At 45.6% G+C, this 144,179-nt stretch overlaps 2 protein-coding genes, 1 long non-coding RNA gene, 2 other non-coding genes and 2 pseudogenes across 8 annotated transcripts in view; 2 read left to right on the top strand and 5 right to left on the bottom strand.

Moving 5' to 3' along the window:
* The window catches only part of Xkr5 (XK related 5), an 18,882-nt gene extending 10,089 nt beyond the window's left edge, over positions 1-8,793 (top strand). Inside the window, exons 5-7 of the mRNA XM_005334348.3 lie at positions 781-950; positions 4,002-4,113; positions 7,282-8,793. Coding sequence (XP_005334405.2) covers positions 781-950; positions 4,002-4,113; positions 7,282-8,393 — 1,394 coding nt within the window. The 3' untranslated portion in view covers positions 8,394-8,793. The remainder of the gene's footprint in view (positions 1-780; positions 951-4,001; positions 4,114-7,281) is intronic.
* A 43,083-nt stretch (positions 8,794-51,876) lies between these two features.
* Agpat5 (1-acylglycerol-3-phosphate O-acyltransferase 5) lies at positions 51,877-112,099 on the bottom strand. 4 transcript variants are annotated; one of them, XM_078030763.1, is made up of 9 exons: positions 111,578-112,093; positions 90,884-90,953; positions 85,936-86,051; positions 84,731-84,820; positions 74,627-74,717; positions 70,138-70,218; positions 58,703-58,861; positions 56,341-56,464; positions 51,877-54,397 (listed from the first exon to the last, which is right to left on the bottom strand). In XM_078030763.1, the coding sequence occupies exons 1-9, from the start codon at positions 111,794-111,796 to the stop codon at positions 54,172-54,174; spliced, it is 1,176 nt and encodes a 391-aa protein (XP_077886889.1). In that variant the 5' UTR covers positions 111,797-112,093; the 3' UTR covers positions 51,877-54,171. The 4 variants fall into 4 exon arrangements, with proteins under 4 accessions (XP_077886889.1, XP_077886890.1, XP_077886891.1 ...); XM_078030764.1 differs by lacking the exon at positions 70,138-70,218 and having other exon boundaries at positions 111,578-112,089; XM_078030765.1 differs by lacking the exons at positions 58,703-58,861; positions 70,138-70,218 and having other exon boundaries at positions 111,578-112,094.
* LOC101975147 (cardiolipin synthase (CMP-forming) pseudogene) lies at positions 59,712-69,352 on the bottom strand (annotated as a pseudogene).
* Positions 62,781-62,887, bottom strand: LOC120884409 (U6 spliceosomal RNA). The gene has a single exon (XR_005726848.2). It is a non-coding gene; the product is annotated as a U6 spliceosomal RNA (small nuclear RNA).
* LOC120884408 (small nucleolar RNA SNORD109A) lies at positions 78,357-78,407 on the bottom strand. Its single transcript, XR_005726847.1, has one exon. It is a non-coding gene; the product is annotated as a small nucleolar RNA SNORD109A (small nucleolar RNA).
* Positions 99,611-102,744, bottom strand: LOC101977393 (NADH dehydrogenase [ubiquinone] 1 alpha subcomplex subunit 3 pseudogene; annotated as a pseudogene).
* A 15-nt stretch (positions 112,100-112,114) lies between the features above and the next one.
* On the top strand, positions 112,115-143,238 carry LOC120892036 (uncharacterized). Its single transcript, XR_005736689.2, has 3 exons — positions 112,115-112,607; positions 137,881-140,571; positions 141,952-143,238. It is a non-coding gene; the product is annotated as an uncharacterized LOC120892036 (long non-coding RNA).
* Positions 143,239-144,179: the final 941 nt, after the last annotated feature.

Raw genomic sequence — 144,179 nt, 5'->3', positions numbered from 1 at the left:
GACAGCTCTTCAGAACCCCAGCCCTCTGTCCAGGGCACACAGAGATGCACAGTGATGACAGGGAGTCTCTCTGGCCTTGCACACTCCTGAATGGGGTCTGTGTGTCTCTGCCAAGGACAGCAGTCTCCTCTGGTCATCAGTGAATACACTCTGCAAGAAAGAACAGTGTACTCTTGTTTTAAGGGAACTGGAGACATTGAGAGATATTTGGCCCTTGGGCCCAGAACAAACATTTGATACAGTTATTGGGGGGGAAAAAAAACTTGCTCCAAAAGAGAAATTAACGATGTTTTTATTCATCCTTTTAAAAACTCGGCTTTAACTCTAGAAGGATATTACTCATCTTAAAACATAGGCATAAAAACTATAGCTGGACCACATAGAATCCTTCCCTGTGGGTATGGAGGGTTTTGGCTCATGTAGTAACAATTTTAAAATAGTAGAGTCGATTTTGTAACTGCCTCCTTAAAACCTTTCTGGAACCAAAAAGGCAGGGGTACGTAACATCTGACATGTGCCATGGAGGGCAGCAGCTCATCTTTGTTCCCGAGTCTCCAGACTAGGCCAGTGCCCTCTGGGAGGCTCGAGAGGTGATGGGTGCAGAGCTGGACTGGCCGGTTTGCCGCTCCTCCCCTCTTCTGGGTTCTGGTGTCTGTTTTTGGATGCGGGGGCAAGTGCAGCCCAAGCAGAGAGGGATGTTTCCAGGCCGTGCTTCTGTGTTCTTGCCCCCCTCCCCCACCTCCCCCTGGACCCTGACCACCACCGCTCACCTCCCCCCAGGTGCCCACTGGCTGGTGATGACGTTCTGGCTCGTAGCCCAGCAGAGTGACATCATCGACAGCACCTGCCACTGGCGACTCTTCAACCTGCTGGTGGGGGCCGTGTACATCCTCTGCTACCTCGACTTCTGGGACAGCCCTTCCAGACGGAGGATGGCCAGCTTCTACTCGGCAAGTGCGACGGGGGCGCTCTTCCATCCCGGCTCTCCCAGAATGTGTGTGGCCTGTCGTGTGTGTGTGAGTCTGTGTGCACAGGACCGTGTGTATGTTTCTGTGTACACAGGAGCGTGAGTGTGCACACAGCTATGAAAGAAGGACTGGCGTGGTTTACAGGAAAATTCTAAAAGGAATTAGTCTTGAATGGAGACAACGGGCTGTGAAAATACTAAGCCGATGTCCAGGTGCCACCACAGAATCACTGTGGCAAAGCTGAGGCGCGTTTGGTGTGTTCTCTGCTGTCTGCTGAGGGTCCCTGCAGGTCCTCGTCCCGCAAAACGGCCTTGGTCATCACCTCAGTCTTTACCAGGTGTTTATCACCGAGTTCCAGATGCGGTCCTACCTAGGGTGACAATCTCAAAGGTGGCCTGATGTCAGTCTTCAGGTTGCTTCTATTTCAGCAGAAATGTCTACCCATTTTTTAAAAAATTCATATTGGTAAGTTCACATGATAGTAAGGCAGAATGTGGGCCAGGCAGGACAGAAAAACCTGGAGGACCTACCAGCATGGCTTCCCATTGGTGACCAGAGATACTTGGGGCCAGAAGGTGAAGGTTGAGCTGCACTGTGAAGAGCAGAGCAGAGAAAATATGGCCCAGAGGTGCAGGCCCCAGGTTTCGAAGGCTAACGAGTGACGGAACCCCAGCCCTGCTGGTCACGACCCAGAACTCAGATCCTCACAGCCTTTTCCACCTGTCCCTCAGTGTTCCTGTGACAAGTAAGACCCATCCACTTTCAAGATCAAACAACAGGTGGCATAAGTAGCTTGGCACAAAGTAACCTATAAATGGAGGCGAGACACGTGACAGATGTCACAAGCCTCAGCAGGCAAACTCCAGCGGGGGTACACATTCAAAAGGAAATACAGTTAAAAAAGATGGTGAGACACCAGCAGAGCCAGTGACAATTATAAGGAAAATGCAGATAATGACCCCCAGCTTCCCAAGGGGGCCTCAGACCTCCAGGAGCCTGAGCCAACTGGGTCCTGGTGACTGTGTTAGGGAGCTGGGGCCCTCCCAGAAACTGAGGCAGCACAAAGGCCCCGTCTTCAAACCCCAGTTCTTGCAATCGGGTCAGAAAGATTGCAGACATGTCGCTCAGAGTAACAAGAATGTTTAAAGAAGGAATAGGAAAGCAGAAGGGGACACTCTCAAGGGAGAGGGTGGGTCCTCTCAGGGAAGACAGGGACTCTGTACCTCTCCTGCGCACCAGTTTTACTGGGGATCCCAGAGAAGTTTCCAGAGAGTCCTGCGCAGGTCCACCTCTTGACTTTGGACTGACAGCAGGACGGTACCAGACTTTCAGGCCTTCCCTGCATGGCAACTCTAGGCCACCTTGGCCCGTGCTGACCAGCTCTAGTTGAATTCTTACCCACACGCAGATCGATTCTCTGGTTAGGAAGAACTTTCCTTATCTCCCAGAGTCCTGGTTCCTCCCATCAGTGTTCTCCTGGGCCTGCATTTCTCTTGCAGTGAACAACAGGTAGTTTGCCGAGGACGAATCCTGTCCACTGAGGAAAAGAGTGCATGTGGGGGTTAGCACGGGACGGGGGGTGGTTATAGAATCGCTCTTACCTTGTGACCCCCATCCTCATCTGTCCCTAACAGCCGTGAGGCCCTGGGGCCATATCTACAGGGCCTTCGCGCCTCTGCACTCCACGGTCCCCCTATTCATTGACTTCTCGGGTCTCCCTCAGGCAAGGATGGTGAGGACTCCCTTCCTGGAAGCCCATGTCCCACCCTCAGCCCCTGGAGAGGGAGGCCCAGGTCAGATATCACCAGGGCCACAGGCAGAGGGCCACAGCACTGAGGTGGAAGGCGCCCAGAGGACAAGTCTGCCTTCCACCAGACTTGTGGACCAGCCAGACATCCCTCAGGAGTCGGAGTGAAGACTCCAGGTTTCACAGGGCTGCCGGCAACTCCTTGGGGGCTGCTGAGACCCCCGACAACAGCTCCTGGGAGTTTCTGACCCTTGACTTATTGAGTTCCCTGGATTAAGATGAAGCCTGTGAATCGCCAGGGCGGATCTTCGGAAGACTTTCTGAGCGTGTCAGTGCTACGACTCAGTTTCCCGTGTCTTAGGGTCGGCAGTTAAGTGTACAGATGGTCCCAACTTCTATTCTTTGATTTGCAGTGCAGCAAAGCTGCACCCATGCCGCCGTTCTGTCACTTTTAATGCACTATTAAGTTACGCGAGACAGTCCACTCTTCCCTGTAAGTGGGCTTGCGCTACCTGACTTTGCCCAAGTGGGGAAGGTAAGTGTTCTGGGCACACTTGGGGCAGGCTGTGCTGTGCTGGGGTGTTTGGGAGGCGAGGTACCTCAGACTTATTTCCAACTTAGCAACATATTCGATTTACAGTGAGTTTATTGGGTGGTAACCCCATGGTAAATCAAGGACCATCTGTATAATCTTGAATCATGTGCTGTTAATTTACATATTTCAATAAAAATTTACTTTTTATATTTAAAAATTAGAAACAAGTTGATAGGCCAGGCCAGCCTGGAGGCAGGTGCCTTTGGGAGAGCCCACCAGCCAGAGAGATCCCCTCCCCCACTGCCACTGCGTGGTGCAAAACAAATTAACCCTTAAAGGTGCTCCTGTTTACAGGAATCTCCAGACTTGTTATGAAAGTCTGTGACTCTAGCTTACTGGAGCTCGGTGGCACCCTGAGCTCTGCACATGGCTTTCATCATCGTGTTACCATACGAGTCCCTGCCTACACCCAGCCTGGGCGTGAGACAGAGGTGGGAATAAGAGCAGCCCAGCCCGACTGCCCCAGGGAGCCCCCACGGCCGCTCCAGTGTTTGTGACTCTGACATTTTAATGAGCAACGCTAGGAGACTCTCCCTTGCAGAGAGGTTTCCCTTGAGGATGAGGGTTCTGTTTCTAGGGGCCATTCGGCCTGGGCACCCTGGAGAGACAGCAAGGAAGAGCTGCAGATCCAGGAAGGGCGCGGTGGCTCTGCCTTGTTCTGACAGGCGGTGGCTCTGCCTTGGTCCCACAGGTAATGCTGCTGGAAGACATCATTCTTTTGGTGCTGGCCACTGACTTCCTCCAGGGGGCCTCGTGGAGCAGCCTGCAGACCATAGCTGGGGTCTTGTCTGGATTTCTGATAGGTAAGACCACCGTGGCCGCCTTCTCCAAGCCTCCTCAACTTGGTTGTCTTGTTTTTACGTTGGACTCAGAGGACAGGAAACTGAGCTCAGAGGTGGTGGGCTGGGGACTGAGGACAGAGCCACTGTGCTGTGGCTGGAGGCCATGCTCCAGGGCAAGAGGAACTGAGATCAGCCCTGTTGTCCTGTCTTGACTGCTGGGAACTCAGGTGAGGCTGGGCCTAGCCCCGTGTAGCCAAAATGCCTCCTGTGCCAGCCCCTCTCCAGGCTCCCATGGGGTTAGGGTGATTTCCCTCTCCTCCCTGTCCTGGCCTGACCACGGCCGCGGGCACTCTGGTGTCTGTCACATCTGCAGCTGGTTGGAGAGAGTTTGCACAGAGGTCTCTAGGAGACCCCATGAGACCAGCAGTTGCTAAGTGGTCTAGCTGCGTCCACCCCAGCTCCATCATGGGCATCAGCACCGTGCTCGGGGACTTCAGGTATCAGTCACACTTAGTGAGTGGACAACCTGATGTCACTGCTGTGCCCATGTGTTGACCTTGCCTCCCTGATAGGGGTGAGCTCAGCAGGGGCTTCATCCCTGCACTTGAAGGATGATGCTAGCCTGCCCCCCCCCCTGCCAGCCGCTCTTGAGCCTGTGGTGGATTGTCCAGGATGGCCACCACACGTGGCAGTGGCCCCTGCCCAGGATCCCCCATTGTTCACTACAAGCCTTGGTCCTGAGGTCCTGCCCATGCCCCACCCCTGCTCACCTGGTCCTGAGGTCCTGCCACGCCCCACCCCTTCCTCTGCCCACTTGTACTCTGAAGGAGGCACATGGAGGCAACAAGACCACCTGACACCTGGGCCCTCCCCCGAGAGGTGGGCAGCAGGGACCCAGGACTCTTTTCTTGCTCACAGCTCTGGGGGTGGGCTGGCCTACGAGAGCAGCTGTGACAGGGGAAAGAGCAACCTAGACCCAAAGCCTTCGAGGTGAGAGACCATTCACAGCACGGAGGAGACTCCCAGATCACGGGTCTATGACAAGTACCTGAGCCCCAACCCCCTGGGCCTTAAGCCTGCCTCCTCTTCCTCAGAGTCCGAGTCCTGGCTTGGCAGGGTGGGTGGCTGAGCCAATGCTTCTTCAGATGAACTTTTCTTTCCAGATAGTTGTAGTTTTAATCGTGCAGAGAGTACCCTGTACCCATCACCCAGTCTCCACCCTGCAAGACTGTATCACAGTCTCACAACCAGGACAGAATGTGACACAGCCCAGACAGGAAGACCCTCCCACACCAAAGACCCCCACAGCGCCCACTTCCTCTCACCCCACCACACCCCCAGCTCCTGGCCAGCCACCCACCCTCCACCTCTGCACCTGTACCACTTCAAGGATGTTACATAAATGCCCTTATGGTACCAGTTCTGGGTGGCCCTCTTCCCTCACCGGCCCTTTGATGGCTGAGCAGCATTCCACAGCGTGGCAGGACCACAGGTGAACCACCCGCCCACTGAAGGGCGTCCGTGTAGCCCTTTATAACACAGCTTAGCTAGCGGCGCTTTCCTTTCTAAGCCGCTCGTGTGCGTAGATTGGCCCATCCCAAGAACAGCAGGCTGCCCAGGCAGGTGAGAACTGAGGCTCCCGGGGCTCCTGGCCCTGCCAAGCAATCCCTGGGGGGTGGGCCACGTGGCAGGTGGGATCACGGCGGAGCCAGCCATGAGGACCGACCTCTTTGCATGCTCTGGCTCGGGGAGGCACAGTGGAGTCCTATAAGCTCGGGGTGGGAAGAGCACAGGCAGGGCTCAGCCAGAGTGGGCCTGCCTGTCCCTCTGCACTGCAGGCAGAGCTTGAGCAAGCCTGGTTCACGAGGGGCCTCAGGAATCCTCAGCAGGAAGAGAGACAAAAAAATGAAAAAGAAATTTTGTGAGCCAGTTGTTCAACACAGGCATAATTGAGAATTAACCATATTATGTGTATACTTACAATCAAATACACTAGATCAAAACTGATATCACTAAATATGAAACAAAATGGAAAGGAAGAAGGTAGGAAGGGAGGAGAGGGAGATTTGTAGTCCAAAGAGCTGGAGCTCAGGCTGAAAGTAGACAGTTCCTGCTCACATTTAGCCCCCACCACCTTTCCTTCTTTATTGAGCACCTACTGCCTGCCAGCCTGGGACTACAACCCAAAACCAGCAAATGGCGTGGCCCTTGGAGAGACTTTTCACTGGATCCGTGTGCTAAGGACTTCTATGACCCCACAGCTTGGTTCGTCTTGGGTCATTCATTGTAAAAGGTGGCACTAGGTCCCTCCCAGCAATGTGAGGGTCTGAAGCAGTGTGCAGAAGTGGTGATCAGGGCCTGCTGCAGAGGCCACACCGAGCATGTAGGGATTCTGCCCCGTGTCCCTGGTTCAAGCCCTGAGCAGTGGCCCTTGGCCCGAGAGACAGAGGGTCTGGGGCAGAGTCCTGGGGCCCCTTGCAGCTCTTCACGCTGGCGTGTCCTGGCGCCCTCAGACTCTTCTCGCCAGCACTTCCTTGCGTTTCCTGCGGTTGATAAGGAGCGCCCTGCCCCGCGCTCCTCCAGTGCCGCAGGAAGCTGGGCGCTGTGTGGGAGGCTTACTGGAACGCTCTGTTAAAGAGATTACCCAGCAGTCAACACTCCTGGTCAAAATATACGAAAAAGGCAACAATGTGACAAAGGTGTTTGCACACAGAGGAAGCCCGCTGCTGCTCCTGGAAGTTCCTTGATGTGGCTATTCAGGAGCAGGGCGGCCTGGGCTGCAGCCCTCCGCCAGCACCAGAGCGCTGTGGCCCCTCCACCAGGCTGTTGACTGAGAGCTCTTCTAGGCATGTTGCACACTCACACACGTGTGCCCACTCCCACACGCTACACATCCCCGTGCCACACACCCACTACACACATGTACACACATATATTCTCACACACAACCCGAGCAATCGGTGGGTGTGCTTGAGAAGGAAGACCCAGAATCAGTAGGAGTCAAGCTCTCTTGTTCCAGTTGAAGATGAGCTGCAAACTCCCCCAGAACATGCATTTCTCGGGCTCCAAATAGTCTCACTTTGGATCCCACTGATATTGCTCTACTCAAAATGGCTCGAACCTGGAACCACAAACCACGAGGCTGCAGGACTTCCGAGAACTTGACCTGGTACTCTCTGTCTTTTTCAGGCAGCGTGTCGCTGGTTATTTATTACAGCCTGCTACACCCCAAATCCACAGACATCTGGCCAGGCTTCGTGAGGACGTGCAGAGGCCCTGCCGGCAGGGACAGCGCAGAGCAGGAGGCCCCTCCCCAGACCACGGCTCCAGCGGCCGGGAGGCCTGAGCGCGCAGAGTCCTGCCACGGAGAAAGCTGGGTGCTGGAGAAGACCTCCAGCCCAGAGCAGGGCCCTGCAGAGGCAGAGACGGGGGACCCAGGCTCCAGGGAGGGGTCCCTCCTGAGCCGCCATCATTGGCTGCTGGTGAAACTTGCTCTAAAAACAGGAAACGTGCCCAAGATCAACGCAGCCCTGGGAGAGGACAGTTCTGGCTGCCCTTGTCCCCCCACATGGGGGTCCAGTCCACACTGCAGTCTGCAGGGGCAGACCCTATTTACCCAGAAAGCCCACCTGTCATCCCCCCATGATGCTTCAACCCTAGAGAAAGGCTCCAAGTCTGAAGGGACCCCAAAAGCAGAGGTGGACACCTTGGAAACCTCGAGTTACATCTCTTTTGCCAGTGACCAGGACAGCGTGCCCACCCGGAAGCCGTCAGCTCCACGCGGGGAGGACAACCCAAAGCAGAGAGCCAGGGCTGCCCCCAGGGAGCAGGGGAGGACTGCAGCGGGGCAGCTGAGAGGGAGCGAGGGACAGGAGAGCACAACATTGTACTTCAGTGCCACCACGGAAGTGGCCACGTCCCCACACCAAGAGGGCAGCCCCGCGTCCCTGCTGATGGCCCGCTCCAGGAGGATGCCGGGAGAGAGCAGCCCTGCCCAGCCTCCCTTGCCCCTCACTGTGGCCAACATCAGCCCCATCCTAGGCGCAGGCCCGTGCAGACACTTCCGCCCCAGCCCAGGCCTCCCTGGACCAGCCCAGGGTGGCTCAGAGTGTGGGGAGTGGCAGGAGCCGGCAGAGGCCCTGAGCCATCCTGCTGTAGGTGGCACCCCGAGGCTGTGGCCACAGATGAGCCTGAGATCCGCTGAAGAGCCCCGCCTCACGTCCACCCCCAAGTCCGAGGCCATCCAGAGGGACTGCAGCTGCCCGGACAAGATGAAGCCCGAGGCAAGCTTCTATATCTGACCACAGTCACAGTGAGACAACAGGTCACAAATGGGGCCAGCCACCGGGTGCCACGATGAGAGAAACCACCTCCGACGTCTTCCTCCTTGGACGGCTTTTCCTCCTCTGACTCGCCATCCGCCCACCTGAAAAATGAGGGAGCAGGAGTGGATGCCCCTGAACCTCCTGCAAGAACGTCTCCCGTGGCACCTGCACAGGGGACATCCTAGCACAGTGTGCCCGGGTGAAGGCTCCCAGGCTGCTCACCTCCTCCAGTGAACTAAATGGTCCCCATTTCCCATCTTGGTGGCACTAGGAAACAAAGGTAAAACTCAGTTCTGTTTTACCCTGGGTTCTTGGTAACTAACTTTTCCTGACACTGAGTGCTTATTAATCTTTTATTAAACGTATTCCAACTGCATTGTTTCTTGGAGTCACGCAGCTAGACAATGCAAACTCTGGAAGCAGACGAGAACTCCGGTGCCTGGAGTCAACTGAACCCGCAAACGCCGTTCTGAGATTTCCTCGCTCTTTGGCAGAGTCTGGATGGTATTTTTCAGTGAAATCCCAGCTCTCCTTCCCGCAGGCCAGCCGGCCAGCAGTTCTTTGTCTGCTTTTGATAACTGCCATTCCGACTGGCGTGAGATGAAACCTTAGAGTAAGGTTTTCCTTTATCTCCAAACACTGCTTCCTCCTCCATTCCACGTGAGAAACTATCCAACTCAAGTGCATCCAGCGAGGGCCACCAGCGCGCCCTGGTGACAGTTTCTTCCTCGCTCCTCTCTCTAGCTGACCCTGTGGGTAGGAATTTCCATCGTTCCTCTACGCCTTCCTTCATCGCTGGCTAAGGAAATCCAATCATAAACCCTCTAGAGAAAGGGCACCGGAGGGCTGTGTGCTGTTAGGGTGGGGAGCTTCTCCTCTCCAAGTGTCTCTGGGTCCAGGGACAACATCAGAGACCCAAAGAGGACAGGAATCCAGCCTCACTTAGGCCAAGACCACACAAACGTCAGCAGTGAGCTCGCAGACATCCTCGTCACCAGCCATGGAAGCCAATCAGACGGCTCAATGCAACAGTGAACATCAACTATGGGGAGTTTTAAAAGAATGAGTGAGTCAGTGACAGTCACTGTGCCTCACATCATCCGGTTTTTTTTCCTCCTCTGCCTAGGTTCTCACCAGCTGAGTGAGAAGAACATGGGCCCCTCAGTTCCTCCCATTCATCCTCTGATTCTCAACTCCAGCACGCCTTTAATTTTTTTATTAGTTCTAATTAGTTATACATGATAGTAGAAAGCTCTTCAATTCATTGTACACAAATGGAGAATTTTTTACTTCTCTGGTCGTACATGGAGTAACATCATTCGTGCAGTCATGCTTGTACCTAGAGAATGATGTTCGTCTCATTCCACCATCTTTCCTACCCCTTGCCCCCTCCCCTTTGCCCCATATCCAAAGTTCCTCCACTCATCTCATGCACACCCCCCATTATGGATTAGCATCCACTTATTGGAGAAAACATTCAGCCTTTGGTTTTTGGGGGGATTGGCTTATTTCACTTAGCATGATGTTCTCCAGCTCCATCCATTTACCTGCAGATTCCATGATTTTATTCTTTTAATGCTGAGTAATATTCCATTGTGTATATATACCACAGTTTCTTTATTCATTCATCTATTGAAGGGCGTCTAGGTTGATTCCACAGTGTAGCTATTGTGAATTGAGCTGCTATAAACATTGAAGTGGCTGTGTCCCTGTAGTATGCTGTTTTTAAGTCCTTTGGGGATAAATCCAGGAGTGGTATAGCTGGGTCAAATGTTGGTTCCATTCCAAGTTTTCTAAGGAATCTCCATACTGCTTTCCAGATTGGTTGCACCAATTTGCAGTCCCACCAGCAATGTATGAGTGTGCCTTTTCCTCCCACATCCTCACCAATAATTATTGTTGCTCATATTCTTGATAAACGTCATTCTGACTGGCATGAGGTGAAACCTTACAGTAGTTTTGATTTGCATTTTCTCTAATTACTAGAGATGTTGAACATTTTTTTCATATATTTGTTGAAAAGGACCTAGTAATTAGACCAGAGATTTTATGCCTAATGGAAGAAAAACTAGGCCCAAATCTTCTTTATGTTGGATTAGGCCCTGACTTACTTAACAAGACTCCTAAAGCGCAAGAAATAAAATCAAGAATCAATCAATGGAATGGATTCAAATTAAAAAGCTTGTTCTCAGGGAAAAAAAAAACAACCAATGAGATGAAGAGAGAGGCAAATTTTTGCCACATGCATATCAGGTAGAGTACTAATCTCCAGGATATAAAAAGAACTCAAAAAACTTAACACCAAAAAAATAAACAACCCAATCAATACATGGGCCAAGGAACTGAACAGACGCTTCTTAGAAACAAATCCAGCCCGCCTTCAGAGAGCCTTGTCCTGCTGGCCTCCTCCACCTCACCTCTCCCTGGCTGCCCCCCGCCCCCTGCCCTCCATGACCTCTCCCAGGCTGGAAACCCATCCCCACTTGGAGCTCTGGGTCTTCAAAGCCAGCACAGAGCCTGTGACATTCCAGGAAAAATTAGCAAAGTGGGGAGACTTTAGTCAGGACTTGCAGCTCTGCTCCCCGTGGTAAAAGGCGTTGTGGCTCAGGGAGAGTGGGCCTCAGACCGGCCGCTGGAGATGGCACTGTGCTGTCCCTCAGAATGTCGGCGAGGCCTCTTCTGTCTCCTGCATGTGTTCCTCAGGCTCCCTCTCCTGTCCCAGACCACAGCCCAAGCCACAGGCCTCCCCAAGAGCCAGCAGCAGGCCTTGTCTGTCTGCACCCGAGCCTGAACGGTAGCTAGTCCTGTCCCAGGGTGGGAGCTGATCTGAGGTGCACAGGCTGCCGTGGTCCACAGGTAAGTGCAACACCTGAGAGTAAGAGCCGGCCATGACCCCGCCCAGCCCCCCAGAGGTGATGTCAAACCCACACACTCTGGCGGGGTGTCACTCTTCTCTGCCTCACAGCTCCTGTGGGACAGCGGCACCTGCCTGCCACATGGTCATCGCTCCTCCCGGCAGTGGGCCCCTCACTACCGCCTGCTCCATTTCCTTACCAGGTGAGCTGAGGCCTCTGCTGGACTCATCCTCCACCCCACCTCTGTTCCCCCCTGGCTTCTCCCCCCCTTACAGCCGCCATGCTGACTGTCCTCTGCCCCCCCCAGTGCCCCAGTTCTGCTGCAGCTCTGCCCAGACTCCGTGCTGTGGCCATCCATCTGCTTAGCCCTGGAGGAGGGCAGAGTCGCTCCTGGGCACGGGAACCTGGCTCGCTGCTCTGCTGGGCTGCTGCCTCAGGAGGGGGTCGACACCAAGGTCTCTGACGTGGGGTTTCCTCCGAGGGCATTCATCTGCGGCTACAACCACCTCTTTATTTTTTTGAGCCTCCTCTGTTTAGTCAGTTTTTGTGCCTCTGTGACCAAGAGACCCGAAAAGAACCATTTAGAGGAGGAAAAGCTTACTTGGGGGCTCAGGGTTCAGGGCTCTCAGTCCAAAGACAGCCAGCTCCATCCTCGGGGCTCGAGGCAGGACATCGTGGCAAAACAGTGTGGCACAGGGAAGCGGTTCACGTAATGATCAGGAAGCAGAGACTCTGTGCCCCCAGATACAAATATATACCCCAAGGCCACGTCCTAGTGCCCCCCCTCCAGCCACACCCCACCTGCCTCCAGTCAGCTCCCAGTTAATCCCACCAGGGACTAACCCCTGATTGGGCTGAGGCCCTCATTACCCAATCATCTCACCTGGAAACCTTGCATCGTCTCACTCTGGACCTCTCGGGGGACACCTCCCATCCAAACCGTAACAACCTAACTTCTTCTCCCAGAGGGACACCTGGCCATCCACAAGCTGCAGGCCACAGCTTTCATGCGTTTTCCTCACTGCCATTCCCACCCGGGCAGGGGAACCCAGCCCCAGACCTGCAGGGAATCCCATGGTTCCCGTAGTCTCCTGTTCCTGGGGAAGGCTGAGTGGTGCAGCCGTCGCCCCTTGTGAGAGGTGGGGCGGGCATCCAGCAAAGGCCCCTTTTCTGGAATTCAGTGAGGACTTTCTCAAGGACCAGGAGCAAAGCTTCTGAAGGGCCATTCTGGACACGGGTCTCAGCAGACGACCCCCGCCTTTGTAGTGGGGGCTGTTACCTCAGAACGCAAGGCCCCCCTCACCCTGGAGGGGGCTGCTCTCAGTGTTGTGGAGGGGAGTTTCCAAAGCCAAGGAGGCCGGGAGCACCCAGTTTGCTGCCACCCACCTGAGGGACAAGGCTCTGGCGGCCACTGGGCCCCATCGGAACCGTGCTGTTGGTGAGGGCAGCAGCCGACCCACAGGGTCCAGTGAAGGAAATGAAAGCCTGGGCCCTCTCTCCTCAGACGCCATCATGGGCCAGCGCTCACCGGAAGCCAGAGGACTTGGAGCTTCCCACACAGCTCCCATGGCCCAGAATGGGCAGACTGGGCAGAGGGGAAACTGACAATCACTGAGGGTTGCCACGGGACATGCCTCCAGATGCCCGGACACACTGTGGCCTCTGCCCAAATGGCCCCCATGCCGTGGCCTCTGGGTGTGTCCACTTCACATGGTGGTCCTCTCCCTGGTGCATGCTGTCTGCACTCTGGGCTCTGGCCTGTGGCTGCATCTTGCTGGGGCCTTCACGGCTCGTGCACATGACTCATTTAGACTTTATTAGGAAGGGAAAAGCAGAAGGGATTCTGCATCTTCTGCCGGCTCCTACACGACAGGAGAAATCCTGGAGGGAGACATTGAGGACCTCTGTGGCTCTCCGTGACACAGGAGTGGCCCAGCAAAGCCAGCCGCGGCCCCTCACTGCCTACCCTCCTCCTTTAAGGACAAACAGCACAAAATCTCAGTGACGTGGACCAGCACTGCACACCACTCAGGATGGGTCTGTGGGATCTAAGGGACCCTTCCTCAGGCTGTGGTCCAGGTCCCATCCACTCACACCCCAGGCTACGGGGCAGTGGCCAGGCCCTTCATTCTTCTAGAGAGGAAGTCTGGGAATTGCCTGACGGGTGGGTGGACACACAGGCCTAGGACCCACCAACCCAGGTTCCCTGCTGGGGACGACACTCCTCCCGCAGAGGTGGGCAGAACAGGCAGCACCTTCACTCCCCTGGAACCCTGTCTGTCCATCATGTGATCCTGGAGTTCACAGTGCTCCAAGTTATAGCAGCCCGAAGAATTAATGCTCCGCTGCCAAGGGCTCTGAATCCAGAAATGGATTCTATGCATATCTTAAAAGTTCAGCATTTCTAAATAAAAAAAATAGGTCTAAGACTCATACCCCAAAAGATCTGCTTTCATGTGTCAACAAGAGGTCTGACGTACGTTTTCTCTTGCTGCTCTGCAGAGTAGGGGAAATGCCTTCAGTTCCACTGAGGCCCCAAATCCTGAGAGTTCATGGTTCTCACAAAACCCAGAAAGGCAAACAGGACGCTCTGAGAGATCTGGGGGGAAATAATCCACAAAGCAGGGCCCTTGAGGAAAGCACCACCTAGCTTTCCTCCGTTGCCTCTTTCATCATAGAGAAAGAAGCTCGGTCCTGCTGGGGGAGGCGTGGAGCAGGGGAGGCGTGGAGCAAGGGAGGCGTGGCGCAGGGGACCTACCACCACCCCCAGTGACTCCTCTGCTTCTGCCTCAGGAGGGGAGCAGACCCGCTCCCCACCCGGCGCAGGCAGACACGTTCGCCTGTTTTCCACGTACATTCTGCCACGTTGAGCACGAGGCCTGACGGTTCCTTCTGAGTCTTTTCATGGAGGCGATCTCCAGCTACATGTTGACTACACTAGGGTTTTTAAGCACCACGAAAGGATTTTCCTTTGAAACTCAGTCTAGTTTCTCTCTTTAAGAGAATATTAGTTTTCTGTCTTCAGTTTGATCCCAGTTCTATATTATATGTATTCTACTTCTATAGATTAAGGTGTATTTTATGTATACATATTTCTACACATGCATACTTCTACTTAGGATGACTGGCTGTCCTGGCCTCCCCAGGCCTCGGGGTTCCCTTGAATGGGAGTCCCAGGCCAACCAGGAAGGCGGTCACCCTAATAGTGGTTAGCTCTATTCAATTTTTCTCCTCTAATGCAGCTCCCAAGTCAGAGAAGAAAGAAACCATGCCCTGGTTAAAAACGTGGGAGACGACGCAGTTTGCTGGGGTCAGCTCCTGCACTGAGCGACCACCAGTGCTCACCATCGGAGTCTCCAGAACCAATGTGACCAGCGTCCCCCTTGTGATCCACGGCTACCAGAGCCAGCGTAATCACCAGCTTCACGCTACAGCATCTCCTGCTCTGAAGTGGAAGCTATAATCCAGATTTTAAGTTAACCTCTCACAGGAGGAAGCCTCCCATGGAAAAAAACCCATGGAAAAGTCCACACTGATGCACTCATTATGGCAAGGCCATAATCACCGCATCGCCGTCAGGGTTTCCATTCCACGTGGGGCCCGGATCTTGGTGGAGCACAATTCTTTCCAGCTGGAGTAACACGGACAGGTTTTCAGCTCATTGGGGATTTTTCCAAATTGTTTACACATTGGCAAGGCTGGGGTTGGGGAAAGGAAAGAGGGGGAAGATGAGGCTAGGAACAGAATAAACAGCAGGGATTCCTGTTCTAGGGCGTCCTTTCCACTGAAACTAGAAGAACACAAAAAGCAACCGACCAGGCTGACTAAGAATCTCACCCGACTCGACTCCTGAGTTTGGGGTTTTAAATGACACTTTGTCCTTAGTTTTCTCTTTAAAATGAAGCATTAAATGAAAGAACCAGGATTAATCCTTTTCCCCTCATCCCTGAAGCGTGGCCCACCACTGAAGAAACGAGCTCTGGGCTCTCTGTGCCTCGGGGAGAGCAGTATTGGGAAGAGCCAAGTGGGAAACGGGTCTTTTTCCAGCAAAGTCTGAGGTTGCAGATAACGACTTCATCTTTCTGAGTGTCTGGCCTCTTGCTGCAAGACGGGGACACTGTTCGCTGGCCTGACTTGGTAGTAGATTTCTTAAGCACGTCCACAAGGCCACAGGTGTGAACTGTCTTACCAAGTGGCAGGATCCTTCTGTTCCTTCTTTCCCTGGTCCTCAGGCTGATCCCCTGCTGCCCTCCAGACACAGTGAAGTCAGGGGCCTCCTGCTGGTCCACAGAGGCCAGGGAAGAAAGGGTACCTACACCCCACTCTGCCTCTCCGGACACTGCCTCTCCCCGAGCCATGCACCTGCAGGCTGTCCAGCTTACTTTTCTGAAGGTTTTACAGTCGTTGCTCCAGCACCAAAAAATCTCTGAAGGACATCTCACCCTCATCTGGTGACCTTGTACAGCACCAGAGGAGAAGCCTCCTCCGTGGAGTCTTTGGGGACAAAGACACAGATCTTTCTCAAGGCACACAGAGGGACCAACAGAATGACCAATGCAGCTCCTCAAACAGCAGGAGAGCCAGAGATGTGGGTCCCCGCCTTACCCTGCCCGGGGCCTGGGGACAGGCTGAGGGCCTTGGTTCTAGCTGTTGTTAGTCTTCAGTCACAGCCATTGCAGAGCGAAGGATGAAGTGTTACTTGGATATTCAGACCCAACTTTCCATTCTCAAACATGTTAAGAATTCGGAGGTCAGTGTGTATCTTTTTCTGCCGCAGCCAGGAAGTAGCATGATTAACCCAGTGAATGAGGTGGACAAAGGTCGAAGCTGAATTGCAAGGTCGTGAAAACACTCAGGATTGCTAGCCATTTGTTTTCAGAAACTGTCAACTAAAAGGTCCCTCTGGGGCGGCTGTGCCTTGGGCTGGCGATGAAGGCCAGCTGCCTTCCTCTTAGCACAGAGCTGGCCCTCTAAGCAGCAAACAGCCCACTCCTTGTGGCGATGGAGTCACGCTGACATTTTAAGGTGCGAAGCTGCCACAGGTCTTGTTGACACTCACGATGAGACACTCTGCCGTGAAGTAGCGCAGCGTGTTCCCCCTCGTTTTGCTCTAGGGGCGAAAGCTGTGCTGGTCACTAGTTCCCAGCCCTAGCCCCTCCCTGGGCCAGCCGCACACTGGGCTCCGCGGAGCCCTCGCCGCTAGGGGGCGCTCCGAGCCCTCGGCCGCTACGCGCGCTGCCTGGGCCGGGGTTAGCTAAGGCTCCGCTGTTTGTCCTTTGAAGTGCAAGTTTGGTGGGTCAGTCCACGGCTTTCAGTCACACACCGAAGCGCAGGCGCACCGCAGAGCTTGTTGAAAGCTTAGCACACGCAGGACATTTTGCATTCCCAGCAAGTTGCCGACCTGCCCTAGTTGGAGCTTGTGTTTAAGGTTTTATGAAGATAATGAGGTATTCAAATGCAGCTATCCATTTTCCAGTGAAAGGAGTACCAGGGAGTTCCGTTCCAACAGTGAGCGCCCTTACATTTGAAGTTAGTGTTGAGGAGACATCAGCGAGTTTCTCCTCCAGGAAGCCAAGCTTGCTTCTGGGGGACTGGCCTCGCACACTGCCCCGGGCAAGGGCCACGGGTCCAACAAGCCAGAATTCCTGAGGCTCCTATGGGTTTGGTCCTGGTGTTGATGTCGCTTAAGAAAAAGGAAATAATCTACAACTTTTCAGGGACAGAGAATTCCAAAATGGGCCTCCCATGGTAAGGGCCCCCAGTCTCCCGGGAGGGAGCAGGAGAGACTTCTCGTTCTCACCAGGTGAGAACTGTCCCTTCTCAGACAATGGGTGCCAAAAAGGAAATGAGCCACAGGCCGAGAAAGACCTGGAGAAACCTAAAAGCAGGTCCCCGGGAAGAAGTCCGCCATATGCCGCCCATTCCAGCCAGCTGACATTCAGAAAAGCCACACAGAGCCGGGGGATGGCTGGCTGAGGGTCAGTGGGAGGAGGCCCCAGCAGGCCGAGGCGGAGGGCTTTTAGGCAGAGAAGCCACGCTCCATGCCCTGTGACAGTGGGCACACATGGTAGGCACTGGTCCAATCCCACAGACTGGACACCAAGAGTGGACCCCAAGGACCCCTGTGACTCTGGGGGACAATGACACGTCCCCATGGGCGTGTGTACTGTAACACACACAGTGCCCGGTGGGGATGTGTGAGGGGCAGCAGGGAATGTTCCACAGGTCTCCCCCCTTCTGCTCAGCTCAATTTTGCTGTGAAACTGAAACCAGACCTACAGTTTTTTAAATCATGCTTCGTCAGTCATGAGCCAACACCTGTTCTCATCTGTCGATATGTTTGAGAGTTGGGCCATCACCTGGGCCGGCGCCAGAGATGCGAGGCTGCGCTGGATCCCCAGTGCCCAGAGGCCAAGGCTCCTCCCTGCAGGCTTGCAGCGAGAGTCACTGCACCCCGAATCTGACTGACACCGACACGGCTCACAGCCCGTCTCAGGTGCGTGCTCACGATGGCTCTGCCCCTGTGGGTTTGTGTGCAGAGGACCCTGGATGAGCTGGGCCTCTCTCAGGAGAGGCCTGGTTTTCACGCATCCACCCCTCAAGTCTAGTCTTGTGGTCGAGACACTGGCCTTGGAGTAAGTGACTTGGTTTGCATTTCCTGCTCTGTCACTAAAGTGTGACTTCAGCAGGAGACCTGGCTTTCCCTCCCTCTCGAAGAGGCGGTAGTGGCAGCCCAGCAGTGTCTGAGGACTAGGGGGCAGGACTGAAGGAGATGAGGCCCATAAAGCTCTTTGCCACGCATCTGGCCCGACTGAGAACACAGAGTGAGTGGCCGTTGCTTTTCCAGGTGACAGGCCCGTGGGGGGAGGTGGGCAAGCCGTGGGCCCACGACGTGCAGGACTACTACAGACTCAAGCTGATCTCCACGATGTCAGGGATCCCTCAAAAGCACCTGCAGCACCCACTCAACAGCCTTTTCTACCCTCTGCTCCCCGTGACGGGGCAAGAACACCACCACGCTCCCCTCCGCCTCTCACAGGGCTCCCAGGCACCCACTGTGGCAAGAGCGCGTCACCTCCGCGGGGCAAACACGAAGATCCCCGGGTCACCTTGGGTCGGAGGTGACTAAAAGGGCATAGATGTTTCTTTAGTTTAAAAAAAAAATGGTTCCGTTTTCTCTGGTTGGGAGAGTTCCTGACGTGCTCTTCCTTGTTTTCCTTGTACTTGGGGACGGCAGGAATGATGCATGGCCTCGCCACAACCACAGGGCACTATCCAGCGGACTATGATATATTTACTGAGAAATTTTTAATAAATAAACCGCAGCCTTGAACCCATGTGCCCTTATAAACCAGCCGGTTCTCATGGGGACAGTTCCGGGGTTTTTATGGAGCGATACTAGGTTCTCATGAGAATTTTATTAGGAATCAGAGACTTGAAATGCATCGAGCAGGAAATTTATGAGGTTACATGGGAACCGTCTTTTCATTTTGTCATTCTGGGTTAATTTACTTCTTCATATTATGTTGATTTACTTTGTACAATTTAGTCATGAACAGTATTCTGAATTTCTCAGCAAATTTAAGCCAGCTAATTGATTTCTTGAACTTTTCACTTTCCATTTTTATCCTTAAAGTCAGATAGATCATTATTGATTGTCTATAAAAGAAAAGCCCCTGACTCTCTGGGAAACACAGATGGCCACTCAAAAATGAGGCCGAGCAGGTCTGGCCCAACTCAAGGAATAAACAAGAAGCTCGGTGGGAAACATCTTAGAACCACACACAATTCTTTACATCTCTAACTTTTCCACTTCAGAGTTTCTTCAATTACGTTTTTGAAATTGTGTTTTGTGAAGTACCCAGTTAAAATTTCACTCACCCCGCCCCCAAAAAAAATACCCTGTTGTTTATCATCGTGGAACCCAACTTGGAAACCGGCCCAAACCCAGAATAGATGTTTGCGCGGCTGAAGTGTGGAGGAAGTGCTCCGCACACGTTTTCTCCCTGGGCCGGGTCCAGCGCTTCATTAGTCGCCTGGGTTAATGGTGTGAGGACGCCGCCAGGCCAGAGCGGCCTTGGCTAGAGAGGAGAGAGTGGGGGTGACCCAGGAACCAGCCTTCTGTCAACTAGCTGACCCCTGCCCCTCTTTGAGCTGGATTCCAGGGTCAAGTCCCCAAATGAGGCATTTTTTCTTACTCTCTCAATGTAATTCTCCAGTTAAAACTGTACTTTTCCATATTCCGGCTCTGGGGGGCTGCCTCCAGGACCCAGCTGGTAAGCTCTAACTTTCTAGCCACCTTCCCAAGCTTCTAGGCAACAATGTTATTTTTAAAATAAAAGAGATTCTTGATAAAATTATGCAATAAGGCATAGTCATTGGCGGGCCTCACGGTTTTTGATCCCAGAGAATCAGCTGCCCCGCCCTGGCTCCACTGGTCTTTGTACTGATGAAATTCAGTCCTTCTGTCACAATGCAAACGGAGGGGTTGGGGATTTAGCTCAGTGGCAGAGCCCTTACCCAGCACAGCAAGGCCCTGAGTTGTCCTCAGCCCTGGGCCGGACAGGGGCGGGGGTGGGATGCAAACTGAGTGCTCATTGTCACCATCAACACGCCTTCCCCGCCCGGCTCTGTGCTGCTGTGTCTACTTTAGCATATTCACTACCGCAAACAACCCTGTAAAGCAGGTGCAGCTGTTCTCCCCATCACAGATGAGAAGCTTGAGGCTCAGAGGGGCCTGATCAGGGGCTGAGCCAACCAGCAGTCGCACCTACTTGCCCCATTGCACCCAGACAGAAGCTCCGCCCTCAGGCAGCCTGCTCCCAGTGATTGTCCAGAGGAGTGCTGGCGGGCTCCCGGCACAGATCATCTGGGAGGCGCAAAGTGAAACCGCATGAGATGCCACTGGGACCCGGCTGCTTGGCCCATCCTGGAGCACCGTGAGGATGCAGGGCAACAGGACACACACTCACTGCTGGAGGGAATGCAAGATAGCTACGAGACTGGGGGAAGGCCTGTAGCCGTTCTTACAACACCAAGCACACTCTCACCTTCGATCCCTCTGTCATGCTCTTTGGAATTTACCCAAAGGAACTGAAAACTTATGTGCAACAAAACATGCGTGCACATGTTTGTAGGAGTTGTCTGTGTGTGGCCGCCAAAGCTCAGAAGCAGCCAAGTTGTCTCCTAGTTGATGAACGGATAAACAAACTGGTACATCCAGACGATGGGATGTGATCTAGTGTAAAATGAAATGAGCTCTTAAAGCATGGAGCGATGCCGGTGGGGCTGACGATGTGGCTCGGCATGTGCAGAGCCCTGGGTTCCATTCCCAGCAGGAAAAAAGGAAGGAAGGAAGGGAGAGGGAGAGAGAAAGGGGAGACCTAGAGAAGTCTAACAGCAGATTACCAGTGGAAGGAGCCAGTGTGAAGGGGCTGCTGCTGTGTGTCGCAGCTACATGACATTCTCCAAAGGCCAAGCCAAGGAGACAGGAGAGACCAGCGCTTGCCAGGGCTCGGGGGAAGGAGGGTGAACAGAGGAACACAGGGCATTTTAGGACGGTGAGCTACCGGATGGTGAACACACGTCGTGATGTATTTGTCCAAACCCATACAATGTGCAACACCAAGAATGAGCCATGGCAGAAGCTGTGGATTCAGGGTGACGACGATGTGTCAATAAAGATCCGTGGATTGTGATAAGTGTACTGTTCTGGGGTTGAGGGTGTTGATAGTGGGGAGGCCGTGGAGGGGGAACAGAGAATATAGGGGAAACGCCTGTATTTTCTGCTCAATTTTGCTGTGAGCCTAAAACTGCTTTTTTTTTTTTTTTAAAGTCTTCAAGTAATAAAAAACCTAGAACAGTAACAACCAAAAAGTTGACTTGGATTTAGGAGACACTCACCCCAGCTGCCCTGGAGCAGAGAGACCTTTGTAACAGGACTGCACCCATCTTAACAAGCACAACGCAAATCCAAACAAGTCCTTCCACCTGCCCCACCCTGCGCTGCAGGGAGAGGGTGCTGGGAACCAGATGGAGGGCAGCGAGGGAGCTTCCTGGTGAGACCGGCTTTGTGGCAGGATGTGAAGGGAATGAGGGTGTGAATGTGGCTCTGGCAGGACAAGGAGTTAGACTCAGGTCTTTGCCCTGGAATTGTGCCTGTAGATTCTTCCCCGCTGGCCTCTTGTTCCTGAGAACGTTAACAAATTGGTTTTCTTCCACCTCTGTGGTTTGGGGGCAGGCCAAGGGAAATACCCGCTGCATACAAACCAGTCTCCTAGAACATGCCCAGGAGCACAGAGCAAACTGTCCCAGCGAGCACCCCCCAGAAGCCTCCCTGCGCCCTCCTGGGAGGCCTGCCGCCCACCTGGCCAGTTGTGCCGCCTCTTGGGAAGGACCGACCAGTCTGGCGGGGCCTGCTCCAGCCCCAGGCTCAGACACTGCCAGCCACACACAGTCCTCCAGGCTGGGGAAAAACCGTGGTCCCCTGGGAAGGGCTCCAGCGGGGCACCATCCACAGCAGAGGCAGGAAGGCGTGGGCAGCCCCAGAACAGGGTGCCACAGGGCCAACCCAAGCCAGGCCCGCTCTGGCTCCACTCAGGGTTCCGCTGGCATCCAAAACCCAGAAGGGTGAATGGCTTTGGTCCTGCAGGAGACCAGGAAACTCACCCATCCAACATGAGATTCCAAACAGGCGCCTCCTGGACCCACTGCCCACCCGTCCCCAAGGCCTCTGTCAACCCAGGCTGGGAAGGTGACTTCTGAGCCCAGTGGCCCTAACTCACTTTCCACCAGGCGATGGTTAAAATTTGTGTCCCCCAAATCTGCCGATTGATATGGAAGTGGGGGAGGGGGGTTAGGGCATGAGGGTGGAGCCCTCAGAATGGGATTAGTGCCCTTAGTGTTCATTAAGGAGGCCCCAGAGAGCCGCTTCACCTCCACCATGTGAGGACACCACGAGAAGATGCCACCAAAGAACCAAGAAGTGGGACCTCAGCAGACAGTGACTCTGCCAGTGCCTTGGACTTGACTGCTGGCTTCCAGAACAGTGAGAAGGAAACTTCTATTGTTTATAAGCCACCTGGTCTATTGCCCTTTGTTACAGTACCACCAACAGACTAAGACACACTCTCCTGCTTTACCCAGTTTCCCTCCTGGGGTGCCTGTGTTGAATGCCTCTCAGGATGCATCCTTTTGTTTTCATGGAGATGGGACTCTGAAACATTTCTGGAGGCTATGACTAAGGCAGAAGCCAGGGGATACAAAGGGATAAGCAATTGCCTACTCTCTTTGAGGAAATTGATGACCCAGGCTGAGCTGCCTTTGTCCTTGGATGAGGAGGATGTTATAAACTGCATGAATCCCTCCTGTCTCTGCCACAGTCTGAGAAGATTATACAGACTTTATACAGACTGTGGACATGCAGGTCAAAGTCATCGGGCCTGGAATCCTGAGCCTGATGAAAATAGAAAGCAGCTTCATGTTGAGTAGAAGCAGAAGAGTTGGCATGGGTCCATCTAGAGGACCAAGTTCTCCATACTGAAAATCGACCTGTCACTGAAAATATGTGCCTGCTCCAAAAAGAACTAGCGTTTGACCACGTGCAGCAGGGGTGGAAGAGTCTGCTGAAACCCGACTCCTGGGAATCAGGACCCACCTGCCGTGGCCCCTCTGGATCCCCCATCTCAGTCCACCTGTGCTGCTAGCACAGAACCCCACAGCCTGGGCAAGTCACAGAGCAGACGTTTGTTTGGCGTGGTTCTGGAGGCTGGGAGATTCAAGGTCAAGGTGCCAGCTGGTTCCATGTGGGAGGAGGGCTGCCTCCTCAGGTGGGGAGGAGCACTGTGGCTTCCCGGAGCAGACGGTGGAGGGACGTGGGGACCAAACGCTAGAGGCAGCCTCTTTCCCCCGGGGCCTCGCCCTCTGGGAGGAGCAGCCCTCAGGCCTGATCACCCCTTCAGGGCCCCACTTGTCATCACTGCCACGCTGGGATACCCAGGTTTTGGAGGAGACACATTCGGGATGATGCCCCAGACTTAGGACAGTGTCTGGAGTCTGCTGAAGTTGAATTTGCTGAATAAAGTCATGTTTCCAAGCCTTTGTCTCTGCAGCGAAGCAAAAAACGCTCCTCAACTCATAATGGGGCCACATTCCAAGAAACCCACTGCAACCTGAAACCCATCTAAGTTGAAAATGCACTCCGTACAGCTGAGCTGCGGCCGTCACAGCGTGGCCCCGTCTGGCTTCAATGTGCTCAGAACACGGTGGCCCACAGTTGGGCAGAACCATCCAACACTGGCCTACCTTAGAACAACGAGTTGCCTGTCTGGTGTGACTTACTGAATTCCCTGTTGAAAGTGGAAACCAGAGGCTGGAAGGACACCACCCTGTGGCTTCCCTCTCATACCTTTATAAAGAACAAAACTCACCAGTGGGACCATCTGATGGGAGACCCTCTGTGGTGACAAGACCTCAGTGATTTCTCTTCAGTCTTGGTGAGCCCAAAGTGCGGGACAGAAGGATCCAGCCCAGGAAGGTGAAGCCACTGAAGGTCCCTGGATGGCTACTCCAGGCCCAGGGTTAGAGGGGCCCACCCCATGGCTGGAGGACAGGCGCAGGCTGCCCGCAGGACCAGAGCCTCTCCCCCTGTGCAGAGACCACAGTCGGCCAGTCGTGACCACCGAGGGGAGATGCGGAGGCAGCTCTAAACTCCCACTGGAGCAAGACGACCATTTCTAGGTCCAGGAGGAAACCCGCACACCAGCTTCACCGTGGCTGCACCCTCTTTGCCCCAAGTGGGGCTCCCTGTACGTTGTGCAAGGCCTTAGCCCCTGGTTCCCACAGGAGTCACCCCAAACACTGTCCTCTGTGCTCCAGTGGAAACCTCTGCTGTGCCGGGAAGACGGGCCTCACCTGAGTGGCGCTCCCCGAGGGTCCCGGGCCTCTCATCACAGGGCGTGAGTTTCCACTCATCTCCACCTCCTGCTCCTTCCTTATCAAGGCCCTGCCCTGGGCTTCCTCCCTCCTGCCTCCTCCTGGCCTTCCCCATGAGGGTCCCCTCCTGCTCCACAGCCTCCTCTGAGACCCCAGTCCACCATCCACACAGGCCGACGGCTGCCCGCACCTGCCGGTCCTGCAGCTACCCTCGTTGCCAGCTCAGCTCACCCCTGCCCCAACCTCCACCCTCCAGGCCCTGCCACCAGGCGGCACCTCGGGTCGACCTGGGGACACATCCATCTGGAACAGCCTCAGAGGCCTCTCCTCCAGTCTTCCCCGTCAAGACCAAGGAAGGTGACAACCTGAGCAAGGTCTCCAGGACCAGGTGGGCTCAGGACACGCCTCCCGATCCCCCTAACCACCCAGTGGCCTCTGGGCCCCACGTGCCTCCCCCACCCCTGGACCACCAACGAGCCAGCATCTTGGAGGGTGCCCCCGACACCACCCAGGCTCACTGCACATTAGGGCACAGCCATCCTTCTCCCCGAGTCCACTCAGTCCTCCTGCGTGGCTCACGGCTCCTGCCCATCCCCAAGATGATGCCCTGCCACACCTCCCCATGGCCACCAGCCCTCTCTCCCTCACCAATGCACCCAGCCCGATCTCCCTCTGTCTTGGAACTCCAGGCACAAATCCGCTGGGGTTCTTCTCCTGCTCTGGCTCTGGATACGAAAAGCCAAGCTGCAGCAGTGGGGCCTTCCTGTCCCGTTGGCTTTTGCCACGGTCACAACTGTATCAGAAAGGGCTGCTGTTCCTCAACAGTCAGGAAAAGGGCCAAGGCCGAGGGCATCTAGTGTCCAGCTGTTAATGCGTTGAACATGAACACTTCTGTAGTTTTCCTTAACAGTTTCCGTCCGATTTCTGGGGGGCAGATTCGGTAATCCTCTTCAAATTCTTGACATCCTTCTAAAGTCCTGCGTTAAGGTCCCCGTGAGGTTTGGGCCTATAGAAGACGGATAGGACACAGCATGATCAACTTGACGATGCAGGTCAATATTCTAGTGTCCATCTGGTTGGTGGCACCTTTTCTTTTTAAAGCAAACTCTCTTTTTCATGAGGGCTACTTGGCACTGCGAGGACTTGGGTCTGCCTGTGGAGCTGTCAGGGAGACCCTTCTCTCTCTTTCTTTCTTTTTTTTTTTAACCACAAATTCCCGTGTCAGTTCTTCTGCAGAAAAGAAAAATAACTTTAGGGCATGGTTTCTGCCTCCCATCAGATGACAATAACATTTCAAACAACCACGTGAAATGGCGTTGTTAAACTCCCATCTTGGTGATACTGAGCCATTGTCACGGTACTTTCTCGTCATGCTTTTGCGTTTCACAAGAAGATACTATTTCCATTTGAAAAGTAGATTAATACCGATGAATGCAGGATGGAAGATAAAAATGCATCCGCTGGCCTCTGCTCGCTTACCTGCCCCTGGTTAGATTCCTCCGGCTCAGTGTGTTCACCAGGCAACCAGCCTGGGACCATCGCCTGGGAGCAGTTTTCTGATTACCTAAGTTCCTACCACTGCTTTGGCATCTTGGACTCGGTGAACATTACTTTCAAAATAACAAAACTGAGTTGAACCATGACGGCAGCAAACGCCTCACTCAGTGCCAATTTCTTTCCCTCTAGATTGCTGTCTCCTCCAGGACAAGCCATGTCCGCAGCACTTGGGGCAGGACAGATGTTCTGTTCCAGCCACCACTAGCCCCCAGGCCCCTGCCTGTAAGTCAGGAAAAGTTTCCTGTCCGGTGGATTATAGCCCCTCTCCCCTCTGCAAGACGCTGGCTGCCAAGCTCAGCCCTCACAGGCACAGTGGCCCTGACTCTCAGGACTGCACCTAGCTCACAAGAAGGCTGGATGTCCTCCATCCCTGCCTGGGCCTGTACAGTTGGTTCTCAATCAGCTGGCCACGCTCTCTGCAGTCAGTGGTCACCGGCAGGGCTTAACTTGCCTCCACCCCCCCCCCCAAATTTTAAAGGCCTCCACAGGGACTTAGACTTGTGAGCAGGGACCACGGTGGATGGTAGGAAGAATGGCATCAGCCGAGACTCCGAGTCAGGCAGCAGTGCAGGGGAGGGGAGGATCGCTCTGACCGCGCCTCACCAGCAGCCGCATCTCCAGTGGGTGTGAAGGCCGCCCCCGTCCGCCACGCTGCACCGGGCATCCTGTCTCTGTCCCTGGACGGAGCCTGCAGTGCAGCTGCGTGTGGCCACTGTCTCTGTGAGGCGCTCTGGAGGTTCTGTTAGTACCTCTTGGCCTGGAGAGCGGAAAACCGGAGCTGGCCCATTTTACGCCTGGGCACTGCATTCAGGAGAACCCTCCAAGGTCAGGACGGGCTGCTGTCGGCGTGGAGCCAAGAGGAGAGTCCACCGGTTCCCCTGGGGGAGGGCCGAGGCCATTGGAGCAGTTGAGGCGTCTCTCCTTTGTGGTTTTTTGGAGAAATTATCCAGGTGGCTATGACTGGGTAGACTCACATCGCGGCTGTTCTCCACTCAAACTGGCGGCTGTTATTGATTGAGCCGGGCTCTGTGCAGCGACAGGACGTGCCCTGTGTAAAGGGAACCCTCACGTTGGTCGTAGCGTCTTTGTCTTAAAGATAATAAAACTGCTCCTGAGAGGATTGAAGAAGGCCCCCAAGCTGGCAGCTGGAAGAACGAGGAATGGAACCCAGATCAGTCGGACGCCAGTTCCTACTGGACCCCAGCGTCTCCCCAGGTCCCCTGCACTCACTCCTTATCACCTGGACACTTCTCCAAAGGCCCCAGCACCCGCCAGGTCCCCACCTCCATTCTCTTCTCCTGAGTCTCTGGCACCTCCTCCTGCTGATTCTTTAAAACTCCCTTAGGAGTCCCCGCAGCCCAGGTTGAGGCACCTGGTGGCCACAGATGCACGGACGTGGGAAGAGCACAAATCCGACAGAGCAGGTTACGGGACCCTGTCTCTAACAAGGACTGCAGGCAGGATGCCGAGAGTCGGCCGAGGGCCGCGGCTCCTCCACCTAGCAGATCTCGGCTTGTGCCTTCAGATGGGAGCAGAGCCCCCGGGTGCCAGGACACAGAACAGGCTCCCACTCTGCCCACAGCTATTCATTCTGCCATGTGCCAAGCCTGCTGTTGGCTCAGCTCTGGGGTGGGAGTCGGAGGTGCAAGACAACCCAGACAGCCCCTACCCACAGGACCGTGGAGTCTAAGGGGACGACACATGAACAAACAAATACTTGCAATATAATTAGCCTTCACACAGAGGGCACATGACGGAGACATTCAGCCTTTGCCAGATCAAGACGGTGGGAAGGCAACCCGGTGCATTCCTACCCTCCTTCACACGTACCCAGAAAGAGGTCAATGAAGGCAGGTTCCTACATCCCCATCCTAAAGGCCCACCCTCTCTACAGCACACGGCTTCATTGTGAGACCCCAGTGGGTGTGGAAGGTGGCATTGGAATGTCCAGCGGTGTCCGCAGAGGGTACAACACTGGAATTCACTGGCCCCGGTGGTGTGTAGGCTAGGTCATCACGAAGGAGTCTGGGGAGAAGAGGAGAAGCCATCCATAAACCAGAAGGAGGCCCCGGACGGTGGGAAGCCAGGTGTGAGTGGGTCCCTGCAGTCCCACAAAGGTTTCCAGGAGGGGTGCAATCAACCGTGTGTGTCCAAGGCCGAGGATGAGCCAAGGCCCAGGAGGACTGAGAAAGACCCTGATCCAGCATCACAGGGGCCTTGCTGACCTCAACAGCAGCAGTTTGAGAGATGGTTAGAGTCGGCCAACTTTGCACAGGAACCAGAGGAGGGTGACTGGGGCCCCAAGCGGAGACACCCCCGAGGCGTTTGGTGTGGAAGAAGGGAACTGTGGAGGGAAGGAGGCTGTGGGGCACAGGCCTGGTGCCGTGGACAAGGAATGGCAGAACACGTGAGGGGTGGCCCAGGAGGGAGGGGAACCAGAGGTGCAGGAGAGGGGAGACTGCTGGGCCTTGAGAGGTGATGGAACCCGTGTGTGCGAGCTTTGGTCAGCCAAGAGCATGGGCTGGTCATCCACAGACACAGGCCAAGAGGGACAGAGGACATGTGAGCAGGAGAGGTTGTGGAAGTTCACCTGGGATTCCCACCGGTCAGTTTTATGTGTCACTTGACTGGGTAAAGACTGAGCAGAGACCTGTCTTCACCAATGAGGCTCCCAAACCACCCAGGACAGGTAGAGAGCCCAGAGGGACAGGAAGAGCAAGTACTCTCTCTGCCTGAGCTGGGACATCCATGCACGCCAGCCCCCATCAGGCCTGCGGACGCCCAGGCCTGCGGACGTGGACTGAGTTACACACCAGCTCCCTGGACGTCTGGCTTGTGGGCTGCAAGTCACAAGACTGCTCGGCCTCCATGATCACACAGACAAATTCCCATAATAAATATGATGCGTGTGAGTGCGTGGAGTTGCGTGAATGTGTGAGTGGTGTTGTGTGTGCTGATATGTGAATGTGTGTTTGAGTACGTACAAGTAAGTTTAGTGTCTGTGTCCGTGTGTATGCTACAGTGTGTTAGCGTGTGTGTGAAGACGTTCGGGTGAGTTGTGTGTTTGAATATGACAGTGGTTGGAGTGTGCTAGGAGTGTGTGTTTGTGCATGTGCAAATGTGTGTGTGTGTGTCAGTGTGAGTGTTGAGACAGCCCAGAGACACCGAGTGTGGGTGGACTGGAGGGGCTGGGTGGTGGAGTCCAGGGCTACACCAGGAATTCCTGGAGCCCAAGGACAGGGGCTTGTTCAGTGCACGTGTGCACGAGTGCACACACACACACACACACACACACACACACACAGACACCATGGGAAAGACACAAACAGCAGGAAGGCGGTGGCGGGCCTGGCACAGGAGGCTCAAGGGGGAGTAAGGGACGGTCATTAAGGACAGGGGAAAAGGCTCGGGAGGCTAATAAGGAAGGGAAGTGGAGGGAGCTTCCTGAGAGCAGGGGCCTGCGTGGGCGCTGGTGCTCTGCAACAGATCAGGGCCACCGGCCACTTCCCAGGGAGGGAGCCAGGCCTCCAGAGTCCCTGCGGGCCTGTGGAGTGGCCACCAGTGAGCCCGAGGCCCCTTGGCAGGGCCAAGGCTGGGAGATGGCCCCGGGGGGTCTCAACCGCCTTTGCCTGCACCTGCTGTGCCCCAGCCAAGGCTCAGCCCCCTCCAGAAACAGGCAGCAAGCAGGGGAGGCGCCCTGGGCCTGCCCAGCACGCCTGCCCAGCGTGCCTCAGCCAGAGCAGGGCGGCCTTGGCCTCTTGCTGGGTGGAAAGCCAGGGTCGGTTCCTGAGCCTGCCCTGGGTGCAGGCGGCCCCGGAGGCTGTATCGGGACTTCTGTGCTCCCCTCCTCACCATCTGAAGGCTGGGAGACTGAGGTGCACTGGTGCCTTGCTGACGTGTGAGCGAAGGCTGCTGAAGAGCTGGTTCATCAGCACCCACCGTGCCCCCCCACCTCACCCCCTCCCAAGAGACCCAAGGAGCACATACTCTGGCCTTTGGCCTCTTTTGAGTTCCATGAGCTAAAGTGATTTTTAGGGGGAAAAGTATTCTTTCTGAACAGCCACTTTAGACCAAGGACACTTTGCCCCAGAGCACCCGGGCCTGGAGGTTAGTGTCTAAGGGAGACTCACAGTAGCTCCCATGTCCAGCAGGCTAGGCAGTGTCCATCACGGGGTCAGCAGAGGAGGTCTGTCTATACAATGCAGTGCCCTTGGCCTGGGCTGCACCATGGATGGACCTTTTGCTGTGTGCAACAAGCCAGTCGCAAAGGGACAGATGCAGGTGACTGCACCAGGTGAGGAGATGGGGCACAGTCAAGATCATAGCGGCCAAAGCGGAGAGGTTGTCACCAGGGCTGGGGGAGGGGAGGAGCTGGTGTGAATGGGTGCAGTTTCAGCTGCGGAAAACAGGAAGTTGTGCAGAGAGCTGTGGTGGGAGTCACAGGGCAAATGTGGATTAAGTACATTAAGTGCCACAGAACTGAATGTTGGATCATGGTTAAAGTGGTAAGCTTTGAGCTGTGTATATGTTTCAGCAGTTTTTTAAAAGTAAAAAAGAAAGGTACATTGTTCCCAGAGCAGCTGCCAGGAAGCAGGCCCAGCGCTGGGCCCACAGTGAAGCCAGGTGCCCGCGGCTCGGCAGGTGGGGGGGTGCCTGGTTCTGGGCTGCACAGTCCTGTGTGGTCCCCTCATCCCAATGCTGTCCTCTTGAAATCCAAAGTTCCCTCCCTGCCCCAGGCCACCTAGCAAAGAGGAGAGCCCTGGAAACTTGGAGGCCATGAACTCTGAGTCGGTTTGTACTTATCACAATAGAAGCCACGGCCCTGGAGACCCACTCTCTGCCCGCTGCTTCACATGTATTTTTAGTGTTCAAAACAACCTGTAAAGTGGGTATTCTTAGCTCTCGTGTCTGGAGAATGCTGTGGGGAGGACTGTGGTGCCCGTGTGGGAGCTCCAGTCTCGTAACGTGGCCTCATTTGGACAGTCTCTGCAGAGGTCAAGTTAAAAGGCATAGTTAGTGTGGACCCTAATGCAATAAGGGTCCTGTCTTATGCAAGGGAAATTTGGACTCCAAGCCAGACGCGCATCGGGGAAGATGGTGACCAAAGGCACAGGGAAAGGATGGAGCTCTACAAGTCCCAGAGAGAGGCATGGACCGGAGCCTCCCCTCAGCCCTCAGCCCTGCCCAACTCTACAGACTGCCCCCAGAGCTGAGGCAGAGTCTGCTGTGCCAGTGCCCAGTCTGAACAGTTGGTTATGGCGGCCCAGGCCAAGGGACACAGCGGAGTGGAGGCTGGGCGGGGTGAGGGAGGGGCCAGGGGCCCTGAGCCAGCAGGCCGCAGGGCAGAGCTTCACACCGGATCCAGGGGGTGTTATCAATATCTGGGGACCCCGGTAGGTAGCTTTTGGCGATCATTGTGGTGTAGACACTCACTGACTCGGGAACCCAGAGGATGTGTGCAGAGTTGACACCAGCTGTCGGGAGGACACGAGCCACCTCCAGAGTGATGCTGCCTGAGGTGGGCAGGATGGGTGTCCACGTCCTTGCCCCCACACTACTGACCCTGTTCTTACAGACATGGCTGTGTACGCTCTCGGAAACCACTCAGACGTGGCGACCATGTCCTCTTATAGAAGGTCTGATCTCTCCCAGTTTCTTTGATGTCCTTCATTTAATTAAGACGATAAGGTAGGGGGAGGGGGAACAGAAGCCATTAATAAGATAATTGAGGGGGATAGCCTATGCCACTTGTGGTGGGGGCAGTGGATAAATGAGCCATCTAATAGCTTCTGGGGTAAAAGTCCCCTATCCTTTGCACACTAGGTCGTAACATAATGAAACATGTGTCTTTTGAGTCAAAACAGGATGGAAAGGCATCTTACAATGCTGTCATCAAAATGGTCTGTCCATGGGGCTCAGGAGACCTCAGGGCGCAGCTTTACTCCGTCTGCTAAGGCTGGGAAGGGAACGTTCCTAGGAAGAGGCGGTGTCTCTGGACCTGCGCATGTCTTCCCTCCTTTACCACGGCCGGTTGGTCCACTTCCACCCGGGTCCCTCTGGGGGCCTTTCCTGCAGCCTCTCTGTGGTGCTGTCTTTCCCATGCCCACCACCTTGACTTCAACAGCCACCACTCCTCCGAGCTGGTCTCTGGTGAAGCTGAGGCCTGAGGTGCTCCCACGGCAGACGTGAATGTTCTGGGGGCAGCGTGCCAAGTCTTGACCAACACGTGGACAGCTGTCTGGCAATTGGGGGATGGGAGGCAGCTCCACTTCTCTGTGGACAGGATTTTCCGAGGTGATAAAGGAAACTGTCTTTATTGAAGTTGGCCATGCCCAGTGTGAGCAAATGAAGGGCCACAGGACAGACCACTCTTTCCTGTGGCTGCTCAGCAAGGACTTCACTGGACGTGGAGGTGTGTGGAGGAGGAGAGCTCCACCATATTGGATCCAACAGAGATGTCTCTGAGAAATGCTGGGCAAGTGGACGCTTGCAAATGGGGGTCAAGGCCCCAAAGAAACAGTCGTCCTGTGTGGCTCGTGAAGAGCAATGCATCTTTCTGGGAGGCCGGGCCGGATCCAGCATCCACGGCTCCATGTGGCCAGGCTGGGGGGCACGGCGCTCAGCAGTGTCTAGCCAATGATGTGCTGGCTGCTGTGTGTCTCAGAGGGCGTGGAGCACCCCAGGAGCACCCCCTACCTGCAGGCATTTGTGTCTATCCTAAACGTGGACAGTGGCTGAGCACAGAGGGGATGAAGGACAGGAGCACTCACATCCTTATCAAGAGCCCTTTTCCCATAACAGGAGGGTTACCACCCGGTCATACCCAGAACAGAGAGAGCCCACACGTGGCTGAACAGGGACGGCTCAGTCCCAAGAGATGCTGATCCATCTCTGTGCCTTCTGTTTCCTGATGTGGGGTGACTTCAGGGCTGCACTGGGGGTGCTTGTGGTCCTCGGGACGTTTCTGTGGATTTTCCTGTGTGCTGCATGTTGGTGAATTACGATCTACTAAAAGATTCTATTTTTATAGAAAAGGCCACACTTAAGAAATAAGATATTTATACCCGCAATTCATAGGAAAAAATTCAATATGAATAGAAGAACTTTACCAGGATGTTGCCTGTCTTAATTTAATTGCTTCTCAGTCTATATCAAATGTTTTAAAACTTTGGAAAGTTTTATGTTTATTGGTACTCATAATAACTGGAATTTGACCAATAATAATTTTCCTGAGATGAGAACTTAGAGAATTTAACAATAGACAGATACATAAAATATCAGAATTAACGTGTAGATCTTTTTTTTTTCTGTCTCTCTTCTCTAAATGAGGGCAGAGGAAACACTCAACAGGTACATCTGTGTAAGTCAGCTATTATTTGTAACAAAGGAATCTGTAATTCATTAGCAGAGGAGTTATTTAAAAGCATCATACATATTTTTAAATGAATGGCTAATATTTAGAAAGTAAACAACAATTTTCTAGTTTATCTGTTTCAGTTCACCTGGAAAACCGCACGTGTGAATCCTGTTACTAAACTGATTCTGGTCTCCAGGGCAGCTTTCAATCACTTTAACTGTTTTTCTTTGGTCCAGCAAATTGGCTACACATAGGGATAGTTAATTGGGCCTAGGAGGATCTCAACTTCTTCGCTTCATTCTATTTTCAAGAGTTAGAATTCTTTATTAAATCAGTTTATTCTTACCAAAGTCTGTACTCATTTCCTAGGTCTGCCAGAACAAAGTTCCACAACTGGGTGGCTTCAGACAACAGCAGCTGGTCACTGTTCTAGAGACTAGAAGTCCAAACCCGAGGTGCAGGAGCACGTAGCAGGGACCCCTCCAGCTCCTCCTGGCTCCGGGCGGTTTCTGGCTTGTGGATGCACCACTCCAAGCACGATGCTCACGTGGCTCTGCCGCTGTCACGTCAGCTAGCCCGTGCCTGCGTTCATCTGTATGTCCATGGCACACACTTAGGAGTTGGAGTGTTCAAACATAAATGCTAATGCAAACAGGAGCCTCTGACAACCTTCAGTGACCCGTGATAGGAGTCAGTGTTCACATCTAGCCACCTTCCTCCCTCGGATTGGACTCAGACTCCCTCTCAAAGGTGAGGCTTCCCAACCTTTCTGCAGTCTAGAAGCTCTGGTGGGTCTTTCAGAAGCCTCACGGGCTGTTGCCCTCGGGCCTCAGACCCACACTTCTCAGGACCCCGGCTCTGCCTGGTGAAGCAGAAGCCAAAGGAATGGTGTCCAGGGACCTCCTCCAAGTGGGTCTCCCCTGACAGGCACAGCGCAGACTTCTGCGTCCAAGCTCTCCTTCCTCAAAACCCTGCCTCCTTCCTATTCAAGACCTGGGATTTGACATTTTAAAATGGGTTCTTTCTGTACCAAATTATGACCTTCTAGAGTCACTAGAATAAGAATGTATTGAGCTGAGCCTTAAAGGGTCTTGCATTTGGGGTCTCACAGCTACTGAGACCAGGGCTGTTGGCCAGGTGCATGTGGGGCCGGGCAGAGGTCCACACAACCTGGTACAGTCTAACTCAAGAGCATCTGCCTCTCAGGGACCCCACTTTTCACACCTCCCCTGTGGGAGGAGTCAGCCAAGTCGAGGAGTCAGGCAGTAACACACCATGCCCACTGGAACTCACCGGGCCCCACCTGTGTCTGGCTGGGCTAACACTGTGCAGGGGAAGGAGCTTCCTGACTCCCTATTCTTAAAAGTTAATAGACATCAAAAGTTTCAGAGAATTTATTGGAAGTCTCTACCTTGTATCCTTACAAACAATGTTGCCAGGACTGACCCACCTGATGGAATGAATAGGATATGTTTGACATGTACGTACAAGTGGCTCTCAAGGTTGATTCTTCTGGTTTCCACAATTCCTTTGTAATCTCAGTGTCGCCCACATGCCAACCTTTTCCCTTCCACCTATTAAGATGCAATTTGTGTGCACAGCGCACTCTTCCTCGCAACGATTAAGAGACTAAAAAGAACAACTTCCCCAAGATCACGGTTAGAAGACAAGTAGGAAACCAGGTTCTCTGGTCTGAATCTGGTGCTCCTGCAGTCACGCTGTCTGTGCAAAGCCCCTTTCCCACAGCTCCCTGATCAATTGCTCTGACCATAATATTAGCTGTCCTAGCAACACCACCAGCAGGACCACTGAGCCAGCTCCACTCACCCCAGGTCTTCCAGGTGAGTCAAACTGCTGGGGTGGGACATTCTAGCTGTATCAGGTTGGTTTTGTGGTTTATTATGGCAAATTCCTTGCTCAGACTTTGAGGAAATACACCAAGAAATGTGCCTGACAGTCATGAGTTGCAAAGGACCCCACTGCTGTGATTTCCCCACTCACTGGGGTTTTTCCATGTCACCTAAACCCAGGTTTCAGGTTGGTCAGAGGCCAGTGGGAACTGTCCTCAGAATCCTACAGACATCACAGATGGAAAATCTGCCTGCAGGGTTCCGCCCAGTCCCGGAAGGGCAATCTCCAACAATTCCACGTGGCACCCGACCACCCCGCCCCGTCCCAAGAGAGGCCTTACTGTTTAACGACTCCCCACAGTGGTAAATTTCCCTTTCATTCATTTGCTTATTACATTTGGGAAAAGTTTACAAAAATAATCTTCAATAAAAATCTGAACTAAAAATTTAAAAAAATAAAATAGTTCTTGCTACTTCCCATTCATGGAAAACCCTGTGTTCTTAAAATCAAAGTGATTTCCTTGGGCTTCTTTGAACAAGGAATACTGTCTTCAGATGCTCTGGAGGGAAGGAACGCACTTCAAGAGCAAGCTGAAGAGTTGTGCCCTGTGGCATGCAGGTCACACATGGGCACACACTGTCTACTGACATGGGATGCTGCCCACCTGTTACCCAAGTGCTCCCTCCTGCACGTCTCTCCAAGCCTTCTTCAGGCCTTGCTGCATGCATTGGGGACATTATCTTGCCCCCCATGGAAGCCAAAGTGGTGCTCAGAAGGCGGATTTCAAGGGATGCATCCTCCATGTCTGTGGGTTCCCAAATCCCCAGATGCCACAGGCCAGAGGCCAGTGTCTCTGTGGCCTTCCCTCTGCACAGCTCTAGGAAGTTGTCTTCTAGCTTTATGTCTGTGGCAGATGTCTTTCCTCTGGTCCCCAATGGAGAACAGGAGTATCTAGTGTTGCATGGAGTGAAAATGGATCCCTGCACCTCCTGTCAGCCCATACGGCTGGGATACCCTTGACAGAGAAGATGTCCCAAGACATCAAACTTGGTCATATCTTAATTGGAAGAGCTGGCCTCCCTCAAGGCCCTGGAGTGAGGTCACAGACGTGCATGCGTGGCTCTGGCCGAGTGTGGGTTGGCCGTACACACTACCCCACACCCACGGGCACCATCCGATCTCTTTCCCCTCCAGTACCCCCACCTCTGACAGGGCCACCAGGCAGGGGGTTAAAACAGCAGGTTTCCAGGTTCCCCAGACCACTGACTCAGTCTCTGGAGGATGGAGCAGGGAGATGTAACCACCTGACCGTCAGGGGCCGTCAGGGACCAGCCCTCTGGCCGTCCTCCCCCTCGACAGCAGAGGCATCTGAGTTGGTGCCACAGGACAAGGCCAATAGAAAACCCAGGAAAGGAACCGGGTGGGGAGCACTGGAATGGCACAAGTGGCCCTCAAGGCCAACCAGGAACATGACCCAGGGAGTCTCTTTAAAAGCAGGGCCTGGCCCTAATCTCCATCATGTGGGATTAGGCCCCAACTTCCTTAATAAGACTCCTAAAGCACAAGAATAAAAACCAAGAATCAATAAATGGGATGGACTCAAACTAAAAAGTTTCTTCTCAGCAAAAGAAACAATCTGTGAGGTGAATAGAGAGCCTACATCCTGGGAGCAAATCTTTACCCCTCACACATCAGATAGAGCACTAATCTCTAGTGTATGTAAAGAACTCAAAAAGCTAAGCACCGACAAAACAAGTAACCCAATCAATAAATGGGCCAAGGACCTGAACAGACACTTTTCAGAAGAGGATCTACAATCAATCAACAAATATATAAAAAATGCTCATCATCTCTAGCAATCAGAGAAATGCAAATCAAAACTTACTCTAAGGTATCATCTCACTCCAGTCAGAATGGCAGCTATTATGAAGACAAACAACAATAAGTGCTGGTGAGGATGTGGGGAAAGGCACACTCACACATGCTGGTGGGACTGCAAATTGGTGCAGCCAATATGGAAAGCAGTGTGGAGATTCCTTGGAACCTGGGAATGGAACCACCATTTGACCCAGCTATCCCTCTCCTTGGTGTATACCCAAAGGACTTAAAAACAGCATACTACAGGGACACAGCCACATCAATGTTTATAGCAGCTCAATTCACAATAGCTAAACTGCGGAGCCAACCTAGATGCCCTTCAGTGGATGAATGGATAAAAAAAATGTGGCATATATACACAATGGACTATGACTCAGCAATAAAAGAGAATAAAATCCTGGCATTTGCAAGTAAATGGATGAAGTTGGAGAAGATAATGCTAAGTGAAGTTAGCCAATCCCAAAAAACAAATACTGAATGTTTCCTCTGATATAAGGAGGCTGATGGGGTAGGGAGGGGGAGCGTGGGAGGATTAGATGAACTCTAGATAGGGCAGAGGAGTGGGAGGGAGAGGGAACGGGCAGGGGATTAGCAAGGATGGTGGAATGTGGTGGACATCATTATCCAAAGTACACGTATGAAGACACAAATTGGGTGTCAACATACATATACATATAGAGAGATATGAAAAATTGTGGTCTATATGTGTAATAAGAATTGTCATGCAAAAAAAAGTACATGTATAAAGACATGAATCGGTGTGAACATACCTTATATGCAAAGATCTGAAAAATGATGCCCTATATGTGTAATAAGAATTGTAATGCATTCCACTGTCGTGTATTTAAAAAAAATTAAAATCAATTAAATAAAAGAAAGGATTTTAAAAAGTGTGAAAAAAAAAAAAAAGAAGAAGAAGCAGGGCCTGGGATAGACTGCAGACCTCAGCTCCCGCCCGACTGGTGACGTCGCAGTGCCTTCTCCACAATGGGCAGGCAAACCTGGGGACAGTCTGTAACCTGATGGGGAGTAACCATGGTCTGTCGTCTCTGCAGCTCTGTGTTGTTCTTTCCATTTGTGTTTAAACTCACTCCTTGGGCTGGGTGTGGCTTGGTGGCAGAGCTCTTGCCTAGCATGTGTACTGGGCTCAAGGTCCAGTACAGAAAACAAAACCTGGTCTTTGAACAACTTTGACCTGCTCAGCATCAGAACTGGGCAGCTTCTCCCTGGCCACTAGGTGGTGCCACGTCCCCGGTCTGGGAAGGGGTCCTGTGCCCCTTGAGCTGGAGACACCTTAGAGGGCAGAAGTTAGAAGGAGTCAAATCTAGAAGAGAATTTCAAAAGGAGCAAGAGAAAGGGGCCAGAAACTGACAGAATCAGGAAGCCAGTCTAGCGGGGCCAGGCCTCCCTGAGATGCACCCCCAGTGGAAGCCCTTCACCTGAGCCGCCGGAGGGCCCCAGGGACGCCCCCCGCTTCACACTTGGCCACTTGCTGTCCAGGGCCCAGGTCGGAAGCGGGCTGGTCTCTGTTTTCCACCAGGGTGGCTTTTAGGGCTGCTCCCTCCCCCGCAGGAAGCCGGGGCTGTTTACGGCCTCTGCGTCCACAAAGGCCTTTTCCCACCGGACAGGCCTGGAGACAGCCGCCCGGTTGGCGCGGGCACAGTGTTTATGAGGCCGGTCGTAAATCCCTCAGCACCGCAGGCGGGCTCAGCGGACGGGCCACCTCCTGTCACCTCGTCCCCGTCCTGTGGAAGCTGATTTTCCGGGCATGTGGCTGTGACTTTTGACTTGGGGCATCCCAGGCTGAGGGGCTGGCCCGGGGCTGTTGCAGGAGCTGGCCAGGAGCTGGCCTGTGACTGTCATCCTCAGGATGCTGGTGGGAAGACCTGGGAATGAGAATGAAGACAGCAAGCCCCGCTTCCCTCAAACTCAAGTGTCTCCACTCGGGGGAACCGTCATCTTCTTGTCAAACACGGGGTGGACGCTGGCGTCACCCCCTAAAACACAGGCTGAGGGCTCACCTGGCCTTTCTCCTGTCTCTGAAGGAAAATGAGCTGAAACCTAAGACCCAGGTTCAGGCGGCTGCTGCAGGGGCATTGGTGTGAGGGACTCTCACCAGCATGAAGGTCAAGGCCAACCTTCCTGCAACAGAAGACAGGTCCCACAGTTACTTAATCAAAGGTTTTCATGACACGGGAGACTTCAGAAATGGAGATCCAAAGACCCACGGAAAGTGGTCCGTTTTGATGAAGAAGGTGCCTGGACGCGGAGTCTGGCTGGTGGAATACAGGGGGACCCACAGGCCTCTCTGACTGAGTCTTGGTGGCCACCGGCTCAGCCTTCCTTGCACCTGACCTCACCAGCCACGGCAGGACCCTGTGGCACGGGGCTTTGAGGGAGAAGGTGGAGTGACCTTCCTGGTTTCTCTACTCACCTTGGGGAAAGGAACTCTGGTTTCCCTGACTCCGTTTGGGAGGAGAGTGGACAGAGATGGGAAAGGGGAGATCAGAAAGACCTCTCTTCTGGGCCTCCCAGTCTCCTTCGTGGAGAGCATTCGGAGGCCAAGGCACCACAGCCTCGAGCCTTCCAGCTGCTCCAGCCCTCGCACTTGGTCCCACGCCTCCCAGTGGCTCCACTACCCAACCTGTGCCAGGGGGAACCCTCCTGGGAGCCACGCTCCCACATGCAGACAGAAGCCTCCTTCCTCCAGGAGCTCCGTGGGGGAAGCACAGGGCCGTGTCCCAGTCACCCTGGATGGCGCTCATGAAGGGCTGCGGACCAGGCAGCTGCCACACAGAGATGAGTCTCTCATAGCTCTGGATGTCCAGGGCCACGGTGGGTGGACTCCACAAGTGGCCCCATCCCTGCAAGCAGGGCAGGACACAGAAAGCTCTGGAGTCCCTTCCTCTTCTCAGAAGGGCACTAATCCCACGGTGAGAGCCCCGCCTTTGTGATCTCACCGAGCCTTAACCTCCTCCAGGAGCACCACCTCCATAAACCTTGAACTGGGGTGAGGCCTTCAACCCCCCAAAGTCGGGGGACACAACACTCAGTCCTCAGACTCCCATTACTGAGGTTTACAAGGACTGATCATTTTAAGGAAGGGACTGTTCAACCAGCTCTAGGGACAAGGAAACCTTCAGAAGAGACTACCCTAGAGGTGGGTTTTGAGAGATGAGTAGGATTTTGCCAAGGGGAGGTGCATTACAGTTAAAGGGATGCTGCCCAAGAGTTTAGGTAGCATCATCTTTCTTAATCGTCAGACAAATGTACCCAATAAATCAATCATTCAAGGTAGCACTTAACTCAGCCCTTCTCGGCATCCTCTGAGGTCAGCCGAATCTGCAGAGTGACTGTCTGCTGGAATAGATTTTAGGGTTTCTCTAGACAGACAGACGAATACTGAACTGCATTTAGAATGTCAGGGGAGAGACGCATATAGATTCTGGCAGTGCTGAGGGGCAAGAGAATTAAAAGGGTCCAGGCTGCCTCCCTTCAAGTCTGCCTGCCACAGGCTCAGTCTATAGTTGGCCACGTGGAAAGGGATCCTGAGCTGGGCCTAAACCCAGGCATGGAGGGGGCACAGAGGGCAGAAACACGAGGGCTCTCACCAGGGCCCAGCAGGGCCCAGCGGCAGGACAGGCAGTGGGGACAGCCCTGCACTGCGATGGAAGTCCTCACACCCAGTGTGGGGTTTCTTCAGCTGCCCACAGGCACAAACCAGGGCTCAGACAACAGAAATCTGTTTCCCGAGGTTCTGGGGGTGGAGTCTGGATCAAGGGGTCAGCCGGGCTGCTTCCTCCTGAGCCCCTCTCCTTGGCTTGTGGGTGTCCACCTGCTTGTGCCTCAAATGGACATCTCTGTGCATGTCTGAGTCCGGAGTCCTTCTTCTCACAAGGACCCCAGGCTGCTGGACTGGGCCACCCTAAGGCCCTAATTTCACCTGATCTCCTCTACAAACCCTCGTCTCTGTGTGGTCACATTTTGAGACACTCAAGTTGAGGCATTTGGGGGAAGGGTGGAGGGTGGGGCTCAGGGGGAGGGTGCTTGCTCAGCCTGCTCTGGGTTCAATTCCCAGCACCAGAAAAATTCATAACTAAAATTAAAAAATAGATAAACCTGGGGAGATGCAGCTCATCCCTTAATCTCCACGATTTCAAAACCAAGTACGAGCACCCGGACAACAGGTGTGGCAGGTTCGTTTCGGCTCTCCCAGCTTCAGGCCTGGGAAAGAGGGTGACCTTGTTGACAGACATTTTGAGGGCAGGAAGATCAATGAAAGGCTGCGCTGATCCAGGACGGGAACAGAGTTTCAGTGTTAGGTGGGGCCAGAGCCCTGGGCTTCTGCAAACCTCCCCTCTGGGGCAAGGCTTGGCACCCCCTGCAGCCGCTCTCAGATCTTCTCCCCTGCTTCATTCCTCCAACAAGCCAGGCCCCCTGCTACCCCCAATCAGGATCTCCTTGCCGTTCCCCGGTCCTGAAGTCACCCTGCAGACAAGGCAGAGCCAGGTCTCCCTGTGTCCTGGGGCCTGCCCCAGCGGGTTCTCCCAGTAGAAGGAAAGCTCCGCTGAGAAACGCTGAGATCATGTGATCCCTACGACTGGGCCTTTCCGTGAGGTGACGAGGCTCTCATGCTTGTCCCCTCACTTGCCCCTGGAGGAAGATTCTTGGTGATCAAGGAGGAGGAGAGCCACGTGTGGCATGGAGGAGACAGGCCCTTTGTCAGGGCTGCCCTGGGTCCTGCCGCAGCCTTGCCGTGATGGGGGGGCATCCCTGCTTCTCCACCTGCCGCAGATGGTTCGTGTCCAGGCCCCGCTGCGCGGCACCAGGGAGCGGTGCCTCCCACACGTGGGACGGCATCGGGTCAGGACGGTGGTATCAACTACCTGCTTGCCGATGGTGAGGGCCACAGGCCCAGTGCAGTGACGCCCTTGCCAGGAGGAGCCGAGGTCAGGGCCAGTCCCACCCAGCGGTGGCTGTCAGTGCCTGGCCTGGAAGCTGCATGGTGGGCATCAGCAGGTCGGTTTGCACCTGGCTTGGCCCCTTCTTCTCTCGGTGACTTTGGATGAATTGTTCAATCTGTGAGTTTCGTGTCCCTCGGCTGCCAACTAGGACAGATTTCTACCCCTCAGGTCTCATAAGGACTGATAGGACGATGGGACGATGTCCACCAAGCATGGCACCCGCAGCAGGGGAAGGCCAGGCCCTGAGCCACTTCCCTCTGCTTTCTGTCCCCGTTCTCCAGGCGGCCTTCGCACCCTGCCTGGATTCTCACCGCCTCCCACAGCACCTCCTCCTACCTCAAGCCCCTGCCCACCCGCTGCCGCCAGTTGAGAAATACCTAGGCCCACGCTGTGGCTCTTCTCCCGCTCAGAGGTCCCTGGACACGTCTTCACCTGCCTGAGACATGGTTTTCTTGTCTGTAGGGTGGGAAGGACGACGCCTTCTTTGCACAGTCAGGAGGTGACGCAGCTCACGGGCACCGGCCTAGCTCAAGGCTGGACTGGGAACTGCTCAAGGCTAGACTGGGAACTGCCCTCTTCCCCCAACAGCCCATTCCTCCCCAGAAACCTGAATCCGTAACCCCCAGTGCGACTCTGGAGGTCTCTGGTCATTTCCTGGGCTGGTCACACAGCGGGCCTGTGAGCTGAAGGCTGAACTGATGCTCCCACTGAGTGGGGCAGAGACAGTGCCAGGGCCTGGGCCTGGCTCTGGGGAGGCAGGAGGCTGCTCCCCATCCCAGCCTGCAGGACTAATTGTGCCCTGTACTCAGGCCCCAGCGGCTGCAGGACAAACTCGGAAGCACTGTTCCCCTGTTATTCAGGGAGATGCCCAGCACCTGCCAATTCCTCGTCCCTCATGAGAATCAAGGAGAGGCTGGGAGCTGGGGGTGGAGAATTCAGCACCATGGTCCCAGGTCACTCTGCTTTCTCTGAACACCCTTGAGAGGAAAAAGAAACTGAAGAAGGGAATCAGGATGGGAGGGGGCTTCTGTGGCCCACCCCTGTGAGGCACACATGCACTGTGTTGACCAGTGTCCCTGCACCCTGATGGCACAGCCCTCCCGGAGAGTCCCTGCCAGCTCTCAAAGCCTGGCATTTGACCTCTCGCCTCTGACCTCCAAGCGTGGGCACCAAGCCTCGCCAGCCGGGTGGGGTGGAGGAGGAGAGCTCTGTGGCTGGAGAAGGGCCCTTAGCAGTCACCCCACATGTGGGGAGACACACGTTCTGATTCTCTGAACCTCAGTTTCCCCCCGTAGAGATGAGGACGCTGACGTGGAACCCCTGGCTGGCCTTGGAGCAGTCTCCTGCTGACGTGGCTTGGTCCAGTGGAGCCCAGGGGCTTAGGTGTGCACAGGCTGCTCAGGGCGCTCTGGTGGGGCCCTGGACGGCAGGTGGAGGCAGAGGCTGTGGAAGTCCCTCCTTGAATGGCCACCAGGGGGTGGCAGAGCACCACTGGCCCAGGGGCTAACTCACAGGCTTCCAGCTCACTCTCCTTTTCCGGCTCCCCAGGGACCCCCCCTTACCTCCAAGGTGGACTGTCCACCAGCCACGTGGCGTCTTGGGAAAGCCCGAGGTGGTCTTGGACCCCAGTGACCAGGGCTTTCTTCTCTTGAGTGTTGTCTCTGGAGTAAACACCAGCAGCTTCCTTATCTGCAGGCCTCTCGGCGGCTCTTGGAACTGAGCCGTCGGAGCTGGCGCTGCACTGGACGTGACCTCAAGAGTCCTGGGCCACAGCAGCAGCAGGGGAAGCGTGGGCTCCAGGGTCAGATGGGCATCGAGGCCTCAGTCCCCTCCTGACCCATGGAGTGAGCTGCCTCTCCAGAGCAGAGGGAGCAGAGGGAGGCCGCGCAGCCCTGTGGCCAAGCTGCCCAGAGGCCTGAGGAGGGCAGGGCTGATGGCCCAGCCTCCCTGGGTGGGAGCCCCAAGTGCCCAACCCTGCCCCTGACACCAAGCACCTCCAGCCCCCAGGCCTCAAGAGGGAAACCCAAGGAAGGTCTAGGCAGGTCTGCTTTCTCTCCCAAGGCTGGAGGGGTGCGTCTCTGTTTCCTTCAATGCCCCCACATCAGCCATTGCCTTTCCTAGAAGCCCACACTCACCTCTCCTGTGCTGCAGGCAGGGGCTCCTAGGAGCCATCTTGGGAGAAGGAAGTACCCCTCACCTCCTCGCCTCTCGGGGCAGGCAGGCCACTGCTGACCACCCACTTGTCACCTGTTCCACCGACCTCCACCTAGCTGGTCGTTTGCTGGTGTGTCAAACAGCTCAGTTCCACCCCAGCCTCTCTGCAAAGCAGCTCCACAGGCTCACGCACTGCACCCCCAACTCCCATATCCTGAGACCCTCAGCCGTGGGCAGGGCTGCCTTCGGGTCATGAAGCTGGTGATAAGAAGGCACACCTGGCTTTCCCATGACATGGGAGGACCTGGCATCTGTCCACTGGCACAGCCTCCCTGTGTTTCTACAACACTCCCTGTTTTTTCAACACTCCACCCTGTCCCCACCTGAGAAGACGGGGAGCCAGGCCTCCCGCCCCAGCACCGCCGGCTCTCGGGAGCAGTGGCAGGTGGCACTTTCAGAGGATGAGATTTCAGAAGTAATAAACATTCATCGTCAGATGTTTGGGGACTCATCTACTTCAGTCATTGTGAAAACGTGTATGCTACCTCAATAAATGACAGGATTCTGAATCCCGGAGCGCTTACTTGACTTTGGGTATGGCTGAGCCTTTAAGAACTTTATCAACTGAAAAAAACGATTGATCCAAGGTCAGAACTGCCTAGTCCATCAGAGACGGCCACACCTGGCATGAGCATGCCTGTTAGCGTAACAGCTCGCTCTTTTCTTTGGTGGTGCTAGGATTGCTCACACTAAGCAAGTGCTCCACCACTGAGCTGCATCCAGTTCAGAGGATGTTTTTATAAGAACAAATTTCTGTTAAGAGAGATGGTAACTAGGCATAAACTGATACCAAGGACCATACAGAATGTGCCAATATGATCAAAGTCAGCAGTCTTCAAATTAACTGAGGCTTCAGGAGGCTGGTTGAGACCTTGCTGGGCCGCTGGGTGGAGGGGGAGGTCAGCGCCCACTAATTCATGGAGGGCCTTTTAAGGAAGGGTGGCCTGATGGCTGCCCTCCACATTAAATATGGAGAGAGGCGATTCAGCAGACCCTGTGCTATAGAACACATGCATCATGCAATTTCATGTCTATGAAACTGGAGTATATACTGTGTGTGTGTGTGTGTGTGTGTGTGTGTGTGTGTGTGTGTGTGTGTAAATTAAAGACTCCTTACAATAAAGTCAGTATTTGGTTATAGCTGTTCACACTGGCAGACACCTGGTCATCCTTCTGTCTCTCGGCACCCACCAGCTCACCTTGGTGAGAGCTTGGTGCAGCCTCCTGCTGACTTGGATTGGTTCTTGGTTCTTCCCTCTGTTCACAATTTTACCTCTTCAATGAACCATTTAGAAATGTATTTTCTAGGTAGGTATTACGCTTAACCTAAAGGGCCAAATTATTTACTAGATTTCGAGAGTGTTTTTAACGACAACTGGGGGAGTCGTCTTTTCTTAGGTCCTTGTAAATTCCAGCTGCAACAAGGTCAGGCACCCCATTCTCTCACTGCCAGCACCCTGCACCCTGTCAGCAACCACCCTCAGTGGTTCTGAGGCCAGAGCAATCCATCCCAAGGGATTTCCTTTGAGAAAAATGAAAGGAGAAGAAAGAATTAACAAGATTTTAGTTCCTTATTATAAACATGCAAGAGCAACAGTTTCAATGATCACTATTTGGAACCAGTGGCATGTAACATTAACTAATTACATTCACTAACATACAGTACAGAAGAAGGGTTTTCAATTCCTTGAAGATTTTACTGACTCCACTCATACCTGGAAAAGAGATCAAGGGAAAACAGCAATATATTTAACTAGCAATCATAGCACACTATGGAATCACCTTTGTAACTTTTTGAAACTTACTAAAATGTTTCTTGATTGTGCCACTTTAAAAATAATCTACTGACTGTGGACTATACAAAAACCTTTATATGATATTTAATCTGACATAACTCTGATTAAGCTAAATGTGAACTGTCCTGTCCCAAATTCATATTTATTATCTATTTGTAGATTTGAGTATCCATTTGTAAAATCTGTATCTATTAAACGCTGTTTAAGTGTTTAATATGTGCTGAGAATTGCCAGTTTGGGGAATTAAAAATTGGGACTAAAGTCTCTGCCCCTAAGTTATCTTGTATGCTGTGTCTGTCCAACAGAAATACAATGGCAAGCGCATAACCAATATTAAATTCTCTTCTAATTACCACTTTGAAAAAGTAAAATAGGTAAAAATAATTTTAATGTATTTTAATGTATTGTACCTACTGAATATAAAGATCAATAGAGTATTTAACATTGATTGTTCTTACTTTTCAAAATCTGGCATGCATTTTGCATAGGCAGCACCTGTCCCCTGCCCAGGGTTCTACAGCCCTGGGGGACTGGAAAGCTGGCTAAGGTGGGTGTGAGGTGGCTCATGCTGGAGAGCAGCAGGGGGAGCTGTAGGTGGCACTCGCCCACTTAGTGGAAGGGGGCTATGGGGGTGGTGAAGACAGAGAGGAAGTGATGGGGACAGGAAGAAACCACCAGGTGGCCTGGCTAAGGCCACAGATGGCAGGGTGGCAGAAGACAGCCCCAGGCATGAGGCCCAGGGCAGGGGATCACCAGGGGACCACCTGTGGGAACGAGACTGTGGGAGCTGCACATCTCAGAAGCTCAGGGGTCCAGAGATGAGTGACATGTCACATGCGGAACTAGCCACAGCTCCAGATGTCCCAGCCCCCAGCAGGGCCTTTCTGTACCCGATGCCTTAAGGCTGCGTGTAGTTCAAGCTCCAGTGCCAACTTCCTGCAGACCACAGCTGACAGTTGTCAAATACACCAAGAAACAAAGTGACACAATAAAGTCAGAAACCACCTAGAAAGAGAGGGTGCAGGGATAGGGTCAGTAGGGAGACACAGTCAGGACTGCGCATCCAATGACATCAGGAACGCGTGCCCGGCATTTGTTCTGATCTCACACCCTTTATTTATTTCAACTGCTAGAAACAGAGGAGGGGACGAGATCCAAACACAAAAAGAATAACGATATTAGCACATGAGAAGAGGGGGACACATTGTTTAGAGATGTAGCCGATTTCACAAGGTCTGCTTTGTGTCACATGCTCATGAGACCACCATACCAAAAACCTAAAGCAAAGCATCCTGAGCTCCAGGGTAAGGTGGAACCCACTTCTGGGCACATACGAGCTAAGTGAAGGATCGGCAGTGGAAGGGACAGCCCTGACACAGTTTTGGACAGCTCAGCACCCAGCTTCCCACTGGACTTCTGGGGTTGCCACTGTCACAGCACAGAATGGCTGGGGTCATCAGGGTGGCTCAGGACAGGCTTTATGTAGGCCACACCATCTCATCCTCACGACACTTCTGTGAGGTTGGTACCAGCACATTACCTCCTTTCTACAACCACGGGAACAAAGCCCAGGAACTGGGGCACTCGCCCAGGCAGGTCCTCCGGTGGCGGGCAGGCAACAGAACAGGGATTCCAGCCCAGCGGCCAGGCTCCGGAACCCTGCTGCACCCAGCCAGTCCTCCCTGTGGCTCCTCCACAAATGAGGTCAACAGAGGAATTATAAAGAGCCACGTTTGACCATCTGAACAACAAAAAGGCCACTATTTAAGCTGCAGTGTCATGGGCAATGGGACCCTGCTGTGCTAATACCTCAGAGGTCCCAGAGGCTGTGTCCAACCCCACCCCCACCACATCTGGGTTGAGCTAGTAGGCCCCCAAAGAGCAAATTGGCAGCAGAGGAAGAGCAACCCTCGGCCAGGTCCCTTGTGCACCGTGCCTACTCTGCAGAAGTCTGAATAAGCGGTGGCTGAGGCCACAAAGTCAGCCTGGGTGCAGCAACCAGTCCCTGCAGGAAGGTACCAAAGGCTTTCTTTGACTCCCTAACACCTTTGGCTTTGCTAGAGACTTTGCCTGGTTTTCTTTGCACCACAAATAGGAACCTCTGGCAATGGCTGTCCTGGTTTACGCCTATCAGGGAGCCAACATTCAGTGGGTACTTGGGAAGCGAATGCAGACTTCTGGGGGCACGGGTAGAACCATAACTTACCACTCCTCCGAGAACTTGAAGGTCACTGTGGCTGTGCTGTAATTTTGCCTGACTTCCTACTGAATCAACCTTCAGCATGACTAAAACACTCAGGGTCACTCCAGGGGAACTGGACTGCACGAAATCATCAGACAAGAGACAGAGAGACCTTTTTCTTTAGGGTCCTGTGATGGCTCCTTGGATTGAGAAGCCATTCCAAGGAGGCAAGGTTTCGGGGATTGAGTCTAGCTTCATGTTATGTGCTGTCAGCAGGTTGACTGCCCTCTAGGAAGGCCACACCCAAAGGCAGACAAGAGAAGGGGACACACAGAGAGTTTCCATGGAACATTCTATCCCAAACAGTGAAAAGGGGTAGTATTACAAAGGAATAGGTGAGTGTAGCTCAACCCCACGGTGACACGCCTACACCTGAAGACATACCCTCAAGCTCCTGGACCAGGATGTCATCCAGGTCACCACAAAATGTAGTTACTGGTCAAAGCCTCCCGCTCCAGGATGGAAGATGCGAATCACTCGGAGTGGCACCCTCCAAACTATCACAATTCCATAGTGAAAATTATTGAGGATAAAACCTGATCAACCAAAGCAAGCAGATAACAAAATTATAATAAAACTCCTAAAATATTTACATCTCACAGATGTACTCCAGGATTTGGGGACACATGCTTTATCTTCTGCTGATATTTGCTAATTAGAAGCTTGAGACAAAAGATTTCCTATAATTATAGTAATCTTTCATTGATATTTAATTTGAAAGTGCTCTTTAAGAATGTAAAAATGTCAGTTCTTCAAGGTAAATCAGGTTCTTTACTGTTTCCATTGTACAGACAGATGACTCAATATTCACCAGTATTTTCCATTCTGGCCAGGGATAAATTGCTGAGGTGAAGTTGGTTGGAGAAAGGATCTTCTCTGCCATATTCCCTGTAATAGATGGAAAAAACCTATAAAGGATGGGTGCCGGTAATAAAGAATGAAAGGGGTCCTGGACAAGAGGTTGATGGTTCATAAAATCACCAAAAACTGACCTTTGACCCAAATACAAAGTAACCCAGGCATGGATAAAACCCAATGGAAACATGGTCCTGGACGCTAGAAAATGTGTGATATTCTAACAATCATGTGTTTAATTTCCAAAATACATTAGACCATAATGGACAATAACCTACTGGTCACTGGTGACGCGTCCTGCTCCCCACATGTTGAAGTAGACATTAGAGAAGCACACCCAGGCAAGCAGATGAAGCAGGTTTATTTTAAAAGGGGTAACATAGACTGCTCCCTGCGAGGGAGAAGGGGCCATAGCTGGTATCCTGATCCCAAGAAGGGAAGTGTTCTGCCTTTTATATGACCTAGACTTCCTTTGTTCTCCGGCCTTTTCCCCCTTATCTTTCTCCTTTCTGCCCAAGTGACTAGGCCCAGGAATGCTTGGTGGGATGGCCCAAAGGTGGCAAACAGTGGGCTGAAGGGGAAGGGCAGGATGGTGTCCCAGGACACATTAATTACAACTTCACAGCTCCCTGTAGGGAGGGGTAACTCCTGGGACAGGTGACCTTAGCAACAGGTAGGAGCAGGGCAGGTTCTTGATAAGGGTGGGGAAGGCTCTGAGGAATTAACATTTCAATCCCTCAGGAGTCTCCAACTTGCCCTGATTCCATCTGACCCGACTCATCTATCAGTCAATACTGATTGGCTGCCTAATTCTGGCTTCAAACTGATCTAAGGACCCCTCACCTCTGTGCCGAGCCCTGTGTGAGTCCTCCTTCATTCACCTAGGCAGAGGCTCCTTCCTCTCTGGCCTGCAGGAGAAGGTAAGGATTCCATCCAGTTTGTCCAGGGAGGCTCCAGCAGGTAATCCCTCAGGCTACCCAGAACACACTGTGACCCCAGGGTTGCACCCCCACCCCCAAGGGAGGACTTGATGCCCCTCCGGGAAAGGCCTGTGAAGCCCCACGGTGCTCCCTGAGGAAGGCCAGTCTGCAGCCCCAGGCTCCGGGCAGCCTCTCCTGGAGAGGCCTGGGGACTTCCTTAAAAGCTGAAGGCATTTCCTTTTGTGACTCTACACTGTTGAATTTATTTTTTAAGCAGAGCCTATAATCTAGATCATGGTCCAAATCAAACACTTTTAAAGGCTCTTAACTGGGTTGAAACACTGCCTTACATCTTTGTTCAACAGGAAGAATGAGAGCACAGCAGAGTGTCACTCAGTATTCTATGTGGTTAAGTCCATTGTCGGAATTTATTCTGACAATGCCCTAAGGAAACAAGATGAAGTTAGTTATGTATTTCCTATCAGACACAGAGAATATCAGTGGGAACTTCATTTTTTAAAGATATGAATATTTATAAAATTGAAGAACCAATAACAACTTGGGTGCAAAGTCTGACCCATCTCATCATCAAAAAACATTTGACAATTTACTCCAATATCCGGTTTCCTTTAATAAATTATAGTACTTGAGCTATTTGGAATGGCTTTCTTCAAAATAACTTCTGCTCAGGATAGTAACCAGATGTTATTAAATTACACACTCACATCGGGTGATCACCTGACCCCCAGGACAGCTACCTTTTGTATGACTCTAGCTGCTAACATAATGGACTTACCTGTACACATAAAGTGAACAGGAAGTCAAATGAAATCCTGATGGTCATGTCTGAGTCGTGACCACTCCAAACTGAAATCAGTGATTGTACATGAAAGTAGTCCATAATGATGAATAAGAAGTTTTAAGTTAACATGGGTATTTTCCCTATATAACATAATATATCTGGATATTCCAAATATTGGTTTGACCAAAGTACTGACCTTCATCCTAATGCACGGGTGTTACATCCGTACATAATACCAGTTACGCCAGATGGTAACATTTCACGTAGGTCAGTTTTAAATCTAAAAAGCATGCGTTACTCATAATAAAAACTGGCCTGAAAGGGAGAAACTAACACTGAAGAAAGATATAACTTTGTACAAGTTGGTATCTGGAGTATCTGCCAAGAAAATCTTGAATCTAAATACATCAAAAACAAGCCGGGTGTGTTGGCACATGCCAGTAATCCCAGCGACCCAGGAAGCTGAGGAACAGGACTGCAGCCTGAGCCAGCCTCAGCAATTTATTGAGGTCCTAAGCAACTTAGTGAGAACCTATCTCAAAATAAAAAGTAAAAAGGGCGGGGGATGTAGCTCAGTGGTAAAGCAACCCTGGGTTCAATCCCAGTATCATTAGAAATAAATACATAGTACTTTAACAATAAGTATTAGTAAGGTTAACATTCATTTTTACTATAGACTTGCAATTGAACAGAGAAAATATTAAGAATTTCTGTCTTCACAAATGTGGGTCTGGTATACATGTAGGAGTTACTTTGGCAAATTTCTATTTCTACTTTCATTAATAGTCAATTTAAGTATGAACCATGTATTATATGTATAAAGGAAAATTGGTACTATTATTAATTAAAAAAAAACACAGAATTGAAACATGTGAAATAAACCATTAGTACATAAAACAATTAGCCAGACTGGCCCACCTGCTCACCAGCCCTGCTAATTCTAAGCACTCGACATGTTTGGCTGAGATCACCTAATGATTACAGCACTGCCAAGTATTGATTAGTATTGATCATACATCTTAGTAATAAAATAAATGAGTTTTTAACAAACTATTATATTCCTTTGCAATTTTTAATTTTTCAACTTAGTTTTTAAAAACTTTTCTCAGTACCTAAGAAAAATATTGTAGTTTTATAAATGCAGAAAGCAAGCCCAATCACTAAGTCACTCTTATGTAATAGAAAACTGTTGGTGATATTTGGGTCGCAAAATGTTAAACAGTGAAGACATTAGAGATAGTGAAAGGTTTTATTTTATTTTTTACTTTCATCCAAACACACCCTTTGCTGAAAAACATAAAAGCATGCACAATGATGAAATTCTTATAAAGAAAAACCAAGTAATAAGTAAGCTGTAAATCAACAATACAACAAAAACTTAAAATGATAATGTGAAACGATTTACAGGTAGGCATATAGCTTTTAATTTTAGAAAACAGTTAATTCAAGTCAACATCAACATGTGTTAAGTTTCTGACTTCTCAAATGTTTTGATACAAAAATGTCTCCAACTCCCATGTTTTATTGACCTTTTGTGATAAGAAAGTTAAATACAGTCCTAAGAAACACCATATTCAAAAGTGACCTCATGAAGTCACCTTTCTTGTTAAAATCATTTGTAATCCACATAATTCCAATGATATTTTCTCTTAAAATTTAAATAGAAGCATATCCATGATATTCCAAGTTCTACAACTTAAATTCATTTTGATTTGTCAGAAACAAGCTCTAAAATTAGGACTTTAAAAAAAAAAGTATTTAACAGAGACATGGAATTGATCTAAATTTCACTTTACATGTAAAAGAAAACGTCAATTCAGCATGAGGACACTTTTCATGAGTCTGACCCATGCCTCCACTCATAGTCAGGCTGACCGTATTCTGCAGGAAGATAGGCATATGAACATTGTACACATACACATACTAATGGACAGAGATTGATTCACACCACACTACTCTTCAAAGGTATTGTTTGAAATGGCTTATTCTCTAGTTTTGGAAAAGTAACGGAAGATAGTCATACAAAATTTCCCTCGAATTTTTTTCCCCTCCATTTTGCTTTTTATAATTCAATTGGTGTGTTTCATCTGGGTCACAAAATGATTTTGCAACAAAATCTGACCAACAGAAAGCAGAATTGTTATCTTAAAACACCAGAAAGCAGTTGTATTTAAATTATAACATAAAAACAGAGCAGATCACTCTTTAAAAAGGTCTTCTTCCATGACTGAATGCTGTGACTTGGTTCCTGGAACGTAGCTCTTATTCTCACTTTGTAGCTCCATTTAAACCAATGGAAAGAACCAAATCTACTCAGTCCTGATGAATGATGTGAGGAAGGTGAATTTCTCGACACTGAACAAGTGTAAGACGCCTCTGCAGAAGTCTGGGAAGCTTGCTGAGTGCCCCGTGAGTTCCACTCCAAGCCAGGCCCGCCGGCCGCTCTTCACTGCTGGTCTACTGTGCAAGCTAGGAGCAGCACCACTGAAGGAAGGGGTCCGGGAGGAAGGAAGGGCCCAGTGCAGCTACCATGATAGCAGAAAGATGGTTTCTGAGTCAAACAGTTGGCTAGATCAGAGAGATAAGAGGCCAAAGGCACATGCTAGCAATGGAGTTGTGATGTTTGTGGGCTCCGACCACCTCAAAGACCTGGGGACTCCAGATCCAGACAAAGGTTCACAGTAATTACTCTGATATAAAAAATAACAGGAAACAATTTTGTTTTCAAGCACTTATGGCACAGATGTTAGGAAGTACTAATAGCGTAGCTTAAATCTTCAAAAGCTGGGCAAATTCAAGTTCTGTTGTAATGAATCAGTTGCAAATTTAACTTAAAGTTCATTCTGACATTTGATACATTATTCTCTTGTGCAGAGTATAGGGTATGCAAATTAAGTGATTTCAATAAATATTAGAAATGTTATTTTTCAAATACAAAGTAAAATCAGCTAATATCGCAATACAAAAAAAAAACAAAACAAAACACTGAACAGAATTTCTTTCCCCATGAATATTTCTTACCCTTTTCCTTGAACATATTCATACTTAAATTCAATTTCTTTCATGGGCTTGCACAAAGTAAGAAAAAGCCCAATATTGCTAGCTTCAAGATACTAAACAGTGATGAGTTTGGAGTTGTCAGGTTGTAAAAAAAACCTGAAAATAACAAATAGAGTGAAATATGCTGCAAATTAATGTTAAAAAATACAGCCCTCTAAATTACAAAACGACATCAAATTATACAATGCTAATAATCTTCGGAAGCTGACGTTAGCTCGTGGGAGGTGTAAAGAATAGCTCCACTTGGCTTTTACCTTTCCAGCAGCTCCTGCAATAACGTTGAAAAACCACATTATGTTTGCCCAAGATCATCTGCTTATCGGCTTTAGTCACAAACTCTATCTTATCCAATGTTCAATCAACAAGGCTTTATTTACACTTCCTACTAAACTCAGGAAACAAGTTGATGTACTAGGCAGCCACAACGGCGAGAGGCAAGGCAGCACATTTGTGGCTGGGGTGCCCCCTGCTCATGCTCTGATGGTGACCCACAGGCAGCCCAGCAGGGTCCCGTAGAGCCACGTGTTCACATACAGTTTCCTTCCTGCCTCCGTGGTCAGCATGCCAGCAGTCAGTCCACTGAGGATCAACAGTGATGGCAAAGTCTTCTTGAGACTTAGTTTGGAATGAACACATTTCCCAGGAAATTTATTTCTTCTTTCTGGATCCGGTGAATCAAAGAATTCTATGAGCAACCTATGGTCATAATGAAAAACAATACAAGTGAAAGTTTAAGACACTTCAGAAGGTCTTGGAAATTCAGGGGAGATTGAGATTTCTAGCCTTTCACACTCTATATAATTCATATGAACTGTATATCATGTCTGACTTCAAACATCTCTCAAGGATGTCTTTGAACCTTGATCTTCAGTTTTGCAGCGACCTGACTCACAGGGAGTGGCTTGTTGCAGCTTCTCTCCCTCCTCCCACAGCCCCTATCATACTACATAGCCAAAAAAGACCAGCAGTGCTTACACTACACATGGAGAGGCCCAGCAAAGCCCTAGTTCCCATGGAACTATAAACACAGGTAAAAGAAGGAAAACAACAAGCATTTTCCCAACTTAAAATGTGTATAATTCCAATAGCAGAACATGATTTGATAATCTCAAAACAAAAATTCAGAAAGGAGGGGCAGGGGATGTGGCTCAAGCGGCAGCGCGCTCGCCTGGCATGCCAACGGCCCGGGTTCGATCCTCCAGCACCACATACAAACAAAGATGTTGTGTCCGCCAATAACTAATAAATAAATAAATATAAAAAAAATTCAGAAAGGAAAAATGTTTCTATTGCCTTATAAACTGCACTAGACATAACCACTGTTTTAAAATGTCTAGCCTCGTCCTAAATACATATAAGTATCTATACCATAAAATAAATGAGATATTAAACATTGTTAGGAAGACCTATCAATACACAGATATTATTTATTAAAGTTCTTCCATAACCAAAATGGCCCTGAATCACTAGTTTAATAAATTCCATCATGTATAACTACATTGATGAAACATAGAAATTTAACAAAGTTTCATTTTCTACCTGCCATACTTTTAATATTTTTCTTAGGTTAACCCAGAAGGGCTAATGAGATATTTCACCATAATTCAAGGAAAAGAAGAACAACTAAGTCTCCTGAGAAGAAACACACTAGTGTGTGTGTGTGTGTGTGTGTGTGTGTGTGTGGTGTTGGAATTAAACCCAGAACCTCACCCATGTCAAGCACTCTACTACTGAGCTCAATCCCAAATCCTCAAACAACACTCTTTAATATGGACTTAGTAAATGGACCCAATGGGAAAAAAAACCCAAAAAAGTCTAAATGTTTAAAATACATCTTAAAAAAAATAGGATATGCTTCAGAAAGTATAAAATTTTGATTTATAAAAGCAAAACAAGCAGTAAATATCCTGAAGTGTTCAATTGAAAAAATACTTTCTTGTAACAATAAATATCACATCTGAATTTAAGACTCACCTTTCACCTTTGAAAAGAAAATCCTAAAACTTCTCCTATGGAATCAGAGATAGTGATGTTGCCTGCTGCAGCATGGCTCTCTCTTTAGTGCTGCTCAGTGTGGCCCTGGGCTGTGCCTCACCTGAGAGGTATCCAGATATACCTGTAATTCACTTACAGGTAACCCTCAGCAAGGTTCAACTCTGTGCTATTATCGTGGACAAAAACATGGTCAAGGCCAGAAACTACTTAGGCCCCAACATACTAACAACATAGAGACACATTCACCATAAAAATGTCAACTGCCCCTTCCTCTTCCAACACACACACCTGTACCATGCCCACCAGCATGGGAGACCCTGCCCTCTGCACCCCAGGATGGCGGCTGCTCCTTGTACAAAAGGAACACATCTTTATATGACCTGGGGAGGCAGACTCAAGCATCTTACACTGGAAAACTTCTCCTTTTTCCTTAAACTTTATATCTTACCACATGGTTCAGGAAACATTGACAGGTAGACAGCTCTTTTACACCGACTTGTAAAAGCAACATATGAACAGATATGCAGGGAATAAGATACAACTTGAGTTTATAAAAAGTATTCTTGAGATAATAAAACTCTTTAAATTGGTTTCAAGTTATTTACTATAGTAAAATTTAAGTTTCTTGAATTGTTGTTACTCACTTATCTTTTATCTCAAAACGCTCATGAAGCCATCTTCTCATATACTCTTGTTCTTCTGGGACATCTTTCTTGTCTATACGAGCTATGTGAATATGAATTGTTGGACATTCTTTGCAGAGAAATTCTAATAAAGAACAAAAATATTTCACTTTTTGCTATTTTAGAATTCATGGTTATATAAAAGTGAACTGTAATACATTCCGCTGTCATATATAAATTCAAAAAAAAAATTTTAATTCCCTAGTACCTACACCTGATCCTCTTCCAGTGCTACACTGGTGTCCCTACTTTTTCATGAGAACACTTTTTTCCTTCTTTCTTTCTAGCTTTCAACATATGAGAGAAAACATAAAACCCTTGACTTTCTGGGTTTGGCTTATTTCACTTAATATTTTACTATTCAGGTTACTGCAAATGACATGATTTCATTCATCTTTATGACTGAATGAAATTCCACTGTATATATATACCACATTTTTATTCATTCATTGTATTCTATACTTTGTTATTCTAATTTGTACTGCCATAAACATGGATATACATATATTTCTATTTAAAAAAAAAAGAAAGAAAATAAAACAAGGCAAAAAAAAGTATTGATTATAAACTGGTAGTTTCAAGTTTCCAGAGGCAGTGATGTGGTAATTTCCAAGTCTACTATAATTATGCAAGTCATTATTAAATAAACAGCACCATATGTTGTTTTCATACAACAACTTGTAATTCTCTAAGCATCCCAGGCATAGGAAGTTGGACCCTTACTAAAAGTCCACCTCATCCCTCTGAAGGGATGCCAAGATACTGTTCACCATCAGACTCATCTCCACTACCAACCCCCATCCAGCACAGCACCTGTTATGCATGGTTACTGCCATTTCCCCTAAAGACGAGGAGTCCATCTGGTTCACTACCACCTAGACCTCCCAGCCTGGTCAAGAGCTGGGCGGAAAAGAGCCCTTCAGAGCTTCACTTCTGGTTGTAGGCAGACACCTTCTTGTCACTGACTGCTCCGCAGCCCGGACACATCTGGAGGAGCAGCTGCCTTTCCTCTCATCTTGGCCACTGGCTATCCTTGATTTCCTGATCCTTGCCACATTTTACCAGATGACTCTTACTATGAAATGGCTACAAGCCCGTAAGTGACTGTTACTTTGAAGGCTTGCTAATATAGGAGATGCTCTTTTCTGCCTGGGCTGCCCAGGGATGAGGTGAGTGTTTACTGCAAGCCCCAGCCCTACTCCTAGCCCAGAGACCCCCTTGCAGATGGCTCTGTGGAAAGGAGAGCTCTCAACACACTGAAGTTCCTGAGGGAACAAGGAAATCATCCTCTGAAATTTAAGAGTATGTTTCCCTGGTAGGTGTGAAGCAGGACGCTGGCCTTTCTTCTCAGCATTCCCCAGTCTGAGGGGAACTTCAAGCTTCTCCTTGAAGCAGCCTTCCCTCTCTTGGACTCTGCGGGTGCTCTTTACTTCTGCGTCAGGCCTTAGCAACATGTTGCACTTCGGTCATCAGAAACACCCGGGGAGGAGCAAGCAGCTTGGATGGCAAGGAGCCCAGCACTAAGCCAGGGAAGATGCCACTCGTTCAGTGTTTTGTCTTCATTTTCCCCCAGTTCTATTTCATCTACATAATCCAAGAACTGCTTACAAACTGCTCTTTGAAGCAGAAGTGCACTGGGCAAGAGCACAGCAGTGGGAAGTGGGAGCTGGCCTCGATCCCTCACGCACCCTACAAATCTCCTAGGCTCTCTGAGCCCATGCACCCAAGTCTGAACAGAGGATGACAGTCACAGCAGCGCCCACACTCCCTAGTCTGCCTATTCCTCGTTCTCAGTTCTCTAAAGTTAAGAGTGTCTGCTTACATTTACCCAAACTATTCTGCTCACTCAGAACTCTTTTTCTTCTTATGAATGACACAGATAATAGGTCTAAGTCCTTAAAACCCAGCATGTTTGAAACAGAAATGTCATAATTTCTTCTTGTCAGACAGTGATACGAAGTTTCATAAGTATTCGATGAAAATCACATTCAGAGATGAGCACTGGCCATCAGTGCTCCCCTTGATATCACTCAGGACCACTTACCCTACCTTTGATTTACAGAGCTGTCCGTTTCTATGTATGAGCTTCAGGTAGAAAGAGGCTGGGATAAGGACTTCTAAAAGAATAATGCGGCAGCCAAGAAGTACCAAACTTGGCAGGGCAGATGAAATTTCAACTGGATCCAATTAATGGCATCTTGAAAAAGACACCAAGTAAATGGAATGCCTATTTTTGAAGAATGGTGATACTCTTAATAGACACCGGCCACTGACATGTGCTGTATTAGCACTGAATCTCTAGCACATGAAAACCTAGACTTACCCGTCATGGACGGTGACTCTTCTCGCTCTCCTTTATTGTCTTTCCCTTGGTAAACCACTGTAACATCATAAATCGCATCTAAGTAGTTCTTCATAGAATCAAAAGCAACATAAGTTGCCTTTATTCTTGGTGTCAGCACATACTTTAATACTGGAAGGCCTAGAAAAGAAGTCAATTCAGTGTGCCACAAATTAGGAGTATTCTAAGTTTTCAATTGTTTTAAATTTCCACAAGTAGACAAGACACACAAGTATTAATGCCATAACCTCACATCTATGGGCTTTAGCTTTGAAAGCACACCTCTCACAAGCCTTCTTCTATTTATGTCCACACTCCTTAATACAAACTAAACACTTACAGGCACAAGATACTGCATGGAAGCGTCCAGAAAACAGGTCCTCGGAAACCCTTGGCTTCAGTACGCCCAGCTAAGGGCAGACGCTGGGATCCTCACTTCTGGCAACTGCATAAGGCCACAGCATCTTGCCCATGACCACTCAAGATGTCTGAGCAGCACAATTCATAATTTATGACCACTAGTCCATGACTCCTTTAATTCTACTTCTGTTCAAACTAAGACAGGGAGAGAGGAATCATGTAGATGACCCCCACTGTGTACAACATCTAAGTAAGAGCTCACACATTCCATATACTGCAAAATACTGACCTGATATTTTAGGATAAACTGAAGAATACCACATCTTAGTGTAGTATTTTTTAATGAAGTATACAATCTAGTGGCTGAGTCTATTCAGAACTGTCAGATATCATCACTAAGGCTAGACTGTCCCCACTGCCCCACACAGACACCCCATAGCACATATGTAGACTCTGCACACGCCACTCACTTGTGACTACCACTGCTCTGCCTGCTGTCTCCTGCTTACTCTGAACATTTTACATAAATGAACTCTGACACTATGTGACCTTGTGTGACTGGGTAGCTTCCTTACTTAGCAGAATGATTCCAAGGTTCACTTGCTCTTGCATGCATCAGTTTATCCATTCCTTTTTATGGCTGAATACTATTCTACTGCACGGATGGAGCACATTTTTTACCTGTTCATCATTTGATGGGCATGTGAGTTGTTTCCACACTTTGGCTCTTAGGAATAATGCAGATATGCACATTCACATAAACTCCATATGAATTCTGCCTACTGAATAAGTTATTGTATCAACATATGATCTTAATTCTCTCAGGTATTTCTTATACTTTTTTTAAAACTTCTTGGATGAGAAAACATTGCAATTATAGACAACTAACAGAATGTCACCAGTGTCTCTACTTGTGTGAAAGATTTGCAGTTCCCCTTCTATTTTCTGCTGCCTCCCCCTGCCTGGATTAGCACACTGACCAATTTAAGGGAAAACCGCAGATCTCTAGACATGCCTTGAACATAGACTACAGAGAACCTGACTTGGAACCTCTGCCTCCTCTTGCTGAGTCTTGCTCTGGCCCTCATGACTATTGGCCAAGAAAGGCCCATGGCTCTCACTGGTCTTCTGCTTTCACCCCTATTCTGAGAGCTCCCTCAAGAAAGCGCTGTCCCCGTGTTTCTCCCCTACCTGGACTTGTGCTCAGGCCCCTCGGGGCTGACGCACACCCCCGCTCAGGAGCCCTGCCCAATGGCATCCTGCACAGCCCAGCTTCAGTGCTTCTTCCCATAAAATCTTCCCAAACCACACCTAGAAGTGGTTCAGCCTCAGTGGACTTACTCTTTTCTGTGTTCTGGTTTTATGAAACTATGTAAAAACCTAAATAAGACCGAGGTAGGTGGCCTCTAAAACAGCTCCAGCAACCCCTCCTCCTGTGTTCATGCCCCAGTGTGGCTGGACCTGGTAGGGAGCTTCTAAACCAACAGAATATGGCAAAAGTGACGGGATGCCACTTCCAACATCAGCTTGCAGGGGTGGGCCTCCTGTCTTGCCCATTCTTACTCCAAGCTCTCTCTCTTTTTTTTAAATCCTAAATTATAGTTTTATTTACATTTAAAAATACATTGAAAATTCTGAATATGCCCATGATCAAGCTTATTTTCAACGTACATTACTTTAGTTTTGATGTCATGGTTTGTTCTGACAAGTCCTTTTACAGGCTCAACACCAAAATGGGGAAACTCCTATAGATTTTTGCTGGCATTGCTGCCGATGATGTACACTGCTCCCTTGCTAACAGTGATGAATGACTCTAATCGGCTCTTTGTCACCTCAACGTTTTCTGGCCATAACGACAATAACTGTGAGCTGATGAGCTGTGGTGCATCTACCAAAGCACCTGAAGGTCAATGCCATCAGCATGATTGAAAACTGTAGCTGCCAAAGAAGCCACCACGTTTAACGGAACTGCTGTGTTTGCCTTGCGTTAGTTTTAACACAGCAATAGTTCAGCAAGAATTGAAATACTTAGTGTTTGTGGTGGTGGAAAAGTTCAATATGTGAAATAAAAAACAGCAGCATTTACTACATCTCTTGAAATTATCCCATTAGTAAGTGGAATTGGAATAAGACCTTCATAGGTCAAGCTAACATGGAAGACACTGATAAGGACTTTATCAGCAAGTGGATCAAGAGCACTTCCCAAAGATGATTTTTGATTGGCCCAGTTTCCAGCAATAAATCATCCAACAAATCAGTTAGCCCAGCTAAAGCAAAAACTCCCAATGCAACATTAAAATCTTCAATGATCAAATATCCCCAGCGGGGCCAGGCCAAGCCTGCTCACCGACACCCTCTCTGGGACTGTCCATGAATGCCCCTGGGGACTGGCAGTGCTCCCTGAGACCCACTCACCTTTGGGGCCTCCTTCATGGGCCGGCTGCCGCAGGGCAAGTGCCACGGGTGCAGCAACCAAGCTTGGCCTGGCAGCTCAGGCAGGCGGGCACAAGTGGGCAACTTAGAGAAGTTCCCCGACAGAATTAAAATGTTCTGAAACCCTAACATTTGTCCCACTGAAAATCCAAAAATTTTATTTAATGATGAGATTGCTGTTTTTTTCCCCTAAAACCTATAAAATTAGGAAACACTCATGAAATACAATCAGACTCTACTGTGGAACTTTTCTGAGATTAATGTTAACAAGAACTGAAACTCTCTAAGGGAAGGACATAAAATACAACATTCTCTAAACCCACCTGTACATGAAACCCTCTTCTTAACACTGCATGGACTTCATCATAGAATCAAGACTATAAAGCCTTAAATAAAACTCAGTGACCTCATTAGGAAGACTGCTGGCAGCAGAGGGGCAAAAGGAGGCACAGTGGAAAAGACAGGAGCAAGTCCTCAGGGAGTAACTTTTTAAAATTATTTTGTATTTGTTTTAATTAGTCATATATGACAGTAGAATGCAGTTATGCACTTTAATATACCATACATAGGTGAGGTATGATTTCTCATTTTTCTGAGTGTACAGATGCAGAATCACAGTGGTCATGCAGTCACACAGATCCATACAGTGATAATGTCTGCTTCCTTCTACTGTCTTTCCTAACCCCACATCCCCTCCCATCCCTCCCATCACTGCCTTCTACCTGATCTAAGGTAATGCTATTCTACCCTAGTGTCCCCGCCCTTATTGTGAATTAGCATCTGCATAGTAGAGAAAACGTTTGGCCTTTGTTTTTTGGGATTGGCTTAATCTTCTTAGCATCATATTCTCCAACTCCAACCATTTACTAGCAAATGCCATAATTTCACTCTTCTTTAAAGCGGAGTGATATTCCATTGAGTATATATGCCACATTTTCTTTATCTATTCATCTATTGAAGGACACCTAGGCTGGTTCCATATCTAGCTATTGTGAATTGAGGTGCTATAAACATTGATGTGGCTGCATCACTATTAGTCACTGATTTTAAGGCCTTTGGGTATAAAGGAGTGGGATAGCTGGGTCAAGTGGTGGTTCCATTCCCAGCTTTCTGAGGAATCTCCATACTGCTTTCCATAGTGGTTGCACCAATTTGCAGTCCCACCAGAAATATAGGAGTGTACCTTTTTTTTTTTTAAATAATTTTATTTTTTTATTGGTTGTTCAAAACATTACAAAGCTCTTGACATATCATATTTCATACATTAAAAAATATGGAACGCTTCACGAATTTGCGTGTCATCCTTGCACAGGGGCCTTGCTAATCTTCTCTGTATCTTTCCAATTTTAGTATATGTGCTGCCAAAGCGAGCACTAGGAGTGTACCTTTTTCACCACATCCTCACCAACATTTATTGTATTCTTGATGACTGCCATTCTAACAGGAGTGAGATGAAATCTTAGAGTAGTTTTGATTTGCATTTCTCTAATTGCTAGAGATGTTGAACACTTTCTCATATGTTTGTTGACTGATTGTGTATCTTTTCTGTAAAGTGTCTGTTCAATTCCTTAGCCCATTTATTGATTGGGTTATTTGTTTTCTGGGTGTTAAAGTTTTTGAGGTCTTTATATGTCCTAGAGATTAATGTTTTATCAGAGGTGCATGTGGTGAAGATTTTCTCCCAGTCTGCAGGCTCTCTCCTCACGTTATTGTTTCCTTTGCTGAGAAAAAGCTTTTTAATTTGAATCCATCCCATTTATTGATTCTTTATTTTACTTCTTGCACTTTAGGAATCTTGTTAAGGAAGTCAGATCCTAGGCCAACATGGTGAAGATTTGGGCCTATTTTTTCTTCTATTAGACTCAGGGTCTCTAATCTAGTTCCTAAGTCTTTGGTCCACTTTGAGTTGACTTTTGTGCAGAGTGAGAGATAGAGGTTTAACTTCATTTTGCTACATAAGGATTTCCCCTTTGCCAGCGCCATTTGTTAATAGGCTATCTTCTCTCCAGGGAATGCTTCTGACACCTTTGTCTAATATGAGATAACTGTATTTATGTGGAGTTGTCTCTGTGTCCTCTATTCTGTACCATTGTTCTACAAGTCTATTTTGGTGCCAATACCATGCGGTTTTTGTTACTGTAACTCTGTAGTATAGTGTAAGGTCTGGAATTGTGATGCCTCCTGCTTCACTTTTCTTGCTAAGGATTGCTCTAGCTATTCTGAGTCTCTTATTTTTCCAAATAATTTCATGATTGCCTTTTCTACTTTTATGAAGAATGTCACTGGGATTTTAATAGAAAATGCATTAAATTTGTATAACGCTTTTGGTAATATGGCCAGTTAGACAATATTAATTCTGCCTATCCACAAGCATGGTAGATCTTTCCATCTTCTGAGGTTTTCTTCAATTTCTTTCTTTAGTGTTCTGTAGTTTTGATTGTAGAGGTCTTTCACCTTTGTTGTTAGATTGATTCTCAGGTATTATATATTTTTTGAGGCTACTGTGAATGGGGTAGTTTTCCTAATTTCTCTTATGGATTTACTGCTGATGTCTAGGAATGTGTTTGATTTATAGGTGTTGGTTTTATATCCTGCTATTTTGCTGAATTCATTTATTAGTTCTAGAAGTTTTCTGGTGAAATTTTTGGAACTTCTAGATATAGAATCATGTCATCAGCAAATAGTGATAGTTTGAGCTCTTCTTTACCTATTTGTATCCCTTTAATTTCTTTCTTTTGTCTAATTGCTCTAGTTAGAGTTTCAAAGATGATGCTGAATAGAAGTGGTGAAAGAGGACATCTTTGTCTCGTTCTAATTTAGTGAGAATGCTTTCAATTTTTCTCCAATTAGGAGGATGTGGCCTTGGGTTTAGCATATATAGGTTTTACAATGTTGAGGTATGTTCCTACTATCCGTAGTTTTTCTATTGTTTTGAACATGGAGCAGTCCTGTATTTTGTCAAATGCTTTTTCTGCATCTATCAAGACGATCTTATGATTCTTATCTTCAAATCTATTGATGTGATGGATTACATTTACTGATTTTCGTATGCTGAACCAATCCTGCATCCTTAGGATGAATCCCACTTGACTGTGGTGTACTAAAATTTTAATGTGTTTTTGTATGTGATTGGCTAGAATTTTATTGAGATTTTTTGCATCTATGTTCATCAGGGATATTGGTCTGAAGTTTTCTTTCCTTGGTGTGTCTTTGTCTGGATTTGGGATCAGGGTGAGATTTGCCTCGTTGAACGAGTTTGCTTTTATATTTCATGAAATACTTTGAGGAGTATTGGTGTTAATTCTTCTTTGAAAGTCTTGTAGAACCTGGCTTAGAATCCATCTGGTCCTGGGCTTTTCTTGGTTGGTAGGCTTTTGATGGCATTTTTTATTTCATTACTTGAAACTGAAATGCTTAAATCATTTTGGATATCAGTTTGGATAGGCCATATGTCTCTACAAATCTGTTGATGTCTTCAATATTTTCTATTTTATTGGAATATAAATTTTCAAAATGGTTTCTAATTATCTTCCGTATTTCAGACATGTCCATTGTGATATGTTTCTTCATCTTGTATTTTAGTATTTTTCTCCTTTTTCTCTTTGTTAGCATGGCCAGCGATTTCTCTATTTTATTTATTTTTTTCATAGAACCAACTTTTTGTTTTGTCAACTTTTTCAGTTTTCATTGATTTCAGCTCTGATTTTAATTATTTCTTGTCTTCTACTGCTTTTGGTATTGATTTCTTCTTTTTTCCCCTAGGGCTTTGAGATGTAGTGTTACATCATTTATTTGTTGATTTTTTATTCTTTTGATGAATGAGCTCAATGCAATAAACTTTCCTCTTAGTACTGCCTTCATAGTGTCCTATAGAGTATCAGTGTTCTCATTTACCTCTAAGAAATGTTTTATTTCATTTTTGATTTTTTCTACTATCCATTCATCATTCAATAGTGTATTATTTAGTCTCCATTTGTTATAGTAGCTTGTATTTTTTAATTTTTTCATTGATTTCTAATTTCATTCCATTATGGTCTAATAGAAGGCAGGGTATTATCTGTTAATTTATATTTACTAAGAGTTGCTTTGTGGCTTAAGATATGGTTTATTTTAGAGTCAGAGCATGTGCTGCTGAGAAGAAAGTATAATTTTTGCTTGTTGATGAGTGAAATATTCTATATATGTCTGTAAGTCTAAATTATTAATTGAATTATTTAGTTCAACAGTTTCCTTATTTTTTATTTGGAAGATTTGTCCAATAGTGAGAAAGGTGTATTAAAGTCATCCAGTATTACTGTATTGTGATCTATTTGAGTCTTAAAATTGAGAAGGGTTTGTTCAATGTACATGGATGCTCCACTGTTTGGGAGCACGTTCTGCTTATATATACTTCCCTTAAGAAGTATGAAGTGTCCTCTTTGTGTCTTCTGAATAACCTTGGTTTGACCTCTACTTTATCTGAGAATGAAAACCCCTTGCTTGTTTACACAACCCATGAGTGATAAGTATTATCCCAACCTTTAACCTTCAGCCTGTGGATGTCTTTGCCCATGAGGGGAGTCTCTTGAAGTCAGATATTATTGGGCCTTGCTTTTTAACCCAATCTGCCAGTCTATGGCTTTTGATTGATGATTTTAGCCTATTGACATTCAAAGTTATTACTGAGATATGATTTATATTCCCTGTCATTTTGATTTATTTCTGGTTTTTTATTTGTCTTGGTTTCTCATTTGGTTGAATGTCCCTTTAGTGTAGATCCTCCCTCTGTTGGTTTTCACTTCATCCTCATGGAATATTATGTTGGGAATGTTCTTTCTGTAGTGTAACTTTCTAGTGTGAATTATTTTAATTTTTGTTTATCATAGAGGGTTTTAATTTCATCTTCAAATCTGAAACTTAATTTTGCTTGGTTGGCATCCATTTTCTTCAGAGCTTGAAATCCATTATTCCAGGCTCCCCTAGCTTTGAGAGTCTGGGCTGAGAAATCAGTTGAGATCTGAATTGGTTTCTCCCCATATGTACTTTGATTTTTTTTCTCTCACAGCCATTAAGATTTTATCTTTATTCTGTGTGTTAGTCATTCTCATTGTAATGTGTCTTGGTGGGGGTCTGCTGTAATTTTGTACATTTGGTGTCCTATAAGCCTCTTGTATTTGATTTTCCATTCCATTCTTTAGATTTGGGAAATTTTCTACTATTATACATTGAAAGGATTGTGCATTCCTTTGGTTTGTATCTCTGCTCCTTCATCTATTCCAATTAAGCTTAAATTTGGTCTTTTCATGTTACCCATAATTCTTGGATGTTCTTCATAGTTTCTTACCATCTTCTCTGCATGGTCAACTCTACTTTCAAGATTATATATTTCATCTTCATTGTCTGTGTTTCTATTCCAAGGGGTCTAGTCTGTGGGTGATGCTTTCTATTGAATTTATTTATTTTTATTTTTTTAGGATTTATTTATTTATTTATGTTTTCGGCAGACACAACATCTTTGTTTGTATGTGGTGCTGAGGATCGAACCTGGGCCGCACGCCTGCCAGGCGAGCACGCTACCTCTTGAGCCACATCCCCAGCCCCTTTCTATTGAATTTATAATTCGGTTTACTGATTCCTTCATTTTGAGGATTTCTGCTTGTTTTTATTTCCATGATCTCTAATTCTTTTTGAAGTGAACTTTCACTTCCTGTATTTTTTCTTTGATTTCACTCCTTATACTAGACTTCACAGATCAATTTAACTATATACAATCTGAACTCCTTCCTGGACATTTCTTCTACTGTGTTATCAGTGACTTCAACAACAAAGCATCTTGGTTTGTTTGGGGTGCTTTATTCCCTTGTTTTTTCATGTTGCTAGTGTGTTTTCCCATCTAGAAGTATGGATCTAAGGCAGGATAAATTGTACAGGGTCCCTGAAGGTTTCTAACACTTCACCTTTACTGGTAAGACCAATATCAACAGCACCTAGTGTACACAATATATAGCCTTAAACCTAATAGCTCTCACCAAGGTGTCTGCTGCTTTCTTGCAGATGATGAGTTCAATAACTATCTATAGTACAAACAGAAAATTGGTTAAAACAGTTTACAGTTTCAAATGGTAGATGAGAGACCAGGGGTAGTATGCGATACTAGTGAGGGAGGAAGAGAAGCTAGAAGTAAAACTTCACAGGAAGAGTGGAAAAGGAGCCGACAGAGATTGGCTGTTGGTTGGAGAAAGGTTGGAAAGAAAACAGACAAAAGAGAGGAAGAATATGAACAAAGAGAAAAATATTAAAGACATAAGAATAAAACAAAAATGCAAAACACCAATCATATATTATTGTCCTCCACACACTGATGCATAAAAATATCCTGTTCCAAATATGGAAGAGATATTAACAAATCAAAAAATAAAATAGAGTAAATCTTGCTGGGAAGTCGAACTGTCTCTGTCAGTTTTCAACAGTTTCTCAGCTCTGTCTCTGAGAAACTGGATCACCAAACCCAGATCAGCCCCTGCAAACCCAGTCACTATCCCACTGATCTGGTCTTCAGATACCTCAGGTTCAGCAAGCTGCAGTCCCAAGATCTCAGTGCTGCTCCTACTTGCAGAGAGATCACTGGGGAATCCACTCATGCCAAGGAGCAACCCCGAGATGCAGCAGCAAGACAAGGGCCACCAGCACTCTCAGCAGGAAGACCCCAGGTTCCTCAAACCCACAGGCACCCCCACACTGGACCTGCAGCTCCCAGCTGGAGTCCTCAGACAGAGGCTCTTGTGGTGGTAAACCTGCTAGTACCCAGGCCTCAGAGCCTGGCTGGTGTCCCAAAATGGGTGCAGCCACGCACAACCAAACCTGTAGTCTCCCCTGCAGCAGTGCTCTAGGCCATGGTAGCCGTGGTGGTTGTCGGCAGCAGGCAGTGGGTCAGTAACAGTGGCAGCTGCAGGGTGAGCAGCAATTGAAGCTGTGGGGGCAGCGTCACCAGGCAATTTCCAGGGATCAGCAGCAGTTTGGGCTTCAGCTGCATCGGGGCGGCCGTGTCTTCTGGGACAGCACCAGGTGGTTGCAGCATCCAGAAAGAAGACCTCCAAGCGACCTCAGGCTGGCAGCAGCAGAATCAGAGGCAGCAGCCAAGCCGGTAGCAGTGCAGGCTACGAGTGACGTTTTGATGTGAGCCACTGATGGGGTCTCTTCTGACTGGACTGAGGGATACTTTAATTCACTGGGAACAAGCATTCATGTGGATATTTCAGCAGTAGAAATCTGGGTCATGAACACTCTTGGAAACATGCTCAGTGGATTCTGTCTCTTCATCTCATTTTAAACGGAACATTAAGGAATGCATTATTTTAGCTGTAACTATGCCAATGTGTCTATCTAGAGGCCTCTTGCCATTTCTATCTTCAGTAAACTTTTTGTCCCCAAGAAAGGATTACAAATTTTGACTAATAGATTGAGATGGTATTGTGTATTCTTGGTTATCCAAAACACTCACGTAGCTTTAGGATTCTGAACTGGTGAACAAGCATGGTACACAAGACCTGAGGAGTATGTCCAACTACGCTGCTTGTGACGCAATGGCTTTGTTCTTTGCTTGTGTTTGTTTCTTATCTTGCACAAATGAACTTTAAAAAATAAAAGCTATTTTGGAAATAAAAAGAAAGAAAAAAGAAAACTACTGCTAATAACTTGCCTTCACCCAGACAAGGAGAGCCAAATACCAAGCCCACGTTCACTGACCTCCATCACTGCACCCGGCCCAACTGAACACTATTGCCACAGCTCTTCTTCATTGGCTTTTTGCATGAAGCCACTGAAACTCCTTGCTCACCACACATGTCCCTCACCACTCATGCGGTTCAGCTTGCTTTCTCACACCCAGAGCTCCCTCCTCAAGTCACCAGGTGCCCTGCAGGCTGGCCAACTGGCTCTGGCCTGACTTACCCACTGCAGTGCGGAGCCTTCTCAAGTTGCACACCTGACACACCATGCACTCTCCTGAGCAGGATTCGTGCCTGTGCCATGTCAAGTCTCTTAAACAAACGCAGCTACACGCAACTACACAAAAGCCTTGTTTGCCTGCTATTACATGGCACAAGATGACCGACTTGAGTTCTTCTGTACAGTTTTATTAATCCTTTTTTTTTAAAAAAAAAAATTGAATCTCTTTTTTAATGTGTTCTCCTTGGTTATACATGACAGTACAGTATATTATGACATATTTGTATAAACATGGGTACATCTTATTAAAATTAGGGATGCCATACTTGTGGTTGTACATGATGTGGAGATTCTTTGTAGTGAATTTATAGTGTACAAAGGAAAGTTAAGTCACATTCATTCCACTGTTTTTCTTATTCCTGTCCCTCCTCCCTTCCCTTTAATCCCCTTGGTCTCATCTACTGAACTTCTATTCTTCCTCCCCAACGCTTACTCTATGTGAGCATCCATAGACAGAATATTCAACCTTTGGTTTTTCAGGGATTAGCTTATTTCACTTATCAAAATAGTGTCTAGATCCATCTATTTCCCAGCAAATGTCATCCTTTTTTATGGCTAGTTAATATTTCATTGTGTATACATCATATTCTCTTTATCCATTAACCTGCTGAAGGGACCTAGGTTGGTTCATAGCTTACCTATTGTGAACTGAGCTGCTAAAAACATTGATGTGGCTGTGTCACTGTAGTATGCTGATTTTAAGTCCTTTGGATATATACCTTAAAGTGAGAGAATTGGGTCAAATGGTGGTTCCATTATAAGAATTGTTTTGGGGTGCAGAGTGGGAGCACATACCAGCAATAGAACTCCAGGGCACTTGACCACTGAGCCACATCCCCAGTCCTATTTTGTATTTTATTTAGAGACAGGATCTCACTGAGCTGCTTAGCGCCTCACTTTTCCTGAGGCTGGCTTTGAACTCATGATATTCCTGCCTTAGCCTCCTGAGCCACTGGGATTACAGGTGTGTGCCATCGCGCCCAGCCCCATAACAAGTTTTCTTGAGAAATTTCCATACTGTTTTCCAGAGTGATTGCACCAATTTGCAGTTCTACCAGCAATGTATTATGTACCCTTTTCCCCACATCCTCACAAACATTTATTGTTACTTGTATTCTTGATTGTTCCATTCTAATTGGAATGAGATGAAATCTCGGTGTAGTTTTAATTTGCATTTCTCTAATTGCTAGAGATGTTGAATATTTTTTCAAATATTTGTTGACCATTTGTATTCACTTCTGTGAAGTATCTGTTTAGTTCCTTTGCCCATTTATTGATTGGGTTATTTGTCTTTTGGTATTAAGTTTTAGAGTTCTTTATATATCCTAGAGATTAATGCTCTATCTGAGGTGCAGGCAGCAAAGATTTTCTCCCATTCTGTAGGCTCTATCTTCACAATGTACACTGAACCCCAGGCCAACATCATTTAAATGGAGAAAAAATGAAAGCATTCCCTCTAAAATCAGGAACAAGACAGGGATGCCCTCTTGCACGACTTCTATTCAACGCAGTCCTTGAAACACTAGCCAGAGCAATTAGGCCAAAGAAAGAAGTTAAAGAGATACAAAGTTCATATAAGAGCTCAAACTATTCCTATTTGCTGTGACATGATCCTATATTCAGAGGACTCAAAAAACGTCACCAGACAACTTCTAGAACTCGTAAATGAATTCAGCAAAGTAGCAGGATATAAAACTAACACCCATAATTCAACTGTGTTCCTATACATCAAAGATGAATCAGCTGAAAGAGAAATTAGGAAAACTATCCCATTCACAATAGGCTTAAAAACAAAAAAGAAAACATGGGAATCAATCTAACAAAAGAGGTGAAAGACCTCTACAATGAAAAATATGTAACACTAAAGAAAAAATATTAAAGACCTTAGAAGATGGGAGATCTCCCATGATCTTGGATAGGCAGAGTTAATATCATCATAAAGGCCATACTATCAAAAGTGCTCTACGGATTTAATGCAATTCCTATTAAAATTCCAATGACATGGGGCTATAGTTGTAGCTCAGTGGCAGAGCACTTGCCTAGCATGTGTGAGGCACAGGTTCGATCCATAGCACCACAAAAAAAACAGAAACAAAAGCAAAGCTTTTTTAAAAAAATTCCAACAGCATTCTTCATAGAACTAGAAAAGCAATCATGAAATACGTTTGGAAAAATAAGAAGCCCAGAATAGCCAAAGAAATCCTCAGTGAGAAAAGTAAAGCAAGAGGCATCACAACACCAGGCCTTAGATCACACCACAGAGCTGCGGAAACAAAAATAGCAGGCACTAGCACCAGAGCAGACATGGAGACCAACGCAGCAGAACAGAGACACAGAGACCAACCCACGTGAACACAGTTAGCGCACTCTAGACAAAGGCGCCATTAACATGCACTGGAGAAAAGATGGCCTCTTCAACAAGCGGTGCTGGGAAAACTAGAAATCCATACGTAGCAGAATGAAATTGTGAGTCCTTCTGTTTTGTCCCTCAGGACCAGCTACCAGTGTTTGGCATCACCGGTAGATTTACTTGTACTGTTCCCTTCTCTCCATCTTCTAAAGTTAGCAGCGACAACTTTACTTATCACATATGAGTCTTTGTATAAATACTGTGTCACTCACAAAAGCCATAATACTACTACTGCTGCTTTACAAGTAAAGAAAGAGACTGAATAAACTTGTCCAAGGATATGTGACTAATATGTGCTTAAGAAAAGCCCAAAGCTAGTGCTGATGTTCATCTAGGCACAAATACTAGCAAAAGAGTGAAACTTGATAAATATCATGAGCTGAAAACTGAAGAAAGAGGCCCAGTTACTCCCGGCCAACACAGACGTACCAAGTATGACATAAGACAGGCTGGCAAAGTCATCTTGGACTTTCCACCCATTTTCTGAAGTGAAATAAGAGACCACAGCTGACTCCGTGGATAGAGATGAGCTGAACTTGCTGAGCCTTGCCTAAGGCACAGATTATGAGCAATAAACAGGCGTTACTGTTTGGAGTTACTAAGCTCTTGGATGGTTTGTCACCTAACAACAGATATCTGAAAGAGATTTTAAAGGCATAGAGAGAAACTAGACTTTGCTGACCTACTAGATGTTTGCTTGGTGAAAGGGAAGCGTCGAGGATGAGTCTGGTGTTGTACTGAGTGGCAGAGTCACGAGGGTAGGAAACGTGAGTGTGTGTGTGAGGGGTAACACACCTTCAGCATACTGACTCTGAAACGCAGCTCTGGACCCGTCAAGTGAAGCTCTCTAATGGGCAACTGTACATACAGGACTAGAATGAGGCAGAGAGATATAAAAAGGAGAAAGCTTTTTGTGAATCATCAGCATTAAACAAATGATGGCTGAGGTCATGAATTTAGACAATTATGAAATTAGAAAAATAAAAAGTGAAAAGAATGAGAGGTCCAATTCAGACAGTGGGAACAGTGTATGAAACAGGAGAGAATGAAGACGAGTGGGACAGAAGGAGATGAACACATGCAGGAACAAAAAGGCCAGCCGACAGGAGCGCAGGGAATGGGAATCAGAAAGTACCATGAATGTCGTATCCCATCCCCGGGGGCTGAGAGGTAAGTGAGAAGGTGGGAAGAAGGACTCAGAGGCCTGGGCTTTAAGGAAAGGAGAAGAGGGCGCCAGAAGGAGGAGAACGTGAGCAGAGGGAGGAGGTTTTTATTTTACTTTTTCAATGTGAAAAAGGCAACAGAGACGATGGTATTGCAAGAGAACAAGTAAAAAGACAGCCCATGGTGTCCAGACTAGCCAGAGAAGGCAGTAAAAGTCAAGCCTTCACAGGACTCTCCTGTTCCTGACCCAATGCTTGGGATCGGGGCGTCTAAACCAGGAGTGAAATACACTAGCATTTTAAAACTGCATCGTTATAAGAGATTTCACATACACATGCATATTCATACATACTGAATGAATGAAAGTTCCATTCTTAGGAAAAGAGGTTTCTCTTAATTTGTTTGCATATTATATCTGCCAGAGATTAAATTCAAGTGCTGTGGATTTAGTTAAAATCTAAAGTTTTTTGCATCCCACAAACCTGTGCTATCATAGATCTTCCACTAGCAACATGTGTCTACTTAAATGTAAATTAAACAAAATTTAGAATGTCAATTAAAGTAAAATCAAATAAAATGAAGACTTCCTTTCCTTTGATGCACTGGCCACATGCAGAAACCACATGCAGGCTGGGGAAGTACACTGGACAGAGCAGACAGAGTGTGTCACCGTCACTGCAGAAAGCTCTCTTCTATGGTACTGTCATGTTCCTGGAGTGACATGACCAGCAGATGCTCAGTCATGCCTCACTGGCCACACAGGAGAGCTCACACTGATTCAACTTCAAAGACACTTCTGAGAACACAGCAGAACTACTGTTGTCTGCAGAATTCCCAATTTGGTTAAACTATGTAGCTTACTGGTGTATTAGTTATCCAATTTTCTAAAATGGACTTTAATCCTTGATATCCAATCATCCTATATACAGGACACCAACAAAAACTTAACTGAGCACTTTTATAGGTGTCCTACACAACGGTATGCATTTTTATAGGTATCCTATACGCAGGATGACGGACACAACGAGTTAAGAAGAACATTCCTGTTGTTGGGGAACACAACAGCTTCTAAGAACTATGACCAACTTTCAGAAACACTCTCCATGGGAAACTTCACACATATTCTAATTTGATTCCTACACAAATGTGGGGCTTACACAAATATATCTATGTATTTTAGAAATAAGAAACTGGTGTTTGGTAACATTAGGCAACATGTACTCACATAGCTAATCAGAGTCAGAGTGTGGCTTCTGCCTCTCCTCTGTAAACCTACAAGTCAGAAGTTATTTCCATGACCCTTAACCCACTCAGCAGGAAAAAATTACCCTTACATGCCCATGTACTTCGATTTTTAACTAAATCCAAAGTACTTGAACATAATATCTTATACATATGAAATAACATGCCAATGAATTTAGGAGAAACCTCATTTCCTCAGAGATGATACATTACTCATTCAATCATAAAACATACATTCTCCAGGAAGAAAAACTAAAAGGATCTTTCTCTTTAAAAAGTTATTTTTCAAACACAGTTAACCTTTTACTTACCTTGTTGAGCAGCAAATGTCTGGCTAGCCGAAAGGAGCTTTGTCTGTCCTGGATTATACCTTGTTCCCTCTGGAAAAATCACAAGATACATCTGTGGGGCATAAAGGAAATTCAGTTTGCCTTTTTTGTATGAGCTTTGTTGTTGTTACTGTTAATTTACCCATGCTAATCCTATTATTACAGGATTTACATACAACATTTTTTCATGCAGAGCAATCAAACTGCACACACTCACTTGAGTCTGAACACAGCATGGACTACATGTAAAACGCAACCCTCATGGTGGGCCTGCCACTGAGGATCTAAAACAGTTCTAATGACATGCTAGCGTTCACAAATCGAAAATCTGGCCACACCATACTGACTTGTAATGAAATCACCTTTCCCCTCTAAGAATCTCTACCATTTTATTTCATTTGTCCATTGACTTAATAACATTGCAGCTGCACATTCATACTGGTATTCAGTATATTTCTATACATGTATAGAGTATGCACTGACCCTGCCCCAACCGTCCTGTTTTCACCCTTTCCCCCTAAAAACCCAACATGACATTTAAAAGGGTGCAAAATTAATGTTAAGTATCAAGACAAAAGTATATCTCAAGTACTAAATGTACTAAAAGTACATTTCCATTTTAGGAAAATTATATATATACATTGAATATTCCATAATATAAAAGGTAATATCTGCATTTTGAAAGCTTTGTACAATAATCCTATTTTATAGAACTTCTCTAATGCATTTGCAGCTTCATATTAGTTACATAAGTTGAAGTAATATAGTACCTATAAATAAAATGAGACTATCAAGTATCTACTAAGCAATCAATTAGTCTAAGCTTTTTATAAGTACCTACCTGGGAAGGTAAAAATAAAAACATTAAATCATACAATAACAAACTCTCAGTTTGAGAAGTGAGTTACAAAAACTACATTGATATTTTTAATTGACAGCCAAAAGAAAAGACAAAAGTAAAACATTCACCTTTTCAAATAAATGGGTAGAGTAGGCACTTTGGATTTGACTAAGAGGCACTCTACCTCTGAGTCACATCCCTCTTCCTTTTTATTTTTATTTTATTTTTAAAATTCTAATTTTTTTTATTTTTTTCATAATAAGGTTAGAAATCAATAAGTTAAAAAACAGAAACCACTCTAACGCCTGGACACTAAATAATAATACACTTTTGAATGATGAATGGATGGCAGAAGAAATTAAGGGAGAAATTTTTTTTAAAAAATCATATAAACTAATGGAAATAATGATATAAATCTCTGGGACTGTATAAAAGCAATTCTAAGAGGAAAATTTACAGCACTGAGTTCATACATTAGAAACTAGAAAGATACCAAATAATCTAATACTATATCTCAAGACCTTAGAAAAAGAAAAAATTAAACAAAAATCAATAGAAAATAATTAAAACCAGTACCAAAATCAATGAAATACAGAATTTAAACACACACACACACACACACACACACACACACAGGATCAATGAAACAGTTTCTTGAAAGAACAAACAAGACTTATAAACCGCTAGTCAAATTAACCAAAATAAGGAGAGAGAATAAAATTAGAGATGAAAAAGAAAATACACCACAGACACTACTGAATCCACAAGATCATAAGAAACTATTTTAAAAATTTATACTCCAATAAGCTATAAGATCTGGAAGATATTGACAATTTCCTAGAGAGACAGAGCTTCCTTACACAAATTGAACCATGAGGATATAGAAAACCTAAACATATCAATAATAAGAAAAAAAATTGAAGGAGATAGCAAAAGCCCTCCAAAAAAAAGTCCAAGACTGGATGGATTCTTAGCCAAGTTCTACTAGGTCTTTAAAAAAGAGGTAATTGATGGGCTGGGCCTGCAGCTCTGGGGTAGAGTGCTGGCCTAGCAGGTGTGAGGCGCTGGGTTCGATCCTCAGCACCACATTAAAAATAATTAATTAAAGGTATTGCGTCTACCTACAACTAAAAAGTATATTTTAAAAAAAGAAGAATTGACTAATCCTCTTCAAATTATTCCATGAAATAAAAAAGCAGGGTACACTGTCAAACAAAGACACATCAAGGAAAGAACACTTCAGATCAATATTCTTGATGAACACAGATGCAAAAAATCTTAGTAAAATATTGGCAAACTGAATACAAAAACACATTAAGGGGCTGGGGTGGTGGCTCAGAGGTAGAGCACTCGCCTACGTGCGTGAGGCACTGGTTTGGATTCTCAGCACCACATAAATATATAGTAAAGATATTGTATCCACCTATAACTAAAAAATAAATATTAAAAAAACACACACACTAAAAGCTGGGCGTGGTGGTGCATGCCTGTAATTCCAGCAACTCAGGACTGAGACGAACTATCACAGGTTTGATGCCAGCCTCAGCAACTTAATGAGGCTATAAGCAACCTAGTGAGACTCTGTCTCAAAACAAACAAACAAATAGGGCTGAGTATGTGGCTCAGTGGTTAAGTGCCCTTGCATTCAATCCCTGCTACCAAACACACACACACAGATATTGCATCATGATCAAGTGGGTTTTGTCCCAGGGATGCAAGGTTGGTTCAATAAATATAATTCCCCATATAAATAACCTTAAGGATGAGAATCACATGATTATCTCAATAGATGCAGAAAAAGAATTTGGCAAAGTGCAGCACCCATTCATGTTAAACAACAGGCACTAGGGATAAAAGTAAGTACTTCAACATTGTAAAGGATGTATATGACAAACCCCAAGCCAACAGCATACTGAATGAAGAAAAACTGCAAACATATCCTCTTAAACAGAAACGAGAAGGATGCCCACTCTCACCACTCCTACTCAACACAGTCCTCAAAACCCAGCCAGGTCAATCAAGCAGAAGAAGGGAATTAAAGGGCTACAACAGGAAAAGAAGAGCTCAAATTATCTGTTTGCCAATGACATGAGCCTATATTTAGAAGACCCCAAAAATTCCGCTAGAAGACTTCTAGAGTTGAAAACCAAATTTGATAAAGTAGCCGGGGGCAGTGGCATACGCCTGAAATCCCAGCGCTCAAGAGGCTGAGGAACAAGGATCGCAAGTTCAAAGTTAGCCTCAGGAAAAGGGAGGCACTAACCAACTCAGTGAGACCTTTTTCCTAAATAAAATACAAAATAGGGCTGGGGATGTGACTCAGTGGTTGAGTGCCCCGAGTTCAATCCCTAGTACACCCCAACCAAAAAAAAAAAAAAAAGGTAAAGGAGCAGATATAAAAATACATACATAAATCAATTTAACATACATAAATCAATCACTTCCCTATACTCCAATAACAAACCTGCTGAAAAAGAAATTAGGAAAAATATCCCAATTATAATAACCTCAAAAAAATGGAAATAAATCGCACAAAGAATGTCAAAGAACTCTACAATAAAAACTATTGAACACAGAAGAAAGAAACTGAATAAGACCTCAGAAGATGGAAAGACCTTCCATGTTCTTGGATAGGCAAAATATTATTAAAATGACCCTACTATCAAAAGCATTCTACAGATTCAATGCAATTACCACCAAAATACCAATAACATTCTTCACAGAACTAGAAAAGGCAGTTGGAAAAACAAGAGACCCAGAAGAGCTAAAGCAATTCTGAGCAAACTGAATGCATCACAATACGAGACCTCAAAATATGCTACAGAGCTAGAGTAACAAAAGAGCACGGTACCAGCACCAGAACGGACATGAAGACCAAGGGAACCCTGAGCATCCTCAGCCAACTGTTCTCTTCATCGATCCAGACAAGCACCCTCCTAACAAATAAGCATTTCCATAGCCAGGCTTATTTTGTACAGGTTTATGCACTGCGTTATGCATGAAAAGCAGTAAACATACAACACACATTTTGTTTAGTACCTGAATAATGGAACTTGCATGTGAAACAAATGATCTTGGATCACTCTAGTAAAATTAGACAAACTATTAGGAAATTTTAAAAAACCTTAAGTTAACTAAATTTAAAGAGGTAAATTAGACATCAGAATAATATTTTGTATGATTGTAGTACAAGTAAGATTAGAAACATCAAAGTTCTGAATGTGCTAGATAAAGATAAAAAGTCAATGTTTACCACACTTAAATTTCATAATGAAATTACTTTCACTAAACAAAATGGTAAAAAAGTCAGTAACTAAAAATTATTCAAGTTACTTCAAAAGAGATTTTTAGGAAAGATGGTGGGTTGAGATGGACATCATTACCCTGAGTACATGTATGAAGACATAAATGGTGTGACTCTACTTTGTGTACAACCAGAGACAGGAAAATCCGTGCTCTATATGTGTACTATGAATCAAAATGCATTCTGCTGTCATGTATAACAAATTAGAATAAATAAATAAAATTTTAAAAAGAAAAAAAAAACAAGACCAAGGGAATAGAAGACACAGAGATAAACCCACATAAATACAACTATCTGATACTAGATAAAGGTACCAAAAACATTTCTTGGAAGAAAAGATGGCCTTTTAGACAAATGGTGTTAGGAAAAATGAAAATCCCTATGTAGAAAAATGAAACTTGACTCCTCTCTCTCACCCTGCACGAAAGTCAACTCAAAGTGGATTAAATACCCAGGAACTAGAACACAAATTCTGCAACTGCTAGATGAAAATGTAGGCTCAACAGTCCAACATGCTGGCACAGGAACCGACTTCCTTAACAGGACCTCTAAAGTACAAGAAATAAAACCAAAAACCAGTAAGTGGATGGCATCAAATTAAAAAGCTTCTGCACAGCAAAAGAAACGAATAAGAGCATAAAAAGAAAGCCCACAGAATGGAAGAAGATCTTTGCCACCTGCTCCTCTCATAGGACATTTATATCCAGAATATATAAAGAACTCAAAATACCTGACACTATGACATCAAATAACCCAATTAATAAACGGGCAAAAGAACTAAACAGACACTTCTCAAAAGAAGAAATGCAATTAGCCAACAAATATATGAAAAAATGATCAACATCTTCAGCAGTCAGGGAAATGTAAATCAAAGCCACATTGAGATTTCACCTGACAAGGAGGAATGGGAGCTACAAGAAAAAACGACAAACTACTAGTAGTTAAATTATGGAGAGGATCTCTACTGCTACCCATGTTAAGTCTGATCTGCTAAGTTTTCACTGAAAGAACCCGAGATTCTGTTCTCCCCTGTGATGACCTTCAATATTTTTTTAAAAATACATATTTTCAAGATATGATACACCATTTGGAACATGAGATGTTTCACCCTCTGATGGAAAATTAACAACCTATTTACACTAAAAACCTAGTCAAAAATAAAACAACTCTAATCAGAGTTTTAAACTATAACCAACCACTGAACTGGACTTTTTCCATGCACCAGATAAGTTAATTATTAGAGGGATGTCATGAAAATATAAAGCACTAAGTGGCAGGCTCTTATGAATGTTTCCTTCACCCTCTGATTTTTAGAAATTCTATCTAGTTTACTAAATAGTTTTCAAAACACATTTATATAGCAACAATATTATAGAACTTAAAAACCCTATACTTTGAATACTGCCTTTTCTTTCATCTCTGCCTTCTGTCCCCCAAGCTAATCTAATCCAGCAAACCATTTTAAAGTTTTTTACAATTACAATCAGAAACACTCAAGTCATTCAAAAGTCCATCATCCGTTTAAGAGGAAAACCTGCCAAATGTGGCAGGATACAGAATAGTTTCTTTCCTCACTGAGCTCATTATTTATTTCACTCTGAAAGTGCTATATGCATGGTCAGAAAACATGGTCAGGTCCCATAAACACATATGTGAGTGTGGCAGGCAGGATAACGCCTTCCCTCCCTGGGAGGTCCACATCCTAACCCTGGAGCCCTCAACGTACTGTGGAACAAGGCCAGAGGGAGTTATGAGGATTACTTATGGACCTAAAGACAGCAAGTTATCTTCAACTAACCAGAAGGCTTAATATAATCATGAGAGTCCTTGAACAGGAAAGGGGCTCAAAAGTCAGAACCAGAGGGCTGGGGTTGGGGCTCAGTGGTAGAGTGCTTGCCTAGCACACGGGAGGCACTGGGTTCAAATCTCAGCACCACATAAAAGTGAAATAAAGATACTGTGCCCACCTATAACAAAAAAATAAATTTAAATATATATATATATATATATATATATATATATATTTTAAAAGTCAGAACCAGAGAAATGGTCCATAAGGACAGACCAGGCCAGCCAGCGCTCGCTCTAGAGACGGATGGAGCCACGAGGTAGGGAAGCAGGCCACTTTAAAAGCAGGGGAAGGCAGGAGCATGGATTCTCCCTAGAGTCTCTAGAAAGGACCACAGCCCACCAACACTTTGATTTCAGTCCAGTGAGATCTATTTTGGGCTGATTTTTAGAAAAGTTAAGATAATAAATCTGTGTTATTTTATGTAGTTATTTGTTAAAGTAGTAATAGGAAACTAAGACAATTTGTGTAGTTTTCAAATATGCTATTTAAGACTTGCTAACAAATTAATAGTTATTAAGAGATTTAATGAAAATGGAAACCAAAGCTTAGAAAGTGACTTATGTAAAATAACAAAGTCTAAACAGCAGATCTGATGCCAAAGGAGTACTCTCATCTAATAGGCTGCCTCCCACTCCAAAAGAAACTTGGAAGAAAAAGCACTAAGTCTCTATATGTGTTGTATAAATTTACTAGGTCGAATTCTAACTTCATGACTTTTATAAATTATGTAGTTATTTTTATCATAAATGTTTCATTTGCATCCAGAACCAATAAGTACCTTGTGAAAATACTGTCCCAGCAACAATTATGGAAATTATTTCCTAATAATTTGTAATACAGATGCACTTTTTTTAAATAAAATTTTGTAATCCCTTAAATAACAATATTGAGGACAAATTCATGTAGTCATAGATTCCTAAGAGATATACTAAGCCACATGTAAGCTAACTTGATAAATACATTCTACCATGTCAGTTACTTAACTTCAACAAATAAGAGTATAATCTCTGCTTTCATCTAGATTCTAAGAAATTGGACCTCAGATACAGGGTGATTCCAACATGAGCATGCCAGTCATTATGTGCTAGGAACATAAAAAGTGAGACTCTTGCCCTTGAAAAGCAATAAGGTTCTTTTAGTAAGTCACAATGAAAAAGTAGACTATCTGATTGAACCCTCCTATAAAAACAATTTGAAAAACTAGATATAACATAATTTTCAAAGTATCAAACAGATGATAAAGCCAGGTGTGGTGGTGCATGTCTGTAATCCCAGCAACTTAGGCGGCTGAGGCAGGAGGATTCCAAGTTCAAGGCCAGCTTCAACAACTTTAGCAATTGTCTCAGAATTACGTATTAATTTAGCATGCAGAACACTGAAGAAGGTTGCTCCTAACCCTACACCAGCACAACACTGGCAGCATGTATATTCACAACTTCAAAGAGCTGACAGGCTGCAAGGCAACCCCCACCAAACCCCCACCTGAGGAAGGGGCTCAAAGGGGAGAAGAGATGTCAACACTTGGAAATGCTGGGGGCCACTAAAAAAAGTCTCTTTAAAAAATTGTTACCAAGTTTCAAAAGCCAAATGTGAACCAGTAAAACAGAAGCACCCCTGATGGCCACAGGCACTACAACCTGAAGGAGGGAAGGAAGTGAGGAGGAAGGGAAAACCAAGGAAAGACAAAGGGGAAAATGCTGGAGTCGGGAAGAGAACGACACAGCCCTGGAGAGAGAAGCTGCCCAGCCCACACAGGCCCTTCCCTCCACTCTCCTGTGCAGTTGCTGGTAGAAGAGCAAGAAAATTCTGCTACACTTCAGATGTGGATGGAAACCTAAGGAGGCGAGGGGAAGAGCAGGAAGAAAGAAGCCTCAGAGGAGGGAGGGCAGGGATTCATCCAGGCACAGACAGAGGGGCAAAGGCAGGGTCAGAGAAGGCTGCCCTCCACACCCTCCCTAAGTCTGAATCAAAACAAAAATACTCCTTCTTTCCCGCTACCAAATCAGCAGAGCTCAGCAACACGTTCCAGAGTCCTGTGGGGAGAGGGAGCCTGAGTAAAAGCTGGGCATGCAACAGACACTTAGGGAAAACTCTCCAATAAGACACCCTCTATCCTGAGCACAAAGTAATGAAAGCTACTGGAATCTGAAGCCCCAAAGACAAAACACGACATAGCAAAGCTCAAGCCTAATACAACTGCTGGCTGGCAGACTCCACTCCCAACACAGGGAAAAAGGAAGGTGCGACCATTTCCAAGTGTCGGGACGATCTGCCTCAGTGCCTTCCAGTCTACCCAAGATGACAACTTTCAAAATCTTAGGAGGTGTGAAAAGGCAGATGAAAGCAGGGTCTGGACATAGAACCACCAGAAGCACTGGTCTCAGGCAGACGCTGGATGGAATACAGCCAGCAAGGATGAGAGGCACAATCAAGGTTCTCAAGTGGAGACGTTCAATATAAAGAGGAAATCATGAGAGAGTCAAAGAGAAATGTTGAGAGGAAGGACCAGGTACAGGTGAAGAATGCCTTTAACTGGCTCAAGTACAGACTGAGCACAGCCACAAGAAGAACTAGTGAACCTGAAGGCAATCAGCAGAAGTTACCCAAACTGTAACAATGGGGAGGGCAATTTGTGGGACAGGGTAAAGCATCCAAGAGCTGTGGGACAGCATCAAATGATCCAACACACCAGTAACCGGAGAAGAGAGAGAGAACAGGATAGCAACAATATTCAAAGAAACACAGGTTGAGCACTCCCAATTCAAAAATCAGAAATCCAAAATGTTCCAAAATCCAAAATTTTGAATACTGACATTCCTCAAAAAGTTTCAGATTTTGGAGCATTTCAGATTTTGATTAGAGATGTTCAACAGGTAAAGCCTAGGAAATTCCCGAAATCTAAAAAATTCGAAATTGAAACACTTCTGGTTCTCAAGGATACTCAACCTGTAACAAACAGAAATTTTCCAAAATTAATGATAGACACCAAATTGTAGAGCCAATAAGGAGAAAAGAAAAACGGACATTTTAACACATTAATCCATGTCTTTAAATTTAAAACTTTTAAAAGTGGATATAAATATTTCCAATCTAGTCTGTCTTTTGGAGATCTACAAAATGATCCCCACTGTATCAAAAACCCACCACACTGTGTAAAACTGAGTAGTCCCTTCTCGACTCAATGCCTGTCCTCCAGAGTGCGCTATACAGGACACAGGGCCGCTCTTCCCCTCATCTCATTCCATTGCCATCTGCCCAGACTGCATGCCACCTCCTACTGCAAAAACACCCAAAGAACATTTATGAGAAAATGCTCACACTGGGTACCTCACCGGCTGACTAGCAGAATCCCTTCAACGGGAGCCCAGGCTGCTGCCCACAAGCCCTGGCAAGTGGAGAGGAGGAGAGAGGGGATAAGAAAAAAAAGAAAAGAAGTTGAGCCCCTGAGCAAAGTTTCGGAGCACTTGGAATGCACTGAAAAGACAGATCCCAAGCCGTCATGGCAATCCTGTTGCTGATCCAGGGGGAGTCATGGGAAAAAGTCATTTGGCAGCAATTGGCATTCTTCAAATAGAAAATCAAGATTCTTGGTTTTTTGTTTTTTTTAAACCATAGTTTTAGAAAATAATATTCACATTGAATGTAAATATTAATACTCCTGGTTTTTCAAACAATTCAGTGTATAAGAAAAATCCAAATTTACACTGACAGAAAACAGTGGCTGCTTCTAGTACTAAATCTGATCTAAAGAAGACAGAGTTCCATGAGCTCCGAGGAACTCAAGTGTAGGGTTTCCAGCACATTGCCGTTTTCTATTTATAGACTCCAAAAGTATCAAATGTTCTTTTTATTTCTCTTTAAGGTCAACACTGACAACCACCAGGAAAGGACTTAATTGTCTGCAGCAACCTTTCTGATGGCTAAAAAGAATCACTGACTTTTATTTAGAGAGTTTTTGTTGCCTCACAAAACTCTGAATTATTTAGTACCTATATGGTTGTGTACTTTCAAACCAAATCCTAAATGTTACCTTGATCCTTGGACTAATAATTAGGAGTTGCTAAGGAAAAACACAAACAGCACTCTTACTGGGGTCCCTGCGTCCACGTAACTCTGTAGCTTCCTCCTCATGTCTCTTTCGTTAAATTTGGCACTTCGCTTTACATAGATCCCTCCGTGCTGCACATGAAAAAATGGGGAGAAAAATTATTTACTTTTAAATTAACCAATGGCCACAGTCATCAGAGAGGCAACTCTGCTCCTAAAGGGTAAAGAACAAAAAAAATTTCACAATTTAAGGAATATTTAATACATTCAAATATTAGCACCTAAATAACTTAAACATTCTGTTCTGACATTATTCCAATAAAATTGCATGCTATTCTATGAAAATATATGAACATTTAGTTTGTTGGTAGTTAATATCCTTTCTTTTTTAAAAATATATCCTTTAAACCAAAAACTCTATTTATCAGATGGATCTTAACTCCCAATTTTCCACTGATTCATTACAGAATCACTAAAAAGTATCCTTAAATGTTAGCACTAACAACCTTTAGGGATTTGAAAAAATGACCCAGCTACAGCTATTTACGTGGCACTGGTAAGGACTACATTTGTTTCCCCCAAACCCAGGTGTTGAGGCTCCAACTTCCATGGTGACTGTGTGGAGATAGGGGTAATCATGATAAGTACATCAAGGTCCTGGGGGGGGGGTGAGCCAGAGTGACTGCATCCTTCTGAGGAAAACAAACACCAGGCATGCAGTGCACAGAACAAGATCACATAAGACACAGGAAGGGTGCTGTCATCTGCCAGCCAGGGAGAAAGGCTGGGCAGAAACCAGCTCTCTCACACCTGGATCCTGCACTTTAAGACCTTAGAAAATAAATGCCCTCATGCTAAGAACTTTACACATTAGCTCATTATTTTGCTTAATCTCTGAGAGATCACAATTAATTTTATCATTGGTTTCTTAAAGTAACTGACTACTGAATCCTATGTCTTTAGTTTCCTATCTGACTTTTGTACTTTTCCTATTTCATTTAACTATGTGGACAATCAGACACATATATACATATACAACATCAAAAATACCAAAGAAAAATTCTGGGGATATATTTCAGTGGTACAGCGACTGCTCAGCATGCATGAAGACATGCATTCAATCCCCAACACCACAAAACAGAACCAAAAAATCCACATATATTTATATTAAGTGTATGTTAAACTTTAAAATATATTTTTTAAACTGACCCATATGTAAAGGAAAAGGTAGAGGAAAGAAAAGTTACCTGAGAAAAGTAACACCCATATAATGGAAGCCACTTGAGCCTATCCTTCAACACGTAGCGCACGTGTCCGAGAGCATTCTGCCGGATGGCCAGAATATCAGCAACAACCCAGTCAACTGCAAAGACAGACTCCGTCAGTATGTCCAGCGCCCCTCCCCAGAGACCACAGAAACAGCCTCTTCACAGCACTGTGTTAGGAATATGCTATGAGAATAATCAGAATGTTTAAAATTACTTTACATAAACCCCAGATACTTAAAAAACTTAAATTGAGGGGATTTTTTTTTTCTTTTTTACATTATCCTCCAATTCTTGAAAGGCTTTTTATTTCAAGGACAAAAGAAAAAAAATCACAAAGTACCAACTAATTCAACAGAAGTATTTTACAAAGAATAAGCTGAGTTTTTAAAATTAAGACATATTTTTTCTTTTTTTCATAAAAAGGGGGAAATTATAAGCAGAAAATGCTAAGAAACTATCAAGGGTGACTAAATATTCTGGACACACATGCTCAACAAAAGGCCAGGGCCCTTTATGAAGGAGCCTCTGGACACAGTACTAGGTCACACTGGTATTCAGAAGGTCTCAGATGCCTTACAACGAGGCTAGGGAGATGTGTGCTCCTTACCAACCAAGGGACAAGGTCCCCGATAACCCATTACCCCGCTATGCTATTACCAAAGAGTCTCGAAACCAAGAGCAAAGCGTAAGTGAGCCGACAGGAGCGGCAACTGAAGCCTTCCAAGAAGTTGTGCACTGGGCTTCAAACAGAAGAAACGCTGACCCGCAGAAGTGGGCTTGCCAAAGCAAAGAAACAGGACCAGCAAACGGGGTGCAGAAGACAGTAACAGAGGAGGCGCTTTGAACAGATGAGAGGAAAGGAAATGAAGGGGACAAATAATAATAATGTCTTGAGAGCCAGAGAAACCGGACTTGAAAGCCAGTGGCTGCCAATGGCCTCTCCTGGTGAGAAGGGCAGTGTAAAGTAAAACGTGAAGGACACTCTAGCATTAGCAGATGAACTCAAGGTGTGAGACTTAAAAAATACATTTGTTAAGAACCTGTGCAAAGAATATACTTCTAGCATCACAAGCATATTCAAGGCCATGGAAATGAGAATTAAAGAAAAAATGGAGTAATTAAAGAAAAAAAAATGTTTTAAAGCCTAGGAAATAAGTCTGGAATTTAAAGAAATCACAATAAAGTTTTAACAAAAGGAGATAGTTTTCCACAGACTACAAGATGACTAACTCTCAGTCACATGAAATCCTTTAGACAACGCACATACTATCTAGACGTCCTGAAGATATAGCCATTTAAACACTAAAAATTAACCTTCTAGAAAAAGTCTTACCAATTATTATAAATTTCTTTTTAATTAGGGATTACCACTCAGAGATTACCTGGTTTTTGATGTCTTTAAGACTTACAATTTTATTTATATATATATATATATATATTTTGTTATGGATCCTTATATACTGATGCCTAAAGATTTCTGTCTATGTTAGACAGTAAATGGCAGCTGTGTCTATTACACAAACTGTAATACTATCAACTATGGCTTTTTTCTAAGGTAAACAACTTTCTTTAGAAGCCCTCTCCTTAGTCCCTTCTAACTTAGATCAAATAAACCATCACTGAGACACAGTTCTTCGAAATCATCTTAAAAACACATAACCAAGCCTGTTATAACTGTTCCAAGTTTAGAAGTAGACTCAATATTAAGAACTAATTTGATATGACTCTATATGGTTCCCAGGTTAAAGTACATCATGGTATATATTCAAGGAGTATGAAGTTAAAAAACAGATTTGGCATCTTTTCCTGCAACAATTATTTTTTAAAGTTTAGGGAATAATAAATGTATTTTTTGAAACAAGCATGGTTATGTTGTGGACTTGGATGCATATTCTAAGAATGTTGTAAAAAGGAATAAGATTTCCAAAATATGTCATGATCCTAATAACCGGCCCTGAGCTATGCCCTTAAACTTGAAATTTTTTTGTGGAAAAGTTTAACAACTAACTAAAGCAGTCAAAAGACATATGTTTTTTAATTGTCTCGCTGTTTATTCTCAGCTAGGTTTCAGATAGGTAATACTAGATTACAACTGACACAATAACATATTACCTTTGGAGTAACTATTCATATTTCACATTCTGGCTAAGTCAGAATTCTTCAACAGTGAACCAAACAAAGCAGGGTCACGCTCCCTCATAGTGAGGAGAGAGTGGAGGGATGAGGAGGGGCAGCCACCTTTTATCTCCCTCAACCGTATCATCCTGTTGTAACGCTAGTTCCTAACTCATAAAGTTCTGCTGTACAGAGACACAGCAACGCCACCCCTAAGCCATATTCACCACTGGGATCACGAGATAACCTAAATGTAAACTGCCTAAAACCCCCATCAGTAGATATGACACCTAAACAACTAGCCTCCAAGAGGTTAAGTAATTTGCCCACAAACTCACATGAACCAGGGTCCCTGACTTCAAAGCCACATCTACTTATGACAGTTGACTCACCACCCATGCTGTTAGTCAAGGAAATTGCCACCTAAACCCAGAAAAGGGAGCATTTGTGAGATTAAAGATAAATAGTGTTCAAAGCAGATAGTTAAAGAAGAATGAGGGGAAGAAATAGACTTTTGTCTTTGGTAACACTGGTAAGAAATAAGTTAACAAAAACTAAGAATGTGGAGACAGCAAGGGCATGCCAAGTGAAAACAAGGGATGAGGGAGACTCATTTACATGTCAATTCTATTTGAACGCCAGCCAGGAAACTCATTTATTCTGGCAGTCCTTGTGGAGGGTGAACTAGAAAGCCCAAGCTGAGCAGCGGTCTTTGAGATGTTCTTTCTGCCAATTACATTTTTCAGAGATATTTAATTGAGACTTTTAATATCTCAAAAGGGTTTTTAAAAGGGCATCTACACACAAGAGGCCAAGGAACCTAGTCTACGGTTAGGCTTTGAGAACCTCTGGAATCAAAAAACTACATGAAGATTTTATGGGTACGTTTTTCTGGGGGAAGATTCCATACCTTCCATCACATACTAACCAAAGCCTGCAATTCTAAAGTAATTTAAACTCATTCTTCTGGTATGTCCCCAAGTTGTGCATGTTTAGAAAGCATTCCAAAAGTAGCCTTCCCAAATTCCAAAGGCTGCCTGGTATCAGGACCCAGTGCTAAAGCAATGCAAGAAAGCCATGGGGCTTGGGGCAGGGAGTAGAAGGGAGTGGCTCTCTACAGGTTAGGGTGGGCCCGGTGTCGAGTTCATGCCACCACTTGCGACATTCCAATCCCAACACAGAAGGAGAACTGTTTCCATGTATCGTGTTTCCACAAATGCTCTCCCAGAAGTTCTCACTCCGGAGAGAGGCAGGGAAAGGCCAACAGAGTAAGCATGGAAACGGCAGTGGGGGTTATTCCTTTCTCATCACCACCACCACAGCCTCGAGAGTAGTCCAGGACGTGTTCTGCTTGTCAGTACCAGGACCTCATCTATTAAGAGCAGTGTTTCCACTAAAACCCGGAAAAGGGGAAGCTGGCAGGAAACTGAACAAGGAATTTCAAGAGAATTCTGATAAAGAAAATTCTATGTTAAATTAGTGACTCAGTCAATAATAATTGAAAAATGTGGGGTAAATAATGCTATCACAGGTCATTCCCTATGGTAGACCCATGAATGTCTTTTTTATTTGGATGCCTGGTAGAAATTCTTCCTCAGCACCAGGACAAGAATGGCAGGATTGTCCTACTGGTTAAAAAAAGGGCATCACGTCTGGGCAAGCCAGCATCCCAAGAGGCTGTTATTTCTACTAAAGTCAAATGTAATTAGATCAAATAATCTGAGCCAGTCCCATTAATAAAGTTGGGAAAAATACACAGATATGTCACGATTCCTATCCATACCTGTTTCTCCAGCTCTGATCCTATCCATCTGAATGTAGTCATTCATATGCTAAATTGAGAAAAATTCACTTCAACTGCTTTCACTTTCTACACTTACCTAAGGTAATAAAAGCAACAAGATCATGAGGACAGCTGATAGGAAAAAACAAAGGAAAGCCATGGGCATTCGTGATCTTCCATGAGAGCTCTATCATTGATCCAGTGGTTTTTAGCTTTGGGCATACTGTATATCTAAAAGTAATTTAAAATGGAATTTAGGAAGCATGCATCAAAAGTAGCTACAGCTTTGAAAAATATGGAGATTTTTGTTGTTTTTTTTTTTTGACTAAATTATTTGAAGAAAAAAGTGCCTTAACCAGTGTCACTCTCCTGGTTTTGATACTGGCTACAGTTTTATAAAATGTTATCATTGAGGGGGACTTGGTAAAGGGGTTATGGGACTAGATGCACTATTTTTACAAATTCCTGGTAATTATTTAAAAATGAACAGCTTTTGAAAAGCACCTTGACCTAATTCAAAGTCTACTAGAGACAGTTTCCTGTGATTTCTCTGACAGAGACTAGCAAGCTGGAGCTAAAACTAAGGCATGTGAAGGGGCAAAAGGAGGTGGACCAGTGAGAACAGAAGCCCATGATCAGCAAGTGTGCAAGTGCATGCACACCAGCCCAACTGTGCAGGCCGCAGTTAGGAGTGCACAGGGTGCACCCACTTTGACCTACCACCTGCACCTGCAGACAGCTCACAAAGAGAAGAATGGACAGTCTCAACAGTTACTCTAAGGAATAGGGGAAAGCAAAGAAACAACTCATTTACAAAGAAGTATAGACAAATTCAGAACTTTCACATTACTGACTTTCCAAAAAGTAAAATCACAAAAATACAAGGACAGATAGAAAATCTGCATAAAAAATGCCCGTTTTAACAACTAGAAAAAGACCCCACTTCATTTAAATATATTAAAGTATTATTTTGAATGCCCACGAACCATTTGTAGAAAAACCTAAATCTCATGCAAATGAAATACAAACCTGTGCTTTGATGATTTGCTAAATATATTATATTTTCTTTATTTTTTGGCAAATCTCCATATAGCAATATCTAAAAGACAAAAAGAAACATTACTTTGATATTTTAAAACACATACTACTGTAATATACAAACTAAGACAATGTGAAAAATTTGACACACATGTGATGTTGTAAATATATCCATAATTAACGAAAATTAAATTTCTCTCAGAAGCCTCACAGATCATAAATAGCTCATGCTTATAAAGTAGACAAACGTAGGGCAGGTTAATGGTCATAGCATAAAACAGAATGATAAACATCCTCCAGAAAAAGGCTACAAGCATTAACTGATTACTAGCAATATATAAAATTTTTCAAAAGATACCTCTTCCTTCAAATAGCTTGCAAGCTAGTGGAAGAGACAGACACGTACACAGCAACTGCAATGACAACATAACACACGTATAATCAAAGTACAGTATATTTTAAAGAACTACAAGCTGCAAAGCTGTGCATTTCATAGGTGTGATTTCCAGGGACAAAAGGAAAATGTTCACAAACATAAGATCAAATGAAGCAGCAGTGCTGGAGTCCTGCTGAGGCACACCAAGCAGTGTTGTGGGGAAAGCCCAGAGAGAGGAGCTGGTAAACTGGAGCAAGGAGGGCAGAAGGGAGACTGCACTGAACGTCAGGTCTTTTGAGTACCAAGTAAAAGATTACCACTGTATTCTGTAAGTACCAGGGAAACATGGCCTGGTGATCAGAACTCTGTATCTCCATTAGGAATTGATGCCCTGAGAGCTTCTAGTCCACCTGTCAGCTGCATTTCTTAAATCAGGTGGCAGAGACATAGGGTTCCTTTTATTAGACCTTCTGAAGTTTTACATGTCTTAAGTAATCCATGATAAATAATTTAAAGAAGCTGGCAGTACACTTCTAAAGACTTCAAAGGAATGACTGTTAATGGTGGGTTTTGCTTTTTTTTTTTTTTAATACCTTCATTTTATTTACTTATTTTTATGTGGTGCTGGGGATCAAACCCAGTGCCTTGTACATGCTAGGTGAATACTCTACCACTGAGCCACAACCCCAGCCCTTGCTTTGTTTTTAATTCAGGGCTTTTCTGTTTTTGTTCCTTGTCATCATGGAGTATGCAAGCTTATGAATTAGCTAAGACTTTTTAGATCTAGCTCATCCACAGGGGACTTTCTTTATTCATTAGCATCTTAACAAAAAAGAAAGGACATTAATGCAATATCTTTGTAGAATATACAACTAGGTGACATAAAGTTCCAAAGGTCAGCGACTCAGACTGAAGTTTCTTCTATCTTTGACAACCACATAGTGTTATGAATCTAATAGGTATAAATATATGCCCAAATTTTTAAAATAAGGTTTATCAATGGCATACATAAATACAGTAAATACAAATAAAACCAAATGATTGATCTGTGCAGGGTTAAGACTGGAGGGACTCCAGATTGTGAGCCCAATCCCTTAACAACGAGCACAGGACTTCTTCAGGACCCTTGTGTACACACTCAATTTAAAAGTACTGCAGATATGTAGCAGTGTTTCAGGTTTCACTTCCTTGGGTAGAATATCCAAGGTTCTTTAGAGACATGCCTAGCTCCCAAGCTGAAGGCAACACTTGAACCATCCAAAGGCTCCTTTCTCACTTTCTTGCAGAGATCTACTAAGAAACTGCTAAGCTGCAGCCTTTGAAGATTGATGGCAAAAAAAACTATTAAAAAGCAGTTTTCAGGGCTGGGGTTGTGGCTCAGTGGCAGAGTGCTTGCCTGGCACATGTGAGGCACTGGGTTCAATTCTCAGCACCCTGAATCAATAAATAAAATAAAGGTCCATTGACAACTAAAAAACAAAAAAAAAAAATGTAAAAATTTTTTTAAAAAGCAGTTTTCACAAGATTACAGATTATAGTGCCATCCACAGGAAACATAGCACTTCAAATTTTTTAATAAACCTAAACATATCTCATTTTAAAATCAAACAAGCACATTGAGGGTAGAGAAGAAGCACAAAAACAAGCACAATCATCTAAGGTTTCTCAATGTATGCAGAGGACTGAAACAGTGTGTCCAGCCTTGGTTTTACACTCAAGCAAGCTGAGGTGTATAGAAACCAAGTTTCTTGTTCAAAAACCCCTGAGTAGTTAACCATACGAACAGCTTAAAAATACTACATATCACCACTTTTGGGGCTCCAAGCCAGCTTTAAAATACTACAATTTTCTATTTTTGTTTGGGAATACACCATGAACCTAAAAGCTTTGTATAAAAGGCCATCTTTTCCTAGTAGATATTTCTACTTTTGCCAATGAATTTCTCTACCCTTAAAAAAAATAAAAAGAGCACACGATAAATACATCAATGGAACAAATAAAGCATACAGACTACTTAAAAAAAAATTTTAAAAAACTTCATAATTGTAGTCCCTACAAAACTAATGTTCCCACTTTGAAATGGCTTATAAATAACTGTTAACTTCAGTATTTTAGTTGATTAATTCAAAGTTAAATTTGCTCAGTCTTTAAAAACCAACCTTTAATGGAAGCTAAAGAAAGTATAAACAATTCAACTGGGTAAAATGAACAGGGAAATGCAGTTCAATTGTGACATTTACTAATAAAGATTTTTCTTCCATATACATATCATATTGAAAGAAATGATATTTCCAACTAAAATGCAAAAGATAAGCCTTTAACAAAATATAATTTGGAATCTCAAAGTAGGTATTTGGATGACAGCCTCTTCTCTAAGATTTTCCACTCATGGCTCAAACACAAACTGTTTGGAATTTAAGAAATAAGAAGTTACAAAATACAAGAAGAGCCTGTCATAATTAAGACTTAAAAGATCTGAGATAAAGCAAGTGAAATGATAAAGTAAATCTTAATGTAACAGAGATGTAAATCATTACTAAGTATTTAAATAGATGCTGATAAACCAAAAACAAGAATGTATAAGTTCAATGCTGGCTCACTGAATGTACTCAATTTTTAAGATCCTACATTTCTGAGGGTCCAAGTGTAAACAAGCATTTCACACTAAGAATTATAAAATTTCTTCCATTCACTTAAGTGGAAAGGTTATGTGTTTCAGTCTACTAATGTGGTGGTGGGGGGAGTTTCATTTGAAGAATACAGATTTTCAAAAATATTTAATAATCATTATCTTATTAAGAAGTATATGACTGGGGCTGGGGTTGTGGCTAGAGGGAGAGTGCTTGCGTAGCATGGGTGAGGCACTGGGGTAGATCCTCAGCATCTCATAAAATTAAAAAAAAAAACAAGTATATGACTGAGGACAGTAGAATGAATCAGACATTATTACCCTATACACATATATAACTATACAGCCAGGGGTATTTACATCATGTACAACCAGAAGAATGAGAGATTATACTCCAACTATATATGATGTATAAAGTGCATTCTACTCTCATGTATAACTAATCAGAACAAATAAAAAGAAGTATAAGATTGAGATAGCTATATATTTTCAAAAATTTAAAAAAGCTCTAAAAAAGAAGTATAAGATTGAGATAGCTATAATATTTTCAAAAATTTAAAAAAGCTCTGAAGAACTTAAAAAAAAATTTCTCACAAATTACGAGATCATTACATGATTGCCCCCAGCACACCTACACTCCCTCCAGTGATCACCAAGTCAGATCACCTGTGACACACCCTGTTCTCAGCCCGCTCACATCCCAGGGCATGGGATGTGCTCGGCTGACAGTCACGTCCCTCACGGCCTAGGAGCTTCTCATTTTTCTACCCCCAGAGCCCAGGATCCCAGATTCAACAGATGTTTACTGAAGCACCGAGTCTGCACTTTTGTATTCCACAGGTATGTAAACCTATACCTCATTTTCAACATAAAATCAGTTTTTTAATAAATATAAATAAAGCAATCTAAATATACCAGTGAACTTTTAAAGTCCTAATGTTATGAATCTTCTTGCACTCTTATTTTAAATTACACTAGCAAAATTTCGTTGTTGTTTTGTTTCTCAATACTAGGGACTGAACCCAGAGCCTGGAGCAGCTTGGCAAGGGCTCTACACTGAACTACATCCCTAGCCCATATTAGCCACTTTTATGAATACATCTTACAGATAATTTGTTTCTTCAAAACAAAGCACATGAACACCTAAGTGTTGTGAGGGGGCAAAATTGCAACATATGCAGTCAAGGGGAGAAATAAAGAATGTCTACATGCTTCTGCCCCTTTCAATGCTTTATTCACTCAAATTACTCAATACAATTTCACTCTATAGGTTCTTAATCAAGAAAACAACAATCCTTAATGCTAGGCACTGCAATAGACATAATCCGTTCATAGCAAAATTTCTAGATTAATCAATTCACAGCAAACAATTCTAGATTAATTCTAAGCACTGCAAACACATTTAATCATGACAGGCTAATAAAAGACATTCCCTCTGTGTGCTAAGTTCAAAAGTCTCAAGCCTTAGGCTTTATGTCCAGCAGATGCACACTCACTCAGACCGTGGCCACCAGGTCTGGAGCCAAGGCAGGGTTTTCCTGGCATGGAGTGGACAAGGGGTTGAGGAGAGGGTCATAGGGAGGAGTTGCTGCTCTCACCAAAGACCAGGTGGTAGAGTTTGAGAGCGGTGAGGATCACCCAGAGGGTCAGGAAACAAAGACAAGTGATGGGATGTCAGGTCCTCATCAGGCTCTCTAGCTGAGTGCATCCTTGTTGTTTCGGCTGGCTGAATCCCTGTTCATTAGCTCTATTATTAGTAGTAAATTCTGGGGCTTTGGAACTCCCCTTTCAATCCTTAGCAGCTACCACTGGATTTCTCAGTGACATCATTTACCCTGGGGTCAGAAACATCTGTCTGATGGTCTCTACCCTGATCTTCTACTGATTGCAAGGACAGCCTGCCAGGGGCTTTACTCGTTTAGGGGAAGTAACTTGTTTGAGGCCTTACTGGAGGGCTCTATGGGTATGCCTGGTGAGACTGCAGGTGTCAGACTGGAGCTTTTAAAATGGAGTTGCTTGGGCGCAGGCCTAAGGCCATTTTCACACTAAAGCTCTAGTTTGTTGCTCTTTTGAATTTTATAATTCTTTAGGTAATTATAGATTGATCATAAGTATATCTTCACAACTGATTGTTTTAGGTTCATATCCATTTTTTAAAAAAACTCATAAAAAATCCCTTTAAAGAATAATTTTCTTTTCATTTAATTAATCCAGAGGCAAAAAAAAATTGTTTTTGAATAATAACTTTCATGGCAAATGATACACTAGTTCTTATTCTGCTTCAAATAAGTGTACCTTCACAAACTGGCTTTCTTTCACCAGGATTGGATTAAATGTAGACTATTTTCACTTTATTTCATCAGATTGTTAATTTGTTTTTAATTTGCTTCCACTTGAGGACTTTCTCTTTTGTCTTATAACAGGCAGTAAATGAAATTAAAGTTTTTAATACCCAAGGCCTCCAACTATCACCCCCAATTGGGGACATAAAATATATAGCATTCTTGGTTGTTAAAAAAAAATGCATTCATTTATTTCAATGAAGTCCATTTTCCTCCAGCATGTAGAACCTGAAACATGATACATATTTAGAAAACAAAATTCCTTGTCTTTAAATACAATGATGTTGAAAGGAAACATAATATGCCACCTCAAAACACCACCACTATGGCCTAATAATTTAACTAATGGCAACTGAGAAACAGCAGGCACAGAAGAAGGCTCTGCCTGCAACCCGTCTGCCTGAAGGCAGGGCATACATCTCCCTGTGTAAGGTGACAAGATGGCCCTTTGTAAAACCCTTCCCTTCTCATCAGGAAGACCAGAAACTGCCATTCCGAGTGAGTCTACACAATAAACCATACTAAACCACCCATGTATGCCCTACATTTCCTGGTCACTGTCCCCACAATGTACTACCCACAGTAGCCAAACGCCCTTTTTCTTTTGTTGAGTCACTTCTTCACTGAATCTGAGCCCACCACCTCATCATGAGAACTCGACCTGAAGTCTTGAACTTAACACACCTATCTGTAGAATAAATGCATGTAAACTGCTTCACAGAATGGAAGAAACATGTAACCCCTCAAAAAAAGTGTCAGTCTGCTGTTATTATCCAACACCAAAAACTGTTTCATTCAAAAGTGTTCCGTGATTAATAGATAAAAGAGACAGCTGCCTAGTCTATTTCCCTCTCCCCAAAAAGTCTCTGAATACTAGCAATGCAGGTATAATTTTAATTTAAATGACTGTATATACTATTTATACTCTATGCTTTCAATCATTTGAAATGAATCATAAACAGAGTGAACGAGTTTTAAAATGGTTTTGTTGTTTGTTTTGTTTTGTTTTTGGTACTGGGGATTTATCTGTGAGCTTTACCTCTGAGCTACACCCCAGCCCTTTAAAAAAAAAAAAAAAATATATATATATATATATATATGTATATATATGTGTGTATATATACATAAAAACATATATACAATATATTTTGGTTGTAGTTGGACATAATACCTTTATTTTATTTATTTATTTTTATGTGTGCTGAGGATCAAACCCCGTGCCTCGTCCATGCTAGACGAGTGTTCTACCGCTGAGCCACAACCCCAGCCCTTTTTATATTTTTATTTTATATTATTTGGTACCAGGGATTAAACTTAGAAACACTTAACCACTGAGCCATATCCCCAGCCCTTTTTATTTTGAGACAGGGTATTGCTAAGTTGCTCAGGGCCTAGCTAGGGTGGCTTTGAACTTTGATCCTTCTGCTTCAGCCTCCAGAGCTGTTGGGATCACGGGCATGCACCACCATGCCTGGCTTTATTTTTTATTTTGAGACAGGTCTTACTAAATTGCTGAGGGCCTGAGTTGATGAGGCAGGCCATGAACCTGCAATCCTCCTGTCTCAGCCCCTGGAGTCACTGGAAGGAATTATAGCGTACACAATCATGCCTGGCTTAGACGTACTTTTAAATAAATTTTTAAATGTATTTTGATGCCAAAAAGAGTCTTGCCCCAGGTAATGACACTTTGGTCCACCAAATGGTACTCCCAAATGATTAATAACGATGCTGAGAAAGTCCTATTGCCTAGTGACAACAGCCGTCTTAGTGACTGCATATAACTATGTCTGTGGTGATGTGGTGTAAACAAGCCCACTATCACATAAAGTACAGCCATACAATTGTGTATGGTAAATAACACTTATTAATCAAGTACTGTTAATGGTTTGTGTTTGCTATCCTACACTTTTTATTGCTATTTTAGAGTGTATTCTACTTACTTATGAAAAAAATTTTTTTGCTGCGTTATGCCTGCACAATGCATATTCACAGCATCAAGAAGCCGTGTGATATTTAAATCACCTGATGACATACTTCTCAAAACATATATCCCTATTGTTAAGCAACACATAACTACATTACCAAGTAAACAGTAAGAGATTTGTACTATAAAGTATACAAACACTGTGGTCCTATGCTTGGTCCAAATTAAAATATTTCATCAAACAGTAAAATCATGATGCCTTTCTGAAACAAGAGTGAATTAGTAAATAGTTATTTGTATAATAATCAGAATGCAAGACAATTAACACAAATCTAAATCAAATTTGATCTAAATCAAACCTCAGATTACAACACTCTTCTATACACATGCACATTCCTTGGTACTGTTTTTATTTTAAGAGTGTATTTTTTTCCCCTCAACACTCCGATGCAACAGTCAGTTAGGCAATTTCATTATCTCATCTAGTCTTCAAAACAGCACGACAAAAATATTCCAGTTAAGGATGAGAATACTGAAGTTGAACTGCTGACTTTATTTAATGGGCACTACAACTGTAGAAGAGAAATAGAAATTAAACCTAAGTTTCTCATCCCAAGATACCCAAGTATAATAGTTTTATCTATTATTATCTGTAAAGTTTCCAAATAAAAAAGTCAAGGCTTTCCATATGTTACTGAAAAAAAGAACCAAAAAATCTTCCTACAGAAATACATGTTAAGAATGGGAACAAAGCGGTTTGTCAGTGCACAGGTGGCATGCGTGACACTGCATCCACAGACAAAATCTCCTGCTAACATGAGCAACAGCTCCACCAGGGAAGGACACTCGGGGATGCAGGTGTATGACACCGTTCTTTCCAAAGTTCTTTGCTAATCTCTTTATTTTGGTCTTTACCTCACTATACATTCAGGGTTTTTCTCTTTTAATCAACTTCTTTCTGTACTGCTAAATGATGCTATTTGAGGCCAGAGACTATTTTATTAACCCAAAACATTAGCACCTCTGTGGTTATTACCTAATATGAGGCTGAAACTTAATATTTAACTCTTCTTTCCAGGTCTTGTCAGCCCTCATTTCTCTCTGCTTCTAGAATTCTCACCCCAAGATAGGAGAGAGCAAAGTTGTCTTCCAGATAGCACTTGCATTTATGCATACATAACTGTCCTCTAAAATACCCACGCAATGCTCTACTGTGGATTTTGTTGCTAATTCCTAGAGAAACAGAGGAAACAAAATACACCTTGGAGAATTACATAAAACTACAGGCTTTTACTGACAACTCAACAACCCAGTTTTGTGTTGTTTCTGGCAGTCCCAGTATACCTTCTTGTACACTGTCTCCAGCCTGACTCCTGAGGGTGGAGCTCAGGGCTCTTCCCTCTTTAGTTAAATAAAGAATGAAGAGCTTCACTAAACCTGTAGTCCCTGCTGGGCCAACCAAAGCTTGTCCACTAGTCAGGCCATTCAGGAATCCCCATTCCTTATAAGTGACTTTCATCTAGACATCCACAGAAATTCAGAGTGGCATTTTCTGTAGAGTCTTGTGGCTTTTCTGTTAAAAGGGAAAAACCAACTCAAGTTATTGACTCTCCTCTTTATTTCATTTTCTGGGTTTCACATTTTATTGGGCGAAGGTGCCTCCTCCCTGTCAGTGGAAGTGCTCAGTTTCTTCAGCCACTCCAAGCTGGGGCCCTGGGGGTCCTGGGGGTCCTGGGCCCGTCAGGCATGTTCCCATCATCTCGGAGAGGCACTGGGTGTTGCAGGGTGTGTCCTTGTTGACCATGATGCAATCCCTCATGTAGGGGCTGAGTGGGGGCAGAATCACAGAGAGACTTCCAATGGCGAAGGACACGACCAGCGGCGGCTCCTTGGCCCAGGCATTCTTCAGAAAGGCGGGGAGTTTCTCAGCCATCTTATTCCTGGCCGACTCTCCCCTTTATTGCCAGTTCCAAGAGCTTATAATTTATAGAGGAGTCAATATATATATAATAAGAGATGCTAATTTCATGTCAAAATTATGTTAATGTTACACAAAAGTAACCTAGACCTTGAGATGGGGTGAGACCTCCACAGACGAGGAACAGCTGAGATCTGAGATAGAATTAAGTATACAGAAGAGTGTTCCAAAGATACACTGTTGAGAAGATTTTGCCAAAGAAAGAAGGACAAAGGGAAGGAGGAGGAGGAGCTGGGCTAGAGTAAAACCAAGGAAAGGAGCCAGAACAGAATTTAGCCAGACTCGAATGCTGTGCTTAAAAGCCTTCACATTTGTTCTCCTATCAATAGAGAATTTCTTTTCCCTAAACACACCATGTTACTATGTTACTTGTATTCCAAGTAAAAATTCAAAGTAGTTCATGACAACTGATAAGAGCATTCTTGAATAACCCCAGCAAAGAGTTAAGAGTTCCTTTATCTGTTTCACAAAGCTAATAAATGCAACACACCAACAATTTCAGATTATTCTCTATTGTAATCGTCTGTCCTTGCTTTTCCTAGCATGAATATTTTGAGAACAGGGAACACATTTCAACCAATATAACCATAAAACCTGACAAAGCTTCTTCAGAACAAGGTGACCTTGAAGCTAGACTGCCTTGGACTAAATAAATCCTTGCTTGGGGATTACAGGCAGGAACTACCTCTGCCTCAGTTTCCTAGCTATAAAAAGGGAAGAACAGTGTCTACATTGCAAGAATGAAAAGATCACATAACAGAACCTATACATGGTAGGATTCACTACGTTTGCTAATGCTCCCTTGGTTTTTCTTTTCTTTTTCTCAATTCCAATCCAAGGCCATCTGGCTCCTTCTAAAACAGATCTGGAATTCTTTCACACCTTGTGATGTCTATCTTCCTACCACTCAGCCACCACCTCTCACCTAGATTACCACAGTATCTTCCAAACTAGCCCTTTTTTGGAGTCAACATGCAAAACATGTCACTTGCTCAGGGAAGTTTTTCCAAACCACCACCTCCTCCCACTAGGCTAAACAAACTCACACAGAACAGTAAATTGTAATTCTCTTGTTGTGCTTACTTTCCCCACTAGAAGACAAGAACAAGACCATGTCTCTATTTTTCTTCACCCTTTCATAACCAGTACAGTTCACCCAGAAAATTGTACACACACAAATATTTGTTGGATGGATGACTGATTAATTACTAAGTTCTAGAGCCACCTTATTGAAAAATTATTACTGAGTACTGAATTTGTCAAGCTATTAATATCAACTTCTGTTTAAGAAACATAAAATAAGAAAATTAACTTATAGTACTACTTAAAAAACATCAGCATCAAAATTAGACAAACATATGAAGGAGGAAACGCAAACTGAAGTCACACTGTCCTTTCTTTCCCTCATGATGGCACAGGAGAGCTATGCAGGGTCACTATTAAGTACTCCTGAAAAGTTCATTTAATGACAGAGTCTTCCCCTAGTTCAAATATTTATATAAATGCTCTTGGAAGACACCTAAAATTACACACCAGACCATTATACACCTGAGAAAGTGGAGGCAGGGGAGGAGGAGAAACTAACTTCCTCGAAATACTCTGGCAGTGTTTGAATGTGTTACTGCATCTGTGATTTAAAATTTAAAATCAAGAAGTTAAAAAACTTTACACAAATGCAACTTAAATAACTGGTTTATTTATAGAGGTTTACATCTGTAAAAAGTGTAAAACAAAGTTCTGTTGACATCTTTAAGATTTTCTTATCTCGCTAAGATTCCCTAGCAAGACCTATGTTGTAGACTGGAATTGTATTGATTGGAATTGGTTGATTTCCTATATCAAAGGTTGCCCAGTTCTGCTTAAGCAAGCAAATGCAAAGGCACACCCAAGCCCCCTAGTCTTCCTCGCCCAGCCAAGCCTAAGGGCACCCCTTAAGGTCTTCTGGTGCATGCTAAACGGAGGGAAAACTGAAAACACAATCCACTCACATTCTGTTCTAAGACTAGGAATACTAGGAAGATTCTGGCAGAAGGTGGAAAGAATTCAGACATGTAATAAGGCAGGATTAGTATAGATGAGGTGTATGATGTCTCCTTCAATTCCAAATAAGCATGTTCAATTCCAAGAGTTTAGGTGCTTTTACAGCAAGATACAGAACGCACACTTATTAAGAGTTTAGGACTCAGCTGGGCGTGGTGGCTCAAACCTATAATCCCAGCGGCTTGGGAGGCTAAGGTAGGAGAATCGCGAGTTCAAAGCCAGCCTCAGGAATTTAGCAAGGCCCTAAGCAACTCAGCAAGACCCTGTCTCTAAAATAAAATATTTTTAAAAGGTGTGGATATGGCTCAGTGGTTAAGCGTCCCTGAGTTCAATTCCCAGTACCAAAAAAAGAAAGGGGGAAAAAAAAACAGTTTAGGACTCTTTTGATGAAGTAGTACTACAGAAAGATTATAAAGAGTTTTTAAATAGGAAGTCTTATCATTGTCTTTGAGGATCTTGAAAAACATGTCAGTTAAAATATGAATCATTAAAGAAATTAGAAGTATTTGGAACACATCCTACAAACATCAAAATCTGACTTAAATTATTTATCTTGCTTCCTGTGTTTTTCAAACTATTTTACACTTAAAGCAGTTCAGCTGAAAAGCTGCTTATTTTATATAAACTAAGACTCTCACACTTTATTGTTACAATATGTTAATATTAACAAAGGAGGGGATTAGCAGCCAGAGCCATTCATTTACTTCAAAATGTATTTTCAAAATGGAAAATACATTTTGAAGTAAATTCCAAATGTTACCAACCAATTGAAGCAGGAATAAAATGGTGACTAAAATACTCTTTAGGTGTCAACAAAAAGGCATGGATCACATCACTAGACTATTGGCCTGCAATTATCAATGGTCTATTTTTAGTGTTTTTTACTGGAATAGAAAAAGAGACCAGTTATAAAAAGAAAGTATTCTGACATGGAAACAAATTGTGGTCACTTTTTCAGTTTCACAAAACAGGTTAAGATTTTCCACTATCTATCACCTCTACTTGTTACTGTCTGTAAACTACCTCCACATTAGCATACACCTAGACTCCTGTGATGGAAGTGAACGTAAATGCAGCTTCGCCTCAAGACTGCAGCAATGAAGTTGCCCTCATTGCCCTCAGGAGTCTAGCCACACCTTCTGCCATCCAGCTTCCCATACAGCTTCCCACAAGCTTGCCTTCAACTCTGGCTCAAGGACACACATCGGGGCTTCTTATTTGGAATCCAGGCACCCCATATTTAAGTTCCAACCTATCCATTTTTTTTAAATATGTTCACTTGTAATAATATATTTTTTAAATGATTTTTTTAAATACATGACAACAGTGGAAGGCATTACAATTCTTATTACTCATATAGCGTGCAGTTTTTCGTATCTCTGTATATAAAAATGTTCATGTCAATTTATGCCATTATACATGTTTTTTTGCATTACAATTCTTAGTACACATATATACCATAATTTTTCATCTCTGTTTGTATATAAGGTATGTTGACACTCAATTCAAGTCTTCATAAATGTACTTTGTATAATGATGACCATCACATTCCACCATCCATACTAATCCCCTTCCCCGTCCCTTTCCCCTCCCACCCCTCTTCCCTATCTAAAATTAATCTCATCCTCCCATTCTCTCCCTCCCTACCCCACTATAAGTCACCCCCCTTATATCAGAGAAAACATTCAGCATTTGTTTTTTTGGGATTGGATGACTTCACTTAGCATTATCTTCTCCAACTCCATCCATTTACCTACAAATGCCATGATTTTGTTCTTTTTTAATGCTAAGTAATATTCCATTGTGTATAAATGCCACATTTTTTAATCCATTTATGCACTAAAGGACATCTAGGTTGGCTCCACAGTTTAGCTATTGTGAATTGTGCTGCTATAAATATTGATGTGGCTGTGTCCCTGTAGTATGCTTGTTTTTAAGTCTTTTGGGTATAGTCTGAGGACAGGAAAAGCTGGGTCAAAAGGTGGTTCCATTCCCAGATTTCCAAGGAATCTCCATACTGCTTTCCATATTGGCTGCACCAATTTGCAATGCCAACAGCAAGGAATGAGTCTGCCTTTCCCCCACATCCTCACCAGCACTTATTGTTGTCTTCATAATAGCTGCCATTCTGACTGAAGTGAGATTGCTAGAGATGATGAACATTTTTCATACATTTGTTGATTGATTATATATCCTCATCTGAGAAGTGTCTGTTCAGTTCCTTGACCCATTTATTCATTGGGTTATTTAGATTTTTTGGTGTTTAGCTGTTTGAATTCTTTATATACCCTAGAGATTAGTGCTCTACCTGATGTGTGAGGGGTAAAAATTTGTTCCCAGGATGTAGGCTCTCTATTCACCTGATAGATTGTTTCTTTTGCTGAGAAAAAACTTCTTAGTTTGAGTCCATCCCATTTATTGACTCTTGTCTTTAATTCTTGTCCTATAGGAGTCTTATTAAGGAAACTGGGGCCTAATACCACATGATGAAGATTAGGGCCTACTTTTTCTTCTATTAGACACAGAGTCTCTGGCTTAATTCCTAGGTTTTTGATCCATTTTGAGTTAAGTTTTGTGCATAGTGAGAGATAGGGTTCAATTTCATTTTGTTGCATATGGATTTCTAGTTTTCCTAGCACCATTTGTTGAAGATGCTATCTTTTCTCCAGTGCATGTTTTTGGCACCTTTGTCTAATAAAATTGTGATTTTGTGGGTTAATCTCTGTCCTTTATTCTGTACCATTGGTCTACCGGCCTGTTTTGGTGCCAATACCATGCTGTTTTTGCTCTGAAGTACAGTTTAAGTTCTGGTACAGTGAACCACCGGTTTCACTCTTCCTGCTTAGAATTGTTCTAGCTATTCTGGGTCTCTTATTTTTCCAGATGAATTTCATGACTGCTTTTTCTATTTCAGTGAGGAATGCCATTGGGATTTTGATCGGAACTGCGTTAAACTTGTAAAGTACTTTTGGTAGTATGGTCATTTTGATAATATTAATTCTGCCTATCCATGAGCAAGGTAGATCTTTCCATCTTCAAAGGTCTTCTTTGATTTCTCTCTTTAGGGTTCTGTAGTTTTCATTGTATAGATCTTTCACCTCTTTTGTTGATTACGAAGTATCTTTTTTTTTTTTTTTTTTGAGGATATTGTGAATGGGGTAGTTTTCTTCATTTCCCTCTCAGAGGATTTGTCACTGATATACACAAATGCCTTTGATTTGTGGGTGTTGATTTTATATCCTGCTACTTTGCTGAATTCATTTACTGGTTCTAAAAGTTTTCTGGTGGAGTTTTTTGGGTCTTCTAGTACAGAATCATATCGTCAGCAAATAGTGCTAGTTTAAGTTCTTCTTTTCCTATACTTATTCTTTTAATTTCTTTCATCTTGTCTAATTGTTCTGGCCAGTGTTTCAAGAATTATGCTGAATAGAAGTGGTAAGAGAGGGTATCCCTGTCTTGTTCCAGACTTTAGAGGGAATTCCTTCAGTTTTTTTTCCATTTAGAATGATGCTGGCCTGAGGCCTAGCGTAGATAGCCTTTACAATGTTGAGATATACACCTGTTATACCTAGATTTTCTAGTGTTTTGAACATAAAGGGGTGCTGTATTTTGTCAAATGCTTTTTCTGCACCTATCGAGATGATCATATGATTCTTATCTTTAAGTCTATTGATGTGATGAATTACATTTATTCATTTCCGTATGTTGAACCACCCCTGGGATGAATCCCACTTGATCATGGTGCACAATCTTTTTGATGTTTTTATATTTGATTTTCCAGAATTTTATTGAGGATTTTGCATCTATAGTCATTATAGATATTAGTCTGAATTTTTCTTTCTTTGAAGTGCCTTTGTTTGGTTTTGGAATCAGGGTGATATTGGCCTCATAGAATGAGTTTGGAAGTACTCCCTCTTTTTCTATTTCCTGAAAGAAATTGAAGAGTATTGGTATTAGTTCTTCTTTAAAGGTCTTGTAGAACTCGGCTGTGTATCCATTCAGTCCTGGGCTTTTCTTGGTTGGTGATCTTTGGATGGCTTCTTCTATTTCCTCACTTGATATTGGTCTGTTTAAGTTGAGTATATCTTCCTGACTCAATCTGGGCAGATCATATGACTTAAGGAATTTATCGATGCCTTCACTGTCTTCTATTTAATACTATTAGAGTATAAGGTTTCAAAATAATTTCTAATTATTTTCTGTATTTCTGTAGTGTCTGTTGTGATACTGCCTTTTTCATCGCGCATGCTGGCAATTTGAATTCTCTCTCCCCTTCTCTTCATTAGCATGGCTAAGGTCTATCAATTTTATTTATTTTTTCAAAAGAACCAACTTTTACATTTGTCTATTTTTTCAATGTTTCTTTTGTTTCGATTTCATTGATTTCAGCTCTGATTTTAATTATTTCTTGCCTTCTACCGCTTTTGCTGCTGATTTGTTTTTCTTTTTCTAGGGCTTTGAGGTATAGTGTGAGATCATTTATTTGTTGACTTTTTCTTCTTTTAAGGAATGAACTCCATGCAATGAATTTTCCTCTTAGTTCTGCTTTCATAGTGTCCCAGAGATTTCGCGATATGTTATGTCTGTGTTCTCATTTACTGCTAAGAAAAAAATTTTTAATCTTCTCCTTGATGTCTTCTGTAACCCATTGTTCATTCAGTAGCATTGTTCAGTCTCCATGTGATGCAGTATTTTTTATTTTTTATTTTATCATTGATTTCCAATTTTATTCCATTATGATCTGATAAAATGCAGGTAGTATCTCTACTCCTTTGTATTTGCTAAGAGTTGCCCTGAAGCATAGTATATGGTTTATTTTTGAGAAGGATCCATGTGCTGCTGAAAAGAAAGCGTATCCACTTGATGTTGGTTGATATATTCTATATATGTCAGTTAAGTCTAATTTATTGTGTTACTGAGCTCTACAGTTTCTTTATTCAACTTTTATTTGGAAGATCTGTCCAGTGGTGAGAGAGGTGTGTTAAAATCACCCAAGATTATTGTGTTGTGGTCAATTTGACTCTTGAACTTAAATTTGTTTGATGAACATAGCTGCACCATTGTTTGGGGCATATATATTTCTGATTGTTATGGTTTATTGGTGTATAGTTCCCTTGAGCAGTATATAATGTCCATCTTTATCCCTTTTGGTTAACTTTGGCTTGAAATCTACTTTATTATGATATGAATATGGAGACCCCTGCTTGCTTCCGCGGTCCATGTGAGTGGTATGATTTTTCCCAACCTTTCACCTTCAGTCTGTGATATCTTTTCCTATCAAATGAGTCTCCTATAGGTAGCATATTGTTAGATCTTTTTTTTAATATTTATTTTTTAGTTTTCGGAGGACACAACATCTTTATTTGTATGTGGTACTGAGGATCAAACCCGGGCCACACACATACCAGACAAAAGCGATACCGCTTGAGCCACATCCCCAGCTCCTTGTTTGGTCTTTTTAATCCAATCTGCTAGCCTATGTCTTTTGATTGGTGAGTTTAAGCCATTAACATTCAGGGTTACTATTGAGACGTGGTTTGTATTTCCAGCCATATTTGTTTATTTTTATTATTTAACTTGTTGGTTTTCCTCTTTGATTAATTTTTCTTTTAGTGTACTACCTCCCTCTGCTGGTTTTCATTGTTGTTTTTCATTTCCTCTTCATGAAATATTTTGCCAAGGATGTTTAGTGCTGGTTTTCTAGCTGTAAATTCTTTTAATTTTTGTTTATCATGGAAGGTTTTTATTTCATCTTCAAATTATGTATAATAATGTCTCAGCCCAGAAGTTATATTATCTCTAATTTATCAGGTTTCCAGTTTTGTTTCATTTTGTGGGTTTTTTTTTTTGGACTTTGTGGGGTATACTATCAGAAAATGATAATTTCAGAATTAAGAATTAAAATAATATTAAAACATGAATAAGAAACTGCTACTGATTCTGAAAATAAGACAACTAATCAAATGCTCTATTTATGGGATATGTGAAGGTAAATATATAATTAAGAAATGAAAATACTATGGAAAATGATTTTGAAAGTTCTCTTAGCATAAACAAGGTTTATGTATGCTAAATAAAGTAAAAACCTAATGTATTTTTTTTTAAAGTAAATAATTCAATAGGACATCCCTCTAGCAGGGTTATTGAACAACAAAACACTGAATAGGCAGAACCATGGCATTCACTACTGTCAGAGCTGAATGGTGGCCCCGGAAAGCACATCTATGTCTTAAGTCTGGGAGCTCATGAATGTTCCCTTATTTGGGAAACTGATCTTTGGAAATATTTATGTAAGAATCTTGACAGGAGCTGATCATCCTGGATTATGCGGGTAGACCCAAACCCAAGGACAAGTGTCCTTACAAGAGAAAGACAGAGGGAGCCGTGAATCAGAGCTGAAGACAATTCACTGTACTGGACCATGAGAGAGCAACTAGAGGGATGTGGCCTCAAGTCAAAGAATGTTGTCAGCCACCAGAAGCTGAAAGAGACCAAGAACACTTCTCCTCTGGGAGCATCTTCTTAGAGGGATTATTCCCTAGTCTGCATTTAAATTTCAGACTTCTAGCCTTGGACCTGTAAGAATAAATGTGTTTAAGCACCTAAGTTTGAGGTGTTCTCTATGGCAGTCGACCAGAAAATTATACACTTAAATCAATGCCTTTTTTTTTTCCTTTTAAATTTGATTTGACAGTATTGGGGATGGAACACAGGGCCTGGTTCATGCTAGACAACTGTTCTACTACTGAGCCACATCTCCAGGATTCCCGTCTTTTTTTTTTTTTTTTTTTTTTATTTTAGGACAGGGTCTCACAAATTGCCCAAGGTGAAGTGGAATTTGGGATTGTCTTGCCTCATGCACTACCATACCTGGCTGAATCAATGTCTCTCACAATAGTAAAAAGACTCATGTTTATTTTCAATGAATCTAAAATTAAGTGGCATGCACAAAATTTTAAAAATTCATTTTATATATTCCAAAGGAATAAAGAGTAAAGGTATACAGAGTTTCAGTACTAATGAGAGGCTCTGGAAGAACATAAAAGGATAAACAAGATATAAATAATAAGTTTAATAACATTGATTGAAATGTTCTCCTATCTCAAAGACACATATGAAAACAGGGAAGAACAGATGTCTACCTGACTCCAGTGGGATATCCAAGAAACTTGCTGGAAGCAGATCTTCCTGCCAAGAACAGGTGGTAAAATTCATGGACCTGCTTCCCTTCAGCTTATAAAATTCTATGCAAAAAAAAAAATCTCCTTTCAAATCTAAAATTAAAAGGCACAGAAGTGCCATTTTTAAAATATTTTCTAATCTGGGCTGGGGTTGTAGTTTGGTGGTAGAGCATTCACCTAGCATGAGTGAGGCACTGGGTTCAAACATCAGCACCACATAATAAATAAAGGTCCATCAACAACTAAAAAAATCTTTTTAAATATTCTAATCTAAAAATGCTTCTTCAGTGTGTATAACCTGATGAGTTTTATTTAAAAACTTATATTCTCTTAAATCACTAAAATTTCCTTCTGAAATGAGTCAACAGTATTTTAGACAGAATAAGAGGATCACCAACAGCCTTGTAAATGAAGACTGACAATTCAGTTTGTCAAAAAAAGAAAAGCTAAAATTTTAATCAAAACATCTCAAAGTCAATGGTGAAAAATAATAGATTAAAAATAAAAATAAGCTGAAAGAATGTCCCTATAAATCTTTTTCCTTTTTATATTTGAAGTTAGCTATTTAACTGTTCATAAACTGCCTCTGATGATCAGTGAGCAATTACACTTAGGATCCCTGACAAGCTTTATCAAGGGACACTCATTAAGTAAAATTTTGAATTATACAGCAGACATCCTTTCATGAATACATGAAGATTATGAATGGATATTGGGCCCTTTTACTAGAAATAACAGGGGACAAAATCAGTAAGTTAAATGTTTTAAAACCACTTGCTAGACTGTCCCAAGAATGACACATTTTAGTCAGCAATACACAAGGTAAAGCGTGTAATTTCAGAAATACTGTGAAGTTTTACAATAATTTAAACAAATAAATTGCTAACACAAAAGACTCCAATGTCTTATTCTATATTACACTGTGTGGAATACACTATTTTTTAGACAAAAGTAAAACAACCCATCACAGGTAGAACAAATTTTCCAAAAGGTGACTGACGTGTTCTGAGTTGTCATTTGATGCAAAATTAAAAACTTAACCATGATAAAACCATACTTTTAAACTAACTGAGTGAAGTAAGAGCCTGGGTGAACTGATCATCCTTAATTTGTGAAAATTTTATGTGAAGTCCATTTTAAAAGTCAATTTCCAAGAAACTATGATCTGGAACGGCGATTTTTCTTTTTTTCCCAGAAACGCTTAAAAGATACTGATTTAAATGGAGACCCTGGCCTCTCCTAGTTTCCTTCCCCACAAATAATCTCCAAGTGCAGCAAATTCAATAAGAAATCAATTGTTCAACTGCAAATCCAATGTAGCTGCCAGCTGACTACAGGATGAAAAAAAAAGAAATGCAGAAAGACTGGAGATGAAAGTCTCCGGGCGTCCCCACCTGACCCCCAGGAGGGATGGCGAGGGAAGAGGCTAATAGGGCAGGAAGAGGCTAATAGGGCACTCAGAAGAACCAAGAATCCAGCTCTTCTTCGAAACTGAGAAGTAAAAGGACAATTCACATTTTTAAGATATTTCACAAATTTTAAGACAACTAATGTTGTTAAGAGCGTCTACTTTTATTGTTTTGCAAGTTTAATCTACAAATCCTATCTGTATAGAGAAAGAAACTAACAGGGAGAAAGCAATCAGACCAAAGATCAGACCCACGTTCAGACCTAGTCAGAGCTGGCAGGAGCAGCTGTGTCTACAGTAAGGCTTCTACCGTAACAAATGTATTAATTTCCTAACCCAGCTCTCCCTTGCTCTGGGGAAGAACGCAAAACAGAGTTTTATTCATCCTCCAAATGGTAACATCAGTTGGCAAGAGGTCCTTTTAAAACGCACTTCTGAGTGAAAACGGATCCTGTTCCAACACTATCACCTTCTTGGATGAAATGCCAAAAACACCGGCCAAGTGCTTGCCCTACTTTAAGTGTCCATCTCACCTACTGTGCCAGGCACAAGACAGAAACACCAGCCCGGGCAGGGGGCGGGGACGCGGGCGGGCGACCCCGCTGCAGCCTCGGAACCACGTTACCACCGCCCCCGAGAGACCTCGGGGACCTGCCAGGAACCTCAGAGTGAAAACGAGAAACTCCCCCCCCCCGTGGGAGGATGGGTGCTAGCACGTGTTCTTGGGCTGGACCTGCCAAGAAGGCCAGAGGATCCCAAACCCCGGGCTGGGGGCTCCGGTGGACGCCGCGGGGCCAAGGGGCTCACCTGCACCCCGGTGTAGTTCTCGAAGAAGAAGAGCACCGTGCTCTGGTAGACCCAGTACAGCCGGTCGTCCACCGCCTGGTAGATGCGGGCGGGCAGGAGGGCGGACAGCAGCCGCCAGACCCCCCAGGCCAGCACGTAGGTGGGCGCCGAGCCCAGGAGCACGACGCTCGGCAGCAGGTAGCGCATGGAGTACATGTGGAGCACCAGGGACAGCAGCATCTTCCCGGCTCGGCGGCCGGGGCTCCGCCGGTCCTCCCCGCCCGGCGCCGGGCCTCAGCCGCGGCCGGCGCGCGGCCAATCACGGCGCGGGGCCGGGCGCGCCGCCGCCCCCTCACCTCCCAGGCCCCGGCCGCCGAGACGCCGAGCCCGCCACCCGCTCCCGGCCTCCGTCCCCAGCCGCATGGGCCGCACCGCCGCCGGGGCGCCGACTGGGAGTGCGGGCCGACGCGCTGCTCGTGGCCGCCGCGAAGGGGACGCGTGGCCCTGCGGAGCTCGCTGCTCAGGAGCGGTGGCACCCCTTGACCCTCGCCCGTCACTAGGTCCCCTGCCGGGGAGGGGCTCCGCGGCAATAACGCTTCTTCCTATTGGCCACCCGTCACCCTCGTCCCCTCCAGGGGCGTGTCTCTGCCTGGAAAGCCGCCCTCCGATTGGCCAGTTCCCACTGACGGTTGAGTTGAAACTGCCGCCCGGCTGCGCTGGGGGCGGGTCCTCGCCACTGCGCATGCTCCCCCCGCAGAGGGGCTGCAGATGCGCCTAGGGAGGCGGTGACTGGGAGCACCCGGGGCCAGGTGGGTGTGGGCCGAGCAGGGGCTAGCGCCCGTCTGCCCCTCGCTGGACCTTCGCCCAGCTGGTTTGAGCGACCTTCGGGCTGCCTGGAACACGCCCTCCTGCCGGTACGCCCGGGGGTCCCTGGGTGCTCCCTGCGAGCCCCTGGAGGAGCGCAGCCGCCGAGACGCGCGCGTTTGGGGAGCCCGGGAACGCGCCGGACCTCGTGTGTGTCGCGAACGTTGGTCCAGCGCCCTGTGGGAAGGTCAGCGAGACGCAGTTCGAATGGTGACAGTGGTTGTTCCGAGCGCTATCGAGGTCCCTGCGCGGACAAGTGGCAGGCGGCTTTCGGCCTCGTGGTCTGCTAAGGCCAGGCAAGGGACGCGCACCTCCTCGGCGTTGCCCAGCCAGCGCAGGAGATGGGCTGTTCCCGTGGGTCTCCCTAGGGAGTTGCACGGTTAGGCCTGTCTGCCTTCCATCACAGGAATGATGATAATGGCATGTCTGTGCGTAGGAACAGGATGTTTCCAACAGTTGATTTTATATTAGACCTTTGTAGATTTTTTTTTGGAGCCTCATATTTTGTGTGTGGTGCTTAAAGTCCTTACCTACACTTGGAGAATCTATAAAGTAAATGTTTTTGTAAACTGGGGAGGTGATAGACAAGCATCCACAGACCTTGTAGATCCGTCTGCCCTAACAAGTTGAGACTAGACTTCCCTTCATTAGGAAAATGTATAGAGACAGGCTGTCTTCACATTATAGTCAAAAGTGAATAAATGTGTCTGTGCAAATATGTTAATTTGGGGGAGTTATCCCCTCTTTTTTTCCTCTGTTTTCTCCTTTTCCATCCAGACTTCTTAATCATCAAGTCACATCCCATTTTCTGCTTCCTCATCTTGAGTTTTGCTTAATCCCTTTTGGTCAGAGTCCATTTTCCTTTTTCCACGGTTGCTGAAATGGTGCTGCCTTTTTCTTTTTTTAATCGTAGATTGACACAATATCTTTATTTTATTTATTTATTTATATGTGGTGCTCAGGATTGAACCCTGTGCTTCACACATGTGAGGCAAGCGTTCTACCCCAGCCAGAAATGGTGCTTCTTAAGGAGCAGACTGCTGGGCGCCTGGTTGACACTGGACACACTGATTCTTCTTTGTTCCTGGTGCTGCTTTTAACAGGGATCCACCTGGGATAGAAAGGGGAAAACAGGGTACCATGGGAGCATATGTCATGGAGAGCTAATTTAGTCTGGGGGCAAAGAAGACTTACCAGTGAAGTGATACAAAAGATGAAATTTTAGGGTGCTGTTAGCCAGACTGGAGCTAGAGTGAATTTGTACCTACCCTGATTCATTTTAAATAAAAATATTGAGATAGAGAACATTTTACCAAGGATGGTGCTAAAGTCAATAATCCTACGTATTGATTCCCAGGAGATATTGGAACCCACAGAGCCACCTGACAGAGTGAAGCAGAGCATTCTGCCTGGGGGATCTGAGGTCTCAGCCCAAGTTGAGAACCACGTATTGAGTGGAGGTCGGTAGCTGAGAGAGTGCTTATAGTGGGACAAACTTAAAAAAATTTAGATGCTCACTGAAATAATGCGCATATTCCCCTAACACATTATTGAGTTGATATTAAAGGGGTTTTAAGTTATAAATTTAAATAGTTATAAAGGAAATAGATTCTGATGAGTACCATTTTGAAAATAAAGTGGCTACAAAAATCTTAGATGGACCTGCAGGTCATTAGTATCATAGTGAATTTGTACCTACCCTGATTCATTTTAAATGTACTGAAGCCTTTTACCAGTTGGAAAGTTTGCCCTGATCATTATTCTCCTGAAAAATGCTTTTTATTCTTCTACCACAGGATTCTATCTTGGTGGGATATGCTTTTAAACATCAAAGTCATTGATGAAAGCATATCATCAGAGTTCTGAGTATCAAAGTTTCTTCTGCATTCAAGCATTAACTTTGTTAATGTCAAATGGTATGTCAGAATCTGATAAAGGGGGCCAGGATTGTGGCTCAGCTGTAGATCGCTTGCCTAGCATGCATGAGGCACTGGGTTTGATCCCCGGCACCACATAAACATAAATAAATAAATAAAGGGTATTGTGTCCATCTACAGCTAAAAAAATTTTTAAAAAAAGAATTAAAGAAAATCTGATAAGGACTTGCAAGTAAGAAAATGTATCAAAATGCACCTCAGCGCAGCCTTTATTAAAAGAAATCATCAGGCCATCTCTTGTCCTCAATGTTATTCTTTCTTGCTACCTGAGGAAGGTGCAATACAGTGTCATTTGGGGTGCTCTGGGTGGGAGCAGGGCCATTGTCCAGCACAGGTCTGGCTCCAGGACTCTGCTCAGGTTCAGCAGTCAGGAAGGCTGAACATCTGACAACTAGGTTTTACTGCATCTCTAATCTGTATTCTCAGGGTTACTCACAAACCTACACCAAAATAAGAGCCATATAGGATTTAATTGCAAAAATATTAAGACAAATGTACTATAAAAATATCAAGATAGAGAAAATTTTACCAAGGATGATGCTAAGGTCAATAATCCTACTATTGATTCCCAGGAGATATTGGAACCCACAGAGCCACCGGACGGAGTGAAGCAGAGCATTCTGCCTGGGGGATCTGAGGTCTCAGCCCGAGTTGACAGGAAACCTGTGGCCCTCAGGTGTATTGTAAATGGGCCACCCTAAGTGGTAACAGAAAGGTGCTATCTGAAACCAGTACCCTTAGAAGCCAAGGAAAGCCGCTGGTCTGAGTGTGAAAGAATGGAAAGATCTTGAACTGGGATACCTTTTATCTACTCACAGCTCCCATCACATTATCTCCCTCCCCCATTTTCCTTCACTCTTTCAGAAATAGTGGTTGTGAGGAGCATCCTGACCGCCGCAGGCTGCTGGCACCCGAGTTAACAGTGACATCCCCAATTCCCCTTTACTCCTGGGGCTTCTTTCTGGTCAGTTTCCACGCAAGCTTTTATTTTTCCTTTTATACAAATAAAACAAGAAAACATTCTTGTTCTAAAAGATTTAAACAGTAATCTGTTTGAATACTGAGTGAAAGTCTTTCACTTACATCCAGTTTTCTTACCCACAATTTCCACTGTGTGCTTTTCTAGTTTATGCAGCAGAGGTTTGGCAATCCGATGCCTCTGTTCCCCTCTTGAGATCACTAAGGCTTTCATTCAGATAAGCTCCCTCCTCATGGCCCACCTTCTTTGGGAGGAAGTTGACCCTCCTGAGGCAGGATCAGTCTAGTGCTTGCAGTGGGTCCCCACCCCCAGCCTGGACCTTGAGCCTCTCATGCTCACCAGGGTGCTCTCAGGTAACCTAAGGTACAGAGTATTTTTGCAGTGACACTGAAATGCCATTTACCTTCTCACTGGGCTGAATTTGCAGTGGTGGGTAAACTGCAGTGACCCCAAACTACACTAGTGCCACCTGTCCAGCACCACAGTCTCAGGGTGAGAAACCAAAACCACATTTCACTAGATGGTAACCTTGATGCAGCAGTACAAAACACTAAGTAGATCTCAACCCCTGGCTACAGATCTTTCGGTATTCCCCATGGCTGCATGGAGTATGCTGGAAGTGCTTGGGAGGCATAGTGAAAACATTAGCTCTCTGGAGGAAGAAGCCTCTAGGGCAGGCTGAACTAGCCATTTTGTATGTGGAATGTCATTTTTATTTGAAAGAATATCTAGCAGATAAACTGCTTGTCCATTTTGTCAAAAATGAACAATAGGATACCGTTTAAAACAGATAATAACTGCCAATAGGATTTTCAAGTGAATATTTGAATTTTGGAAAAAATATTTGCTCCCAGGAGTTTGACACCTTCCTACCACTTGAATTTTTTTTTCGAGGGGGGGGCGGGTGGAGGTACTAGGGATAGAATCCAGGGGTACTTTATCACTGAGCTACATCCCCAAAATATTTTTGAATATATTTTTTAGTTGTAGATGGACACAATACCTTTATTTTATTTATTTATATCGTGCTGAGGATCAAATCCAGGGCCTCACGCATAGTAGGCAAGTGCTGTACTACTGAACCACACCCCAGACCCCCAAAATATTTTTTATTTTGAGGCAGGGTCTTGCTAAATTCCTAAGGCTGCCCTTGAACTTGGGATCCTCTTGCTTAGCCTCCTGAGTAACTGGGATTTATAGGTGTGCACCACCATATCCAGTCCACTAGAACTTTTTTAAATGAGATGTGTGATAATAGTAATCATTGTGATTTTTCAATATTGTATGATGAAATGTGTTGACATTTAGATCTGTGTAACTCATCAAAAGATTTTTCTGAATACTCAACACATGGTGTTTAAAACATTTGGGTAAATGATTCTTTCCATGTATGTAATAGACTACTGTTTTTGGGGGGGTTGGGGTACTGAGGGCACTTAACCACGAGCCACATCTCATCCCTTTTTTGTATTTTATTTAGAGATGGTCTCACTGAGTTGCTTAGGGCTTCACTGAGATGCTGAGACTGGCTTTGAACTTGCAATCCTCCTTCCTCAGCCTCCCAGCTACTGTGGTTACAGCTGTGCACCACCGTGCCTGGCTAGATTAGTGGATTTTAACATAACAGTATGAAAATTTCATTAATGTAGTCTCAAAATCTATAAGTATTACTTAATTAAAAAGGCTACCAGTTCCTGGCTTTTAGTGTTGCACGAAATGAGAAGGGTCCCATTGTCTGAAAAGGCTACTGAAACTCTTCAACCAAAAACCAACCTGGCAGCAGACTGAATGGAGAAGCAGATCCAGAGTCCAGCTGTATTCATTTGCACCTGAGGCTAAGGAGATGGGCAGTAAACAAAACAGTGATACCTCCTGACTAAATGTTCTGGTTTTGAAAATATAGTTAATTTTTTTAATAAAAACGTCAGTTGACACATAACAGGTTATTGATTCTTTTTTTTTTTTTTTTTTTTTTTGTACTGGGGATTGAACCCAGGGGCATTAAACCACTGAGCCACATCCCCAGCCCACTGTTTTTTGTGTTTTTGTTTTTGAGATGAGTTTTGCTAAGTTGCTGAGGCTGGCTTTGAACCTTCAGCAGTCCTCTGCCTCAGCCTCCCTAGTTGCTGGGATAGCAGTGGTGCGCCACCACACCTGGCACCATTACTTTTAAAGGAATTAGTAAGTGCCGTGGTACAGGAGGTCTGTTTTTGAACAAAGCTGACATCCAGAACACTGCAGAAGGGAACAAGAAACCTGATGTGGGCCTCAAGCTACTGAATTAAGTCAGCCACAAGCTACAAGAGCAGACAGATCTTTATTGTTAACCCCACTTTGCGGTGGGTATTCCTTTTATCATCCACCCAGCCGCCCCCGCTAGAAGCCGAAAGACTCTTCTGTAGGCACCCCTGTTCCTCACCTGCTGGACCCACACAGACACTAAGGCGTCCATTCACTTAGTCAGGAATGACTGAGCGCTTACCCTGTGTCACCAACCCCGATCTAGTCAGGAAATAGAGCCGTGAACAGGCAGCTGAGGTCCCCGTTTTAGTGGGAGTTAGATGTCAGTGATGAAAGGCACATTGTACAAGACGTATTGTGTTACAGGGCAAATAGTGAATTCAAGTAGGGTGATGTTAAGGAGTGGCACCCTTAAATTGCCAGGCCAGGAAATGCCTCTCTAAAGAGGGGACATTGACATTAAAATGATGAGAGGAAGCAAGCCACGTGAGGACCCAAGATGAGACTTTCCACCTGAGGAAAGGGGACGCTCCCAGGACAGCACGCAGTCAGAGAGCATTGCTCTCCAGGGGCGTGACTCCTCATCAGTACATCTCGGGGCTTCTCTTCCCACCCTCGGTCCAGCAGTGAATTCCAGTGGTTTCACCACGGAATCCACGCCCTCTCCACCTGGAGGTGACCACGCTCACGAGGGACCATCACCCCTCCCCTGTGCAGTGAGTCGCCCCACACCAGTCTCCACAGTTCCAACTCACCCTCCCACGCACCCCATTTACTGGGCCCTCTACACACTAGCTGTTAAGGGTTGAATCATGCTCTCCAAATGCATGTGAAAAGTCCTACTGCCCTGGACACTGCAGCGTGACCTTGTTTGATGGAGGGTTTCATATGAGGTAACCAAAATAAAGTGAGGTCATTAGGGTAGATTCCAATCCTTTCAGGAAGGGCAATTTGGACATAGACTTGCAAGTGTGAGATGACTTGAGAGTACATGGGGAGAAGACCACCATCTGGAGGCCAAGGAGAGGCCAAGGTCAGAGCCTCCCCTGAGCCCACAGAAGGAGCCCCCCTCCTGACTGAAAGACAGGGCTTGGTGGGCCTGTGAGCCACCCTGTGTGGGTTCTGCTTTGCCAGCCCTGGCCAACTAACACTGGTGAGCAGTCCAGCCAGGACGTGGGTCCCCCGGGCGCACGTCAAAGAACCGTTGTGCATTAGGCTTGCTGAGTCCCTGGTCTGGCAGTGTCCACCAGGCATTTGTCCAAACCCAGTTAGATCCTCTGTGAAGCTGCTCAGACTTGGACCCCACCCCTGTACATGCCTCTAGACACCCCTCTGAAACCCTTCCAAGACCCTCCTAGCTACAGGGAGTGTCTAACTTGGTATTGCTTGTCATTAAGTTGCTCTGGAGGTCTTTCTGAAGAGCTGACCATCCTGACCTCTTGTCCTTTCAGTGCATCAAGCAGAAGGGGACTTCCCTATATCTGGAATGTTCTTCCCCCTAATATGGACATGTTTGTCCCTCATTTCTTTCCCAGTCTGCTCAAACGTATAAGAAACTATGCCTGACCATCCTAAACAGTAGGGGCCCCTATGTCACTACCCCTTGTAACAGGCACTGCTGTTTTCCCCAGTATCCACACTCCCCTCTATAATTGGATCCCCAACTTACCTAAGGATGTGACTGCTTAAATTGAAGGCTCTTCTTACCAGCTTCTCCTGTATTTTGGTGGTTTGACTGTACCCATGAAATGTAAAGGAAAGTGGCCTATTTGGCAATGGGATGTGTCTGTGTCTTTCTTGTTGGGGATGCATGTGTGATAGGTAGGGCTCCAGCTGCATTCTGGCAGGCACACCTAGAGGAGCAATAAAATTAAAAAAAAAAAAAACTTGAGATCCTGTCACTGTGGAGCATCACTGACATTGGATTTACTGCCTTCAGACTTCCTGAAAATTAAAAAGAAATAAACTTTTAACTTATTTAAATTTATTCTAGGTATTTTTAGGCATATAGTACCTCCATAATCACCGTATCATGCTTTATATCATATTCATTTCTGTGTGACATGTATTTAAAATCTGTCTCCTCAGTAGGATATAGGCTTGTAGAAAGGAGGGACTTTATTTTGGTTTTGCTACATTTCTACAACCTGGACCACTATCCAGCAAGTAACAGGTCATTAAAAACTTGTTGAGTAAATTCAAGAGTACCCGTGCACTTCAGGAAGATGTACCACATGTTTTCCTGGAGGCATTTCTACCCTGGCATGCTGCCACTATCTAGAAGCCTATGGGACACTTTCCCAGTCCATCCCCTTCCCTGGAGTGTTCCCCAGAGGACTGCTAAGTGAGCAGAGCTGGAGAAGCCAGCTCTGCCTGCAGTTGCCCTGCAGCCCCAGAGGTTGGCCAGAGACAGGTGATGGCCACGCAGAACTGAGCACTGGGCATAGAAATTGAGAACGTCAGTCATGATCACAGCCCTGGAAGCCCCCAGCCCCTGCGCGTGGATGCCTTGGAGGCAGGGATAAATGAACTTGCAGGGACAAAAATGTCACCTGTGCACAGCTCCTGGGCCTGGAGGAAAGGAAGAGAGAAGGGAGCTGCCCCACCCTCTCATGTGGTGGGCAGCTGACCAGCAGCTGTCCAGGCCCTCGATTCTTCACCACGAACTCTCTTTCCCTGATGCACTTGAATAGGCTCGAGTCCTTCATACCAGGTCAGTCCTGGCCAAGACTGGCTCCTCAGGGCAAGGCCTTCCTACCATCCCTCCCTGCCACCTTCTGTTCCAGCTTCGCCACACAAGCTTCTTTCCGTTCTTTAAATTAAGGGCCCTGCTGTCTTGTCCCTGGGCACCTGGGCTGTCATTGATGCTAGAAGGCCCCTCCTCCCCAGTGTATCCCCAGGACTTGGTCAAGTTTCCTCCCTGTGGCAGCCTGCTGGACCTCGTCCACCTGTTCCCCTGGCCCAGCAGGGCAGCTGCTCCTCCCACCCTCAGCCCCAGGACTGTGGTATTTGCTGGGTGGCTGAAAGGCCTGCAGTTTGCCTCTGCTGGGAGCACCGTGTCCCTTCCTCCTTTCCATGTTCTCCGCCCAGAGCTCTGTCCTCTGTGTGGCATTTCCAAGGTTTTCTCTGAACAGCCCTTGGGACTGAAGCACTCTGGCCATGCTGGCCAGGCCACTTCTGCCAGAGGGGTTCTGAGTGAGTCCACTTCCTTCTGTGGGCTCCGCTGATCCCATATCTGAAGACTTGTCTTGAGGTACCAACTTTTTTTTTTTTTTACTCTGCCTTCCTGACATCTGAGTCTGGACATTCTACAAGAATTTCAAATATTCTTAGCAGAATGTGCCACCACCTCCTACGACCACAATCCCAGTCCTCCTGAATCCCCTGAGTTTGGTGCCAAAAAACTGGAAGTTGGCTGATCTTCCTGTGCCTCCCTCTATGCAGGCCTGTCACCTGCAGCGCTCAGCTGGCTGGTGGGCACCAGTTCCTTTTTGAACAGATGCCTTTGGAGGTGCTGTCTGCTCTAAATGTAGCACCCAGGAGCAGGCGGATCCCTCCCTGCTCTCACCAGATCCCAGTGCTGGAGAGGGCACCTGCCAGCGTCACCTTCCTAGAACAAGTCTGACCTCACCCCTCTCCCCCCAAACCACAGTGCCTCCTCTTTCTGTGGATGCAGTCCTGTCACCTTGTGCACGCAAGGGCGTGCACAGTCTGGCCCAGCTTGTCCTTCAGCAGGTGCCAGGCAGGTATCACAAGGGACAGTCACTGCCTGCCCACTGAGGTCAGGTGTCTGATCTAACATTTGCTAGGAATTGTCCAGGATCTGATGCAAAATGCCACGTGGCATTTGGCCTGAATTTGCCTTTTTAAAAAAACTAAAAAAAAAGAAAAAAGTTTACACTTTTCCCTGCACTATTATTAGCTTTTAGTTATTGTCTAATATTATTTTCATCATTAGTCTTCATACTAAACAGTGTTGTTATATTTGGTATTTAAGTACTTTCATGCTTTAATTGTTGGAATCACCTTATTAGCCAGGTGAGGTGGTGCACACATGTGATTTCAACTACCCCGGAGGCTGAGAGGAGGATCACAAGTTCAAGGCCAACCTAGCAAGACCCTGCCTTAAATTAAAAAAAAAAAAGAAAGAAAGAAAGAGCAAAGAAAAGAAAAAAACTGAGGGTGCTACTCAGCGCTAGACGCTTGCCTAGCATGGGTGCGGCTTGGGTTCAGTCTCCAGCACTGCAAAAGAAAAAATGAAAAAGGAAAATCACTTTGTTTTTCCAAAGTTTATTCTTATATATCAAAAGTTCTCCAATAACAATAACAAGACTGCTAAGCTTCAACAATACCGTTCTCCTCCGTGTAATCTGATAATTTCTGTCAGTTACACAGGTCATTCTTCTCTGTTGAAAGCTGTGTGTTTGGAGTCACAGTTGTCTAGTTCCTTTCACTTCTGCAAAGCAGCCCACCCTGGAGACAGGCCAAGGACGACACGAGGGCCACCTGCTGATCCTCACTCAGCCTCCTGCTCTGCTGGAGAACCCCACAGTAATTCCCCTCTCCTCTGCCAAGAGGGTCCACAGCACTGCTCCCAGAACTGTCCCTCTGCACACAGGCTCCAGATGGGTGGCTCGGCCCCTCGAACCTTCCTGAGGGCCCCTCTGGACAGGCACCCACACTCTAAGCAGTTCAGAAGGACAGCTCCGCTTGTGCCAGCCCCGCGGTGACTTAGAGGCTCCATGCACTTCCGGGCTCCCTGTTTTCTTCATCACACATTAGTGCTATTTTTGTTCTCAAAACTTAAAGCCTGGATTTTTTTCAATGATTTTTTTTCTCTTTTGAAAATTGTGCCAATTTCTATTGTTTTCTTAGTAGCACAGTACTTTTGGACTTATCCTCTCTGCCAAGAGCTTTATTTATTAGTTAGTATTACAAATGGGAAAAAATAAAATAAAATCTTCTTCCACCTAAATCTTTCAAAGCCCGGATGTGTCTGCAGTTCTGCCTTTAATCCCAGGCCTTGAACAACAGTTTGGTCACCTTCACAGCATCATCTCACATATAGACTTGTTCCACATATTTAAGGTTAATTTTCCTTCCTAATCACTTCCTATTTTGTTGTTCATCCTTCTTTGGCCAAAACAAATAATTCACCGGTGGTTTTGACCTCACTGTTGACCACACTGGAGGCACCACATGCCAGTGACATCACACTGGGGGGAGAGGAGACAAGATCCTCAGCTTCAGGGAACCAGTGTGGCCCAAGGAGGGAGACAGATCAGACTTCCATCATCCAGCAAACCTGTTAAGGCCCAATTCTGTCACCCATCACAACTATATCACGAACACAGCAGTATCCTGGGGACCCTAGGAGGTACCCCACAGCAGGCCGAAAGGGAAGAGGAAGAAAGATTTGAAAAGTGACCACTCATTTATTCCCTCCCTCCCTCCTTCTCTCTCTCTCTTTCTCTCAAGTCACACAAGGCTAGCTTGGCAACCTGAGTCGTACAACTACACATAGGCACAGAGCAAAAACCCCCAGAGGAATCCTCTCTTTCTAACCAGAAAAAAGTCCCATGTTGGTTGGGGACACTAGGGATTGAACCCAGGGCCCTGTGCTCACTGCACAAGTGCTTTACCATTTAGCTTTGTCCCCAGACCCTTTCCTTATTTCATCCTCGCTGTGGCGGAGGCTGGCATGCACTTGCGATCCTCCTGCCTCAGCTTCCAGAGTAGTCTTTTTCCGCCTTAGCCCAACCATTGAGCCAGCTCACCTTGCAGAGGTACTCAGATAAAATCCCAAGAGAAATCTAACATCATGGTCAAAGGAACTGGAAGACAGCCTGGGAGTTCGGTGTTCTGGGGGAAATCCCAAATCCCAGAGAGAGAGAATCAGACTGGAGAATGGCTTCCCTGATGGTATCTGGAGTTCACCTGTGTCTCCGGCTCACTTGGAGCTGAGACGGCACAGACCAGGCCAAGGACACAGCAGTCTTGGAGAACCAAACCAAGCGGGAAACACTGTCCACACTGGCAAAGAGGAACTCGCTATCTGGAAGTGCTGAAGCTGCCAGGAGAGTCCACATCACCACGCAGCCCGCAGCGGCTCAGCAGAAAGTCAGGGTGTCCAAGCCCCCTGCAGAAGGACACAAAGACCAGATGACCACTCCTCCAGGGGAGAAACCCAACAAGCCGAGTTGCAAGACAGCTCAGATATTGACGCTAGCAGCCTGAAAGCAGCTATTTCAACCATGTTTGAACTAGATGAAAAAGACAGACATACAGTTTCTTTTTTTAAAAATATCTATTTATTTATTTATTTTAGTTTTAAGTGGACACAATATCTTTCTTTTACATTTATGTGGTGCTGAAGTTCGAACTCAGTGCCTCAAGTATGCTAGGCGAGCACTCTACCACTGAACCACAACCGCAGCCCCAGACATACATTTTCCACAGAGAAACAGAAACTACAAAAAAGGACAAAATGAGCATTTTAGAACCGAAAAGTACTACAATGTGAAAACATGAAAATTCACAGTCGAATGGAGATGTCAGGCACTAAGAAATGATCGTCAGAAATTACCCAGTCTGAGGTGAGGAAAGAGCAAAGACTGAGTGCACAATGAGCAGAGCCTTATGGATCCATGGGGGCAGCTTTGAAGTGGCTCACATTTACGTCACTGAGTCCTGGAGGAGAAAAGCAATCGACAAGTGCAGAAAGATTATTTGAAAAACAATGGCACGCTTAAATTCTAACAATATTTGGGAAAACATTAACCTTATTGAATCCTAATCAGGACAAACTTGAGAAAACTGGCAAGAAACAGCCCAACGGAAGAAACCCTGTAAAAGGAAGGGAGAGGGATGGGACAGCAAGGGAGGAGGAGAAGGCGAGGCGTGGAGGAAGAGCCAGGGCAACACAGATGGCAGGCAGAGTAGAAAACTGGAAGATTTCTCGTGGAAAAGCACAGAGACCCACAGACAGTGGAACTATTTTAAGCAGTGAAAAAAAAAAAAAAACCAGCAAACTACTCATCCCCCAAGAAAAACTCAGTCATTCCAAGTTCAATATGCATCAAAACTGTCTTCAGGGCTGGGCATGTAGCTCAGTGTGTCGTGCTGATCTCGCATGCAAGACGCTCTGGGTTCAATCCTCAGCACCACAACAAACAAACAAAAACCTCCTTCAGAAACGGAGACAAGATGCATTTGTGTGTGTGGTGGGATTCGGGGGTATGAGGGACTTAACAGAGGGGCGCGAGAACACTGAGCTACATCCCCAATCATTTTATATTTTATTTCAAGACAGTCTTGCTAAGTTGCAAGGTTTCCATTGTGATCCTCCATCCTCAGCGTCCCAAGTCACTGGGATTACAGGCATGTGCCACCATGCCTAACTCGAAATGCATTTTTTTCTTTCTTATGATTTTTAGAAATTACTCTTTTTTTTCCTACAGTTTTTATTGGTGCATCATAGATGTACGTAAGATGGATTTGTCCTTACTTATTACTATATACTCACAATGTAACAATACAGTTTGTCCAGGATCCTGTCCCAGCGCTTCCCCACCCCCTCCCACCTCACATCCCCGGTCTTCCTCCTCTACTGATCTCCTTTCCATTTTCATGAGATCCCCCACCCCACTCCCACCTTTCTTTTCCTTTTTCCTTTCCAGCTTCCACATGAGAGAAAACCTATGGCCCTTGACCTTCTGAGTTTAACTTGTTTCACTTAACATAATGGTCTCTAGTTCCATTCATTTTTCCATAAATGCCATGATTTCACTTTTCTTTATGGTTGAATGAAGCTCCATTGTGCCTATGTACCACATTTCTTTATCCATTCTTCTGTTGATGGACACCTAGGCTGGTTCCCTAGTTTGGCTATTGTGAATTGTGCCGCTCTAAACATGGGTATGCCTGTGTCGATGATGACTAACTCTTTAGGATAAATTGCAAGGAGTGAGTGGTGTAGCTGGGTCACGTGGTGGTTCCACGCCTGGTCTTTTGAGGAACCTCCACACTGGTTTCCATAGTGGTCGTACTAACTTACAATCCTTTTATTCTCCACATCCTCTCCAGCAATCATTATCATTTGTATTTCTATGACTACCATTATGACTGGTTGAGATAGAATCTCAGGATTGTTTTGATTTGTGGTCCCCTAATCACTATTGATGTGAACATTTTTTTCCATATATTTGTTGGCCATCTATTTTTTTCTTTTGGGAAGTATCCATTTATTCATTTGCCTATTTATTTTATTTTATTTTTATTTTTTGGCATTTTTTGAGTTCTTTGTATGTTCTAGATAGAGTAGCTAGCAGAGATTATCTCCCATTCTGTAGGTTCTCTTCATATTCCTTTCTTTTATGTGCAGAAGCTTTTTAATTTGAAACCATCTCATTTATTAATTCTTGTCATTATAGTCCCGTGGAGAAAGTCATTGCCTGTGCCTATATGCCAGAGTGTTGACTCTATGTAATCTTCTAGGAGTTGCATAGTTTCTGGTCTAATTCTGAGCTCTTTGATCCATTTTGAGTTGATTTTTGTGCAGGGTGAAAGATAAAGGTCTAGTTTCATTCTTCTACATGTGGATGACCTGTTGTCCCAGAAACATTTGTTTAAAAGGCTGTCTTTTCTCCAATGTATGTTTTTGGCACCTTCGTCAAGATCAGATGACTGCATCAGTGTGGGTTTGTCTCTGTGTCTTCTGTTCTGTTCCCTTGGCCCACATGTCTGTTTTATGCCAGTTTAAATTTCTTAAACAAAATTTGAAGTCAGGTACCGTTATTAGAAATACCAAGGTGCTCTAAGGAATTAAACACATGCTTCAAAGTGAGTGGGCAAAGCAAAAAACTCCATTTTTGCAGAAGGCTGTGCCCCCAGAGGGTGTCTGCTAACAAGTGCACTTGGGCGGTCAGTGTCTCCTGCTTTCATCCCTAAGGCAGCGCTGCCCTTTGCCCTACCTGGAGGAGCTCAGGGTTACGAGCTACTGGATTAGCTATTTTTAATATTGGAACAGACAAAGGGAAAGTCTACAATTAAAATGAGTTACAAGTGGATCCAATTAAAGCTAAATACTATATTCTGAAAACGGACCCCATAACTTACTATTTCTCACATTATGATGCCTCTAGCATTGCTTTTTTGACTCAGAATTGCCTTGGCTATTCTGGGTCTTTTTTCCTTTCAAATGAATTTTAGGATTTTTGTTTTGTTTTTCTGTGAAGAATGTCATTGGTATTTTAATGGAGATTGTATTGAATCTGTATGGCTCATTTGATAGTATGGCCATTCTGACAATATATACTTCTGGTATCCATGAACATGGGAGGTCTTTCCATCTTCTGAAGTCTTCTTTCCTCTCTTTAATGTTCCATAGTTCTCACTGTAGAGGTCTTTCACTCTTCCTTCATTAGATTTATTCCTTGATTTTTTTTTTGAGGCTGTTGAGAATACTGATTTCTTTCTCAGCAGATACATTGTTGGTATATAAGAAAGCTATTGATTTTTGAAAAAAATTTAAAAGAATTTGAGGCAGTGTGCTCTAAAAGAAATGCTAAGGAAATTCTTAATGATAAATATCATAGGCTATTTTTCTCCTTTTAACTACTTGAAAATGTGCATGATGGTTGAGAGTAAATAATGTAGCATCATAAAGAGAAATTAGTATACACAGTTACAAGCTGCAATCTGAAGATAGCCTTCCCAAATTTGTATGTTAAAACTTAAGTACCAGTATAATAGCACTGAGGTGGGACCTGCAGGAAGTGGGATTCAGTCATGATTCAGTCATGTCCTAAATGGGGTCAGTCACCTTATGAAAGAGCCATGAAGCTGCTATTATCCCCTTCTAGCCTGTGAGGCTGCAGCAGTAGAAGCAGAGAGTAAGACTTTGCCAGACAGGAACTCCATTGGCACCTTGATCTTGGACTTCCAAGCCTCCAGAACTGTGGGAAATAAATTCCAGCCTAAGATATCCTGTTATAGCAGCTTAAAATATTAAGCCAATTTTGCATGCTTTATATAAAGGAAAAGGAACTATAGCAGCCAAAATAAATTTCACATAAAAAGGAACAAAATTGGAAGGCCCACAGTACCTAATTTCAAGATTGACTATAAAGCTACAGTAATCAAGACCAGGAGTCTTGACACGGGAATGAACATAGATCAGTGGAATACAACAACCCAGAGATAGACCCACATTGATATGGCCAATTAATTTTTTTTAAACTAAAGTGTAAAGACAATTCAAAAGAAAATGATAGTGCTGTGACATTTGGATATCCACATCGAAAATAATGAACTTGGCCTGTCTCTCATACCTTATACCAAAATTAATTCAAAATGGATTATAAACCTAAATTTAAATTACAAAGCTATAAAACTCCTAGTAGAAAACAGAAGAAAATCTTTGTGACATCAGGCTAAGCAAAGGATCTTAGATATGACATTGAAACTTTGTAAAAATTAAAGACTTCTCTGAGAAAGACACTGTTCAGAGAGTGAAAGCGCAAGCCAAGCCGGGAGAGAGCTCCTGCAATCGGACACAGGGCTTGAAAGCAGAACACCCAGGGAGGTCTCCAAACTCAACACTAGGGAACAAACCACCTCCTTAACAGGCAAACAGTTAATAGCCACTTCACCAAAGAAGTATGCAGACCACAATCAGCACATGTCATGCGCCGGGTGCCGTCAGCTGTCGGGGAAATTCGAGCATCGGCTAGAAGGGCTGGAACTAAGGTGGCCCTGGTGAGGGCCCGGAGCTGCCGAGCTCTGTATGTGCACACAGCACCACACCGCCTCTCAGACGCAGTGTCTGCTTCTTACAAAGCTGAACTCACACTGGCTATGTCATCTTTTCCACAGAAAAGAAACAAACAAAAAAGAGGTTTGTAAACATTCACACAAGCTTTACTGATGATTGACTAAAAATTGGAAGCTACTGAAGTCCTTCCAGCTGTGCATGAATGAGCAACTGCCACACGGCCACACGACGGTTCCACTCGGGGATGAAAAGGAGGGACTCCCGGCACAGGCCCCACTCGGAAGAACTGCAGGTGTATGACAGTGGGTGAAATGTCATCCCATTTCCATGACGTTCCAGGAAAGGCAGACTACGGTGCAGAGATCACCAGGCAGCGGGGATTAAGGTGTAGGGGTGGTTACAGAGGGGCCCCCAGGGAATTTCTTTGATGACACAAGTTTTCTGTCATTAGGTTGAGATTGTGGTAAGCTAGCAAGCAGTCAGGAGAAGCTAGCAAGCAGGCAGGTGACACCCCAAGGCCATCTCTCCGCTGCCCCATGGACCGTCACACTTTCCTGCTCAGACACTCTGGGAAGGAGACAGGGAAAAACACACCAGGAGTCAAGTTTGAAAGTTCAGTTGACCAGGTCGTTATCTGAAAAGATGTGTCAAAATCAAAGGAGGGCTGTGGGTCTCCTTCCAGAGAGAGCAGGAACGGGCACACTGGGGAAGGAGACCTGGCAAACACTGCCCAGGCCGGTGGCCCAGGTCAGCAACAGCAGTGATGAGCATGGCTGGTGGGTAGCCTGCTGCGATGAGGGAACTCACCTCGTGGTCTTGCTCCTCAAATGCACACACCACTCCAGTCATGAGAAGAAATCAGACAAATTCTAATCAAGGGACATTCTGTAAATACCTCCTCAGAACCGCAAGATCACCCAAAATAAGGAGGACACCATCCTCGCTAAGAGGAACCAAAGGAGACGTGACAACTCACGTCATCTGGGATCCTAGATGGGTTCTGGAACAGAGAAAGGACTCGGTAAAAACTCAGGAAATCTGAGTCAAGTATTAGCTTTTGTAACTCAGGATGGACCAGTGTTGGTCCATCAACTGGAGCAAATGTGATAAATTAGGGAGATGGAGAGCAGGGATTCTCTACACTGTAATCTCCACGCTTCTGTAGATCTAAACCTGTTCTGAAATGGAAAGTCTATATTTTACAAAAGATTAGACCTTAACTGGCTATGCTGAAGCCACCACAGCAGAAGGAATGTGTGGAAAAGCCACACAGAGTCAGAGGTGGCCAGGGGCCCAGTGGTACCAGCCCCACCACGTGAGCCTTCCGGGAAGGCCCAGGAACCAGGCACCCAAGTGATGGCCCTCAAGTCACCCACCTGGGGGTCCAGCAGAGAGGACCAGCCCTCTGAGCCCTGCTCAAGGAGAAGATTTATGGCAAAATCATATCCTTGTCCACTTGTTTTCATTCCTTTGTGTTTGTTCTGGTGTCTATTAATCTAACAAGTGCGAATAGTATCCTTTCACTGTCAAAAATAAATCACGGTGACCCAAGTTTGAAACTTTCATCTTGCCCCATTTAATATAGCCACAATTCAGATGATTTGAAATCATGTACAAGTTTAATCACTTCTGTATCTGTATTCACCTAGTTTACCCACACCTCTGCATAACACTTATTTTCAAGAATTAACTTATTTTTTCAATTGTGGTAAAATACTTATAACTTAAAATTTGCCCTCTATACTAATTGTAAGTTACCAGTCCAATCATGCTAAGTAAATTCACATGGCCGTACAGCCGAAGTCCAGATCTCTTTTAATTTCCCCAAACCCAAACGCTGCCCCATTAAACAACTCTTGACTCCTCTGCCCCTGCCTTGGAGGCCCCCTTTCTACTTTCTGGAGCTATGAATTTGACGACCCTGGGTGCTGCAGGGCTGGGCCTTCCGTGAAGCCCCCTTCAAACCCTGGTTCTTTCAATCAGGTCAGAAAGACTTCAGACATGTCACTCACAGGTACAGCCATGAGTTCATTAGACAGGATGGGAAACAGGAAATGGACAGTCTCCAGGAGGAAGGTGGGCCCTCTTAGAGAGCAGAGGGGTGATATGCTTCTCCTGCCTTCCAGTTTTATTGGGGGGGTTCCCAGGGAACTTTCCAGAGGGACCCACCCAGGTCTCTTTGACAGCAGGTTGACATCAGATTTTCAAGTCCCCTGTGTGCATGACATCTCTAGGTCACTTTGGCCTGTGCTGACCAGTTCTAGTTGGAACCTGTTCTTACAGATTTTATGGGTAGGGGAATTATCCTTATCTCCCTGAGTTCTGATCTGGTCTGTGTAAGAGTTGCAAAGGTCCCCTCTTCAGGGTGACTTGTGTCCTTCTTATTGACATTTCGGAGGCCTGCTTTCCTCCTGCAGATAACAGGTAGTTTGCTGAGGATAAGAAAGGCAGGGCTGCAGGTAAACTGCTTCTTAGAAAAGAAAGCATATGGGGGTCGGCACAGAGAGCCCATTTTATAGAATCGTTTCTCTAACCTTGTGTTCCCACTGCTCAGGTCTGTCTGTCCCCTATCATAGTGACCTTATAAGTGTGTAGTATCTGCCCTCTTGTGCCTGGATTAATACACTTAGCATAACATCTTTAAGGTTTATGTCATGTCTTCTGCAGTCTGCTTCTCTTGTGTAACATTCCTTACAGTATTGTGGGCTCCCTTCAGGGTCAGGACTACCCTGTCTCCTGTATTCTCAGCTCCTAGTGTCTGCACTCTCTTACCTGATAAATGCTGGTTGGATGATTAAATGAATGAAGGTAGTGTTTAGGGAACCTCCTACGTCCCTTGCTTAAGGAAAAAAACCCTACCTACACAAAACCCTTTTCAGAAAAAGGATTGGTATCCAAAATATACACGTGACACTTAAAAACAACAGCAGGGAAACAAGAAACTCAATTTAAAAATGGACAAAAGATATTAACATACGATTCAAAACGAGGAAAATATGCAGAGGGTAGATCCGCACATACAGTGCTTGACTCCATGCCCACCACGGAGGAAGTGTAAGTGTGCTTCCCTGGAAGGACTACAAACAGCAGGAGTCCAACTGGGCATTTTGGAAAAGCGGAGGCCATGGAAACAGAAAAGATCAGTGGTTGCCAGGGGTGGAGGAAGAAAGGTGAACAGATGGGATGGTCGGGGCAGTGACAACTATTAATCTGTATATTACACTGCGGGAACAGGTCATTTCACATTTGTCAAAACCTCAGAACGTACAGACCAAAGAGAAACCCCTAATGTACACTCTGGGTTGGCCTTGATTTAGCTCCCACGGGTTAATATTGGCTCATCCAGTGTAACAAATACACAACACTATTGCAAGATGTTAAAAATTGGGGCATTGAGAGGGCTGGAGGGGACGTTTAGAAACGTTTTTTGCTTTTTGCTCAATATTTTCTGTACATCTAAAGTTGCTCAGAAAAATGGTCTATTGATTTTTTTAAATCACTAATATTTTAATTTTCTTTTATAGCCCCTCTACTGCCCCTGCCTTTTCCCCTACCTGTAAAAGAGCAGAGTGTTTGCTAACCTCACCTGTTTCCATCGCAGCCTCCTTACTCCGTTGCCTTGCCCTGCAAGTCTGGCTCTCGCTGTTGGTGAGGAACCACCAGCAGAGGCTGCTAGAAGGCAGGCGGCCTGACGTGGCAGCTCCCAGAGGGAGGAGCTGGCCGCGGGCTCTGGTACTGCGGTGGCCTCTCAGGGACTGAGCAGCAGCCAGGGGCCTGGGTGCCTTTCACAGGTGTGCTCTGGGTGTTCAAGGAAGAAGACAAGGGTGGGCACCTGGCTGGGATAATATGTAAAGGGAGTTGAGGGAAATGCATTTCTTTCTTTTAGTAGCCACCAGAGTAGCCAATAGAGCTCAGTTTTCAGGGAAATGAGAGCAGGTTTCACTGAAGTTAAATAAGAACTACGCAGTGAACGATTGTTTTAAAAGAAAATTCCCAGTAACATGAGAAAATGGAAGAAAATGTTAGCTCACTTTATTTTTTTTAAGAAGAAAATGTTAGCTTACTTTATTTTTTTTAAGAAGATGGACACGATACCTTTATTTTTATCTATTTGTTCATTTTTTTATGTGGTGCTGCGGATCGAACTCAGTGCCTCTCACATGCTAGTAAGTGCTCTACCACTGAGCTACAGCCCCAGCCCTAGCAGCTTCCTTTAAACATGCATTTCCCAGAAATGTCTGTTCAGATATAAATATCTATTAAGTGAGTGAATTTGTCGAATCGTTTTATTCTCCGTTGCTTTCAGTAGGGAGCAATGTTTAGAGTTGCTAATGGGTTCATTAAAAGTTTTGTTAAACTCCCTCAATAAAATTCTGAATGTGGTCACTTTATTCCCAAAGGTTATCCAAGAAAGGAAGTGGAGAATGTTCTTTTAGAAAGCATGAAGTGGGAAAATGTTGAGAACTATTTATAGCAGCACTTAGCTGTGGAAACCCCAGGCCCCACCATCTATTTATAGTTATTCATGGGGTTAAAAGGTGAAACCAGAAATCTTGAAAATGCTGCCTGCTTTTATCCAGCAGTTAAAGCTAATAAGCTGTCTTTCTGTGCTTATGATAACCAGATACTTGTATGGCTCATTCTGGAAATTACAGTAAATGCATCTTGGCTCAAAAAAAAAAAAATTAGTTTGTTTAAATTTAAAAGAGCAATGTTTTCTCTGATGGAGTGATTTGTATTTGGGTTTCTTGTGTTTTCAGTTATCTGCAAATTGGATTTGTCTGTGGCATGTGGAATTTCTAATAACAAGTGGGTAGGAGAGTGGGTTTGTAAAATCGACCCACAGCCTAGGGCAATTCTAGCACTGGTTGATTATTTGAATAAAGAGAAAGAAGTCCAGGACAAATTACTGAACTTCCAACAGCCGTCCTTTGTCTGAGGAATACCTCTTTCTGAACATTCTGTTAGGCCGTAACAGCAGGCTCTGCCCGGGCCTTGAACACATTGCCCAGAGTTTGCAATTCTGCAGCCTGGAATATGATCTAGCCACAGGAAGAACTGGATTGTGTGTGTTTCTTAATATGGAGAAAAGGGAGCCAAAGCGGTGAGTGAGAGGGCTACTGCTGTGACAAGTTGTGAGCTTGTGAGAGTTGGGGGAAGTGGCCATCAGGAGGCAGGAGAGAGGCCATAGAAACAGTCAGGTGACCTCACTGAGATGTTAATGATGTCAAGAACCAAATTATTCCAACTGAGGGGGAAATTTTGTTTCAATAACAGTGCAATCTTCAGCTATGTAGAAAAATTTAGGAATGTCTCAGAATGGATAAACAGTAGTGGAAAAATGACAAAATCACCTTGCTGCCTCAGCCCAGTCACCTTAACTAGAAAGTGCTGGCCATGGCCAGGGTCCGTTTAGGAGGAGCATTCCGGCCAATGCTAACCGTTCATCCCAAACCCCTCTTCACCTCCTGTCCCACGGTTTCCCCTGAACTCCATTCCACCGCCTGAGTTACGTACCACAACGGAAGGCAGCAAAAGCCTCTTCACACACCTGCCTGACGCCTCCGGCCCCTTCGTCAGGGGATAAAGCTTAGGAGCTTCTTCTCCCTCCACCATGCCAGCTTCTTTCCAACTCCCAGAGGGGCTCACACGCCCCCCTGTCACCAGGGCAGCAGCCTAGGAAGTGCTCCTGTCCTGTGACCGGAACCTCCTCCTCAGCCTCGGCCTCTCCTGTTGATGGGCCCCCAGGCTCCCCGGGAGGCCAGTGAGCCCCGCGAAGCAGAAGGAGCCTGGGAGGGAGAGGAGGGCTGCAGTCCTCACGGGTCCCTGCTGCCAGCACCGTGAGTGGCTCTGGACAGTCACTCAGCGCCTCTGAGTCTCTGTTTCCTCTGGCTGAAATGAAAGGCTGAGCCAGATACTCTTGAGGCTCCCAGCTCTTAAGTGGCTTCACTCCCTCGTCTTGCTGCCCCCCCCATACTGTGGGACTGCCTCATCCCACAGACCACCCGTCCCGGACCCTGTAGAAAAGATCTACGGTCCTACTCTCCCACCAAGACCAAAACCGAAAAATAAAACAAAAACCACCAAGAGTCCTCTGAAGGGAACGCAAACTGGTGGAGCTTCTTTGGAGGCCGTGGGCCCCCTGAAGGCCGGAGGAAGCCTGAGACCTTAGCAGCAACAGTGGCTCTTGGGGCCCACTTGGCCATCCTGGGAGCTGGGTCTAAGTGATGACTTCATCTTTGGAGGAAATCAAAGTCCACAGCACTCAGCCCAGAGACGGCTGAAGCTAGGCTCACCAGTGTGGACTATGACGCTTCCCCTGGGTGTCGTGTTGGTGAGTCTTGGTTGCCCAGGTCTGCTGGACTCTGCCTCTCCTGCTGGGCAGCAGGGCCACTCCTGAAGGCTGGTGGCAGTGGTGGCAGGGTGGCAGGGGTTCTTGATGACTGAGTTCAGCTGGTCCACGTGGAAGACTCAGAACTGGAGGTGCAGTTGAGACAGGGCGGAGGACTGGCAGGGCGGGAGCGGTGTTTCCACGACAGACCGTGGATGGGAAAGAGGACAAGGGTGCGGTGTGTCCTAAGCAGACCCTTCCTGCTCACAGGTAGTTCCCCCTGGCACTGTCACAAGGTCCCCCAGCCTACCGCAGGGAGGCCCTTGCTGTTGCCTGACCCGGGGTGGGGGGTGCGCCTCCCACGCTCCTTCTACAGGTTGCCTAGTGCCCCTGAGGGAACTTGGCGATATTCCCCAGGTGGGGTGAGGGCTAGTGGTCCCTAAGCACAGAAGCGAGAGCCCTCCCCATGTCCTAGGGCCTCACTTCCTACTCCTTCCTGAACACCCAGGTACTCACCGATGGACAAATGAAGGCGTATTTATGGTCATTTTCAGTTTCTTCTGAAAGGTCATTCAGTTTTCATGCCCTGAATGAAAGGTACCTGGATGGTGACCCTTCTAGAAGTACACTTGGGTCCTACTAAGTCTCTGGGACTTCGGTCCAGGCATATCAACTGTGGGTGGGAGTCTCCCCAGATGGCACCCATCTGCAGCCAGGGCTGAAACCACTGAGCTGGAATCATGAGGGAAAAAGCTAGCCGTCTCCTGTCCCAGCCTCTCTCAGCTCCACTCCCCAGGAGTCTTGTTTTACATGGACGGATTTTTCCTGCGTTCCACCCTGGCGGCTGCTTTGGCAGAATCCTCAAAGGCATCACTTTGCTTAATGTAGCTCAGATCAAAGCGATTTAACAGTGCAACCAAAGCAATAATGGAGCTGGGGGGACCCCCGTTTTATATGTGAAATTTGATTATGCATGGTGCTTGAGAGTCTTTGTGATAAAACTCCTTTGTGTGCTCAGATAAGACTACAAACCTGTTTTTGAGCCCATCTACACGGTCACTGGTCATGGTGGCAGAGTCCTGGTATGACCTCTGGCACCTACTATGGGAGGACTTTGAGGCACATGTAGCCCAGCAGGCCTGATGGCAAGCATGCACCGTGGAGGCTGTGGGTCTGCGGGCCTCGAGGAGCTGACCAGGTTGCACATACTCAGCCCATGAGGTCAGAGAAAGGTGAGACCACCAAGCAGACACGGGACTCATGCACCATGTTCCACAGCTGGGAGACAACCGCCAGCAGAGGAGGTTGCTATGTGGATTCTGCTGGGGTGACCTTAGGTAGAGGCCCAGTGGCTCTGAGGTAGCGGGAAACTGAGGCCCAAACCTGAAGCACAGTGCACATCTTCAGAGTTCTTAGTTGGAATGACAAGTGGGTTTCGTGTTTTTTTATGTTTATTTTCAGATGATGTACTGAACATTCAGTATTTATATTATTTAGAATCACCTAGTCATTAAACTTGTCTCAGTCTGGACACTTTGGGGACACATTAAATCTGGCATCAAAATGATGCTCTTTTGTAATGATCTATCCAGAAGCCTCTTAGAGATCTTCGTTTGGACTCCTCCAGGGTCTGGAGACTTAATTCAGTGCAAATTCTAACTCACGACCCTTCTCCTGAGTCTCCACTATCTTCCTATGAAAGTTATGAAAGTAAAGACTACCTCAGTCCCTGGACTTCCTATGATCTAAATCAGACAACTGGTAAGTCCTGTTGATCCTGTGGCTCTCGACTGATACTCTAGCCATCCACTGGTCTCCGGTCCCCCAAAGTGTCCAGGACACTCCTCTCAGAATGGCCTTCCTCAAAGGCAGAGGCCATCCAGGGTTCTGCTCAAAGATCTTCTGATGGCTTTCAGGACGTTTTAAGAGTGGGACACACTGGGCTTCCAGGCACCCATCCCCGCCCCCGCCGCTGGCAGCCTGACCCTCCCCTCTGCACGTCACTGCCCATGCTTGTCCACAGGGTGGTTAAGCACAGCTTCGTAAGTGCCGTCCACGTGTGGCCACGTGCTTTACCAGTGCTGTTGCTTTTCCAGAGGGCCTTTCCACACTTTCTCCTCTGCCTAGAAATTCCCCCCCATTTTTCGAGGCTGCACCAAGTGCCACTCCCCCATTGCTCTTCTTCATCTGCCCCTGTTAGGTCTCGGCCCATTTGTTTCCCATCCCCACTGCAGGGACCACAGCTGATTAACTCATCCTCTTCTGAGCTTCTCAGTGCAGGGTTGCATCTAGTTTCTGCGACTTCCCCGTCAAACAGGTGCTTAGTGAGCAATTTAATCCAGCGGGGACACTCAAGGGACCTTTGTTTTTTTGAGATAGAACTCACAGAAACTTCAGATTCCTTGTCTTTGTTTCCCACATTCTTACTTGAAAGAGTTTACTCACAACCCCATGAATTTCTATCAAATACTTATATATCTGTTAAAACAAGAAAAGCCACAGGCTTTTTTCTAGGGTTGTTACAATTTAGCCCGATCTCAGCCTTTCACCCAACGGAGCAGGCTACAGCCCTTCTGAGGTTCTGACGAGTACATTGTATTTACTAGGAAAAGAAAACAAAGAGAAAATTTTGAAAGATTGAAAAACAACAACAAGGACTGAACTCAGAAAGCATTTCTGGTTAACCATATTAACCAGGGAATTGGGAGAAGGACGACATTCCTGTCTCTGCCTGTCACGGTTAGCTGAAGACTTATTGAATATGAAAGCGGTAAACAACGTGACATGCCTCTTGATCACTGCAGGGCTCCGAGTGCGGATGGAGAGGTTCCAAGCTGACTTCCCTCTCCGGGTCCCTGCATTGAACCTGAGAGCGCCAACACTGTTGGATTCAGATGGGGTATTGAGTGCCTGGCACAATCCTAACTTTTCTCAGGTCTATCCGTGATTATTTTAGTTTTCCCCCCACCCCATATTCTTGACTTTGAGAATCTCATCCATGTGATACGAAGTACACAACCACTGTACTTGATTTGTTTTTTTTTAATCTCAGGGGATGACTTATCTTGTTTGGCAGGGTAGCATTATATGATTAGTTAAATATAAATAATCTCAAAGTTAGCATTTGGGTTTGGAGCGTTCACGTGGTAACAACTAGATGATTGATTTCAACCTGCCTTTCTCCCCATTTCCTTCCAGAGCTGTTAGTAGTTGCTGTGGCTTCACTGGTACCTGCAGCAAGCCACCTCAGGAGGAAACAGTACCCACTGACGGGCAGCGGCCCCTCGGGCTGGCAGCGCTGTGATCTGTGGAGCAGCTGCTCTTGTGCCAGCCCATGTTCCCTCTCCAAGAGATGACACTGTCACCGACATCTCCCAGGGCCCCGGACAGTGTGGCCGTAATAGTTACATGGACTTCATGGAGAGGAGGGGGAGGGAAGGGGACAGGAGGCAAACACTTGAACCCGAAGAAACTGCTGCATCGAGAGCCTCTCCATCCTCAAGGAAACCCCCCACACAGCCTGTCCTGCAGAGGCCAGAGGAAAGAACAGGCCTGAACTCGACAAATGGAATGCCAATCTCCCATTTGCCCCGTAGAAGTGAGTGACCCTTGTCGCAGACAGTTAGTCCTCTAGTGGTGGCCGAGGGTTCAACGAGGTGATTAGGAAAATCACCCTGCACAGAAAGCGTCCGCAGTTCACTTTTTAGCCTCCCTGTGAATGGCCTTACTCAGAGCCCAGTGGAGGGTGAACAGGAATGAAGCTCTGATTTGGGAACAGAGACCTGGGGTGCTGCAGGCAGACCTGAGCTGGGTGGAGACTTAGACTCCAGCTATAGGATTGCACAGGGGAGGTGGAAGGAAGAGGCTCACAAAGGGCAGGGAGGACGACTGGGAAGCAAGGCTGTTTGCCATTGTCACCAGAAGCGTCTTTGCGGGTAAAGTCAATGCTGCAGCCAACATGGCGGAATGGCCCCATCGCCACCCAGGCCACGTATGCTTCTCCTGACCTCGGATCTTCTTGGTCCAAAACTCACCTTTCTTCCAAAGGAGGAAGAAGAGGAAGGGGAGAATCTAATGCCTTTGCTTGTTCCTTCCAGCCCCTGGTGCCCTTTTAATTTCAGAAGCCGACTATCATTGGGGGGAACATTCCAAGGCCCCAGGGGAAGGCTGAAACCACAGGCAGTGCTGACGCCTCTGTATACCACGTTCTCCTGTACACACCTGGGATGAAGTTTAACTTAAAACTAGGCACAGGAAGAGATTAGAAACTACTAACAATAAATACAACAACAGGCTGCGATAAAACTCATGTGTGTCTTTCTTAAAATCCCTTCTTGGATTGTGCTCGTCCTTCTTCCTGGGACAATGCAAGACCACGCCAGGCCTCCCTGATGAGGAGAGGAGGGGCATGGTGGAGGCCTGGTCACGTGGAGTTGGGCTTCCAGGTGAGGGGCTTGAAGCAGCACTGCCACACTCCCCAGCTGCTTGGATCACCCAGATGGCTACCAAGTGCGTATCAGATGGGTAGTGTACACAACATGGGTGTGCTGGACACAGACGACTCACCTCCCAGGTGGGACAGAGGGGACAGCGCGAGCTTTCACCATGCCATTCAGAATGATGTGCAATTTAAAACTCATAAATTGCTTACTTCTGGGATTTTCCATTTAATATTCTTGGACCAGAATTGATGGTAACTCAAACCATGGAAAGCAAAGGTGTGCACAAGGGAAAAGCCATGGATGCTCACACGGTAACCTGTTGTCACCTTAGCCTTGAAATGGAAAGGAAGGCAGCAAATGCTCCTGGTGATGAGAGGTTAAGGCTAACCTTCCCCGGTGTCATTCACATTACCGCCTTGGCTGGGTGCCAACCAAGTAGGGCACAGGAGACGACGGAGCAGTAGGCCCACCCCTCCCGCTCTGCCACCCAGGGCCCACAGGCCTTCCCTTCTGACCTCCCGCGAAGAGGACATGCTTTCCCCGTCCTTCACACCCACCTGGATGTCCAGGAGACCTGCAGCTCTTTTCTGAGGAGGTGGCTCTGTTGCTGGGAGAGCCGAGACGGATGGAGTTCTCAGCAGCATCTTGGCTGGAGGCTTCTCCACCGACCGCGCTCCTCCCAGGGCGGGCGCTTGGGAGGCTCTGGCCCACCGTCCAGGTACTTCTGTTCCAGGCCAAGTCAGAAGGGGCCCTCAGAGTCCCAGTTAGAAGTGCCCCTCAGGAGCCCCATTTAGAAGTGCCCCTCAGAGCCCCAGTTAGAAGTGGCCCTCAGAGCCCCAGTTAGAAGTGGCCCTCAGAGTCCCAGTTAGAAGTGGCCCTCAGAGTCCCACTGTGCAGGAGTCGTGCTGCCACTGTCCCAGAGGCCTCGGCCTCTGCAGGAGGCGTCTGGCCTTTTCTTGAGAGCGCTTCGTGCTTCCCTGCCCTCCTGCTCCTGGACTGCTGGCCCAGCACAACCGACTTCCACACGAGTCGCGGAACCTCTGCGGAGGGTGTGGAAGAAACAGAAAAAAGTGTCTGTGCTACCCCAAATCCAGCCGGAAAACATCCGGGCTTCCTGGATACTACGGAGCAGACCTGGGACAGAGGCCTGTGCCTCTCTCTGGCAGACCATGGCTTCAGCATCCACAGCCTGCCCATCCCTGGGCATCAGGGACAACAACCCACTGGCCCGGCCAGGGGATTCCTGATTCCTCTCCACGTCGATTTCCTCTGCCTCCCCATTTCCCCCAGCCACCGCAGACCGACTCTATTTCTTGATCCCTTTAGTTTTTAATCCCTGCCCACGTGCCATGCCAGAAGCCCCCAGGAGGGCTGCTGCTGGAGTGTTGAAGGGAAGCTGGCACCTGATCAGGAGTCTGACCCTGGAGAGCAACGAGAGGTGAAACAGGTGAGGCTTCAGCCTCCCCCAGTTTCCAGGTTCTGGAAGGTCTGTGGGAACTTTCTGCCCTCCCTCCTCCCTCCCACTCCAGGGCCTGATCACCTGGCCTTGTGGCTCCTTCAGCCGCCTCTGACTGGCTGCTCTGCAGGCCAACTTGCCCCCTGCCCTGGCCCTCTTCCCTTTCCTGCTCCCTCTGAGGCAGGGCAGAGCAGCAAAGATAAGGGCCCCTTCCTGGGGTGGAGGCCCCAGAGCCTCCTCCCTACTGGACACAGTGTCCACCCTCTGTGCAGCAGGTCCTTCCATTCCCACACACTCCCTTGGGCCAGGGGGTTGGTTTAGGACAAAATCAAAATGGTCAGGCCAAAAAAGAAAAAAAAATCCCCAAACCAGACAAAAACCAACAACAGAGGAGGAGACCTTAAATCTAGGTAAGCTGTCCAATATCCTGTGGGCTGGGTTGCATGGAGAATGTTTAAGAAGAACGGGTAATCTCCACATTCTTTCCTGTCATTTATCTCAAATCTATACCATCTCAATTAGACTATGGATACTACTTATGTAATGGCAGGGCCAGGGAGCAAGCACCAGCGGAGACAGTATTTCTGTAGACTTCTGAATGCTTGGCTCACTCACTTATATAACTCTGTAATCTGGGGACGGTTGGTGTTGTGTAACTACTAAGAAACAGGAGCGATTTCCTCCAGCTTACTTTTATTTCTAGAAAAGTCTGGAGCTAGTCTTGTCAGCAGCTGTAGCAGCAAGCCAGCCAGCCAGAGAGACTTCAGCATTCGCAGTGACATATTTTGTGGCTGCCAAAGAAATGGGAATCTGTTGGTAAAGCTCCCTATGCAGGGCTAAAAACACACTGTCTACCAAAATCATAGTGTAAAACTGAGGGGAACCACAGATAATCAGGTTGAAATGTACACACACAAACACGCACACACACGCACACACACAGGAATCAGCTTGGCATAAGGGGAATGCTAGTGAGGTGGGAGTTCAGGGACATGGCAATGGCAGAGGCAGGTGGGCAGGGTACAGGGTACAGGAGAAGTGCTGGCTGGAGCACACGACAGCGAATGGGTCCTCACATCTTGTTTCCAGCAAGTCCTGTCACCGTGGCAACTCCTCCACGGATGGGAGTTCTGTATTCTAGTTATGTGAAAACAAAGCGACCAGTGGAAACTCTATTCTAATTAGGTGAAAGTAAAGTAACCAATGGGAACAAACAGGGCAGGGTCTTCAGTGGGGTCTCTGCACCCAGAACTCAGCCAGCTGTGGGGCCCTGAGCCTCTCTAGCTGGCCCACTCGGCTCTACCTTAAGGGGTGTCCCTTCACTGTCACTTTCCATGAATCTGCCCTTTTGTGTTTCTTACTCAATTCTAGAGCCAGGAACATGGACCCCAACTGGACAGACACCCACAGGTCTCGTCTGACAATACTTCATACCTGATGTCGAGAGCCCAGGAGAACGCCCAGTGCTATCAACCAAAGGGTGATTGTTGACCTTGAACCATAAATCATTTAGGCAGGATCCTCAATGAACGCTAGAGCCAAGGCCAGTCCAGCAGCCAGTTCCTCGACAGAAGCCGTTGCAGTTGACCTAGGTCCTCCCACCAGCACAGTTTGGTGGCGGCAGGCAGGTGGTGGGCAGCGAGGGAGGCTGAGAGGGGAGGCTCTGGAGAGAAGGACGGAAGGACCACTTGCACACAGCCCCTTTCCATGCCAGAGCTACCCTGGGTTTATTAAATTGGCACAGATTTAAGAATAAATCCAAAGTATTTTAATAATCAGAGAAATTATGAAATATTCATCAATCACAACTCCAGGTAGGAGGGCCTAAGGAACTTCCTCACCCCATTCTCTCTGGGCCTTGGGAACACCAGCCACTTGCTTTGCTGGACCGTCTGAGCCACCACAGCCAGCAGGGAAGCCTCTGGGGCTTGCTGATTTGCTGATTCTAAAGCTGTCTTCACGTAGAGACAGTGTCAGTTTCCCTGGGCCTGGTGACTCAGGCCTGCAGACCAGCCCCTTGGGAGGCGGAGGCAGCAGGATTCCAACCTCATTCCAACCTCGAGGCTCCACAGTTTAGTGAGATCCTGTCTCAAAATATAAATAAATATAAACTGAAGCGCGCTGGTTCAATCCCTGGTGCCACAAAGAAAAAAAAAAAAAAGAGAGACCATCGACATCAACTTTCCCTGCTTTTTCATTCCATTGTCTCTATGCCACATTCCTGTTCTTTTAATGGTGACCTCTGAAATTCTTTCTACCTACTTTGCAGCCTAAAGTTAATGTGAAGTTCTTTGACATCGTCTAGCACTGCAAAGACCCAAGGGTGCTCTTGCTCCATTGCCACTGCTTCTGGTTCACCTGTTGCTGAGAGGCGATATTTTGAATTTATCTGTTTTTAACCTTGCAGACTGTGCAATTATTATTAAATTATTAAAAATAATAATTATTAAGTTATTAGAAATTATTCTCTTTTCTGTTATCTGGGAGTGTTTTTATTTCCCTTCACTCTTGGAAGTTATTCCACTGGGTTTGCAATTCTAGATCTAGAATTACTTTGTAGCAGATTATAGGTGTTTCCCTTTCTTGTGATTTTGCTGGTTGCTTAGCATGGGCAGGACCTGGGTTCGATTCTCAGCACAATATTAAAAAAATAAATAAATAAGGGCATTGTGTTGTGTCCACCTACCCCCCCCCCCAAAAAAAAATATATATATATCCTTAAAAAAAGATTGCTGCAGTCTGATTGACATTTTTGCAGATGATCTACATTTTTCCTCCAGGAGTTTTGCAATCTTATTTTCATTCTTGATGCTATTTAGCATGGCCAAGAGATATCTATGTTTGAATTTATTTTTATTTACCTTGCTTTGCATATTATAGTGCTTCCTCAATTCTGGAAAATTTTGGCCATTATTTCTTAAATAAGTGCATTACGTATTCTTTAAATATCATTTTTCTGCCATAATTCCACCTTTTAATTCCAGAACTCAAAATGGGTATATGTTGGATTCTCTCATTTTATTTCTCACCTTCTCTTTCAGAGTTTTCCATTTATGCTTCTGTGGTACATTCAGAGGTATTTTTTCAGATATACCTTCCAGTTTGCTAATTCTCTGTTGTCTAATTTGTATATTATGCTTGAAGTAAATATTTTTGTAACTCTTGGGCATTTAAAATTATTTGAAATATCTTTTAAGAATACATATGCTTGGCCTGGGGATGTAGCTCAGGGGTAGAGGGCTTGCCTAGCATGTGGGAGGTCCTGGGCTTGATTCCCAATACTAAAACCAACCAACCAAACAACTAACCAACTAACCAACCAACCAACCAACCACAAAAGGCTGTGTTAGCCAGGTGTACTGGCATATGCCTATAATCCCAGTAACTTGGGAGGCTGAGGCAGGAGGATTGCAAATTTGAGGAAGGAATTTAGTAAGACCCTCAGCAACTTTGTGAGACATTGTCTCAAAATTAAAATTAAAACAGCAAAGTCTGAGGATGTAGTTCCGTGGTAAAACACTCCCAGGTTCAATCCCTGGTACCAAAAAATGAGGAAATCTGCATATGCTTTCTTTATCCTCTTCCCTCCCTTACATTAC

The sequence above is a fragment of the Ictidomys tridecemlineatus genome, chromosome 14 (genome assembly GCF_052094955.1).
Source record: "Ictidomys tridecemlineatus isolate mIctTri1 chromosome 14, mIctTri1.hap1, whole genome shotgun sequence".
NCBI classification, from domain to species: Eukaryota; Metazoa; Chordata; class Mammalia; order Rodentia; family Sciuridae; genus Ictidomys; species Ictidomys tridecemlineatus.
Note: the sequence above shows the minus strand (reverse complement) of the source record. Positions and strands in the feature narration are given on the sequence as shown.

Bases quoted from the DNA above. Each gene is read 5' to 3' on its own strand.
- Agpat5 (XM_078030763.1), bottom strand. From the start codon at position 111,796: ATGCTGCTGTCCCTGGTGCTCCACATGTACTCCATGCGCTACCTGCTG. The intron at 90,954-111,577 runs GTGAGCCCCTTG...TTTGTCTTTTAG, and splicing joins AGAACTACACCGGGGTGCAG to ATATTGCTATATGGAGATTT. The intron at 86,052-90,883 runs GTTTGTATTTCA...CTGTCTTTGCAG, and splicing joins AGCAAATCATCAAAGCACAG to TTGACTGGGTTGTTGCTGAT.